Consider the following 144,179-nt stretch of genomic DNA (forward strand, 5'->3'; position numbering starts at 1 on the left):
ATCAGCCCCTCTGGGTCTCCAGTTTGCCAACTGCAGATCTTGAAATTCTCAGCCTCCCTAATCACATGAGACAATTCTTTACAGTACATCTCTTTCTAAAGAAAAATCTACATAATATCCTTTTGGTTCTGTTTCTCTGGAGAACCCTGACTAATACAGATCTTGTTAGCAAGAGTGGATCTAGAGGACCACAATTTTAAGGATGACTTTTCTGAATTGGTTATGTGGTTTCTGGAATTGGCTCTCTAATCTCATTACATTGTAAAATAGGAATGACTCTATTTCCAGTAAGGAAGAGAGCAGTGAGAGACCGTGGCAGGATCTGGCAGCAGAGATATGCAAAATACCCTCCTTAGATATTCTAATCAGGCAAGGAGCTTGATGACCACATATATAATGCTTTCAGACATTTTTGGAAATCTAATGAATATAATGAGGTTTTTCGTTTGCTCCTAACGTTGCTGGACAAAGTGGTAAAAGGAAAGGATAAGCTCAGGGATGTGACTTCTCAGTTCAAGTACCACATAAATGAACTAAACATTTTTGTGTGTTCCCTAAAGGAGACTGTTAGCCTCCTGTAGCCTCAGGGTTGAGATTGTGGGAAATCAAACACAGAATTTCACCCTGTATTTAGCTGAATTACAACACAAGTTGAACTCTTCAGGGTGTCTACTGTTAAAGTGAGGGCATTGATTGGGAAAGAACAGAATCTTGTAATTTGGAATGGGGACCTGCAGGAAGACCCTGATGAGTCTGGGAATGTTGAGCCTCTAAATTCTGATTAGTCTTCTTTCCCAGTTGAAATAGCCTCCTCATTCCCAACGGTATTGGCCTCTCTAATTCCCCCTTACTCCTAATTGGAGAACATTAACTCTGCATTGCCTGAGGAAACTATAATGCTGCGCAATACAAAGCTGATTCTCTTTGCAACCCACCTCTCCTACACCTCTTTGATTCTAGACCTATCACTAGACCCAAATTCCAGAAGACCTCTAAGGGTGAGATACAAAATGTGATCTATGAGGAGGTGTGCCACACTCCAAAAGAACGATACGAGTTTTCAAATGTATGCAGACTAAAACCTGGAAAATATGTATGGGAATGGATACTGAGACTATGAGATAATGATGGAAGAAGGAAAGCTGGATCAGGTCAATATTATTAATATGGGCTTACTGAGAAGAGATTCTCTAGTTAACATTGTAGCTCGGGGAGTTGGAAAGGGTTCTCATGGTTTGTTAAGTTGATTGAATTGAACATGGACCAAAGTGTGGCCCACTGTGAGCAAACTAGGAACACTAGATTTGCTTTGCTTTAATGTAGAGGAAGAGATTCAAAGGCTTAGGAAGTTTGGAATGTAGATTTATCAAATTAGAGGATTTGTCAGTTAAGACTTACTCACCCACACCGAGAGTACAGGTGATGCACTGGGAGACGTACCAGAGTGCACAAAACACCTTTCTCCACTACTCTGAGGGAAAAAGAAAAAAAAAAAAAAAAGTGAGTAGAGCCCTAGCATCTTCAAAGAGTCTGTAATCACTCCTTTCTGTAGACCAGTCCCTATAGTGGGGACTACAGTCACTGAATCAGGAAACCTAAATGCAATTAGAGTAATTGGATCCTAGGGTAGCAATGGCCACATGGTAGCACTCAACCACCAATGGCAAGGTGGGCATGGCTGCCATAATGGATAGCAGCTAAGCTGCAGTCAGAATAGTCTGACTTGCACAAAACTGTGGCATTGGTTGGTTGATCATGGCATTCCAAAAAGTGAGATAGATCGGGAGCCTGATAAATTTTTACTTAATCTATCACAACAGAAGAGCTTTAGATCAAGTGGACAAAAGTCTGACCTGAGTCATAAAAATAGAGTCATGGCTTCTCAACCAATTCCTAGACTTGAATCCATTTTTAGACCCAGAACAACTAGAATTGAGAAGACACTGAGTTCCCTTGAGACAGGGCCCCCATACACTGCCAAAAATGTATACTGTTTATCTTTCTCCAAGCCTTCACCAAAAGGATCTATAACCTTTTACCAGGGTAACTGCTCATTGAGGAAAGAATCCCTTTAGTGACTACTAGGCACTGGCTCTGAACTGACACTAATTCTAGAAGACCTGAAATATCACTGTGATCTACCAGTCAGAGGAGGGGCTTATGGAGGTCAGGTAGTTTGGGGATCTTAGCTCAGGTCCTTCTTACAGTGGCTGGTGGGTCCTTGACCCATCCTGTGGCTATTTTCCCAGTTCTGGAATGCGTAATTGGAAGAGATCTAATCAGCAGCAGGAAGAATCCCCAAATTGGCTCCTTGACCTATGGAGTGTGGGCTATTGTGGTGGGAAAGGCCTCGCGGGGGCTTCTAGAACTGCCTCTAACTAGGAAAACTATGTAACCAATGCAATATCACATTCATGAATGTGCTGCCGGATTTATGCCAATATCAAGGACTTAAGGATGCAGGGGTGGCCATTCCTATGCCATCCCTATTCAACTCACCTATTTGGTCTGTGCTGAAGATAGATAGATCTTGAAGCGTAACAGTTGATTTTGTAAGCCTTAACCGGGTGGTGACTAGCTACAGCTGCTCCACCCACTATGGTTTCATCACTTGAACAAATCAACACATTCCCTGACATCAGATGTGGCGCTATTGATTTGGCAAATGCTTTTTCTCAATGCCTGTTAGTAAAGACCACTGGAAGCTACCCATCAGGAACAGGATGTTATGTGACCCACCAAGCCAGGAAGGTAACATGCACAGCAGCACTCCACCAACAAATAGACGCGGTCTATACGTTATATGGCTTAAATTTACTGAGCCTCATTTATGTTTCAAAATGTGGTCCCTCTTGGTAAATGGTCCACAAGTACTTAAAAAAATGTGATTCTGTTGTTGAGTGGAATGTTTGATACATGTCAATTAGGTCTTGTTGGTTGATAATGTTGTTCAGGTCTTTTATATCCTTATAGATTTTCTGGCTGCTTCTTTTACCGAGTACTGGGAGAAAAGAGTAGAAGCCTCCAAATGTAGCTGTGGATTTGTCTATTTCTCCTTGTCCTATTAGTTTTTGCTTCATATATTTAGAAGGTCCACTATAGGCACATAATCATTAAGGATTACTAGGTCCTGTGGATAACATGACCCCTTTATGAAGTGATTGTCAGTACTCCTGATAATATAATTTTTTCTCTAAAATCTTCCTCTAAAATTTTTTTGAAAATAAAACAAAATCTACATTCTCTATTATTGATATAGTCACTCCCTCTTTATTTTGATGAGTGTTCTCATGTTCTATTTTTTCCCCTTTTAGGAGTTTTAATACTTTTTATTTTGAAGTAATTTTAGACTAACAAAACAATTGCAAAAATAGTTCTTGTATACCCTTTACTAACTTCCCCTAACACAAAATGTCTCTTCAGTGTCCCGGGTCATCTTCTGTTAGGAAGATGGCCGCACTCCACCTGGGCTCCTCCTTCCGTGTGTGCGACATCATTCTTGCCAAACAGTAGTTAGAGCGGTCGCTAGGTTTACATCTTTGTTTCCTTGCTCTCCAGGATTACTCTTGCTTGATGTCTTATGTCTGAACCATTGTGTTCTGACAGGTTCTTATGTCTGAACCATATATTTTGTTCAAGTTTTTAGTTATTTCAGGCTATGGTGTAAATCTGGACCCCTTATATAGTATTTTGAACCTTGCTTTTTTTGTGTGTATTTTTTTCCTCATTTAGTGTTCATCATATCATGGGGTATTCTTTACAAATACCAGTTTAGCAGATATGTCAGTGCCCCACTCATATTTGCTAGGATATCTTTGCCATTTTCTGGCACCCAGGCTTCTAGTGTGCTGTAACTCCTGTAACCAGCACCTGGGACTCAGGATGCTGTGGCCATTTTGCTGTTTGTACACAGAGGACAGGGAAATTCCTGGTACTTTACGCCCCTCCACCAAACCCTTAATGATTCCATGGAGCAGGAATATAAATAATGCCAGCTCCCTCGCTCCTTATGGGAACAATTCTGAGGTATAATCTATGCTTTTTCCAGAGCTCTTCTGAATGAGCAAAAGTTACTTTGGGACTGCTCATTTGGCATTCCCCCTGCTATATTGATTTTTCATGGGAATTCTGCCTAATAACCTTCTTCCACACAAAAACCTTTTTCAGTGTCCCTTTCTGAGGATCCCAAGCTAAACAACTAGTTTTACTGTCTGGTTAACATTTCTTTCAGGGATTCTGGATCCAATGCCAACATGGGGGTGTGTTCCTCCCCACTCACAACACCAAGCAATTCTTGAACACCAGCAGGGTGTCCGAGAATTCAACTCAATTCTGATCCTATCTACTGGAGATAGCATCAGATTTCATAGGTTGAGGGCTGAGTCCTACAAGACTGCACCCCCCACTGCAACATCTTCAGACAACTAATCTCAAGCCTCAGGTTGTTACATGTACTTCTGAACAACGGGTTACAGATTGGAGGTTCCTCCCCAAATTCAATTAATTTGCTAGAGTGGCTCACTGAACTCAGGGAAACACTTACATTTACCAGTTTATTAAAGGATATGATAAAGTATACAAATCAGCAACTAGATGAAAAGGGCAAGGTACAAGGAAAGGGTGGGGAGCTTCTATGCCCTCTCCAGGCATGCCATTGTCCCCAAAGTTCTACCAGTTCACCAACCAGGAAGTTCTGTGATATAACTGACTAAAAAATTGTCTTCTTAGGTTTTTCTGGAGGCTTCATTACATAGTCATAATTGCCTAAATCATTGCCCATTGGCTGATTCAGCATCTAGCCCCTCACCCTGAGGTTGGGAGAAGGGACTGAGAGTGTGCATATATATATATATATATATATATATATATATATACACACATATATATACACACATATATATATGTGTGTATATATATATATAATTTTTTTTTTTTTTTTTTTTACGAGAGAGAGTGTGAATGGGGCAGGGGCAGAGAAAAGGGGACAGAGGATCTGAAGTAGGCTTTGTTCTGCAGCAGAGAGCCCAACATGGGGCTCAAACTCACAACTGTGAGATTATGACCCAATCCAAAGGCAGACACTTCACCGACTGAGCCACCCAGGCACCATGGGAGGGAGAGTTTCAATCTTTTAATCACATGTTTGGTCCTTCTGGCAACCAGCCCCTAGCCCAGGTTGGGGTCCAAAAGTTACCTTCAGTCATAACAGGACACCCATTTCACCTTTAGGGCTCTGAAACATTTTCAGAAACTGTGGATGGAGACTAAATATACCAGAGAAATATATTTTGATCCTCTGAATGACCAAATGTATATTTCTTATAAATCATTATATTGTAATATTCTATTCTTTATATGCCATTTATATTGTAATTTATTTAACTATTTTCAATAGTCCAGCATTTAGGTAGGTTGTTTCTACTTTTTTTTTTCACAATTATTAATTTTATGATAATGATCTTTGCATGCAAAAATGTTTTCTTGAGTTCTAGACTACTTCCTATGAATAGATTCCTAGAAGAGAAATTACTGAATCAAAAGACATGAATATTTTATGGTGCCTGATCCAAATTGCCAATTTGCCTTCCAGAAAATGTATATCAATTCATAGTTCCCTTTGCAGCATATCTTTGCTTAAAATATTTTTGAGCAAATGAAGCCGATCTGAATGTTAACCTTAAAAAAAACTTGCTATTTTTATTAGTTATGAGATTATTTGTATTGTTTTCATTTCTCTGATTACTGAGATTGACTAATTTCTCACATATTTACTGGTTGCCTGTTTATGAACCACTTATAAACTATTATATGTTTATGAACTTTGCAATTTTTTCTTAGTGTTTTTAACTACATGCATACAATCATATAAAGTCGTTAGATCTGTGTAATTCATGCAATCTATTTAATCTATGCAAATATTCTCTGTATGTGTTTGCTTTTAAATTGTTGTTTGAGATGTGACAATTTTGAGTTTTAAGTAATCTAATGTATTTATTTCTTTTCATTTCTGATTTATTCTAAGACTTTCCTACTTAGAAAGTTGCATTTCAAATTTTGAAAAAAATTTTTAATGTTTCTTTATTTTTGAGAGAGAGAGAAAGAGAGAGAGGGAGTGGAAGAGGGGCAGAGAGAGAGGGAGACACAAAATCTGAAGTGGGATCCAGGCTCTGAGCTGTCAGCACAGAGCCTGATGCGGGGTTCAAACTCGTGAGCCATGAGATCATGACCAGAGCCAAAGTCAGACACCCAAAGAACTGAGCAGTCTAGGTGCCCTGAAAGTTGCATTACATTTAAAATCAGATACATTTTATTTACATTTCCCCCCAGAATTTTTTCTTCCTTTTCTTTCTCTTTAACTTGTAAATTCCCATTATTTATTTTGATCTTCGGCAGAGAACAAAAGTAGATTCCATTGTGTGCTAAGTTTATTCACTCACTCACAAATGTATTCAGTGTTTACCAAGGTACTAAGTGTGGTGCTAGACATTGTTGGTAAAGGCAAATGTTGAGAGGGACACTGAAGTCACATCTGAAGTTGATGTAGGCTGGCGGGGTCCCAGAACCCACAGGGGGTCCCACAGAACCAGCCAAGAGGGTCCTTGGTTTCGCACAGTATAGAAATCCAATGTGAGCAGAGAGGAAGTGAGAGCAGAGTTTATTAAAGATACAGAGAATGTGTAGATACTGATGGAGCATCTGGGAGCTTCAGAAAGGAAAGAAGAGTGAGTCTTGTTTTTGCTTGGGATTTGGGGGTTTTATTGAGGGTGTGGTCCAGTGCACAGTGTCTTCCTAAGCATCCGGGAACAAAGACCAGTTAGGTGCTCACGGTAAGTCACTTATGCCCTGGAACCAAGAATCTTGATGACTTAGTGGTCTTGGAAAACATTCTTGGCAACCCCACCTAATCACTCCTTAGATGTTATCTATTATGTGGGAAGACTCTTAAAAAAATCATTAAATCGATGACCTTTACATAGAGGACAGACACTGTTTTATAAGGCACATGTAAGGTAGAAGTGTAGGTCCTTGCAAGAATAGAAGCAGGATAAGGAGCAAAAAAAAAGTAGTTTTCCATGGGGTCTCTTTAGTTTCCCTGTCTCAAAGTCACTCGGTAAGACAGTTCACTTAATTCATTACTGAGAGAGAGGGAGGACATGTGTGAAGTTGGCCACCCAGGGCTGGGTATTTTGCCCTCCTTTTTCATTCCTTATAGAAAAACAGATCTTATGATCAGAGATATGTTCAACAATGTTAAAACCAACAAATGGGTGGAAAGCATCATTATCCTGAAGAGAATTGATTTTCATTATTTATTGAAAATATCCACTTTTTTCCCCTCTTCATCTAATGACTTAAAAAGTAGCAATATAAAACATATTATTTTTTTCTATAAGTATTTTAACATGATTGTAATAATATTATCTATACAATTTGACATTCTCTCTTTTGCATTTAATTGATATGAAACGTTTGGATATGCCATAAACTACTTAGTAAACATATCTACCAGTTATACATAAAAGGTTTTAAACGGACCAATTACTCTTTTCAAAGCAGAGTTCAGTTTTCTTCTTAAATAAATAGATATTATTTTATAGATTCTCTATTTGGGATATTATCATACAAACATGCCCATTTTGGGGGGTTTGCACATTTAATCAAAGTGAATTAATATAAGCACATACCACCTTGGGCCTTCAAACAAATTTCTTTTTCAATTAGTCAGGCAATCTTTCCAGTTTTCCTCCTCTTAGTAACTCCTAAGACCATTCATTCCATAATTTATTGAGCCTCTAAAATGGAAAATGAACTGTAATAGGGCACTGCTTTAAGAAATAACGTTCCATACATTCCAATGTATTTAATGTAGCCCTTCAAATCTTTAACCTATCCCTCTCTACTAGCTCCTTTCCAGAAATTCCTGTGTATGCTAATCCAACAACAAAAGCCCTCACAGCAAACTTTCTTTCAATCTCATGATTTCCTCAAGCTCCATCCAATCTCTCTTCCTTTGCAGCCAAACTATCAAAAGTAAAGTTCACCCTACCACTCCTCTTCTTACTTATCTTTCACCCATTTATTACCCATCCTACTATAATCTTCCGCTCCACCCCGAATCAGTTCCATCTATGGCCTTGTTGTAGGTTTTATCTCAACTTCCTCTCCATAGCTCTATCAACAACACTAAAAGTTCTCAGTAACTTTGGCTTCCATGGTACTTCTCTCATATATGTTTTCTTTTCTTCCTTTTCTTTTCTTTTCTTTTCTTCTCTCTTCTTTTCTTTTCTTCTCTCTTCTCTTCTCTCTCTTCTTTTCTTTTCTTTTCTTTTCTTTTCTTTTCTTTTATGTTTATTTATTTTTGAGAGAGACAGAGGACAAGCACGGGAGGGGCAGAGAGAAGGAGACACAGAATCTGAATCAGGCTTCAGGCTCTGAGCTGTCAGCACAGAGCCTGACACGAGGCTCGAACCCCCAGACCGTGAGATCATGAGACCTGAGCTGAAGTCGAAGTGGAACGCTCAACTGACTGAGTCACCCCAGTGCCCCATCTCACATACATTTTCTTGATTACCAATTTCTCCTTTTACCTCACTAGTCATTTCAATGTATAGTAGAAACCCTTAACTCTACTTAACCAGCTCTCTGGATGAGGGGAGGCTTTCCCCTCTGTCAGTCAGTCTCTCCCTGCACACCTCAGGGCTGAAGACTCCTGACACTTAAACCAGTCTCTACTTGATCTGTGTCTGCCTACTAAACTGAATGCCTCATAGAGACTAACAGTTTGTTCTAGAAGCTGTTTATGCCATTGCACTTGTTATTTTAATTATGTAATGTAATCAACTATTATGTAAACTAATAAAATATAGAGTGGGGGAAAAAAGGGGGTTGTTTTTATAAAAATTAAGATGAGTGATTTCGAAAAGCTCCATAATGGCTGGTACGTTGAAGAAAACTTGCAGTCAAGTTAGGTGAAAAACAAAACCAAGAAAAAACTCCTTCCAGTCTAAGCATATTTACATGGAATGACCCTACCATGAAAGTATCTTTAAGGTCTTACACCACACAACAAAGCTGAAACTGGAATCTGAATGATTGTCTGCAGCTTAAGAGACTAAGCTGAGCTCCAACCAAAAACAGACACTGTTTTTGCAAAGCAAGGCAAAGCAGAATGCCTCGCATCAAAAGAGAATGAAAGCAAAGTAACATTTATATGTTTTAAGGTCTCTATGCAACACTTCACTTTTTCCCATCTTGAACTAACTCTACTGATTAACCTATCCCATTGCTTGGTATTACAGGCCTCCTTCTCTAGAAATTTCACGATTACATCATGAGGTCTCTTGTTCTCTTTCTCTGCTCTCTCCTTGAGTAATTTAGTTTCCAACCAGAGCTTTAATTTAGCCCTTATTTTTTAAAAATTTGAAATGTTTATTTATTTATTTTGAGAGAAAGCTTGAGTATGAGCAGGGGAGGGGCTGAGAGAGAGAGAGAGAGAGAGAGAGAGAATCCCAAGCATGGTCTGTGCTGTCAGCACAGAGCCCCATGCATCTCAGGAACCATGAGATCATGATCTGAGCTGAAATCAAGAGTTAGACACTTGGGACACCTGAGTGGCTCAGTTGGTTAAGTGTCTGACTCTTAATTTTAGCTCAGGTCATGATCTCATGGTGTGTAAATTTGAGCCCCCGCCTTGGGCTCTGTGCTGACAGCAAGGAGCCTGCTTGGGATTCTCTCTCCCTCTCTTTCTGCCCCTACCCTGCTGGCTCTTTCTCTCTCTCTCTCAAAATAAATAAATAAACATAAAAAAAAAAAAAAAGAGTCAAACGCTTAACTGACTGAGCCGTCCAGGTGCCCCTAATTTAGCCTTTAAATAAACAAGTACCATATGGTGAACTTGGGCCCTGCTTTGGGTAAACATGAGCCCCGCTTCTCTCTCCCTCTCTCTCTCTCTCCCTCTCCCTCCCTCCTTCCCTCCCTGCGCCCTTCCTGGGAAAACAAACAAAAAAACAAGTACCAAATCTGCAAGCCCTTCACAGAAAGAGTCCACATTCTCCACCTTCCACTTCCCTCCCTGTACTGTGCCATTTTTGCTATAACTACCTAAGAAAATTGTTGAGATATAAACAAAGCATAAGGAAAACATTAGTCCATAAATAATAACCCAAGAATGAGAATCTGGCTTGAATAAGTGTGCAAGGAAATTCCTTTGTTTTAAGGTCATAACTTTCCTCTTAACTATTAAAGGAAAGAAGTTCAATTAATAATTATGATTGAAAATTATAATTTTATTTATTTAAAAAAATTAAATGTTTATTTATTTTTGAGACAGACAGAACACAAGCAGGGGAGGGGCAGAGAGAGAGGGAGACACAGAATCCGAAGCAGTCTCCAGGCTCTGAGCTGTCAGCACAGAGCCTGACTTGGGGCTCAAATTCCCGAACTGTGAGATCCTGACCTGAGCCGAAGTCGCCTGCTTAACCAGCTGAGCCACCCAGGTGCCCTGGAAAATTATCATTTTAAAGTGGGTAGCTGATGCTTTTTTTTTTTTTTTTTTTTTAATCAACTGTAGTTTTCCAGAAATGTACAAACAAATTTAGGTCAACAATGACAAGTATCACTACAACATTCAATTTTATCTAAATGAAAGCCACAGTTTTTCTTCCGTCTTGAATCCTGTGGGCTCGTTCTCTCTGAAGCTAGGCAGGGCAGATATGACTGTCCCTTGCATTTTACAGATGAGAGAATTAAGGTCCTAACAGTTACTGACTTACTGCTGATCTCACAGGTAGTTTGTAACCTAAATGGGATTTGTATCCTGGCAGTAGGCATCTTGAGTCACCTTTTGAATGTTCCCAAGTCCCTTTACAATTGGACAGGAGAATCAGGAAATAAGTGGGGAAAAATGAAACTCTTCTATCCATAATTATGACTCATCTGCTCACCAGCCTAAGATTATGTCATTGGAGTTCAGTCCTTTGTTTAACATATTTTCTCACAAAATTCTTGAGAGGAATAAGAAGTTAATAATTCATCCTTTAACATCTTCCTATTAATCGATATACCCAATTTGCTTCCCTTTAATTAAGTGGTTACTTGAAGGACTGTGATAGGCATTTTGAGAAAGATTGCTTTGGATTATTGTCCTTTGTCTTCAAGAAGGGAAGGACAATGTATATGTATGTGGGTGGGAGTGAAGGGCATAGTCATAGACAAGGATCTGGGAAACGAAAAGGGATGATAGGATGTTGGATGCCAGGATTTGAAGAGTTGCACCAGAGAACAGAATGAGAAGGAGCAGAGTGAGGAAAGACATGTGTTTTTATTTCACAGTTTTAATTTGAGAACTTAATGCTGAGGTAACTCAACTCTTAGAATTTTTTTTTTGAAAGTTTGTTCTACTTTATTTCTAAGTAAAACCATTGATAGTCCCTTTGTTTTGACTCAAAGTATTCCCAAAACTAGAGCATAAAAAATATTTATGGACTAGATTATGATTTCCTTTAGGAACGGTTCCGAAATTGTCAAATTTCTGACCCAGGACTTAGCATCGGATGCATCATAAATATGATCAGCCATGTCCCATGATAATTAAAAAATACATACCTATCATATAACATTAAAATTTAAATACTGATTCTGTAAGATGGTCATGGATAAACCAAGTATGTCTTTAATATAAAGGAATCCAATAAACTATCCATTTTGGGGGAACATTAAAAATGTCATGTTTCATTGGCCACTGACCTTCCCACGGTCTGTTTGTCTGAAGTCTCTGAGTTACTAAAGACAGACAGCTAGTGAAAAGCTTCTTGAAGAAGCCAATGAAGATTTGGGAAATTTGCTTCACTTGATTCTCACGTATGGTCCTTTTCCGTTTCTTCTAACATTCTATGAAATGAAACTTTTTTAAAAAGTAATATGCTAGCTATAATACACGTTAAGCAACAAATACAAAATAATTTCTTGAGCCACCTTAAAATTTGGAAGAGTTTATGGTATGCTATATTGTCCTGTTTTAGAGGGATGTTAAAGGCATTTGAAATGATTTTTCTTGTTTCTTTAGTCTAAGCTACACACCTTGTGGCAAGGAGGGCCTCCTAAAGAACTTTCTCCATTATCAAAGTAGTCCATGTTCGAAAGGCATTTATTATTGGTGCTACAAGTAAGGTTTCTCGTATTGAAAATCATTTTACGGACAAGGGCTGACTCTCCCCTTCACTCTCCTCTAACTCCTTAAATAGTTCAAAGTTCAAAGTAGTTCAAAGCTACTAAGGTGGCAGTTTAGAGACAGAGCAAAGCAAGGCGCCAAGACCACTGATTAGGGTTCAATTGTTTTATCATGCTTTTAGCTACAGGCTTACTTCATACTCTCTTAATCTGCTAACAATTACCAACAGGTCATTAGCAAAATTTTATGGAAAGGAGTTTCAAAACATCTCTTACAGAATCCTCAAAACAAAACAAAACAAAACGAAACAAAACAAAACAAAACAAAAAACAAAACAAAACAGAATAGCTTGAATGTGGCTTCCTTTACCCCTTAAAAAGAAAGTATAGGAAAGACTGTGTCTTAATTAGGTGCTAGCAAAAGGTGAAGTGGCAAAAAGGTAGAGTGCAGTTTCCTATAGCTGATAAAGGATAGCTGATTTCAGAAATATTTACATGAAAAGGTTACAGCTGTGATTTATTAACACTGAAACGCCATTTAAATTTTTAGTTTTTTATGGATATAATTGACATATAACACATTAGTTTCAGATGTATGAAATAATGATTCAATATAAATATTTATTGCAAAATGATCACCAGAATAATTCTGGTTAACATCCATCACCACACATAGTCACAAAATTGTTTAAAATTTTATTTAACATTCATCACCTTTTCTTAGGCATTGATGCCTCTTGCCAATTAAAAAAAAAAAACTATTGAATTCAATTTGTAGTAAAGAGATTTAATCAAAAAATTTCACAGACAATGGAGGCTATTTACTCTGGGACTGATCATATAAATTTACAAATTATACACTGGCTGTATCCCTCAACTGTATTTTTCTTGCCTTCCCCTATTTTGAAAATAAACAAATTTTATTAATTTAGTAACACTGGAAAGAATGCTAAGGCTCCCAGATGTTACCTTAGCCTTTCTCAAATGCAAGACTTTGAATTTCTTAAGTTAATTACTTCCTGCCTTAGAAATAAAATATTAAGTTGATGAAATACCTCAGGATATATAATTTTTAAATTACAAATGTTAAATATATGGCATATAGAAATATCATATAATACTATTTTAAAAATGATAAATAAAAATAAAACAGAACTAACAACAGACCTCACAAGACCAGCAAAAATAGCTCATCTATTACAAGTTCTACCCAAAGGCAATGTTATGTAAATTCATTTTATAGGCCCTGGATAGCTTCCCCAATGTTGGCCTCTCAAAAGCTTTATACTGATATTTTTAAGAAACTAGCAGCATACTTCACCTTGGAAAAGTAATTTTATAAAGACACTGCCATTAGTGATTTTATGTACTTCCATATACCCTTTCTGAATTTGAAATAATGGAGAAGTTCAGGTAATAATTTTTGTTCTCTTTCAAATTTTATGACTAAAATATTGAGTTGTGTTTTATGGCCTACATTTATTATATTCTGTAGAGTCTGTCAGCAGCTTTAGGCAAAGAATACCTTTCGAGTCTGGAATCAGATGCGAAAGAATCAGAGGTTGAAAATGAGAAATCATGTATTCCAGAAGCATAAGAATTTTCCAGAGAGTCTGAAATTCAACTAAATACTGCATATTGTGTAATATATGAATAATAATTTTCCAATCCTCTGCCCAATCTTTCTTTCTCTTTCTTTCTTTCTTTCTTTCGATAATTTTCTCTTCAAGAATGGGCCAGGATTATTGCTATAAAATGTCATTTCCTCCAGAGCAGTTTTGGTAGGTTTTTTGGAGGAAGAGTAAACTCCTGGAATTATCCAGTCTCATTTTCTAAGACTAAAGCTGAAAGAAATTTAAACAGTGGTAGATTAAATAACAAGTCTATATTTTACACAACAGAATAAAATTTTGAAACTTCCTTAAATCGTTTTCTTTTTAAACTAGGTTCTCATTTTATTTTTTTTACTTTTTTTTTAACGTTTATTTATTTTTGAGACAGAGACAGAGCATGAATGGGGGAAGGTCAGAGAGAGAGGGAGACACTGAATCCGAAACAGGCCCCAGGCTCTGAGCTGTCACCACAGAGCCCGACGCGGGGCTCGAACTCACGACCGCAATATCATGACCTGAGTCGAAGTCGGATGCTTAACCGACTGAGCCACCCAGGCGCCCCAAGGTTCTCATTTTAATGGACCAAATACGATTTGTTAATATCACTTGTTTAAAGAGAATGAGAACTGGGGAAACTGGGTGGCTCAGTCTGTTAAGCGTGGGACTCTTGATTTCTGGTCAGTGTCGGGTCATGATCTCATGGTTCCTGGGATTGAGCCTCTCCAGGCTCTGTGCTGACAGTGCGGAGCCTGCTTGGGATTCTCTCTCTCCTTCTGCCCCTCTCCCCATCTTGTGCTCTCTTTCTCTCTCTCAAAATTAATAAACATTAAAAAAAAAAAAAGAATGAGAACTTGACTTCTATAAAAGGAAGTGATAAAAAGAGCAGTATTCTAACCTGGATCTAATTCTGCTGAACTCCTAACTCTCTGCATGTCCTAGGTCCTACAGCCATCTGTCACTTTAGTTTTTAATTTTAAAATTTTATTTAAATATAAATTAGTTAACAGACAGTGTAGTATCGGTTTCAGGAGTAGAACTCAGTGATTCATCACTTACAACACCCAGTGCTCATTCCAACTAATGTCCTTTTTAATGCCCTTCTTAATCCCCCCACCCAACATGCCTCCAGGAACGCTGTTTGTTCTCTATATTTAAGAGTCTCTTAATGGCTTGCTTCCCTCTGTTTTTATCTTATTTTTCCTTCCCTTCCCCTTTGTTCATCTGTTTTGTTTCTTAAATTGCACATATGAGTGAAATCATATGATATTTCACTTTCTCTGACAGCTCTCAGTCACTTGAATAAACTTTGGTTTCTTTACCAAAATGTGAGGCTAACCCTTAATCTGGGTGTGGTGAGATAATAAATGAAAGTATTTTTGAAAAACATATTGTTCTATTGTAAGTTATTATTGATTAGGGAAAAACACATGCCAGGCAAACTTAGTTTTCATGGTAGTATAAGTGTCATAGGCTAACTAGGTAGTAATTGAGGCTTATTTTATGGTTTTAGCATTCTCTAGTCTCAGAGTCTACCCCAAAATGTTCAGCACCAGGGACTGTCTTTACATTTAATTTGGCTAAGCACATCTACCTTCATTTTGAGCACTCACTGGCTACTATTGATAGTGATAACTAAAATCTGGTTAGAATATCATAAAAATCATGCAGTATAAAATAAGTTCCATGACACTACTGAGGCATTTGAGAAATAATTTACTTTCTTAGAAGTCAGGTCAAGAGCAAAAACAAAATTATCAACCTCAATTTTTTCCCTCTCAAGTACATAGAAAGAACAAAAGCAGTGTTCTCTTTGAATTAGATTTCTTTTTTGAAGAGGTTTGTGGTTAAGTTTGTTTTACTCTGTTTTACAAAGGGAACCTTTGTTGGCCTTTAAAGTGTAATTTACCGACGTAACTGATGTATTTCTGCCACCGATCAGACAAATACATGTGACGAAACGTATGCATACTTATTTCAGCTTCTGAGATTTATCTTTAAGTTATTCTGTTTGGAAGCTGGGGGAAAATATGAGGTCACTTCTTTCCCCTCTGCCAAAGGCAAGCTCATTTCCCCAATCCACACGGACAGTTGAGCAGTAAGTAGCGCGTTAGCGTACGTGAGTCCCCCAGACCGTGTCTTGCCATCAGCGGGCACACACGCATTCACCCTAGCCCCCGGGTTGGGGCCAGAGTCCATCCGCAAGGCTTCTCCAGTTCGGCTACGCAGATTATGCTGACGGTGTAGCTATCCCGTGTGTCTGCCGCATCTGCCCACTGGCTAGAGAAAGAAAGAACGGGTATTCGGTCGAGCGTAAGCAGCTGCTTTCACCCACTGCCCCCTAACATGCACTGTACTCCTCTCCCCACGTGCGTTCACACACACACACTCACCTGCACTCACACACGTGCGCACCGTACCTCGCCCAGCCGCAAGCCGGGACACGTCGCCCGCGCACCCCACCTCCCCGGCCCTGGCTCCGCGGCCTCTCCCCATCCACCCGCACTCCACGTGGGCGCACCCCGGCGCCAGGCGGCCGCTCTGCCCACGGAGCCCCTCGCCGGCCCCCGGGGTGGGAGGGAAGGCGCGGCCCCGGGGTCGGACGGACAAAGCGGGCGTCCAATCGAGCCCCGCACTGCCTCCCCGAAGGGAGGGAGCGGAGGCTCGGACGGGCCCAATGAGCGGGGAGCCCGAGTGGGACTTCCTCCCGGAATCCCGTTGGCCAGAATAGCGGGGCCGTGGGTGACACGTAAGTTGGGTGGGAGGCGGCGGCGGCCGAGGTTGGGCAGCCCGGTCAGTGACACCGGCCCGCCGTCCCCCCAAACCCAGAGGGGCCAGCCGGCCCCCGCCCATCCACCGACTCGGGCGGGCCGCGCGCGGAGGCGCCGCCTGGAGCCGCGTCCTTTTGTTGGGCGCGTACCCCCTCCTTTTGGTGGCAACAAAGTCGCGCAGCGGGAGCCGCTGCGAGGGGGCGGGGAGCGGCCGGGGCGGGACTCCGAGCGCCGCCGGGGGCAGCCGAGCCAAAAAGTGGGGAGGAGGAAAAAAGGCAGGCGGCGTCTGGGGACCGGCGCGGGCACGGTCCGCTCGGAAGTATGCGGAGGGCCCCTCGCCGGGCCCGGGCACTCGCGGAGAGCCAGCCTCGCAAAAGTTTGGCGGCCGCTGCCCAGGCGGCGTCGATGGCTGCGCGCCCCACGGCGCGCGGGGGCTGAGCGGGCGCCACTTCCCCTCGGGCCCCGCTTTTGTGTCTCGCGTCTCCTCCTCATGCTGCGTCCGGCCACCTCCTGCGGCGGCCGCTGCTGAGACGCTCGCTCCCGCAGAGGGGAGGAAGGGACGGCGGCGGCGGGGGCGGCCGCGGCGCGGGGTCCAGGCGGGACTATGGGAAACGGGATGTGCTCCCGAAAGCAAAAGCGGATTTTCCAGACGCTGCTGCTGCTGACCGTGGTGTTCGGCTTTCTCTACGGCGCGATGCTCTACTACGAGCTGCAGACGCAGCTGCGGAAAGCCGAGGCGGTGGCGCTCAAGTACCAGCAGCACCAGGAGTCCCTTTCTGCCCAGTTGCAAGGTACGGTTAACGGGACGCGCGCGGCCGGTGGCTAACTTCGCCCCGCGCCTCCCGCCCCGGCTGGAAAAGTGGCTTTGGGGAAACGTTGGCCCTGCGGGTGCCACCGCTGACCATCACGGACCTCAGAGTTGAGCCCTGCAGGGCCGCCCGGGTTCTCAAAGTGTCAAGGGAGATGACATCCCCATCCTCCCGCTTCCTCCGGCGGTTACGTTTGAAATTGGTCGCTCAGAGGCTGGTCCCGCTGGGCGTTGGATGGGCCGGCACACGCTGAGCGCTTTACCCCAGTCCTTGTCAGTGGCCCCGCTGGAGTCCGGGCAGACCGACCAATAGCCCTTCCTCCGTGTCTGCCAGCCCATCCCGGAGAGGCACGGTCCTCGTTTGTGGGTATTTGCTTTGCAGTTGCCCTTGTCAGTAGTCTAAGAGATGGAGTTTAGCGGTGATTTCCCAAACTATGTTGTTTTTTTAAGGGAAATTTAGCCATGACCTAGCAGCCCAAACTAAAGGCCCAGTAGAATGGAACCTGGTGGTTTCTATTAATTTAATAGGGTGACTTTAGAGATGTTGGAGGTATTGGAAAAGTCCACACTGCCGCTGTTCACCATCCCCCAGATATGTTTTGGAGGGAAAAAGTTTGTCTTCCTGCGAAACTTTTAGTTTAATACAGAGATAGGTAGGCGTGTGTGTTGGGGGTGGGGGGGTGGGAGGTGGTACTTAACAGTTAGCCTTGAGAAGTCCAAGGAGAGAAATAGAATATTTCAGTTTATCAGATACAGTAAACACAACTTGAGCAAGACCTGCAGAAAGATTTAAAGTTTCTACCCTTCTATTTTAGAATCTCCTTTAATGTAAATTTCAGAAACATAAATGATGCATGACTGCAAAGTAAGCGCGATGTGGCCTTAGAGCATAGTCATCCTGTATATACTTTTTGAAAGCTTTTACTTGTACTTGTGTGTAGTTTTCAATACTTATGTAGTCCTCTCCCCAAGCAGAAAATAATAGTAGAAAGCTGTGAGCAGTGAAATGTTGACAGTCTTTGCTGATGATGCAAATATAGCTAATTTCGTATTACTGGGAAAATATAAGCTGGATGGATGTTTCTGTCAGTGTATGTGTATATAAATATGAAACAGATGCCTTTTCGTGGCTTCAGCTATTTTGAGTGTTTTCTAGTAAAAAAAAAAAAAAAATTAAAACGAGAGAAAAGGACATGCAGCTGATTGCTTGGTCTTATTTTCTCTTCCCAACTTAGAAGAAAAGGAATTATTTTTAGCTTACTGAAGCTGCATAGCCACAGGCAGTGAAAATATGTGAGCTGGGTTTGGCTCAAAAGGAAAACCTGTTTTGGTGCAGACTTGGGCTAAGAAAATTTTTCTTTAAACTTGTTGGTATTTACCCATGACTTATTGTTGGTATATGAATTCTGGATATTTATGTATTTACTTAGAAGACATCAGTGGCTTCCTGTGAAGTTCAGCGCGGTTAGACAAAGGGGGAAATTTATGATCTAAGACTACAAGGGCAGGACTGGATTTTCACACATGTGGCTGGAAGGGGCATGTGTGGTGGATTTTATGAGGTTGTTACCTCGGTCTCTTAGCTTAGGAGACCGATGTGAACATACACTGTCAAGTTAACCAATACCTCCTCAGCACTGCACAGTGCCTGACGCTCATGAGGGGATCAATATATATTTATTCAGTCAACAAAGGAAATTATTCTGAACAGTAGTGAGAAAGTTAATCCCATGCATTTTTGTCTGCCCTTTCAGCCTTCACTTCCCTGTCTCTGCTTTGTGAAACAAAACAAAACAAAACAACCAAACATTTCGCCCAAGCCCAAGGAGAGCATTTACCTTCGCAGCCAAAGCTGGAACTGATTGACTGAGGCCCTGATTTCTGAGTCATGGCCTGTATTTGCAGTATTTAGTTTTGAAAATCAATCTCGATTTCTTTTCTCCTTTTATTGGCTGCCTTTTGGTGAAAGTTGTGGAGGAGAGTGGTGGTAAGTGGTGATACAAGGCCATTCAAATATACAACATTTGTTTTGCAGTAGGAGATGAAAAAATGTAGCTAGTTTGAGTAGCTTTAAAGTCTATTTCTTAATGTACCCTTTTGCCGTTTCCTCTTGAATTGTGGTGCTGGAACAATTACAATATGATCATACCTGAAGAATTATTTCCCAGGCAGGCCACATGATTGACTCCTATAGCATTTATTTTGGATTTCACATCTGCAGGTCATTTAATGAAGGTTTTCTGATGTTAGCATCTTTTGCTTCCCCAATGACAAATGACATTTCACTCAGCAGCGCTCTGTTGTACCACCTGCATAGATTTGTTTTGAGGGCGTTAGGCTCTCCATTCTCAGAACTTGTTTAGTTAAGTGAGATCTCTTGACCTGGAGTGGATTAAGATCAGAGTTAATTATGAGTGGCCTCTTTAAAAAAAAAAAGATGACTCTTGAAATGTTTAAGTAGTTTGGCCCTATAATCTGAAGGTATACATTTGTTAAGTGAGCATATTTAGGTCATCTTCAGTTAAGAATGGGTTGTACTCCAGAGATTATTTTGAAAGTAGGTTATGTCTAACTCTAAGTACATTTTGTAGTAGACCAGTTCCTTAAATAGGAGATGGTGAGGGGCGACCTGGGGAAAGTTCCAAGACTAGGCTACCTCCTCTCCGGTAAAAACAAATGTCTATGTCTGCCCGCCTATGTATCTATTTGCTTATCTATCTCCCACTTACACCACACATCAATTACCTTGAGCAGTGGGGCAGAGGTTACATATTGGTGGCAGAGGCAGCAGTTAACAACCTTTGACCAGCACAATGTTTACTTAACCTCTTACATTTAAAAAAAAAAAAAAAAAACTGCTTTCAGGTGGGCCATGCACCATTCTCCGTGTCCATACACAGTGGTTCTTAGCTCTGACTGCCGATTAGAATCACGTGGGCAGCTCTCAGACCAACTAAACCACAGTCTGTGGGAGTGAAACCCCTATGTCGTTCTCCCCAGGTGATTACAATATGCAGCCAGGGTTGGGAACCACAGCCCTATTATCTTTTTTTTCTTTTTTTAAGTTTATTTATCTTTGAGAGAGAGAAAGCGTGAGTGCCTGTGAGGCTGAATGGGGGAGAGGCAGAGAGGGAGGGAGAGAGAGAATCCCAAGCAGGCTCTACACTTAACAGTGCAGAGCCCAGTGCAGATACACCGTGAGATCATGACTTGAGCCGAAGTTGGACGCTCAACCGACTGAGCCACCCAGGTGCCCCCACATCCCTATAATCTTAAAACTGAGCTGTATCACACATTACTTTACTTTTCTGGCCGTAAAGACACCTGAGGGTTTTGTTGTTGTTGCTTTTACCCAGAGCATGTGATTCAGATACTAGCCCTGCAACTTTCTGTGTGAACATGGCCCTCATTTTTCTTATACAGTGGAGATTAGAATGACCTACTTCATCGGGATAATGTGAGGATAAAGTAATGAATCCTGTTAAGCTCCTAGGACATACTTGGCACATAGTAGGTACTGCTCATTAAAGATGATCTGTTATTATCATCATGGCCCCTGTTTGAAGTAGGATATTTCATTTCTCCTCTCCAGGTTTGTCGTGGGTAAAAGTGTTCAAATTGGCAAAATCTGTTTTTATAATTAACTACCTCCTTTTATTGTACCTGACTGGACATCAAAGGAAACCGGTAAACGAACATAAATCCAAGTACTTTCCTCTGGAGAAGGGACCTTCGCTGACAATTTAAACTTAAGAAATTAAAGTAGGGTTACTGATTAACTCCCTTCTGTATCATATCAGATAAGAAGAAGGTGTAACTCCTAGTGGTAGGCAATAACCTTGTGCAATAGGATCTGGGATAGAGATAGAACTATTTAACTTTTTTAAAAATAGGGGCAAATAGCCCTCATTCCCGAAACACTGTGTTACATTATTGCAGTGATGGCAGGAAATCATCAAGAAAAGGTTTATATAATGTTTCCTGTTCTCCTGTTCCAGATGAGTAGATCACAACTATTTAAAGTAAAAATGTGGTGCTTCTAAGGCTCATATTTTTATTTAAGTTAGTTGTTTCTTGCATTGTGTTCTCTTCACACAGGATGGCTTGCTAGCCTGAGCGTGAACAGATCACATTGGAACTGGTAACTTCTTTGTTTTCAGCCTACCCTGAATCCGCTTAAGAAAGAATAAAAAGTCTTCTTCAGCTCAGGCCCAGTCTTTATTTATTATTTCATCTCCAGTGCCAGGTGCCTGGCACTCAGAAGATAGTAGGTCTACACCTTTGTGATATTTCCTGTCTGCTTACGAGTATGCTTATTATGTGGTGGGCAGTGAAGTCTGGTAGATACAGGCTGAGGAGTCACAGCACTTGGGTTTCAAGTCTTGCTATCTTTTTTTTTTTTTTTTTTTTTTAACCAACAATTATTGAGTGGTTCCCAGAACGCAATAATTTAGACCCACAAGTGTGGGTTGTGTGTAGTTAGGTATACTCATTTTTAAGTGCTAAGTTGGGTCTCATAAACATCAACGAGATACTGTTTATTAAATGAACATTTTCATTTAAAAAATAGAGCAGAATGAAATACTCTTTAAGGTCAGTAGTTTTTATGTGTATGTAAAATCCTGCCTTAAAATGCATTCCCTGATGGGGCGCCTAGGTGACTCAGTCGGTTAAACATCCAACTCTTGATTTTGGCTCAGGTCCTGGTCTCACAGTTCATGAGTTCGAGCTCAGTGTTGGGCTCTGTGCTGACATTGAGGCGCCTGCTTAGAATTTTCTCTCTCCCTCTCTTTCAGCCTTTCCCCTGCTCACTCTCAAAATAAATAAACATTAAAAAAAAATGCATTCCCTGAATAAAAGATGAAAGCTTTTAGATACTTTTTGAAAATCTATTTCAATTAAGCATTCTGTTATATATGTATATGATTTGCATAAGTTTGTATTGTATGAGTCTACACTTTGTGTCTGCCTTAGTCATCCCTGCAAATTGGAACATGTCCATATTGGTTGACTATATAAGACAATTTCTCATTATTTGTGAGCCTTTAGTTTAAGTCCCATATAGATTGGAAGTCTTCCCTGACTTCTTTATTCTCTCCTGTCATACCAAGGACGGTTACTTCTAGGGCTGGAACACAAGACAGGTTTCAAAGACCTAAGGAATCAGTGACTTGGAGTTGGGGAATCGACGTGCAGTGGGTTTGAGAGAAACTAGAAGAAGGCAGAGAGAAGAAAGGGGAGTGCTATCAGTTTATGACTTTTCAAAGTGTTGAGGAATATTCTTGCTCACATGTTTGTGTCCTAAAAAGAAAGAAAGAGGGACTAGTGAAGGGCGATTGGTTTTGGCATCAGGTGCTGTTTGAATACAACTCTGGTGTTCACAGGTAGAGACCTTGAACAAGCAAGTGATGCCTCTGGACTTCAGTTTCGTCATGTTTAATTGGGAATAACAATGTCTAACTTGCACACTTGTGTAGATTATAAATAATACATCTGAAATGACTAGCAGGGATCCTGGAGCACATTACTATTGCATTTATTAGGTGGCCGGGACTACTGTTGCTGGATTAGCATTGAGCTGCTTTTTATTTTGGTTACTGTTTACATCTAGCAGGTAATAGCGTTATTAGTTATGGCCTAAATGTGCTTTTGTCAGAGCTATTTGCCCAACTTGGCTGAAACTTTTACTTGACTTAAGACAGTCTCACTCTATTTTCTACTGTACTTTTTTTTTTTTTTTTTGGCGGGGGGTGGGGAAGAAAAGACCTGAGTACGCTTTACATGGTCACAACTAAGAATTGTTGTTTTTCATTTTGACAAGTAAGTGTTTTTATTTTATCATTGAGGACAGAATGTTTTTTGCTACTTTTGCCAGTCAGTGCTTTGTGACTTTTATAGCTTTGGAAGTCAAAGTTATATGTAATACAACTTTACTGGAAGAGAAAAGTGGCAAACTGTATCTTCCTTTTGAGCACTGTTATTTAAAGTGAATTTATTTTGGGGCGCCTGGATAGCTCAGTCAGTTAAGTGTCATCTGACTCTTGGTTTTAGCTCAGGTTGTGATCTCACAATTTGTGAGTTTGAGCCCTGCATCGAGCTCTGTGCTGACAGCTTGGAGCCTGTCTGGGATTCTCCCTCTCTCCCTCTCTGTGCCCCTCTCCTGCTCGTTTGCTCTCTCTCTCGCTCTCTCAATAAACAAACAAACAAACAAACTTAAAAAAAACCTTTAAAAATAAAGTGAATTTATTTTGATAGAATTTTGAAAATTTATTTGAAGAAATTAAAATTTTTAAAAATACATAACATTTGTGGAATGTCTACCTGTTCAGGTGCTGTGCTGTGCTAATGTTACATGCATTTTCTTATTTAACAGTGACATGAGCACTTTAATGTAAGTGAGCAATCTGAGGCTCAAGGGGTTAGTTAACTTGCTAGTGTCAAGGTCAAATCTGATGAAACTGAGCTTTGAACCCTAACGCAACTTCCCAGCCGTGTTCTTTCCACAGTACTCCATTGCCCTCAAAATTATTTTAGTGTTTCTCATGACAATATTAATGGTTTTGAGAAAGTAGGTTAGGTGGGTTGTCACATGAAGAGTCAAGATAAAATTTAGAATCAGAAATACCAGCGTGATTATTTGATGCAGCATTTCCAGAGTATAAGACATTTGCTGCTGTTACAGAAAGGAATGTTGGTTGATTTGGAGTTGATTTTAGGTAGTATCCAGATGCTGCATTAAATAATGTTGAATCATATAATAAAGACCTCAGATTCTTTTGAATTTGCTTTCAGTGTTTAAGAAAACAAGTCAAGTAGAAACTCTCAGTTTCATGCTAGAATCTCTCTCATAGATATAGTTACCCATTTGTTTTTCTCAAAGAGAGCAGACTAGGACAACCAACAGTTCGATAGCTGGAATCTAATAATTGTTTTTTCATATTATTATGTTTAAATTTTACAGTCACTGTCCATTAATGCCATGTAAGTCATATTTTTCATTTACAAGGTAGTAGTGTATTTTTTTTTTTTTTTAGTAAGTTTGTTTTAGGGGAAAATGTGAAATTTGTCAACCCAAAGTGCCTATACAGGTTTTGCGTACATAAAGTAAGAAGTCATGTTTGAGTACCTGAGTGTCTGTAGTTCAGGACTGCATTAACCGATTGACTCAGATACAGACATTGAATTTTACAGTTAAGAAAACAGTCTTGAAGCAGGTGAATCATTTATCATGCATCTCAAGCTAAGCCCACATGTCCTGTGTTCTGACTTCCAGTACAACATAGCATTCCCCTACCGTGCTCTCCTGTCACTGGAGACCAGCACACTCTTCTCAGTTCCAGCAGAAATGGGCATTGCTATTTTTAAACAATGCTGTGTATTTCTGAATGGCATATTTGTGTTCTTTGTTTTTATTGGCCAGTGGGTGCCTATCCAGAGGACATGCCAGTTATATTGGCTTTTGCTAATAAACCTCACTAATAGCCTGGAGGGATGTGGGCATGAAATAAATTGCTCTTTAAAATAGTATGACATTTTTAAAAATAATGCCTTAACTGTTTTTCATATATAAAATGTCACAATATGATAGACTGTGAATAGAAAAGTAACAAATGGGCTGTCATTCTGAAGGATAAGGCATTATGGAACATTTGAGTGACACTGTTTCTGTTGAGAGTGAGTTTAAGAAAAATATATAATCATTTTAGGAGAGCTGAACATTTCATTTCCCATTTCACATGCCATTTAAATCCCTTCTTTAAGTGGAACTTTGTTATAAACAACAACAAAAATGTGTAAATCAAGATATTTAAGAGAGCTTTGACATTGTATGGTCTCAACACCAGCTATGATGCTATGAAATAAATATTCTAAGCAGATTAAAATTGGATAGCTGTTGCTTCTGTATTTGGTTAGCATTTATTTAGTTTTACATCAGTGAGATTAAATCTATAATCTATTAATCTCTCAATCTATTAATACACATGAATTCTTAAAAGGATTTTATATCCTTTTTAAAGGTTTGATGCTATAAAACATGTTAATTTGCACTGATGTCAGGCATTATTTTCATTAAAAGATGAAAAATAAATGGTCTTCACTGTATAGATGAGCATCAGCTCTAAATCCAGAAGTCATCTACGTTTGACCTGGGTGTGAGTGGGGCTCCTCAGGTATAGTTCCTCAAATATAGTTCCTCATCATCTGTAGATCTGTGAAACTATGGAGTCAGGATATCTGACCTCAACACAACCAACATACAGCAGTGATGCAGGCATAAGATACCTACATGTTCTTGTTCAAAAAAGAATAAGATTTGTGGTAGGTAAGAGTCACTGGTCCATAGCAGTTCTGAAATCCTGCTAAACAGAAGTTTCTTGACGAAGTTTCCAGAGTTGGGGATAATTCTCCATGGCTCTTCATTCTACTCCTTGGGCTACTGGCTCCCCTCTCTGAGTCGTCTTTCCCTTATGAAAGGTGGCACGTGTTTTGCAGCCAAAGTTTTTGTTTTTTTAATGTTTATTTTTGAGAGAGACCACAAGTGGGGGAGTGGCTGAGAGAAAGGGGAACAGAGGATCCAAAGTGGGCTCTGAGCTGACAGCAGCGAGCCCGATGTGGGTGTTGAATTCACTAACAAGTGAGATCGTGACCTGAGCCGAGATTGGACAGTCAACCAGCTGAGCCACCCAGAAGCCTTGCACCTGAGTTTTCTCAGCCTGCTTCCTGCCGGTAGGATTTGGGGGATTTATGGCGTTTTTTTCATTTAGCACAGTCTGTTCCTTTCATTCTAAAATGGCAGAGTTTCTGCTGATAAAATCCTCTTAAAGCTTTTGTCAGTCCCCTTTGAAACTCGTTAGGGTTTACTCAGTGAGACAAAGATCATACCCACGTATTTCTTAGAGATAAATCTTTCTCTACCTTGGGCTTCTGCTGAGACAAGGGATAGGCAGTGCCCTTTAACTTTCCAAAGGCCTGCTGAAAGGATCGCTGAGTCACGGTCTTAAGCTTTTAAGAGACCCTGTGGTACAACTGAAAAGCTCATTAGGAGGCTACATTTCCAAGGTCTTAACAGGAATTTCTGAAGTCACACTCTCTGTCTCATCTTTATTTTATTTTTATTTTTTAAATGTTTATTTTTGAGAGAGAGTGTGAGTAGGGGAGGGGCAGAGAGAGAGGATCTGTCAGAGACAGAGGATCCGAAGTAGGCTCTGCACTCTCAGCACAAAGCTTGATGTGGGGTTTGAACTCACGAACTGCGAGATCATGACCTGAGCTGAAGTCAGATGCTTAACCAACTGAGCCACTCAGGTGCCTCTCTGTCTCATCTTTAGACCATTTTTTTTTTTTTTTTTTCCTGGCAGTTCCTTGGAATTAATCTTTGTGTGGAAGCTGTTTCTTAGTGTTAGTATTGTTTGCTGTCCAGAGATGCTGAGAATTTTCAAAACCATCGAGTGGTTTGAAAAGCATCAATTTTCAAAGCCTTCTTTTGGTTTAGTGGTCCCTCCCTCAATTTATCATCTCCCAGTTTACTCTAATCATCAAGAAGAAACCAGGTAGCATCTCCAGCACTTTGCTGGGGAATCTCCACAGCTAAATTACCCAGTTCGTGCGGCACATTTTTTATTTCTCATAGAACTGCAAGTGACCACATACAGGTCATGTAACTATATATAAGTGTGGGTATTGTTACACCTTCCACCACTACTAACTTACAATTTCCAAGAAAATTTTCTCATTTTTATTTACACCCTTCCTAGCAGTCTCTTCAAAGTCCAAAATTCTGTGAATAGTATTTTTAAAGCACTTTACATGTTGACTCATGCTCTTAAGTCCCATCACACAGTTCTGAAGCTGTTCCCACCTTTCAGATTTTTGTTATTGCAGCACCCTACCTCCAAAATCTGTATCGGTTATCCTGTTGCATAGCAAATTATCCGCAAACTGAATTGGCTTAGAACAAAAAATGTTATCTCACAGTTACTATAGGAAAGGAATCTGGGCTTAGTTGGATGATTTTTTTAAAGATATCTCATGATGTTGCAGTAAAGCTGCTGACCAGGGTTGTAGTCATCTCAGAAATTAACTGGGGTTGAAGGATCTACTTCAGAATTCACTAATGTGATCATTGGCAGGCCTCAGAAGATCCGCTTTTAATCTTGCTCATCTGGGCCTTTCCATAGGACTTTCTGCAGTTCCACTGTGGAACTTAAAAAAAAAAAAATGAAAGCTGGCTTCCTCCAGGGCAAGAGATCCAAGGGAGAACTAAAGAGTGTGCAAGAACCTAAGATGAAAGTGAAAATATTTTAATAACCTCAACCTTGAAAGTGATAACCCATCACTTCTGCCATGTTCTGTTCATTAGACTTGAATCACTAAGTTCAGTCCATGTGCAAGGGAAGGGGCTTATGAAGGCATGAATAACAGAAAGTGGGGGTCATTAGGGTCCCCTTAAGCAGCTGCCTACCAGGTGAGAATGTCATTGTTGTCATTGTTGGCAGTATCATTACCAATTCATCATAAACGAAAAGTCACTGAGCACTTGCTATGTAGCAGGCACTTCTCTGAATGACTTTCTTGTATTATCCGACATAATACTTTTGTAAAAATACATTACTACATATTTAAATGTGATTTATTATTTAATTTGAAGTATATTAGCAAGAAGTGGCATTTGAAATCATGGCACTGTGGAGAGAAACTCTCATGTTTAAACCATTTGACCTGTAATGATTGAAATTCAAAGAGTTGCAAGTGACTCTCTGAAATGTAAACCCAGCTAGTAAGCTGCCGAGGGAAATCAGAGTGGAAGGCTCATGTCCTTGAGGAGTCTCAAAATCTGTTGACAATATGTATAATGTTTTCACTCCTACAGTTGACTGTATTTCTTTGGCAGGTACGTAGGAAGGCAGTGCAGTGTGTTTGTTCATATATTTTTACTTCTGATTGTTCCTTCTGCTTTTATAGACTGCAGTCTTTGACGAAAACCTTGTTATTTGGTAATCAGAAGATAAATTTTTGAGGAGTGAGTTTTATGGTCTTAGAAAGATAAATATGTTTGATTTAAAGAAAGAACATTAACTGCATGATTAGTGATTTCAACTCGTTCGTTGGTCTCTACTTTGGAAGTCAAGTGTAAAGATTGAAATATAAGATTATTCTTCCGTAATATTAAAAAAATAACAATAGACTGTAGCATTTTATGAAAAAGTCATTAAATAATGTTTCCTGAACAATCATTCCAAAATTCATAGTATGACCTCACCCTTCTTAACATATTTTAGCTATTAGAAATACAAGATAAATATTTCTAGTTTCCATTTGCCTTCCGTTATATTCTCTAAGAGATTGGATTAGGAAGTGAGTAGAGAATGTCTTGTCAAAATATGAAGCCATGTTCCATTCAAGAATCAAGGACAGTTCTTTCTTGCCAGTGAAAAGTTGCTGTTGAATTTCTGTGGAATCCATGACTCTTCCTGCCCCATTGCTATCAATGTGGGTACTAGATTGCTGCCATGATATCCACTGTCAATTCTGGGTTGCCATGGACTTCTTTTCCTTTGTGATATTCACATGCATGCTGTTAAGTCCTCATGATATGTGGTCTTTGTTCTATGTTCCAAAAAGCAAAGTGTGAAAAATTCACTACATATTCTACGATGTAGTACTAACATGTGCAGTGTGGTTCTTAGGGTTGCATATTGTTTTGTTTTGTTTTTTTCTCATATATCTTTTGCTCCGTTGGTTGATTAACATCCATTTAGATTAAGCTAGAGGGTGCACTCTGCTATGAGACTGTCCAAGGAAGCAGTAGCTACTAACCTAGTTAGCTAGAATGATGCTTTTGTGTGTGCATGTCAGACTCCTTATTTAAACCCCAAGAAGTCTTCATCGAAGGATCCCATAGTAGCAATACTTGGAGTACAGGCTGAGCCTTTAAAGAAAGACTGTTTTGTTTTATTGTAGGCCTCCAGCTGTTTTCACAACTGCCTCCTACCCAGCAACAACTCATTCCTAAGGCCATATTTTGTGTCTCATCTGTGACCCTCTCTTTAAGGGTGGCATTTGCAATATGGGATCCATGGGGGTCCAGGAACTTTCTGAAAATATATGTCCATTCTGTATATGTGCCTTTTTCTAAGACAGAAGCCATAGCTTCTATCAGATCCTCAAAGCGTCAGTGACCTAAAAAAGGTTAAGAACCACTGCTTTAGGGCAAATTCCTTCTTCTGAGGTCCTTTCAAGTCCATCTTGGAATTTGAGCTCCCTTGGTCCTACCCGATGAATCCTCTAGAAAATGGCTGAATTTGTAATGGGGTGGTCAGTGCTCACTGCTATTTCCCTAAAGCCCTAACCCACTCCACCCCTCTCAAATTTGAGATTCCTTATTGGGGATTTAAATGGTATTTAATAAATTGCATTCCTAGAATTCACTAGTAATTACTTAGTAAATAATAAAAAATGCCTTGCAATTACATGAGAAATTTATACCTTCCAAATTACTTTATATTCATGATACCATTTGGTCCTGGAGGAACCCAATGATATAGAGAAAAGCAATATTCTATGTTATTACCATTTTAAATGTGAGGAAACAGAAGTCACACAGCATGACAATGACACGCTTGGGGTTAATGCTCAAATTGTTTGAATCCTAATTCAGGGCTTTTAGTTATCCTCGGTTTCCAAGGTTCCCTCACCCTGGAATTGAAATGAGATTCTAACAATATTCACAAAACAGTTTCTGACTTTACCTCCTTAGAGGGAACTCTATCCTTTTTAGATGCTGCCAAAAAGTTCAGAATATTCCCAGATGATGACTCACCTGGACATGAGAACTAGTCTCCTTGGAGTCGACCTACCACTGTAACGGGAACAATGAGAGTTTGTCCAACTGATGCATGGCAAGCCAGTACAAACTGACACTGGGCTTTTGCAGTGAAGGAAGATAGGCTATTTACTGGTGTGGCATCACTCAGGAGAATGGGGAGCTAATGCCCAGAAGTTTGGAACTCGCAGATTGCTTGCAAGTGAGGGTTTCTAAGGACAAAACTGGGGACAGAGATCTGAGGAGGTAGACACTGTTGATTGGAGGCCCGTGAGGTCATGTTAGCAGATGTTACTAAATAACTTATGACGCCACTTCATCTGGTCCCCCAGAGGTCTGTTCCATCTCCAGAGACTTGGAATCTGAGAAGTATTTTTGTTCTGTATGCAAGAGCTTTCATTAGTGCTGATTAACTACTTGTCCTACAGGTTCCTCTGAATGATTAGCAACCATTCCTATCCCTTGAGCCTAGGCTTATGTGTTCCTAGATCATCTGGTGCTGCCTGAGGGTGACATGACCTCTAGTGTTCGTTGTTAATCTGAACTGACAGGATAAATTCCAGCTTCACCACTCCCCACCTCTCCCCATCTTCTTGTCCACAGAAGGTACTGATAGCTGCTCAAGCTGCTGATTCCTGCTTAACCCCTGCAGCTTTCTCTGTTGTCTTTGGCACGTTACCTTTTTTGTTTTTGGACCTTACATACCCTGGAGGATCCAAGCAGGCTTCATAGAGACTGGGTCCCACCCAGGGCAATAAGAGTGATAGTCATTGTGATATACTTGTCTTCGTTACCCTTTCTATCTATCTCTGGCACATTGTCATTGATCCGAAATTAGGGTCTTAGGCTGACCCTTACCTTGGGATAATTCTTTTTTAGACTCTTCTGCATCCTGGGGTGTAGACTGAGCTTAAGCTCACACTGGGATTCTGCTTTCACCAGAGGCTGTCACCTCCTGATAGCATCTGTAGCTTCACCTTGACCTCACAGTGGGGGGAGGAGGGGGGTGCGGGGGCAGGGGTTTGAATCTCACCACTCAAATGACTCTCCAGCTGTGCTTTTTAGCTTCCAGATGTAGAAGTCAAATCACTCCTAAATAAATCATAGATCAGTAGAGCAAGAAAGAATGTTTATAGAACCCAGGTTGCAAAGAGTAGCATGTGGCCGCGTTTTGGTTTGGCCCACACAGTGCTCTGAAAAATTTCACAGTAGTTGTCTACCATGGAAAAAGAAAGATGTTTTTTTGCAAATATACAGGTTTCTGACTTTGTTTAAGAAGTCCAAAGATCCCTTCACACAGGTCTGCATTCCTGCATGGTGAATGGCCCACATTTTGATTGGGGCATGTGGGCTTCAGTTGGCAAAAATTCCACTGGGAATTCTGTATCTCAAATAATAACTTGTTTAGTTTATCAGCAAAGAAAGTGAGCCTCCGAGACATGTCCATATTGGACAGCGCCAATATGGTAGCCACGAGTTGGTCGTGTGTGGCAGAAGCATTAAAATGCAGCTGCTCTGACTGAGGAACTGAATTTTAAACTTTAATTTAAATTTTAGAAGTTAGGACTAAAGCACGGTGAAATATTTTTCTATAAAACGTGACTTCATTGTTTTGGTGGCACTACATTTCAACGAAGTGCTGTGTACATTAGGTATTATTGGTGTATTTCAGTGCACATATACTTTTTAAAATGTGGCTACTTAGAAATTCAAAAATTACAGATGTGATTCACAGTGTGTTTCTGTTGGACAGTGCTGATCTGACAGAACTCACACAGCTTACTTGTGGGCAGGTCTGGAATTTGTCAGCAGATATCAATGGTTCTAACCATATTTTTTCTCCGTTACTAAAGTAGTGTCCAATTTTTCTTCTAATTCTCAAAACTTTTTCTATAATAACATACAATCTCACAAACTCCTATGGGAATTTTCCTAATTTGTACATGGTACATGACACAGAAGTGATTTTATGTAAAAGAAACTTAGCTCTGTATATTATCAACAATTTTATAATAAAGGTAACTTTAAAGATAACAAAATTAATATTCATGATATATAAAGAATTTTTTTTTCTCAGTTACACTGACCACTTAATATTCTCTGAATTATGTGTGTAAGAAAATAATTTTTAATACATTGAAAACAACATTGTATTTGATTTAGGCACAGATGTATATTAAAATGTAGTCTAAAATTAGTTACGTATTATAACTCTAAAGTTAGAGTTACTTTTAGACTTATTGTATCGAGTTCTTATATTTGACGTAGAAAGAAAGACTTTGTAGATAAAATATTAGCAAATAGCTCAGTGGAATCTAACGCCTCTTTAGTTGACATTTTAGTTGTTGAACTGTGAATTGTAACTTACATACATACATAAAAGTTCACAAATTGTAAGTCTCCAGCTTCATGAACTTTCACAAACATGTTTGTGTAGCCAGCAACCGAATCAAAACACATAACAATACCAGCAGCCCAAAGTTACCTGGAGCCCCTTCAAGTCACTGACTGCCCCTAATCCCCTATGGATAAAAACTGGATTAACTTGCTCTTTATTATTGTATATATAAGGGAAATCAAACAATATATACTCATATATCCTCGTGTCCGGCTTCTTTTGTTTAATATTGTTTTGAGATTCCTCCACGCTGTTACATGTAGTTACAGATTATTCATTTCTGTTAGTATGCCATTCAAATTTATTTATTCTTCTGTTGATGGACATTTGGGTAATAGCAATTGCTGCTGCTATGAATGTTCTGGTTCTTTTACCGTTTTTAGGGCTAGCAGCTCCTTGATGTGCTCAATGACTGTTTTGAGTAAGATAATCCCAATTAAGGACTATTTTGAATGCATTTGCAACATCATTATTATTACCCCTCTACTAATGCTAATTTAATATTCCTATGCATTCTGTCTACAAGCACTTGTTTATTATCAGTAAAAATTTTAAAATAGAACCCAAAGTAAAAACAACTATACCTTAAAGTTCAGGACACAAGCATTGGTATCATTGTTCAGCCAAGTATAAGCTGCCCATGGGACTGCCTGGATAGGAACTGGCTTATTTGTTCCCATGTTAACCACCATTCATGCTCATTTGATCCATTCTTTTTCCATTTTTTAAGTAATTTATTTTAAAGCAGAAACTACAACAGGCTCAATTACTGCCTTTCACTAAATTAATTTCCTGAAACATATTGGCAATCCCGCTAGTTTGGAAACACCGCCTTGCTCTGGAAAGGTATAAAGTACAACAGCACTTTGGGGAAGTGTTACGGAGTTAACTCAGATAAGTGGTGGGTAGTTGAACTAGTCTTAAGATTCCTTCTGAGCTAAAATTTTGTGATTTTTAAATTCTGAGATGCTAGCTTAAGTGAACAGTAATGAAAATAAGAATCATCTGTAGCAATTCCTACTTATCAACTTATTAATACAGTTTTCACAGTACAGCGTTGCTTTAATCTATATAAGCGGCAGAAAAGACAATGAAATTCGTGATCCATGAAAATCTCATCAGTATTACTTTTATGACTTGTGATAACTGAACTTGTGTTAGGTTGTACTTTATCTTCATTGAGATTATGACAGAAAAAATTAACTAATAAAATATCTGTAAACATGGGGTACCTGGGTGGCTTGGGCGGTTAAGGTCAGACTCTTGACTTCGGCTCAGGTCATGAACTCTCAAATCGTGAGTTCAAGCCTTGCATTGGACTCTGCGCTGACAGCTTGGGATTCTGTCTCCTTCTCTCTCTCTGCCCCTCCCCCGCTTGCTCTCTGTCTCTCTCAAATAAAAATAAAATCCATAAACAAAATCTACCCCACTTTTTAAAACAACGGATTTTTGAATCAGAAACATGAAAAAATATCCTCCTAACCCAAGACATTAACAGGTGATTCCCATCTACTTTCAGACCGACCCTGAAAATACTAGTACTCAAAAGTAATAAAATTGCATGTATTAAAACGTTTTTCGGCACAGAGCCCAACATGGGGCTCGAACTCACAAACTGCAAGTTCATGACCTGAGCTGAAGTTGGATGCCTAACCAACTGCGCCACCCAGGCGCCCTTAAAACCTCTTTCAAGATTGTTGCTAATTCATACTGGCTTCTCCTCTAAACACTGGTTAGTTCACATCTGCGAGTTTTTGATGGGAAGCTATTCAGAAACTTCTCAACAAAGCAAAACAAAACAGAGAAAAAGATTCTAGAGTATATCAGACATTCAGGTGCTTTATGTTTGGTTCACTTGGAGGACTGGTAAATTATAGAAGCATCTGAGGTTACAAAATTATAACTTGGATTTCTTAAAATATAGTTTATTCAGTATATTATAGTTTATTGTAGAAATTACACTTCAGTTACAGAGCAAATGTCTGTTTATGACAACCTTTTTTCTTAAAAAAAATCCTGTATTAAAATGATCTGGTGTTTTTTTTTCCAAAATGGAAGATAGCTGTAGCAAATGACGAGTAGTTTAGGGTAAGTAAATCAAGGTGTGGTTTGATGCAGCTAATGTTACATGAGTAGCCATCTAAAGGTACAGAGAGTCAATATACTGCTTTTTGTTTTGTATCAATTTCAAAATCTCAGTGGCTTACAACAAACATAGTCGCTTTCAAGTTCTGTAGTTTGGCTGTGGTTCTGTCATTGCAGACTGGGCTTGGCTGGGCCTGACTTGCCTGAGCCTAGATCTGGGCAACAGGTTTTTGGTGAGTTTCAAGGAGACTCTGAATGCCTCCTTTCCACAACCTGCTGCTAAAAGGATTGCATCTACCTGGAGGTTTCCCTCTCAGTGGATTTACAAGAGCACAAGAAGGTAGGTGTTAACATACAGTGCTTCTGAAAGCCTGGGCTTGGAACTGGCAAGCTGTCATTTTTGTCCACTTCTCATTGGCCAAACAAGTCACATGACCAGTCCCAACTTTAGTAGGTTAGAGTGCAGAAGAATACTCTGCTCTCAGCAGTAAGCAGTACATGCATGGCAAAGTGTGGATATAGTGGGGGAGTAAGGGGTGAGGGATTTAGAATAATGACTCCATCTACCCCATCAGTCAATTTCAAAATTGGTACAATGTGAGATAAAGGAAGAAAGCTGCTTTTGTTTGAAGAATCATTTTGCAGTGATTTGATGTAGACTTTTTAAAAGATTAACATGAAATCACATAATTTTAGTGATATTTTTGTATTTCCTGGAAAAGTGTTTAGGTTTATAACAAATGAGCACTTAGCATAAATCCTAAACAAAATGCAGTAGGTAAATATGTTCTTTTATGCAACAAACTTTTCCTGAAGCACCTACTGTCCACAGGCTTTCTTGAGGGGTATAAATTTGATTATACAGGTGCCGCCTGCCATCAAGAGACAGAATGTAAATGAACTATCCAGTAAAGTTAAAGCCTTTTCTATTGGATTTTTATGATTCTGCTATTTCACTGACATAGAGTAAGTAGAATTTCTCTACGAAAGCATTTCAACATTTAATACAAGGATGTTAGCAGCAAAAAGCAGATATGATAAAACAGATAATTACTTTTATATACTAATTTATGTGGGTTAAAAAAAGCAATTTAGAACATGGACTCGTTAATAGGATTGGGCATTTTAATTTTTTTTTGTACACATCTCATGAACATATGTAATACTTATTAGAAAATTTTATTGCATATTCACTGAGATTCTTTGGTAAAAAAAATTAACTGAAAAAGTTATGCAATTAGTATTTATTTAAAGAGAGAGAGAGAGAGTATGAGCGAGGGGAGGGACAGAGAGAAAGAGAGAATTCTAAGCAGGCTCCATGCTGTCAGTGCAGAGCCTGACATGGGGCTGGAACCCATGACCCATGAGATCATGACCTGAGCTGAAATCAAGAGTCAGATGCTTAACCAGCTGAGCCACCCAGGTACCCCCAATTTGTTTAGATTTTTACTTTCTACAGCTTGATTCTTCATGTCTCAGCTTAAGGATATCAGAATTCTGTGCTAAAAAAAGAGGAGGCTGAAGGCTGGTCCCTAGGTACACAAATATGGCTTTGATTTTGAAAGGGATATTTCCTATGAGTCGTCCTGACATGCTTCTTGTGCACATAATGGAAGAAGTGGTAAGAAGAGGCAGGGTTTTTTTTGTTTTTTTTTTTTTTTCTGACAAGTTCATTTATGTACTTTTTGTGAACAGTGCCTGCTCAGAAAATTTCAGAGTAGGAACATGTAGATTCTTGTTAAGCCCTAGGTAGTGAACCGCTAAAGCTCTATGAAACCAGAGAATACTCTGCAGGTTACTAGTGTAAGTATTCTCTAACTTAAAAAAAATGCTTCTCGTCGTTAACTTTGTACCTTTGCAAATACGTTGATGTGGAAGGAAAATCTGGCTTTATTTTCCATCTTCCTCATCTCTGTTTTGTTACTTAGGTTTTTTTTTCTTTTTAAACTCACTAGTTGATTGCTTAAACAACTTTTTTTTTTTTTTTTAACAGTCTGGTTGGCACCTATCAGAATAGACACTGAAAAGAACATTTGTATTGACTGCTTAGTTATTTTTACAAAGGGAAAAGTCTCCATTCCTCATTGAATTTTAACCTAAAGAGGTTATGGTTTTTAACTACCACATCTAAAATAATTTCTTGAAGTTTGAGTTCTGTTTCAGTAGGTCATATCTACTTTCCCCTCTTTCTAGGGCTGTTATGGTTTTATCTGGGTCACTCAAAAATCAGATCCTATTGGCATGGTGTAATCTACATGGATAAGTTTTTCATATAGTTGTGTTGACTCTAAATATGTATCCTGAATTTTACCAGTCTGGAATATTTCTGACATCCTAGTCTGACCATCATCTCTTGACTTGACTTATTGCAGTAGGCTTCTACCTGGTTTTCTTGCCTCCTACATAGGAGTCCATTTAGTTTACAAAGGTTATTATTTGTAAAATATAAATTAGGTAATATTATTTTCCATTTCTCTTTGGAGAAAAATCCACCTTGTCTCTTAACCACTTTATTGCACTTCACCAACAAAATTTCAGCCACACAGGCCTTTTAGCTATTTCAAGTGACCCTGCAAGCTCACACTCTTCTTAAGAGTCTTTCTACTTGCCATTTTCTCTGTCTGGAATATTCTTCCCTGAGATCTGTTCTTCACCAGTTCCTCTTCAGACTTCAACTCCTAGAGAGGTAGCTGTGTTAGTTATCTGTTGTTACATGACTAATTACCCACACGCTTAGCAGCTTCAGGCAACAAACATGTCATCGTTAACTATGTGACACAGTTCCCTGAGGTCATGAATCTGGGAGCAGCTTAGCTGGATGGCTCTGGCTCAGGGTTTCTTTGGAGCCTATAAACAAGCTGTGGACTGGGCTGCAGTCACCTAAGACTCTGCCAGGGGAGGATCTACTTCCCAGCTTATTTGCATGGTCGTTCTTCACTGTGGAACACCCCTCCCTCCATCAGTTGCCTGAGTGACCTCATGACCTGGCGGCTGGCGTCTCTCAGAGTGAGGGATCTGGGAGAGGAAGCACCCAACATGGAAGCGACAGCCTCTCATAACCTAATCTTGGAAGTGAGATAACGTAGCTCGTGCTGGATGCTGTTAGTCACACAGACCAGCTGACTCCAGTGGCAGAGGGAAGTGCACAAGGATTTGAGTACCAGGAGGGGGGGAATCACAGGGAACCGTCTGGGAGGCTGGCAACCTCTGCAGCCCTGCCACCCATTGAGATTTCACTGGTTGCTTTCGCGAAGTCCGTACCTTTCATTTTTTTTTAACCTCTGAACAATCTATAGAAGTTGCAACTATATCTCTTCCTTGATAGGGAGTAATATCCCATACAATCAGAAAAATAGTAATGGTTCTTCTACCCAAGTACTCTGTCTCATTATCCTCCTATATTTTCTTACTTGTACAGATGACTGTCTGAAATGTCCTATCTCCATGTTGTCTGTCTTCCTCTAGAAGATTACTGGATCTTGAATTCAGAAAACTGGTTTCACATCCACTGTTGTAATCCTTGAGCTTAGAACAATGTCTGCAACGTACTACTTATTTGATAAATGAAAAATAGGTTTGCCTTTTCAAGCCCTAGAACTTTTATTTTAACTATTGTATATGGAAATGTTTCTACATGCATCCCTGTATTCTAACATTGAGTATATTGAGCATGAATTTCATTAGTTTAAGTAATATTTGCTGAGTTTACTTCATGTAGAAGGCACTGTGCTAAATACTGTGAGGTTACAAACACAAATACGACCTGGTCCATGCCCCCACAAGAGTTTCTCTGGTAAGGAAGGGCAGAGTGTGGTGTGGGTCATTTGAGAACAAGTAAACTAGAGGAGAGGGGAAAACTCCAGAGCCAGGGGAACAATGGAAATTGGAGAAAACTACACAGTGGAATGTCCACCAGATGTCTCAGGGTCACTGCAGCTCTTTTGTGCTGTAATAGTGTGTTCTTTTTAGCATGCTCAGAATGTACGAAGGGAAGAGGGGTGCCTGGGTGGCTCAGTCAGTTGAGTGTTGGACTCTTGATTTTGGCTCAGGTCTTGAGCCCGGGGTCCTGGGATCGAGCCCCGAGTCAGGCTCTACAACTGAGCATGGGCCCTGCTTAAGATTCTCTCTCTCCCTCTGCCTCCCTCTCTCCCTCTGTCTCCCTCCTTCTGCCCCTCTCCCCCACTCATGCCCCATCTGTCTCTTAAAAAAAATCACCTTGCTGAAATGACTAAAAATATATGGAATTGTGTTTCATTACGTGTGACCATATGTAGATGTGGAACAGTTTGCCGGTACATTAAATAGCTGTAGGTCAGTGTATCTTTGGAATTCGTTCTCTGAGTAGTGATTATGTTTTATAGTGTCTTTCTCTGCTGTTAGCTCATTCCTGTAGTCCTTCTCTCTCCCACTTTTTATTAAAGTTGTTTCATGTAATTGCTGTGGACTTGAAAAGCCAGCAACCAAACTTGATAGAATTATGTGTAGTAAGAATAAATAAGGCTCCTACAGTTTTCTTTTCTGGTAATTGAGTTTTCAGGGAGGTTTTACTTATGGTTCAACCGTTTGTGGCTCATTTTTACATCTTTCTGGTACTCAGCTTTGAGTACAACTTCTCTTGATAGACAGGATGTTATTTTACCTGTTTGTGTTTATTCAATAGGTTTTCTATTGGACTTTGTGTCTAATGCAGTGTATCAGAGTTGTCAGACTGACTCATATGTTTGCCAAATTTTAGCTTTATATCCTTAAATAAGTGTTGGATCTGAGTCTCATAAATGGAAAAGAAAAGAAAAAAAAGAAGTCAGGTGTTCCTCACAGCGTGAGTGTGAAGAGTAAATGGCTATGACAAGGGCCGAGAATGTTACCTGGCAGTCTGTTTCCTGCTCTCCTCCTTTGCCAGTTATTCCCCACCAGGTAGAATAGGCTTCACAGCCACCGTGCATGTCACTCTGACAGGGATGTCCTGGCTTATCTCTGGCAGTGTAGGACTGGCCCAGGAAGACCAGTCCTGCGGGCAGCTTTATTTCCTAAGATGGGCAGCATAACTCGGGGAGTGATCCAAGGTCACGTTTCCCTCCAGAGTGGTTCCAGTGACTTGGCCCCATAGAAAATCCAGTTCGAGACTGGCCATAGGAGTAAACATGCTTTTTAAGTCTCCATCAGAGGTTTGATACCCACACACAGGTTTAACTGCTGTGTGGTATTCTCACTCCCTACCTGGGATTTCACAACAGCGGAATTCAGAGGCATGTCAGCGTTTGAGAAGTATAAGACAGTGGTGGGTTTTATGGGAGGATGAATCACTCACTGTGATACTTAAAGTTAACAAAACTTTCAGAGCAAGGAATTTTTTAATTAAAGAAAGTTCTACAACATCCGTGTAATTACTCACATTTTTCTACTCCCTCACATGTTTTCTCAGCTTACCCACCCTTGTGACTCATTCAGTAGCAAAATCAGTGAAATCAGCATTCTCTTCTAGTCATCAAGCAAAAGTGGGTCATCTCCCTGGCCTGCTGGATTGTCTGGTATGCCCTAAAGAATCTCATTTCAGTAGGGCTTCTTCTTGCCTCCATGTTCCCTTGCTTTCCCCCTTGGACTGGCTTCCACTGACCACCCGGAACTTCTCATCACGTCCAGCCCCCTCAGTCCAGGTTGTTCTTGCCTGAATGCTGCATTTTCTTGTATTCATTTACCTCTGTGCCCTGAGAAAACTACTAAGATTCAGCCTTTTTCTTGTTTTAAATTCAGCTGCAATTCATTGTGTGCCTATTATGTGCCACCCACTGAATTAGACCCCGATACTCACATTATGGATCAGAAGAATGAAGTTCAGAAAGGTTACATGTCCAGAATGACAAAGGTAATAAATGGTAGAAGGAATTTGAATGCAAATCTGCCAACTCCAAATTCAGTTTTACTTCTAATTTGGCACTCCCCTTTCCTCAAGGCCAAGATGTGGGGAAACACTGATGATGTGAGCTGGAAAGCTTCATTAGGTCATGCTTGAGTTCGTGCCACTGACCGTCACCTCTTTTCCAGCTTGGGTGGCTGCTGTAAGCAGGTATGTGGCAGATGGGCAGGGGCTGCGTGTGTAGAATGGAGAGAAAGATCACTTCACCATTGATTTAAAAGAAGAAAAATTGGTCTTAAAAGTAGATTTAGCAATTCAGGATAGAAAACCTCCATTAAAAAGAGTAAACTGGGGCGCCTGGGTGGCTCAGTCGGTTAAGTGTCTGACTTCTGCTCAGGTTATGATCTCACCGTTCCTGAGTTCAAGCCCTGCATTGGACTCTGTGCTGACAGTTCGGAGCCTGGAGCCTACTTGAAATTCTGTGTCTCCTTCTCTCTCTACCCCTCCCCTGCTCACGCTCGGTCTCAGTCTTTCTCTCAAGAATAAATAAACATTAAAAAAAAAAAAAGAGTAAACTTACTAAATGTGAAGAAGTTGGAGGAACTTCTTTGACTTCACTTTATTCAGAATGTGGATTTAATCTTTAATTGGAAGAGTGTTACCTGTTACATTGAGTAAGCGTTTCAAGCCTTATGTATCTGTTTAGACTGGTCACCGAAATTTTTTCTTTTTCCTTTTTGACTTCTTAAAAAAACATTAATGAAAATGAAGGTGGTTTCTGTGAGTTGAAGAATAGGTAGTTATTGAGTAATTGCATTATTGGAGGGCAGTATTAAAGATATTTCATTCTGGGTTTTGTAATGTGATTTTAGAGTTTACCTTAGAATCTGTATTTGATGATATAGAAGATTATGTCGGAGACTTTAATGAAGCCGCATTGTGAACACCCAACTCAGGAAGATAAGGAAAGTATGCATTTTCCCCAAATTTGGAATGGATGTAGACCTGGGTTCAAATTTGGACTCTGTAATTAAATACTTGGATGACCTTCGGCAAGTTACCTAGCCACTTAGCCTGTTTCATTGGGTATTCAAATAAGGACTACACTTGCTTTCTTTCTGGAGTTCGGAGTCCGATGAAAGCATCTATCTTGTGCCCGGTAAACGGTAGACATATTGCAAAGTTGACCATTTTAATTACTTGATTACAATTACAATTTCTCGAAAAACAAATTATTTCCCTCACTTGTGGTGGTTAGTAACTTCATCTTTCTGTGCAAAGTCTTTAGAGTTCAAAATTAGCTACATTATATCAAAGGTTTTATGTAACCCTAACTTAGAAAGTGAAAATAGAGATGGCCTAAAGCTCTAATGACACCCTTTTAAGATTCCCATTAAGGAAAGTAAGTTTAACATATTATAAGACATGATGTTTTTAACAGGCATTTCTATTTTTCTCAGGAAGTATATTTTGGAATGATCTTTGAAAGACTGCCGTTTCAATCGCTAATTCATTTTACTCAGAGACTTTGAACATCAAAGCAGCAAAACTCAATTAAATGAAGCAGTCAGGAAATAGAATATTCTGGTGAATTTAGTTGTCCGTGTTAAACAGAAAACTTATTACCTTCTCCGCCCATATGGTTTCTGATCTCTGTATTTAAATCATTCTATTGAATTTGAGTTTATATTGAAAGTTCTGTGCCAAGTTTTTGTTGTTGTTGTATTTTGTTTTATCTGGAAAAAGGAAGGGAAATCAATTAAAATCCTTTTGGTTTCAAGTTATATAACTGAAAAGCATTCCAAACTATACTGATTGCTTTACTTCATTGGTAAATATCAATTTTCTTCAAGTGCTGGAAATGTAGATTAGATAGGATGAAAAGTCAACTTAAATGGGCATAGCAATGAGCTGACTTATCAATGGTTTTGATCTTTCCCTTCTAGAACTTGAATGAAAAAAATTCTATTCTCAGTTATGTTTAAATGAGCATCAGCATAATCAACTGATAGGATAGAGGCTTGAAAGAGTAGTTTACATTTGTGTAGAAATTTGGAAAGTGCAGAAAATTTTTAAGAAGCAAAGGGAAAAGTCATTCATAACATCAACAATGAGAGCAATCTTGTAAAACTTTAGTGTTTAGTCTTTATTTCCAGAATCAAAGGCAAATGGATGTGCAATTCTTTTTTTTTAACCTGTTTTTTTTTTAACCTGCTTAAGTGGTTTTTCCTTTTTTTGTATTTTTATTTCCATTTTAAGTTTTATAGAAATTATAAGAAAATTGACTGAAAAGAGTAGAAATAATAAAGCTTTTCTTTATGCTTAGAAAAAACTGTCCTTAGTTACCATTTTTATATTTTAATGGGTATACAGAAAAAGATTATTATTAAAAGTTTTTGCTCTACAAGAAGTCCATATGTAATTAGTAAATCACATGCCCTTTTCAGAATTTAGGAGAGGAAAAAGCTCTAAAAAATAAGACCATTCAGAAGCCAAATTTTAAGAGATTTTATTTTCTGCCTTATTTTTTTATGTGGAGTGTTGAATGAACAGTTTCATCACAGTAATTTTTGTTGATTTACTTCCAAGTTTAAGTTTTTTTTATTAAAAAAAATTTTTTTAATGTTTTTATTTATTTTTGAAGGAGAGAGAGACAGAGCATGAGCGGGGGAGGAACAGAGAGAGAGGGAGACACAGAATCCAAAGCAGGCTCCAGGCTCTGAGCTGTCAGCACAGAGCCCAATGCGGGGCTCGAACTCATGAACTGTGAGATCATGACCTGAGTCGAAGTCGGACGCTTAACTGACTGAGCCACCGAGGAGCCCCAACAAGTTTTTTTTAATGACAGTAGGAAATGTAAGCCTAACAGAAAAATGCATGCAGGAATTATCAGTATTTATCTTAAGATAGATTCATTCTTTTTTTTTTTTTTTTAACATTTATTTATTTTTGAGAGAGAGAGACAGAGCATGAGCAGGAGAGGGGCAGAGAGAAAGGGAGACAGAAGGCAAAGCAGGCTCTAGGCTCCAAGCTGTTAGCACAGAGCCTGATGCGGAGCTTGAACTCACAAACTATAAGATCATGACCCGAGCTGAAGTTGGACGCTTAACCAACTGAACCACCTAGGCGCCCCAAAATAGATTCATTCTTGATCACTGACTTTGTAAGGCAAATTTTGTGAAAGTTGTTTTAATTCCATAATGCAGTTTTATCAGGTATATATTTTCATCATATTGTATAAACTCATTTAAATTTAGAAGGCACCCCATAAAATTATTTTTATATATTCCTGGTGAAACAGCAGGCCAGAAGATATTAATATGCTGTTAGATTTCATTTGTGTTCTTTTCAGATTCATGAAACTCCTGAAGACAAGATGATGGAAATATTTTCTGTACCTCAGATAAATATCATGTATATTTCCATATTAATAATGTAGAATTGTCCTTTCTGCGTTAAAGGGATTTTTTTTAATGAGTCCTGGCCTTTTTGTTATTTCTCAAATGGCTATGTTGTGCTCTTTGAGGCATTTAGTATAGGGATGATTTACTGAGTTCGGTCAGTATGTTGGCAACATGTTAAAGATCAGAGGTTGTTTTGATTTGGTTTTGGTTTTGCTATGTCACTTTGTGTGTGTGTGTGTGTGTGTGTGTGTGTGTGTGTGTGTGTGTTAGCCTTGGAAGAAAAGCTAATAAGCATTTAGTTCAATTTTTTTTGTTTGCCTACATATACTGCTAATTCTGTATTTATTTAGGTAAGAACTCAATGTGTATTCCTAGGTTTATTGCTTTGGATCAAGAGCTAGAATTCTTAATAAATTTGCAGTGCTAAAGGGATAGGCTACTTGTAAGTACTGTGTTTTTATTCTGCCGCTGAGTAAGTAATAAGGTAGGCACACAATTACCTTCATTAAAAGTAGCTCTCGGGGCGCCTGGGTGGCTCAGTCAGTTAAGCGTCCGACTTCAGCTCAGGTCACGATCTCACGGTCCATGAGTTCGAGCCCCGCGTCGGGCTCTGGGCTGATGGCTTAGAGCCTGGAGCCTGCTTCCGATTCTGTGTCTCCCTCTCTCTCTGCCCCTCCCCCGTTCACGCTCTGTCTCTCTCTGCCTCAAAAATAAAATAAAGGTTAAAAAAAAAAATTAAAAAAAAAGTAGCTCTCAAAAGTGGGTTATTTAAGATGTTAAACAAAAAAATTTACCTAGTGTGTTCTCAAGATTCTAACGCAAAGATGAAAGAATGAAGCATGAATATTAACTAAAAATTGTCCTAATTTTTCTGACAATTTGTACTCAGCAGTAATTACAGAATTTTTTTTCTTTTATTTGCATACATCTATTCATGCAGGTTTACGGGGAGGGGGGGCTATGTTGTATAAATGATTTTAAGGTAAATTTAAAGATAAGTTTCTTGTCCTTGTCACAGTCTCTTGAGTGACACTCACAAAATTACCATAGTAAGTGGATTCCTTTTCTAATGAAGTAACTCTTAAAAAATTCAGAATAATGGAACAAGACCATACTAAATCACCAATAAGTTTAATGCTTTTTAAGTAAATGCATTTTTGAATACTATAAGTGTAAGATGAACTAATGGCTAAAGAAAGGTCACTATATCTTCTAATGAATAGATGGGAGTAATTTCTAATTAGCACCTGTTCCCTCACAAATTACATGTGAATTGGATGTAAAAGCTTTTTGTATATAAACTGTAAAGGACTATAAAAACATAATTTACCATGATTGCTATGAAAGTAGATTTTAATGGACCTTTTCCCCCCTGGATATATGAGCACTCGTTTACGAATATTTTAACCTCTCTGTGACAGGCTTATCTGCAAGATGATAAAGAATAGAACTGACATCTTTTAGTGAAATAGCTGTTTGCTCTTCCTGAGAAATTCTGATTTGCACTTTGTCAATGGAGAAATAACATGAAATCAGAGGTGCAGTGTCTAGTATGCGAATGAATCCTGTTTTAAGAGCTATGGTTATAATTAGTTTTGTTCTCTGTTACTCGAAGAAACTATGCAGCGTAATAGTAAATGTCAGTTTCTCAAGTCCAAATTACTATAAATATTGAATTGGTTGAATCTGGAACTAGTGAGGTTATTCTGTGCCTGAACTTCCTGTTTTCACCTACCTCCCAATTACTTGCAGCTGTCAAAATAATTTTAATCATTTTCAGATACTTTGCAAAAGAGAAGGGCCTTAAGCCCTTCAGCCAAAAAGGTGTTGCCCCTTCTCTTCTCATCTGCCTTTGTAGCCCTGCTGGGTCCTTCTTTTCTAGTCAGGCCAGCATTCTTTCTGAACATCACCATTATGCCCTAAGATCTTGAACATTTATCCAGGTCATTCCACAGTTCTGATTCCACACCCTTGCGTGCTAAGCCACATCAGAGAATCAGAATTTTAGAGCTCGAGGAGGCCTTAGTAATCAGTTGGTAAGCCCTCCTGTTTTGCCAATGATGAAACATATGACATTAAATAAATACTTTCACATTAAAAATTAGATCCAAATGTCTGGACTTCTAGCCTTCAGCCCCTTCCATTGTGACGTGTTGCCTCCAGATACATGCAAGTAGGTGTGGGCAGAGATCCGCTTCCTCCAAAGGAACTGCTAACTCTTGCATTCTCCCACCTCTCTCCAGGCTGTTCACCAAATATGCCTGCTGATGTCCCAGTATGAGTAAGAGTTGTTATGGGGGTTAAGAAAAAGTTATTACGGGGAGAGCAAATTGAAAACTATATAAGGCAGGGGAAGAATGAGCGAGCACACTCCTTAGATCCATTTGCAATTAGAATAGCGGTTGTATTTTCCGTACTTTGCTGCTTTTGTTAGTCATTCAGTGTCAGAAAAGGGTAACATGTTTGTATTTTTCATGGCCATACCTATAGAACAGGCGAGTCCCACTTTAGGACACCTTAAGTGTGGCACAGGGTCTTAGCTTGTGTGTAGCTCGTGTATAATAGTTTTCAACTTTTTGACAATCATGGGAGACAGATAAACCTGAAATAGTATTCTTCTGTCAAAAGCCTTTTCCTAAAATCAGAGCCTTTCTCAGCATTCTGCTAAACAGTGTCCTTTGTCTCTTATTTAAATTTAAGATACTGAAACTACACAAAGCCAAGGTGAATTGATTTATGTATTGTTAGTGTCCCTACTCCTCTCCTTTACTGGAAATATGCATAGTTAGTTAGAATTTTAGCATTGGAAGGACCTTGGCCCCTCAACTGTCCAACTGCATTTTATTGCTGAGGAAACAGACTTAGAAAGAATGGTGAGGTTTCTTCATTGTGAGCACAGCACTTGTTAGTGTCAGGCCACGTGGAACTCGGGAATCTTGGCTCAGGCCAGGGCTCTTTTCCCTAAATTATTTGAAAAATCCTCTTTAAGTTATCTCTTGTCTCCATCTGATTCTATTTGTCAGCCTGTCTCTTTTTTCTTTCTTTCTTTCTTTCTTTCTTTCTTTCTTTCTTTCTTTCTTTCTTTTTTCTTTCAGGAGAATGCACCTTAGTCCTATTTAAGTTATTTTCAGTGGGTTTAATCTGAATTCTAACTATGGTATGAGGTTGAAAAGGAAAATGGGAAGCCTAACTCTAATTAGGAGGCTGATACCATCAAAGGTTTTTTTTTTTTTCTTTTTTTCTTTCAGCATCCAGTCATGCTCCTTTCTACAGATCAGGACTGCTTATTGATTTTTCTGTGCTTTCAAAAGTCCCCGTGTACTTTGTTAATTTCAACAATATAGATATATTGTCTCTACCTTTGATAGAGAAACTCTAGAGGTTGCGGGTGAATCCCCATGCTTCTCTTGGTGCAAGTCGGCTGTATCAAATTTAAAGTTTCTTAAAAGGGGACTCTTGGAAATCTGCCTTGGTAGGTAACCACCAAAGCTTTACATACACACATTTTATAAAACAATTGATGTGACGAGTACATTGTTAACATCACCTGCTGCCTTGGATTGGAACATTCGTCTGTCTGCATCAGTTCAGTCACTTAATAATAAACATTGAGCAGGTACCCACTTTGTACCAGACCAAGGCTAGTATGCAGACAGTAAAGAGACCAACGATCTCATAAGTAGTCTAGAGTGCAGTCTGAGTAGTAAAGCGATATGTAAAGTGATAATAAGACTGTGTAGAGCTCTGCCTAGGGCCCTCTGGGAAGCTAGAGGCGGGGTGGGGGTGGGGTTGGGGGGTAGACATCCACACCTCCTGGGAAGGCCTCCAGGGATCACGGTGAAGACAGATGCTGGAGTATTGGGTGTCATGTTGCCTGTGACCTTATTTACATGATTTAGGCCAGTATAACAGAAGTATCGCAAGGACTAGTCACCAGAATATGCTTTCACGAAACTGTCTGTATCCTTCTTGCATCATATCATCATTAAAAATCTCTCACTGTCACCCTCAAGCCCACCTGCTAAGTAGCGTGGCCTTTCTTAAAGGATGAAGAAAGGGTAGCATTTTCATTTGGCCTTGGAGGGTCTCACCCAGCCCTCTAGTTTAAGGAATTTTACATCATTTGCAGTGACTAGTGGTTAAAACGTAACCCCCTGCCCCAAGTCAGGCTGTCCCCAAAGTCTCAGTGCAGAAGGTATTCCTGTTTAGAGCCATATGTGTTCTTCTTAAGCCATTAGGAAAAGACTCATTTTCCAAATTGGAGGAAAGAAAAGAATTATACTTAATTACATTTTTAACCCAAAGGAAAGCTTAAAAATGAATGTCCAAATGTGAAAAGAGAACTCAGGCTATCATCAAGAATTCCAGTGAACCTGAAGAAGTAGCTGGGAGGCATCTAGTGCTGACTTGGTTCCCACAGTCTCTTATTTGTTTAAGTTCCCTCATTCATAACCATAAGTAGGTAAGCAGTTTTTGGTGGTGAGACTGAAACGTGTCAGGAGGAGTAGGAGTGGCCTTGGGGGATATAGGCTGAGGTTTGCCTCAGTGGGGTTCCTTGTGTTGGTTTTAGACCTGTAAGCGATGGTGAAATAGCTCTTCACAGCAAGAACTTTGTAGCTGCCAGCAGCATGTGTTTCTTAGATTACTCTTTACATTTCTCTGTGCTGTCCGGATATCCCTAGCAAAAATTAACCAGGCCCAGGGGTGTCAGTTAAGCATCTGACCCTTGATTTCGGCTCGAGTCATGATCTCACAGTTCGTGAGATTGCGCCCTGCATCGGGCTCCACACTGAGCAGGGAGCCTGCTTGGGATTCTGTCTCTCTCCCTGTCTCTCTCTCTCTCTCTCTCTCTGTCTGCCCCTCCCTCCCCGAAAATAAACAATTTTAACAGTTTAAGAATTAAGTCCAACATGGGATGCATGATTTGCCCTGCCCCCGGGCTCCTTGGGCCCTGATCCACCTTTCACACGGTAGCCTAAGTCAGAAATATTTGTATCATCCTTGGATCTACTCTCGTGGTGCACTTTGAATCAGTCACTCAGGCATTTTGATTTGATTTCCTTAAATATATTTTGCTTCTGTGCATTCCTCTCTCTCTGTCAATGATTATTGCATATGCTCGAATATTATAAGGCAAGATTCCCTTCATCCTGCAAAATTACCCCTCAGAAAAGAGGGAGTCTTGTTGTATTGGAGTCAGCACAAAGCCTCTGCTATTACTGGGTGCTTTCCCAACTGCTTTATTTTAAACAGCAGAGCACTGTGTGAGGAAGACACATTAGCCCAAAATGACCTCGTTTGTTATGGTTAGACATTTATGGAAGGCACCTGACCAAATCTTTTTTTTTTTAAGAATGAAATAGCACTTAAAATAGTGTGAGTATTTATTCCCAGGAATGTGTCCTCCAATTGTAAATGTAAAATGTTTTTATGAACTTTTTTTTTTTACCACCAGCCCCCCAAAAGCTCCCTCGTACATTTGAGTTAGCAATATAGAAAGCATGAATCCGCATGCACCTACGGGGCAGATGAAACCATCAGCTCCTAATTTTATTAAGTATCTGCAGTTTAGGACATTTCTCGCGATAGCATCAGACAGCTTCCACAAATGCTGTATCTCCAGTGAAAATGGGCATGCTTCAGAAAACTCAGAGGACTAAAATTCGGACTTGTGGTGATGTTGACACGGAGGTCAGACACACGTGTGAAGAGTTTGAATCAAAGTGTTTGTAGAGATGCAGATGAAAAAAAAAGTAATTTACCTAAACAGGTTTTGTATTTCACCGTGTCACCAAAATTAGCAAATACCCCCCCCCCTTATCTAATGTAAACAAGTAGACATTCAGAAAAGTATATGAATCGTAAGCATAGAGCTCAGTGGTTTTTCACCAAGCAGTGTAGGCAGCACACAGACTGAGAACCAGAACATCACCAGCACCAGAAATGCTCCCTCTTGCTCTCTCCCAGTCACTGCCGGCCTGCCTCCCACTGCCATCTGCACACTGCGAACAGCACCCCATCTCCTATCACCACGGATTAGCTTTGCTTGTTTTTGAACTGTTTTCATAAGTAGAATTATTCAGCAAGTACCACTTTACTGCCTGGCTTCTTTCCTCAACGTTATGTTTTGTGAAATTCATCTATGTTCTTACACGTTGTTTGTTCACATTGCTGAGTGATAACTTAATTTTTTTTTTGAACAACTACAACATATTCATTCTACTATAATAGATGTTTGTGTTGTTTCCAGTTTGGGACTATTATGAACAGTGCTGCTCTTCAGACTCTCTTATGTGACTTCTGGTTACTAAATTCAAATATTTGGTTGGGTACGTGCCTCGGCATGGGATTTACGGCCCACGAGGTCTGCCTTTGTCGGCTCTGGCAGACACTGTCGAACTGTTTTCTAAAATGGTTATACTGACTCATATATCCGTCAGCCAAGCAGGGGAGCTGTTTCTCCCACAGTCTTGCCAACCCTTGGTATTTTCTGTTTTTTAAAAGTTTAGCCATTTTGATGGGAGAATAGTGGTGTTGCGTTATGATTTTAATTTGATTTCTGTGATGGTTAATTTAGTTTACTACGTTTTCCCACATTTAATCACTGTTAGAATTTCTTCAAGTGTCTGTTGATATTCTTTTTCACTTCCTACTCCTTTTCACTGCTTTAAAATTTTGTAGGTTCCAGTTGGGAAAAAAAATCAACTTTTTTTTTTTTTAAGTTTACTTAGAGGGAGCAGGGGAGGAGCAGAGAGAGAGGGTGAGAGAGTATCTCAAGCAGCCTCCATGCTGTCAGCACAGAGCCCCACATGGGGCTCGATCTCATGACTGTGGGATCGTGACCTGAGCTGAAATCAAGAGTCAGACACTTAACTGACTGAGAGCCACCCAGGCGCCCCAAAATTCGACTTTCTTTTTTATTGGATTGTCTTATTGGCATAACTGGAGATCATCTTATATTTGGGCAATATGGTCAATTGTAATGACTCCTAACTAATCCATCAACCTTTATGCTCTCTTGGATTCTCTCTCTTGTGCACCATCCAGAAACGTATTTTTTGTAGCCATGCAGATCTGATCAAGTCAACTGCAACCCTCTCACTCATTCTCTCCCCACCCTGATTACCCACCTTCCTATCATCCCTATATGTTTACAGAACTCCCCCTTTAAGAGCACTGGGGGGAGAAGGTAGAGTGCACTTGCTAAATGTTCAGATTATCACGCATCCTCCCTGGAAATTTGAATCAGTAGATTAAAGATGGGCCCCAGGAACCTGTGCTACTAACAGGGTTATTCTTATTTTCAGGAAAGTGTGAGGAATACCATAAGCAGATTTTTTTTTTTTTTTTTTTGCCTCAGTGCTCTTGCACTGAGTTCTTTTCCACTGTCTGTATTTTTCTGTCTTTTCCTCCATCGTTATCTTTCAACATCCACACAGATGTTACCTGTGGGTGTCTGTCTTGACTCCTGAAGGCTGAGTAAATCACTCTGTAGTCAATAAATGCTTATTCCAGATCTTCCACACAAACCTATTCCACTTGTGGCCTTCCCCATCTCAGATGATCACATGCATTGGTATTATCTTCGGTATAAATACAGAATCTGCCACAGCCTGCACATTGGTCCTCTTCTACTGTTCCCTCATGCCTGGATTACTGAAGAACTGGTTTCCCTGCTTGCATCTTGACCCCATGTGGTCAGAGTGATCATTGTTTTAAGATCTAAGCCATCCCTCTATGTTCCTGCCCAAACCCTCCGAAGGGTCCCCGCTTCTTTTGGAGTAATAGCCAGAGTTTTCACTAGGTCCTAGGAGGCCCATCCCAATCTGTCCCCTTCCCCACCTTCACACTTTGGTCTTCCAGCTCACACTCCTCACCTACAGTGACCTCCCTACTTTTCTTAGAACGTCCTGGGTATGCTTGCCCTGTAGGGCTTTCGCATTGCCCATCCCTTATGTCTGGAACATTTCCCCTGGATGTCTGTGGTAGTCATTCTTGCACTTTTTTCAAGTCTTGGCTCAGATATCTTCTCAGTGAGTCCTCAGATTCAGAAGTGTGACCCATCCTCCCCATGCCTCCAGTCTCTTTTACCATGCTCTTCCCTCTCCCCCCATGACACTTAGTAGCTCCTAATCACTTACTTATCTGCCAGAACATGAGCTCCCCAAAGGCAAATATTTTTTACTGTTGTGCTCATAATGTATTCCCTAATATCAGAACAAATGCCTGGCACATAGTAAGTATTCACTGAATACTTGTTTGATGTGTTGAATGAAGTATTCAGGATGCTATAGATATGCCAGCCTTAAATAGTATCTCTTTATAAGCAAGATTTTTATGAACCCTCTTCCAAGATACATTGCATATTTTCACATCTTGAAGTGAAAACGTGACATTGGGAGTTTGGATGAAGAGGGTGTTGTTTATATACTGCTGTGCTGATTGGAAGGAGAAGCCAGTTGTAGGCTGGTGCATCCTGCCCTCCTTGTGGTTATTCTCTGGGATAAAGGCTAATACAAGATAAGAACCTCTTGGGGTTGATTCTTGAGTGCTGGATTTTAGGTTCCCTCTTTGCTGGAATTAGTGGAAGTGTCCATGGAGGCTGGTTCCCATGAAGAAATCAGATAACTTAGGAAAATGAAATGTCTTTTATGGTTGGTTCAAGCACATGAGTTTTGAAAAGTGTATGTGGGGCGCCTGCGTGGCTCAGTCGGTTGAGCGTCCGACTTCGGCTCAGGTCATGATCTCGCGATTCGTGAGTTCGAGCCCCACGTCGGGCTCTGTGCTGACAGCTCAGAGCCTGGAGCCTGCTTCAGATTCTGTCTGCTTCTCTCTCTGCCCCTTTCCCCCTCATACTCTGTCTCTCTCTGTCTCTCAAAAATGAATAAATGTTAAAAAAAATTTTAGAAAAAAGTTTATGTATAACTGCATAGTCCTATTATAAAACCAGTGTGCTTTTACATATTTTAGCCCATCTAGAGGGCATTCTTCTACATTGTTACATCAGTTTTGGGTGGCCAGAAGCCTCTGTCTCTCTTTTACTCATTCATTATTTCCTGAAACACTGTGATGCTGTCCTGCTAAAATCTGACTGCTTAGCAGAGAAGAATATTACTGTATAGGGTCTATTTTTGTACATCTAAGTTTAGAATAGCTTTTGCTTCTATTACTGTGAGTCCTTAAGTTTCTAATATATATGCATATGTACTTCCACATGTAATTTTTGCTTTGTAGAGTGCAGCATTTTCACGGGACGGGAGGATATTTTTCCTCTCAGCTTACAAAGAGATTCTGTTTAAAAATCTGCTGGCTCAGCAGGTCACTATGCCAGCTCGCCTAACCTTTGGTGAGCTCTAATTGTCTCCTTACTGTTTTACCTTTCCTTGCCTCTCCTCACAGCCCAAATTTATTGATTATAAGCTTTTTATAAGAGTCAGTTCTACACTTTTGTGTTTCCCAAGGTGCCTGGCATACTGCTGGGCAATAATATAGTAGCTCAGAGTAGCTAAGAGAAGTATCCTTTCATGAGGAGTGAATAGATTTCATCTAATAATAAGAATGATTATTAGTAGCTCACTACTTGAAAGAAGACCGGTATGAAGAAATATATCTTAAGTCAGCTACTTATTTGAAAAAGCCAAATCTCAGATAGTATCATAAGGGAAAGCCTGGGTATAGTTTTATCCAAAATAGAAAAGGCAGTTAAGCACCATTCAAATCATGGTGAAAATTTTCATTTAAACTACTTCATAAACTGTATGCATTAGCAAACTTAAAAATAGACAGTTGTGTGAGCTATTATAGGAACTGTATTGTGCAGTAAAAAAAGATACTTCAATTGCCATGCAGCAGAAAAATACCTAATCAGACTGTCCTTTTTTCTCTCAGCGCTCTGAAAGTGTCTCTATTCCAGCCTCTATTAGGGCTGTGATTTAACTAATGCTAATCTTATGAGCCTGCACATCAACAGATAAATTTATATTTAATCTCTGTTCTGTTACTTTTCTCTTCTGTGCGATATGCAAGTACTAATGAGCCAACAAATGTGGAAATTTAGTTTAAAAGTGCCAGGACATAAAGGATGGCAGGCAAATGAGCAAAAGTATGAAATATCTTCGAAAGGCACGCATTCATTTAACAACTATTGAATACCACTAGCTATTAGGAACCGGGGTATTGGGACTGAAGTGGTAATGAGAGTTTCAGATATAGAACAGGAGGACTGAGGAGATAGCCAATCCCAGCCTTCAAAGCACATAGAGTTCTTTTTTTGTTGTTCATTTATTCATTCACTCATGCGTGCATTCATTGTCCACTGAATGTTGACAATTCAGTGCACCAGGGGTACAATAGTGGAATAGAGCAAACCAGAAATTCTTGTCCCGACTAAACTTGTATTCTAGTGGGATAGAAAGGCAATCACTAAGGTAAATAAGTAAAGAAATACTGTAGGGTGTTATGTGCTAAGGAGAAAAATAAAACAGGAATGAAGGCTGGAAGCGTCGAGGGTGGGAAGCAGGTTGCAGTTTTAGATGGGTTGTCCAGGAAAGGACTTGGCGAGAAGGTGTCTTGTTAGTAAAGATCTGCCGGAAATGCAGGAGTCAGTGATGCAGAGAAGGAGGAGTGGAGGCAACCAGGAAGAGGCCGTACAAGGTGCTGAGGTGAAAGGGTGTCTGGCCTGTTGGAGGAATGAATGACGGAGTGGAGTGGGAGGAACGATCTGGGCCTTGAGGGGGGGGGGTCGAGTTCCACTCCTAGTGTGATGGGAAGCCACTGAAGGTTTTGCCCCCAGGCCTGGAGTGTGAACGTGTAATTTAGTAAAGGGAGCTAGCCATAGGAAAAGGTTAATTAACAGCTGAATTCAGCTATAAATTGTCAGGCTGACTGGAAAGGTTAAATTGTACTGGAAGATGTAAAACTGGGGTGAGTGAGAAGCAAAAGGTAGACTTAACTGTTCAGGAGTTATGTGTGAGAGATCCTAACGGAGTTTCGGAAATGGTGCAGAAGCCGGGGAGACTTTGCCGAAAGAGCCAGGCCGAGACACTGAACGCAGCCACAGGCCTTAGGGGCGGCCTTGCCTACTCCAGGGGGCTGGAGGGAGGATCTAGTGAGATCTTCAAAATGCCACCTTCTTTGTTCCTTTACTTAGTTGTTTTATGTGGGTTGTTTTCTAAGGGGAGCTCCTCTGTTCTTTCTCAGACTCCTTATGAGGTAAAATTCTGAGAGAAGGAAGGACAGATCATTGGAAAACTGTATCTGAAATGTTGTCTTCACGTTAATTACCAAGTCGTTGTTCTCCAGAAGAGAGGGTGGCAAGTGGCCGGCCTCCGCCCCACATCTGGTGAGTTAGAACCGCAACCGAAAACTGTTCTTAAAGGCTGTGATAAATATCTGCTATTTTAGGCCTAAAAACAAAGACAAAACAAATCTCCGAAAGGACTATGTTCTGGGAACTATGGTGATTTCAGTTCATCTTCCTTTCTGTCTCCTCTTGCTATCCTACTTAAAAATCTTCAGCCACAATTCTCAAAGGCACAGGTTTGTTCATTTTCATTTTTATCATCTGCAAAATGAAAAAGGTACTTGCAATTCTTAATGGTTTCACAGATGGAGTTCTATGACTTTCTTACGGAGCCTCAAGTGTTTTTTTGTTGTTTTTTTTTTAATAAAGACAAAACCTTATGTTACGGGCAAGACTGAAAGCAAAATTCTATGGGCTGTTGCTTCTGCCAAAGAAACATTGCCCTCTCTTGGCTTAAGGTGCTAAAAGACTCAGCGATGCTTTCTAATTTTGGAGTGTTGCCTTTTAATTCTGAATTGGCGCTGTTTGCCCTGAAATGTCATAGATAGGTATTTTGCCCACAAGGGGATGTGCAACAGCTAATTTCTCTTGTGACTTTCAGAGGAAGTCAGAGTTAAAATGGAAAATTGCTGCAGGAAGCTGGCATGATTATAAACTCTTGAGTGCTTGAAAGAGGAATAAAACCTCTTTCCATTCTCAACTGCATGGAAAATATTAAACTCCTTTTCAGGAAGCAGGGGAGATGATGAGTATTATGCGTTTTCATCCTTTCCTCATGGGTTCTTGTGATTCAAATCCTATCCCGGTTGCAGTGCTGTTCTGCCTTAAAAATCTTGAATGCCAAGATTGAATCATTATTTTTATCCTTATTTTTCCTTAAATTTGTCTGGTGCTTTGAGAATACTCATTATGCACCTTTTTTGTCGTGGAGGTTCTGGCAGTATTAGTTCATCTTGACTGATGCCCTTGACTTCAGAGTATAAATAGGAAAATAGAGATAGGTGACAAGGATTGATTAGTGATCCTCCTTCTAAGTGAAACAGTAAACCCATCTAGATAAATCACTAGCTCCAAAGCCTGGAGAACGCATGTTAAAAGAATTAAGGGTAGTGTGGGGTGTATGTGTGTGTCTGTTTAGTTGATAGGGAAATTTTCTAGAGCGCTACAAGGACACAAAGATTCTGTTTTACTTTTCGGTTCTTATTTAAAAAAAAAAAGCCTTCTGAGTTTTGGAGCTGTTGGACTGATTACTTACTTTCTGGTTTTTTTAAGGGAAAAAAATTTTTTTTAAGTAAAAGGGAACTGAGATTAATATTTTATTGCCTTTTCGAGTCCCCCCGCCCACTGTCTCCGTGTGTGTGTGTGTGTGTGTGTGTGTGTGTGTAAGTACTTCACATTACTAGACTTTAATTGTAGGGTTGAAAGGGCTCAGGGAATCATCTGATTCTTTGGCAGTTTTAAGCCATCACAGATAGGTGAAAAAATATTTTAAAATTTTCTAGCTTTTACTCTGTGCCGGGCAGTGTTCTAAGCACTTGACACAATTTAACTAAGCACTTGACACAATTTAACTTATTTAACCCTGACATTCACCCAAAACAGATAGGTGATATCATTATTCCCATACACCATGTGAGGGTAACTGAAGTACAAAGTTCAGCCACTTGCCCCATAAGGAATAGATCTGGGATTTGCATCTAGACACCGGAGTCTGTGCTCTCAACCATTACATTACCATCTGCTTCTTTCCCTCTCCCTTTCTTTCTAGAATTTGCAGTTTCAAGGGTTAATTTTCACTCTCGTTTTCCCTTACAATGTGGTTTCCTCAGCATACAGTTTAAGACTCCTTTTGGCTTTGTTTTCCTTTTTCTTTGAACTTGATTAAGAAACAGCACTTCTCCAGCCCCTATCAGTCACTGCGGCTCCCTTCTCTCACCTCCTCCTTGTTGATATTCTCCAACCCTTAAGCCATTTCTGCATTCTTAAGTTATTTTACGTCAGGACCAGAAACTGGTGCTATAATAATGGCTTGACCAGTTCTGAGTAAGATAATATTAATAGTACAATTACCTCATGGTTTGTACATATATTCTCTATCCTTATTTACCACATCTTTTTTTTTTTTTTACTGCATTTGCAAAACCACATTCTTTATGCCTTAGATCTTGCTAGTAGTGATGCCATTTTATTCGTTCATGTACATCTCAGATTTCTGAAGACCTTTGACTTTTGATTGGAATCCACAAACATGTTGGGCTCTTTGTAGACATTTCGTAGCATCTGTTGAGGTTATTTATGAAAGTTTATAACTGTGTATCCTCAGATTTTCTGGCTCTTGAGACAACATGGCTATTAATATGTTGAACGTGTAAATTCCCATTGAGCGTAAAACTGTCAAAGACAGTTGTGTGATTCAGTATGATAAATGGGTACTTCGGACTGGCTGTTGGCACGTTATCTTCCTGATTGCATTGCAGAGAAGAGACTAAAGAATGGAGCATTGTCTCCCACCCTCTCATCCCATCCCCTACACTCCCTGTCTACTTGGTATAATGTAGTGGACCCTCCACTCTTACTGAAGATGAAATAATGCTGATGAGTTTTCTGCTTCCCAGTGCAAAGACAATCATTACCCAATTACCAAGTCCCATATAAGACTGAGTTTGCAAGAGTAAGTTTATGGTGATTGCTGCTATATATGAAGTAAAGAATTTCACAGGATTATAAGTTGTAAATGCAGCTTCCTTCTCTATCATTACCCTTCCATAATAATGTTTAGTATATGGAGTCTGAGAGCCGGAGACAGGTGGTGAGCAGCCCTCTCCTGTGTCTTGTTTACTGTGCTTCTCTGTCTCTTAAGATCATGGGTGTTTCTAGGCTGGAATTGTTCGCCTCTACTAGTCCCGACCTCCTCAGGAGCCCCCTATACCCAGGACCTCCCACTCACCCCTGCTGCCACTTAAGTTTCACTGGAACAAGATCTTGACTGCTTTTCCTGTTCCTTTCTTTGAAAGTGACACACATACTTGCTGAAATCATCTATAATATGTCCAATTAGTACACCAAAATTCCATTTTAACTGGCATGTGTATGTTCCTGTGACTCTCTCTACCCAGGACCTGGGAACTTTGGCTGGTGGGTTAGAGGAAAGGAGTGCACTTCCTTCCAGCCGGGGAGCTTAGGTGTTCCTGTGGCATCCTGTTTTTGCCTCTGTGATATTGTGATAGCACTGTAATGTACCTGCGTCCCTGTAAGTTTTTCCCACCTGACTGAGCATGCAGTTTATTTAGGGCTTGGCTTAGTGAGGTCCTATAGTGCTAACCTTTTTTTACCCTGCCTTGTTCTAAACATCATTCCACATGATACTGTTGGTACCAATCCAAGAAACTTCTTGGTTTTAATAGGCTTTTTAGAAGCTGGCAGAGGGACTTATATACCATACAGATTTGTTTGAAAAAAAATAATAATTTCTCAACACTGGACTTGTAGCCAAGCTTTTTTTTTTTTTTTTTTAAGATTATTTATTTTGAGAGAGAGAGAGAGAGAGAACAGGGGAGGGGCAGAGAGAGAGAGGGAGAGAGAGAATCTCAAGCAGTCTCCACACTATCAGCACAGAGCCCAGTGCGGGGCTCGAACTCACGAACCGTGTGTGAGATTGTGACCTGAGCTGAAATCAGTAGTCAGATGGTTAACTGACTGAGCCACCCAGGTGTCCCAAGATTTTTTTTAAGTTATTTTTATTTATCTTTGAGAGAGAGAGAGAGAGAGAATGTGTGCATGCAAATGGGGGAGGGGCAGAGAGGGGTAGAGAAGGACTCTCAAGTAGGTTCCATGCTGTCAGTGCAGAGCCTGATGTGGGGCTCAGTCTCACAAACCCTGAGATTGTGACCTGGTCCAAGGTCAAGAGTGAGACATTTAACTGACCGAGCTACCCAGGTGTCCTGCAACCAAGCTTTTTGGAGTACAGCTTCCTTTACCCCAAGTTCATGCCCCTGTGCTTTTGTCCCTGTGATGTCTTCCAGAAGTGCCTTTCTCCCTTGGGGTCCTTTTCTGTCAAACTGCTCTTCATTCTCAAAGCCAGCCAAGAGATCACCTCTTCTCACCTCTGAGAAGTCTTCTCTTACCTTTCTCGCATCCAGAGCTCATCCTTGTCTTTCCTTGGGCTTCAATATATTTTTATTGCGCTAAATGTATTTAGCTCCGTTTTTTGATTTTTTTTATTGTTTATTTATTTTTGAGCGAGCAAAAAAGAGTGTGAGCAGGGGAAGGGGCAGAGAGAGAGGGAGACACAGAATCCGAAGCAGGCTCCAGGCTCCGAGCTGTCAGCACAGAGCCTGAGGCAGGGCTCGAACTCACGAACCGCGAGATCATGACCTATAGCTCTAATTATTTAAAAATTACTGTCTACTAACCTGTCTACTGTGTTAGACTTGAGCTGCTTGTAGCCAGGCCTATGTCTATCTATTCATTTTTTATTTATACTCATGATGTGGTTCCAGTTACATGGTAGGGGCTCAATGGATACAGAGCTGTATTGGATTCCTTTATAAGAATAGCACTGGGGTGGGAGAGGAAGGGTCATCTGGCAGAGAATAGAACTCCAGGCAGAGGAAAAGACTGGAGCAGGGATGGTTGCTATGACTTGTGTGAGGCTGAGGCTGAGGGGCAAGTTGAGATTGGGGCATACACGCTGCCAGGGCATGACGTGATGCCAGTTTGGATGGTGGCAGGAATTCTAGGAGCAGTGCCCAGAGATGGCAGCAGACGTGTGAGTAGAGGTCGGGGCTGTGGTAGTTGCAGAGGGAGAGAAACCTCCTTGGAAGTGGAAGGTTTATATGGGATGACAAGATGAGAGATGCAGTGTGGGGAGGCGGTGGAGGACCCAGGAGGCGATGGGCAAGTTGGAGGGAGGACAGCAGGAGCTGCCCACTGGCAGCCGTGACACTGGGGAAAGGGCGGGAGGGACAGGGCATTCACTTCAAGCGTAAGGGGTTATTATGTCAGGTGTGGGGGAGGGGAGGGGAGTTGCTGTGACCGCGGCACTTTTGGATGTGTCCAATAGTGTCGGGCAGTTGTATGCACTGTACATGGTGAGTCCGTGATTGATGGTGAAATCGTATCTTAGGCAGCCAAGGGAAGCTAGGGACTGGCATGGGAACCAAATAACAGGTTTGGCTTTCCTTGGCAAGGAATGAGATCACATGGGACCATAATGCTGCACAAATAGGATGCAAAGTGTATGTCAGAAATTCAGGTTTTGCCCTTTCCCCCCTTCTTTGCCTGTACAAACCACTCTGCAAGGCTGGCCTTTCTGTCCCAGAAGGAAATCTTAACACAAACTTGGATACTTCTCAACTTCTCTCAGATTAAAAAAAAAAAAAAATTCTTTTATCCGGAAACACAGTCTTGGTCTACTGAGTGTTATGTCTGGTCTAGTCCATCTGCATACATTTTATTGTATAAATAAAATACCGACTTTATCATCTTATTCATTCAAAGGTAAAGCTCCTCCCATTCTTCCCGTTTGATGTAGAAGTGAAGCCTGAGGTGGGAAAGAGAGAGTCCTGATGGGCCTCTCCTCCCTCTTTTCCCCTACCACATCTGTTCTTCCTCTCTACTCACCTGGCAATGCTGGCTGCTTCAGAGAAGACTGGGTAGGTAGGGATAATCAAGCACAGGAAAGTCTTACAGCATGGCATCAGTTTTGCCATTGGCTTCTCCCCATGGCAGATGTAAACCTGACGTTTATAGATTCTGTTTAGAGTCCCTGCCCCCTTCATTTCTATGACTCTCCCCTGTGTTTTCCTTGCTGTGGGGGAATACGCCTTCTCTTTTAGGCCAGTGGGGTGCTGAGGTTTCCTTACTGGTCTGGACAGCCTTAGCTCACATTCAGATCACGTGGACTTGCCAGTATTTATGGGATATGTAGGTGGAGAAACCTGAAGTCTTTGGAAGATGCTGTGCTAATACCTAAGAGAGAGGCAGGAGCTAGAAATATACATGTGGGGCTAACAGCTGTGCAAATGGTGGTGAAAGTCAGGAGAGTGGACACCTCTGCCCTGCAAGAGACATGGAACCTCAGAGATTCTTGTATTTGAGAAGCAGGAGAAGGAGCTGGCAAAGAAGGTGGATAGAAGCCTCTCTCAGAGTATTGTTTCTATAAAGGGGCAGGCTGTGCAGAAGTCAGCTCAGAATTATGTGTATTATTGTGTCTGTTTTTTACCCAGAATGTGGAACTTATAAATGCAGTCATTTTTATGTTAATTGTGAAGACCTTAAATTGTTTCCCGCCCCCCCATTTTGAAAATTGATGTTAATTTTACTTTAGAAGTTCTAATTCTTTGCAGATAAATTTTAACTTTTTTTTTCAGTTGTGTATGAACACAGATCAAGATTAGAGAAATCCTTGCAAAAGGAAAGACTTGAACATAAGAAAGCAAAGGAAGGTAAATATAAAATGCAATTTCTGTTCTGTATTTTTATCAAACTCCTCGTTGACATATCATGTACTTGCTTTACTATCTTTTTGCTAAGAAATTTCTCAGCTAAACCTACTAAGTCAGTTTTATGGGTAGACTGAGAAAGTCAAGCAATATGTAATGCATTGTGCAGTTCAATAATTTCTGCTTAAGATTAGGTTCAGAATCTTTCATTCAGTTTATGCCACCTTGAGGTAGTTCATATTATTAGTTACACATACATCAGAAATAAACAGCTTTTCATGTGAATATTACACACATATGTTACTTATACCAGAAACTTCTGTCCATAGATGTACAAGGAGTAACAGCTTGTGTTGTCCAGAATATGACAAATTTTATACATTCGTATACACATACATGCATACATTTAGACATATACATACATTTATAACATAAGAAATTGATCTCATTGCATGATGTCTCTTTTTTTGTATGGTGTCTCCTATGTTATGCACATATTTTATTTTAGGCTTTTATTGACACAGCTGATGGGTTCAATTTGAGCAATTAGCATTTAGGACAGGCATTAGGCAATGCTACTGATTTTTATCAGAATTTTTCTAGAAAACATAGGCTTTATACAGCTTGTGGTTTGAATTTATCCCCATTCTTCTTATTTGTTTCCTTATGTTTTGCGAAATCTTATGAGGAAATGTAAGTTAGGTATTCTGTCTGATTATGTTGGTATGGAGTAGACGGAGGGAAAATGGGAGGGCAGTATGGGGTAGGATGTTTTACTGACCCTTGGATTAAGCCTGTTGGAAGAATACAAGTTTAACATCATTAAACTGCTTTGATAGGATTTGGATTCTCCTTGTCTTTAAATGCAGAGTGATTTTATAGAGCCATCTAGTGGATAATAAAGCTTTAAGAGCATAAAAGGTGGTTTCCAAGGCTTGATTTCTCTTTTCAAGTCCTGAATGGTTTTAGCATGCCATCTAGTGGATAGCAATAAATCATCTCTTGTCTTTAGGTGTGCCTCATTTTTTTCTTTCTCCTTAATTTCAAGGAGAGTTCATCACAGAATGCACAATCTAAGACCACTTCTAATTAATTGGTTATCATGTATATTTTGTTTATTCAAGATATATAGCTTTAAAATAAAGATGAAAATTATATGATAGTTATTTTCAATTCTCTCTAAAGCATTAAGAGGCAAAATAAACTGCGTTACTAAGCATGATTGTTTTTAAACCTAAAATATTTTTCACAAGTCTGAGTAAAGTTTGCCTTTGTTTAAAAATTCCATAATGAATTAACTTACACCCTATTTTCTCCATTTTTTATTTTCTAGATTTTCTTGTTTATAAATTAGAAGCACAAGAAACACTAAATAAAGGAAGGGTATGTTTTGGGTTTTTTTCTTAATTATTTTATGAAACTTAAGGAGAGGGAAATATAGCAACAAAATCTTTTACAGTGTTGATCATTAGGACAGTAAGGCTGAAATATATATCTACGTATATATATACGTAATATATGCGAATATATATATCTACGTATATATATATACGTATGTATATATATATACGTAGATATATGTACGAAATATATATCTACGTATATATATATACGTATAGTATATATATAAATATATTTAAATATAAATATAATTATATAAACATATTTAAATATAAATATATAAATATAATTATATAAACATATAAATATATTTTTGATAAAGTGGGACTAGCCTTAATGTTCAACAATAAATAAAAGATTATTCATTCATTTGTTCATTTGTAGTCCTTTTGTAAGAGAATATATATGTGATGTATATTTTGCTTTGCCTTTGTACAGTGTTACTGTAACTTGCACAGATGTTACTGTGTAACATCTGGCCTAGGGTCAGCATTCAAATACATTTGTGGAAGGAAGGAAGGAAGGAATGATAGTGGCATTTAAAATTTTTTTTTTAGTACAAATTCACTGGAGAAAAGCAAGCTTTTCTCTTACTCTAAGAAAAACATATGACATTAGTTGAATGAAACATCAGCATTCTGGGGTACTAAAACTGAGAAGAGTCAGGAGGCTGTCAGCTTTCAACTCTTAACTTTTAAAAGGCCCAGCTAAGATTGCGTACTTTCTGTTGTGCATTTCAAAAGAGTTACTCTTACTTTACAAAGAAAGTTCGTTATGAAATAAAGCAATAGAGTAAACTTTAACTTTACAAAGAAAGTACGTTATGAAATGAAGCAATAAAATAAAGCAATAAAATTTACTCTTTGACTTTACAAAGAAACTGCGTTATGAAATAAAGCAATAAAGTGAAGTGATAGAGGAAAAATGCAGTTCATTTTGGAAATTGTAAAAAAAAAAAAAAAAAGAAAACCAGAAATGGTTGGGAGTGTACTTGTGCCGGAGATGGGGTGCAGCACGTCAGATAGAACAGCACGGGGAGGGAGAATTGTCAGGCATCTTGTGCCCTGGCTGCTTGTGGCTGTCCAGGACTGTGGAAATGTGTGAGGCCCGTGTGTAAAGATGTTCCCCTGGGACACAAATTGTACACTGCTGCAACATGGCTTGGGCTCAGGTTTCAGTCCTGGCTCTGCTACTAAACAAGTGTTTGCCCTCAGCTTGGAGTCCTTATCCTTTCTCGGTTTCTCACTTGTGAAATGGGTAAAATGACACATGGAGAATTCCTTACCCACGGAAGCCCAGGGAAGGAAAGCACCTTTTCTCTTCCCTTTCTTAAGGCTTGCAGAGACTGTGAGGCCTGGTGCAAGTTGGTTCATCCCCCCATCCCCTCAGAGCACCTGGCGTAGTGTATCAGCCATGCACCATGCACAGTGACTGTGTCTCAGGGCAAGGACCTTGTGCGTCTGAGCCTCGGTTCTTCTCAACTGGAGAGGGGAAGGGAAGTAAATCATTTCCAGGGGCCCTGCCAGGGTGCTGTTTTATGACTTCATGTCTTACTGTTTCTTTACTAAAATGTAGCAAACTTTGAGGAACATTGAAACTTCTTCCTGCCGTTAAATAAAGAGATGGCCCCAGAGAAATCCTGGTTAGAGCATAGAATTCATTGTGGCTTATATAAGTGAAATAGATGGAATTGTTCTGTTAAGTGCTTTAAGCCATGTTTAGCAAGAGAGCCAGATTCATTATCTCTGTGTTAACCATTTTCTTTTCAATTTACAGCAAGATTCCAATAGTAGATACAGTGCGTTGAATGTGCAACATCAGATGTTGAAAGTGAGTAATTTAAAGTTGTTCTTCATGCATGGATGAAAGAACTAAGTAACTTACAAGATCAAGGAAAGCTTATGGAAGGTTGATTTGTGTGGTAATACAGCACATTGTCATTTTTCACTAAAAATGATGTAGAATTGTAATGTCCCCTCATCTTATCACCCAATTATAAACACACACACACACACACACACGCACACGCACATACACAACCATTCAGCTTATTACACATTTTTTTTTGGTGAAACAGTGTCTGGTCACCTGATTTTTAATTCTGTTCTTCTCTTTATCCTTTAAGGCTTTTTGTTTGTTTAATTTTTCACAGTGGTCTACCTTAGATATTTTCTTTCATCTTAGGCACGTTGGAGGCAGTAGAATTAAATGTCTCATTCATGTTACTAATATTTAATGTGTCCTTTTACTTGCTACAGGAACACAATTTATATTTAAAGGTTTTCCTTCCTTGATTCTTGGGTAAAACTATTGTGGGTCAAGACGACTTAAGAAAGAGAGAGAGAGAGAGAAAGGGGGGGGTGGGGCGGGGGGAAGATTCATTATTTCTGTCAAGCTAGAAGAGAAGACTGGATCTCATGAAGCCTTCTGCACATCAGGAAAACCATGTCACCGTCTCCACCCCTTCCTTCAACCTCCCTCCCTCCCTCCCCGCCTGGCTTTTTCTTTGGTATTGTCTTTCCTCCTGTGTCAGTAGAGTGAGTGCTTTTTATCGAAACCAGAACCTTTCCTGGATCAAGAAAGCAGTGCATGGATTAAAGCAGACCATCCTTTCATTAAGCATATGGAGATTGTAGCATTTACCTAGATTATGATTACAGTGTAGTATTATAACTAGGAGTAAGGTAAATAAGATTTATTACTTCCCCCAAAGGGAAAAATATCACTTTTTTCCCTTTTTCTTTAAACTGAGTTGCCAGGAAGGCTGAAAAGTAAGGAAGGGAAATAAAAAATGTTGCTGAGAAAACATTAGATTGAAAGAGAAAGTCTGGAATATCTGTGGAGGGATAATTTTTCCATTATCTTTACCTTGTCTCCGCAGCAATTTGAACCCCTGGGAATTTCCCCAAATCCTTCCCCCACCCCCCTTTCCATCTCCCATTGCTGACTTCTGACTTCTTGTTTTACCGATGTTAAAAATTAAAGAGAAAATTATGTTTGGCCATGATCCCAAGCCACTGATCTGAAATGTAAGGGAAATGGAGGGGAACGGCCCAAATTAAAAGCAACCCGAGGAAGACAGAACCTGCTACTTCACCTGTTCTTTCTCCAGAGAGAAAGGCTATAGACTCTGGGATAATTTAGGGAATACACATCTCTGCTCAAGTTCTCATCTTTACAGAGTCAACACGAGGAGCTGAAGAAACAGCACAGCGACTTGGAGGAGGAACATCGCAAGCAAGGAGAAGACTTCAGTAGGACGTTTAATGACCATAAGCAGAAATACCTGCAGCTGCAGCAAGAGAAAGAGCAAGAACTTTCTAAGCTAAAAGGTATTTGAAAGTCTAATTAGCCAGTTTATGTGGACATAACTGCTCATATTAATGTTTCTGTAAAACAATAGAATTTTGTTTGTTGTTTTACATGGCGATTGATTCACACTTACCTGTGGTTACTTCTTTTTTTTTTTTTTTTTAAGTTTATTTATTTTGAGAGAAAGAGAAAGAGTGTGAGCCAGGGAGGGGCAGAGAGAGAGGGAGAGAGGATCCCAGGCAGGCTCTGTGCTATCAGTGCAGAGCCTGAAGCAGGGCTCAGTCTCCTGAACTGTGACATCATAACCTGGGCCGGGATCAAGAGTTGGACACTGAGCCACCCAGGCGCCCGCACATGTGGTTACTTCTTCGTAACATTTCACATTTATCTTTATCTCTTTGTGTTTGTTTAGGGAAACAGAATAGAATAGTGATTCTTAATTGTTTTTTTAACGTTTATTTATTTTTGAGAGACAGAGAGAGACAGAGTGTGAGCGGGGGAGGGGCAGAGAGAGAGAGAGAGAGAGAGAGACAGAATCCGAAGCAGGCTCCAGGCTCTGGGCTCTCAGCACAGAGCCCGATGCGGGACTCAAACTCATGAGCTGTGAGATCATGACCTGAGTTGAAGTTGGACGCTCAACCGACTGAGCCACCCAGGCGCCCTAGAATACTTAGTGGTTCTTGGTGGGGCGCGTTGGTTTCATTGGGTAAGACGGTTCTCTTTGTATGTGTATTGCAAGATATTTAGCATCTCTGACCCCTATCCATAAAATGCCAGCTATGCTGCATGGTCATTGTGATGATCCGAATTGCCCCGTGCATTTCCTAGTCTCCAAGGGGCCGAAAAGATTACCTGTTGATTGCTAGCAGTAGCTCTGAAAAGCTCAGGCCCCAGAGTCAGAGGGCCCTGGTGGATTTTGGCCTCTTCGGTTACTAGTTACATGACCATGGACAGGCTGTGTAATCACCACACACCTCATTGCCGTTGTCTGTAGAACTGGGGTATTCATAACAAGTCATCCACCTCCTAGGGTTCATGTGAGGATTAACTGATTTATGTACAGCACCTAGAACAGTTACTGACACACAATCAGCATCAGCATGAGGCATTTTCATACTAATATGAAGCAGTATGTATCACGTCTCTGAGTACATGTAAATTCTTAAAAGGGGAAATATTCTACAATCAGCTCTTCAGATGCTAAATAAGTTTGAAGTGCGAGAGTTGGTGTAAAAAGGCACATGATGCTTGCAAAAACAATGGTGAAATCCAAGGAAGGCCTGTGGCCCAGTTGATTATACTGTACCAAACAATATTTTGATTTTATATAAGATATCATCATAGAGGGAAGCTGAGTGATGGGTACTTTGGACCTCTGTGTACTTTTTTTTGCAATGTTTTGTCTGTAAGTACTTCAAAATAATAAGTTACAGCAAAAAGGCACATGGGAATTAGGTAGCCATAGAAGCAGTTTACAAGGAGTTCAGGTGGTCTTGAGAGAGGGTCCAGGTGTCAGCAGATGATACCCAGAAGGTGTAGACTGGCAGGGGCGTTGGCTTGTTGGTGATATGGCAGATGGTGGGGGTCATTAAGATAACAGAGAAAAGTCTTCATGGAGGTAATATAAATCATGTTTTCTTGTGTCTACTCTGTATTCCTTTCTTTGAAATAAAGCTCATGTAGAGTAGAGTTTTAACAAATTAAATACAGAAGTGATAAATCAGAACCATGGCAAAGAGAAGGACACATGTATGTGAATTCTGTGTCCTAAATAACGCAAGCCTCGTAACTTGGTCTCAACTTGCTGGCAGCCAGGACAGAAAAGGAAATGCAGTAAGTGGCAGGGTTCTCATCATCAGAGAGAATATACCTACACTGTGTGTTGAGCAAGGGAGGGAGAAACGGAGAGTAAGAGAAGGAGGTGAGAGAGAATGGTACGTATTTCTGGTATCAATTTTTGAAAGAAATTTCACAGAGGCCTTAAACAGTCGGGTGTGAAGATGCCTTTGATGACACTTTTATGAGCAGTTTTTACATCAGCACTTTTGCGTGATTATGATTCCTGGATAAAAGCTTTAGATAGTAAGTTAAAGCATACTGTGATAGATGCAGATTAGTGGCAACTAAGGTGAATAATCCAGGCAGTCTGTGGTAGTTTAATGTGATACCAGAAGGGAATTTAGAATCCTGGGGAGATGAGCTGGTAGCATATAAGTTTAAGTAAGTATTCTTTTTGTTATTTTTAAAATAATGGCTGGCACTCAGCAAATGTTTACCATGTGCCAGTACCAGGTGAAACTCTTCATGCGATTATTTTTATTTAATTCTCATAACAACCTGTAAGTGAGGCATTGTGTTTAGCCTAATTTAACAAATGAAGGCACTGAGGCTTAATCAAATTAAATAACTCAAGTCAATACAGTTAAAGTACAGAAGCAACTGCCTTAAGTTTATAATCCAAAACTCCTTTATAAGCTAGTGGATTGGGTGTTGTGTGTGTGCATGCATGTAGGCGTGTATATGCACGTTTGCATGTGTATGTATGTATGTGTGTGTCTACTGAAGCCCCCATCCAGCCAACGACACATTTAGGGTGTCCTTGGATTGCCAGTGGTGTCCTGTTTTGACCTTTGAGTCGAAATCCTTCCCACCCTGTTCTTGATCTCTCCCCTAAACCCAATCACCAGTCCAAAGCTCAGGGGGTTAGGCAGGGACTATATAGGAGTAAAAGTGGACAGAAAATATGGTGAGAGGTGGTGATGGGCATTTTCTTCAGCGCTGGGTGCCATGCTGCAGAGTTAGGGTTTTGTCTGCCACTCGGGTGGTTTGCCCAGCACTGTGCAGACTTAACAGCTGCTGTCTCAGCATTGTTATTAACAGCATCCCCTTTCACTTTCAAAGGTACCTCCCATTGAAAAATGAATTATATTGTCATCCTGCCACCATTCAACTTCTGCTGAGTATTGTCACATGAGATTTGGCCTCGTGTTGCCAAATATTAGTAGACCCAGATTCTTGATTTTTAAGGGGTGACAACTGTTCAAATGTGGAACACTCTGCATAGGTCTACACTGCAGGGGCCAAAAAAAAAGAAAAAAAAAAAGAAAAAAAGAAAAAACTCATGTGAGTTAGATTCAGCCCTGGAGCTAACAGTTCATAGCATCTAATGCCCAGATATAGTGAACGTGAGAAAATCACCAGGAGGGTAACAGAGCTGGGCCTGGAATCTTTAAGTCACTGAAGCTGTTCCCTGAACAGTAGGCTTGAGATTGGAGAGATTATAGGACTTTACTTGGACAGCCACGGTCTCACATTATAGCCCTGGAGAAAACTGTCCTTTTGTTATTGGTGGGAGAATTTGCATCAGTCAAGAACTCAATGGTAGAGGAAAGAAAATAGATGTAGAATTTTTCAACAGGTAAGTGGTATTTTTCTCTGTCTCTTATTTCTTGAGTTGCCTTTGTAATTGAAATACTCTTTGGAGTCTGTGGAAATTATTCATGCTATAGAAGGAGGATTTGTACTTTTTGATAACTTTCTTTTTAATTTGTGGAGAGACTCAAATCTTATACCGTTCCTGCCCATTACATTTTATTCCTAAGGACTTGGCTATTAATAGAAATACGTCATTTTTTTAACTACTGAGTAATTACAACTCCTTAACTTCTACACTGTGTAGCTTCTTTAAAAGTATTTAAACTATCAAACCAGATTGTTTTGGAATGTCCGGCTGAACCCATGCCACATCCCCAAGTGATATAATTTTGGTTGATTTGGCCTATTATACTATCAAAGTTAAAAACAAATCCTAAAAATAGTTATGTGAAGTTTCAGATATGAAACTAATGGAATCAAAAGCCAGAAAATCTCAAGGCTTTAGGCACTATTTTCTTTTTCAAAAATAGAAACCGTGTACAATTTGAGAGAAGAGAATAGACAACTAAGGAAAGCGCACCAAGACATGCACACACAGCTTCAAGACGTCAAGGTAAAACAGAACTGTGCATTTGACTGTTTACTGTTGGCCTGCTTTACTTTGCAGAATATCTTTAGATGTTATTCCCTAATTGACCTGCATTACCAATCCACATTGTTGTTTTGGGCTTTGCGTAAACTGGAGTGTGCCCAGTACTTTTACCACTTCTGCATCGTGAGCTAAAGGATGGTCTGAAAATGCATTTTTGTTCGTACTGAAATGATTCTTTTGCTAGATGGTTGCATTTTAATAAGCTTTGTGTTTACCAAGTTTTATTAATAATGAGATGTTCCTTTGATTTTGATTTCATTGTGATTATGATATTGATACTACACTTGATCTTAGCCAAAAGGCCGAGAAGCGATTAGTGATGATAACGTTGAGGTAGCACATTGTCGGTTTCCAAATACTACATTCATAGAATCTTCTCTCTACGATGATTTTTCAACTTAGCAAATGCTATGAGAACAACAAGCAGCCAGGCAGGCAAGCTGCGTGTGGGTGCCCATACCGCTGTCAGGCAAAGCAGAAGTTGTCTTAGAATGTTAAATGTCAACATGTAAAATTCTTTTTTGTGTAGCAACAGCATAAGAATTTACTCTCCGAGCACGAACAACTTGTAGTGACTTTGGAAGACCACAAGAGTGCACTAGCTGCTGCGCAGGTTAGCAGGGTAGCAGCCTCTATTGGTTCTTGTTACAGTCTGCTTAACCTTTCCAAACTCCTTATGCATGTAGTCTCTCACAAGCCAATCTTCAGTAAGTTCCTTAGGACAGAGCTCTCCTGATCCTGAGGATCCTGCATGCTTTCAAAATTCAATCAAGAGAATATTAAATAAGCCTTTGATGATGATGATGATGATGATGATGATGATGCTTTTTTGCACTGGTAGTGTGGTACCTATGACTATCTCTACTCTCCAGCAGCCCCTACATGCAGTGGTCTAATACTTGTTTAAACTACAGAAATCATCCCTTGTATCTGGTCTTCTGCCGCTCTCCGCCCTTTTGATGACTCTTCCTGTAGGATCTGTATATGATGCTAGCTACCTAAATAAATAATTGTCAGACTTTTTCTTCCATTCCTCCCTCCCTCACTTCTGCTTTCCAGCCTACAGACACTCCTTTTAGGACTAGGCTTATGAATTGTTGTCAAATTAACAGGAAATAAGAGATCTCATGTCAGTGGAGAAGGAAAAACAAGAGTCGTAAGGTCCATTTGTTCAAAGCCTCGAACAGTCCCTGGCACAAAGTGGGCCTGTAGTGGATATTTCCTGAATGAACAAACAAACAAATACGAGTGTCGGAGAGCTTTTTAAGGCAGTACCATACTAAGATTTACAGCTTTCTAGTAGAAGCAAACCAGTAGAAATGGCTAGCTTAGTCACTGGGTCTGCACTTTTTTTTCTGTTGGAAGAATTAAGAGGAACACCAACTATCTGTCCAATTCAGGAGACTATGCGTTACTTCTTGTCTTTATAAAATTATAAGAAAGGTAATATGCTGGGCCCTGGCCTGTCTTAGAGACTATAGCATCTGCATTTGTGGGACTCCTTTTCAAGGTAGTCATTGAGTATCTCCCTCTGAAACTGTAGCTGTGTGGTAATTTTTCACGTGTGTACAAATCAAATTAACTTTGGGAGATTATTTCATTCAAAACCTTCTTTATACAATTTTTACCAGGAATTTATTTGAGGCTGTTTTTCATGCTGAAAAACGTGACAAACCAATTTGAGTATTCTGTGTGCTATCATGGCCACAGACATTAGGCTAAGCAACAATTTGAAAATCCAGAGAAATGTAAGTAAAAAATGCATTTTACAAATGACCAAAACCAAATTGCGTAGTAAGCTTGCTGGGAGTGTTATGGACAAGATTTTGTAGTAGAAAAAAAAATATTTTTATGTAACTTACGTATCATATTCTATTTCTTTAAAATCTTTTCTGCTCCTTCGATGGGGGGCTGAAGTTCTCCTGCCCACCCGCCCCACCCCACCCCCTAAATCATTATGCCAGAACTAGGTGCAGCACTTAGAGTCCCCCCTCTGATCCCCATAGTAGTACTTTCCCTGGATCTCCTTAGAAAATAAATATTGCTGCTGGCACCTACATTTCTTACGTAAATTATCTTACCAGACTGGGTCTCGACAACCTGATTTTTAAATGTAGTTGAGTGGAGAGACAGCAAGAATAGAATAGAATTTGAGTTTACAGTTTGCCAGGGATCTTCATAAGAACTTTTATACAGGATTTTATTTAATATTTACAGTCTACTGAGATATTACATTGTGTCCTTTTTATAGCTAAAAAAAGTGAGGTCAAAGAGAAATGAAATAGCTGGCCCAAGATCAGTGACCAGACCACATCTGAGCTTCAAGTTTAGGGCCTGCGGACGTCACGGTCACGTGTAACTCGTAAGCAGGCATTTTTGGAGACTTTCCCTCTTCACAGTTCCACGGGCCTTGCCCCACACCCCGTCGAGTCATAATTTCTAGACTGGGGGCTCAGGAGACTGCATTTTTAACATGATCCTTCCATTATTCTCAGTGCACACTAATATTTGACAGCTGCAGCATTACTGCTCTCAAATATGTATCTAGGAGGAGGAGAAAGGAGAAACATTTATTAAAAAGTATCACTATGTGGATGTCTTTTTTTTTTTTTTCCCCTTTGACCTCCAAAGTTGGTTTGCAAATGTTTTGATAGATTTCTGGGATAAGGGCCATCATTAGCCATATGGCATACCTTTGTACAAATTATAAGGAAGCGCTCCCCTGAGATAGATTTAGTGAGAAAACTTCTTCACCTTTGTGTGAATTGGAAAAAAAAAAAAAAAACAACTCAAAAGGCCCCTCTTCATTGGGGTGAAAGAGCACTATGCCAGGGTGCACGGCTGGGGCAGTGGGGTGCCGGCTGGACTCCCACCTCCACTCACCTGCTCTACTGTGCACACTGGCTGGGAAACTTGTCCAGAAAAGATTTCTGTGTTCTCTGTCTGTGTTTATGTGGGTGTGTGTTTACACACACAGCATCTCTGTTTTGGGATAACTACTGGTGTATGTGATGAGCTAAGTATGAGCAGTGTCTCTTAATTTTCTTAGTTAAGGTATTTGATTTTTCTTCTGCCTTTCTAGTTCCTTGTGTTAAAAATATTGCACATGTACACACACATACAGACCACCACCACATATACACAGACACAGCTATAAGAGTATATCGTAGTTTAATACTTACAGTAGTGCCTTTATCACCTTAGAAGAAAGGTTCACAGCTGAGGAATAAAAATCTAGGCTCATTTCATGCCTATGCTATTCCTTTTCTAAATCTTCAGAGCACAATACCGTAAGCATTCTGGAAAGTAAGGGACCGTATTTGAGCACAGGCTGATGGGCAGAAGGGTGTGGTCTGAGTGATTATATATATATACATATATATACGCTAATGTTTTTATATGTATATCTATATAGTTGCTTATTTTAAGCTTATGATTCCTTTCCACTGAAAAACATTACTTAGACCATATTGGTAAAAGATATCTGCACTTGTATTTATATAATTATGTGAATTTTTAAACAGATTTTTTAATGCTTGTAAAACTGATTGCAAACTGTCTTTTAATAATGATATTTATACTAGCAAGTTATTTATAAAAATTCTGACTGTTTAACATAGCATGAGAAACTAACATCTGTCTTAGATATTTTTTCTCTGCTCCCTTTATGTCTAATTCTCATTTGCATGTGCTTAAAAATGGTTAAGCTTGTCCAAGTAAGAATAGCTAATGCATGGAAATAATCTGCATATTTTTCCTAATTTGTACTTCGGTATAATATTTTAGTCTAGTCTTCCAGTGAACCCTAATGTCCATCCATGAACAATGTATCTCTTTCCCTCCTCAAATTGTACAATTTGCATCCAATTGTGCAATTTATACACAGACACAAGTTGCAGAGTATAAACAATTGAAAGATACTTTGAATCGGATCCCAAGCCTTCGCAAACCAGAACAAACAGAGCAGCAGAATGTTACCCAGGTGACACATTCTCCACACAGGGACAGCACAGCGAGGGAGAAGGCAGCTGGAGAGCCGCGGGAGGTAAGAGGCGTGAACTGGTATTCTGTGGTGGGGTCACTTTCCCCATCAAGCTGTCATCAGGTGAACTGCTCGAAATATTGCCGACCCTTCCTTCAGAACAGTGGTTCTCAAATTTTAGCATAGATCAGAGTCCCCGGCAGGGCTGTTAAAACACAAATAGTTGGGCCCCAGCCCAGAATTTCCAGTTCAGTTATTTTGGGATGAGGCCTGCATTTCTAACTGATTCAGCTGGTCTGGGGAGTACACTTTGAGAACTGCTGTAATATTTTCTGGGAAAGACTCTACCAACTTTGTTTATTCATGTGGGTTTATTTTTTTTAAGGAGCTGTTGTGCTGAGTTTTTTATTTATTTTTTTTCTGTTCATGTCATTTGGGTTGTTAGGGGGCAGAGTGAGAAGATTAAATGATCATAAGGATATTATGTGATAGCCCACTCAAGTATTAGGGTTGATAGTATAGTTCTGGGTCCACAGAGAACAAGCCAAAAATTGTATTTGAGGTCTCTATAAAACTGCCAAATGTATGAGTGCTAGTTTCTTAATCCATTTTTTTTTTGTATTCCTGTTCTTCATAAAAGTTGAGCCTTGCTTAAAAAATATCTCCTAAGCGAGACATCAAAAGTAGGGTTACCCTTATCCTTAACTCTTACAAAGTTGTTTTAATTACATGCATAATAAATACAGCACATATTACTATCTTTCCCCCTGAAAAAGTTGGTTTTAACAGCAAATGTTCAAGAAGATGTGCCCTGAGTTACCATCTTATGGGAATATTTAAGTTGCTAGGAGCAGACTTCATGGAAATCTTCAGTCATGCAGAGCATTCCTGTATAGACAGGACCCTCTGTGTCTTCTGTGGTTACTCTTAACATAAGAAAACATGACCAGATCTCTGGCCTGGGGATCGGTTCTATTCTTTATCCTAATCTGACTACCAGTTTCCTGGGTTAATCTTGTAATGACTCACACCTTTAGTTTTCTCATCTGTGAGGTGGAGAGAGTAGTTATCTGCTGGAAGCTTTCTCACAGAAGTGCTATGGAGATAAATGGCACACGTTTGAAAGCACTTAGGGCCCTTTAAAGAAATACTTCATGTAAAGCTAGGGGCAGTATTATATCAAACACGCCAGGTACGTGAGGACATTGGTAAGACCTACATCTCCAAAAGTTGTCTTCAGATGTCCGAGAGAGGACTTTCTTCCTCCTTTTGTTTATTTATTTTATTCTTTTTTCAGATTTTTCTTTAAATTCTAGTTAGTTAACATACAGAACATATAGTGCAGTATTGGTTTCAGGAGTAGGATTTAGTGATTCATCACTTACATACAACACTGAGGGCTCATTCTAACAAGTGCCCTCCTCAGTGCCCAGCACTATCTAGCCCATCCCCCATCCACTTCCCTCCATCAGCCCTCCGTTTGTTCTCTATCATCAAGAGTCTCTTATGGCCTGCTTCCTTCTGTCTTTTTTTTCCCCCCTTTCCATATGTTCATCTGTTTTATTTCTTAAATTCCACATTAGTGAAATCATGTGGTATTTGTCTTTGACTTACTTTGCTTAGCGTAATACACTCTAGCTTCATTTACATGATTGCAAGGCAAGATTTCATTCTTTTTGATGGCTGAGTAATATTCCATTACACACACACACACACACACACACACACACACACACACCACATCCCCTTTATCCATTCATCAGTTGATGGACATTTGGACCCTTTGCATAGTTTGGATGTTGTTGATAATGCTGCTGTAAACATCGGGGTGCATGTACCCCTTCAAAACTGTATTTTTGTATCCTTTGGGTATACCTAGTAGTGCAATTGTGGGTCATAGGGTAGTTCTATTTTTAATTCTGAGGAACCTCCATGCTGTTTTCCACTGTCCACCAACAGTGTGAGAAGGTTCCCCTTTCTCCACATCCTCACCGACATCTGTTGTTTCCTGTGTTAATTTCAGCCATTCTGACAGGTGTGAAGTGATATCTCCTCATGGTTTTGATTTGCATTTCCCTGATTATGTGTGATGTGGAGCATCTCTTCGTGTGTCTGTTAGCCATCTGGATGTCTTCTTTGGAAAAGTGTCTATTCTTGTCTTCCCATTCTTCACTGGATTATTTGTTTTTTGGGGTGTTAAGTATGATAAATTCTTTTTTTTTTTAAATTTTAATTTTTTAAATGTTTTTATTTTTGAGAGAAAGAGAGAGAGCACACATGTAAGAGGGGGAGGGGTAAAGAGAGGGGAGGACAGAGGATCCCAAACAGGCTCTGCACTGACAGCAGAGAGCCTGATGTGGGTCTTGAACTCATGAACCATGACATCATGACCCGAGCCAAAGTCAAACACTTAACCTACTGAGCCACCCAGCCACCCCCAGTTTGATAAATTCTGTATAGATTTAGGATACTAACTCCTTATAAGATATCTCATGTGTAAATACCTTATTCCATTCCATAGGCTGCCTTTTAGTTTTGTTGATTATTTCCTTCACTGTGCAGAAGTATTTATTTATACAGTCCAGTTTCTCAGTTATAGTTCTGCCAATTTAAGAAGATGGCTTCACATTTATTTCAGTTTGGAAGAACAATCTGACCAGAGTAGTCATTTTTTCTGATAAAGAAGGTGGGAAGGGGGAAAGGAGTGATTTGTTTTCTTACGATATTTTATCATTTCTTTTTTGACCCTCCTTTCTAAGTAATGAAGATCAAATGGAAATCTCTGAAACTTTCAATCTGGGAAAACCAATTTAAATCAACCAATTTTTGAAGAGGAATTTTCTGTAAAAAAAAACAAAAACAACACAAAACATGTCTTTTTTGTTGTTGTTCAGAGTTTTCTATATTAACACTACAAAATATTTTCAAAATTATTTCCTTGGATTTATGAAGAGATGCTACTTTAATATGTTAAAAATATTTTATTGTATGGTTTAATGGGTACTATTTTTAGTTAACATGGATGTCTATTAGTAATGGCATTCTTTTTTTTTATTAGTTAATAAAAATAAACCCAACTCATCCTCAATATCATCTTATCCTTCTCTTTTCTTAAATTAAAAAAAAAATAATGTTTATTCTTAAGAGAGAAAGAGACAGAGCACTAGTGGGGGAGGGAGGGGGGGCGAGTGGCAAAGAGAGAGGGAGACACAGACTCTGAAGGAGGCTCCAGGCCACAAGCTGTCAGCATAGACCCGATGCGGGGCTCGAACTCACAGATCTCAAGATCATGACCTGAGCTAAAGTTGGATACTTAACTGACTGAGCCACCCAGAAGCCCCTGTCCTTCTCTTTTCAAATCATTATTATTTTTTTTTAAGATTTATTTAAGTAATCTCTACACCCCACATGGGGCTTGAACTCATGACCCTGAGATCAAAAGTTGCATGCTCTTCGTACTGAGCCACTAAGGCACCCCACTTTTCAAGTATTATTGAAAACAAAGTTTACATTGAAGAAAATCATGTAAGCACTGCATCACTTGAAGTCTGAGAGGTTTTTTTTTTTTTCCTTGTTCTAAAGGAAAACAGGAGTTAGATTGCTTTTGAGGGAAGTTAGATTGCAATGTGGTCATGTATAGGCTTTACTCTTAGGTTACTATTTGTATGCTTCCTACGATGAAATTTTACTGATGTTATCTCTATTTTATAGGTGAGATGACACAGTGAGAAGAGTTAAGTGACTCCATTGCAGCCATACTTTTCAGTCAGGACTGTGTATTTCTAGATTCCCAAGATTTTGCTTATGTTGTAACCCCATAGACATGGTAATAAACAGGTTGTATCACTGCTTTCAAAGTAGAAGAGGGTCATTTCCAGTGATGTGCTTGGCCTAGGTGTCTCGGAATAATGATGTGTGGCAGACACATGAAGCTGTTCCTAGAAGAACAGAAGAAACAAAACTTTACCCTCCCACCCAGAAAGAGGCAGAATTTCAGGCTCCAGCAGAGCTGAACCAGCAGGATGCGGAACCCAGAGAGCCGGAGGAGCGTCAGGTGGAAGAGGAGCACAGGAAGGCCCTGGAAGAGGAGGCCATGGAACAGGTCGGGCAGGCTGAACATCTGGAGGAGGAACACGACCCATCGCCAGAGGAACAGGATCGGGAATGGAAGGAACAGCGTGACCCGAGGGAAGAAGCCAACCTTCTGGGAGGGCACGCTCACGCCGAGGTACGAGGTCCTTCACCTCCACTGGGATTCTGTTTCGTCAGCCAGGATAGGGAGCATGGCTTTGTTTTTAAACATTGAAAAAGCCTCCCCATATACAACAATCTCTAAAATAAAATTCGAGCGATTTCACTAAATGTTACATGCACGTATGTTTTTTAGATGCACATGTTTAAATTTTTTCGTGTAATGTTAATAGCATAGCTGCTCCCATCCCTCAGAAAGCTGACCCGAAGGAAACAGAAAGCTGTTGGTGTATTTTCTTTGTCAGTAGTGCGTAACAAGGCAGCCTCATGCTCACTCAGGTCCCTTGAGCGAAGGAGGATAGATAAGCGCCTGATGGGGCACCTCCGGGGAACGTGTTCAAGTTCCAAGGGCAACTTGAGGCCCAGAAAGGTCTCATTTTCTATGATCAAAAGTCTCCTTCTCCCTGTTCATTTACTATCAAATGGTAGGTTGGCTTCTGCACATTCATCTTCAAGGTGATTATTAAGTTGTCAAAAGGCTGATCTTATCACTTAAGGATGCCCACTGGGTGAGTATGTTTAACCAATCTCTGCTCAGTCTCCCCCTACCGGAGCACTCCCCTCTCACATAAATAAGGCTTTTTATCTTTGAAAAATCCATTATTATTAGAAAACCGAATTTAAAAGAACTTGAAGCAACACTGAGTGCAGAGAGCTTTCTTTCTTCCTCTGTCTCTAAGCTGATCCTTAACACTGGGCTGCCTGCCTTTACATACATGCCAGTCACTTTGTATTTATGCCTCTGAGGTTTTGTTCTGCTTCGAGCTTTCTAAGACTACAAGCTGCCTGAGGCTTTAGGCTGAGTAGATGTAACAGCCTCTGTTGTTGGACTCCTTGTTGCAAACTTAGCATGGAGAAGCTTCTCCCAGTCTTGTGTCCCTCATACGGCCTTTTTCAAAAGTAATTTCCCTTTGAGTTTAATTCCCCTTAACCCTGCACCTTCTTTTCTTTGGTGAATATTGGGTGTGCTTGTGTTGGTTGGGAGAGGGGGTGATGATGGAGGAGTGAGTTGTGGGTAGCTCAGTGGGAAGCAGAGTTTAAGAATTCCTGGATCAGTTTTTCCTTTCATCAGAAGGTACTGCCTTGTCACCCATTCTCTTTTTCCTTGAAGGAATTTGTTCTCTGCCCCTCTGCCCTTACCTGAAATTTGGCTTTTTTGGCTGTGGTCAGCCTGAGATTGGTTCCGCATTCCTAGAATTAATTGGCATCGCTGGATCTTACACTCTCACAGCTTCAGCTCACAAATTGCTACAATTAATGTGAGGTTACTACGTGCCCACTTAGAGCAGCACCTTTTGAACATCCGTTCAGTTAGGGTTCAGAAGGGATTTGCCCTTCTGTTTTGCCCTCTCCCGTGTGAGAGGGAGCACGTTGAAAATCTGCCAAAATGCCAGCAAATCGGGAAGATGGGTTGCTAAAAGAAGCCAGGGCTGACTCAGAGAGTTGGGAAAGAGGGGTTCTGGCTCAGGGTGACCTTGGACCTGAGGTGCAATCCCAGTTCACCTGACAGATGGGTGGGTGTTAATTAAGTAAACCAGGCCTGCCGCCAGAGTGTGTCAGGGGAAACCAAGGAAGGGGTGACCCGAGGTGCGGCCTGTCCCCGCTCAGCAGCGCCACCTTTCCCCCCAGGTGTATCCCTCCGCCGGGCCGGCCACCAAATTGCGATCGCCCTACGAGGAGCAGCTGGAGCAGCAGCGGCTGGCAGCGAGGCGGGCTGAGGAGGCGCAGAGGCTGAGAGAGCAGCAGGACGCCCTGCACCAGCAGCGGCTGCAGGGACACTTGCTGAGGCAGCGGCAGCAGCTCCTCGCCAGAGAGGTGGCCCGGCAGAGGCAGGCCGGCCCCGAGGAGGGGCGGCCGCAGCCCCCGGAGCAGCTACGGTAGCCTTCTCCCGATGGTGCATGCAGCTCTCCTCTCGTTCTTCTGAGCAGGGCACACAGCTCGGGGTGCCTGTTCCCCGTGAGCTTGGGGGTGGGGGGGGCGGGGGGGCTCCTGTAGCCTGAGCGGAACAACGACTGGAGAACTGAATTTCCAAATATTTCATTCTAAAACAATCAACCTTTTCTTTTTCCTAATTAAAAACGTTAGATCTTCAAGCTTACTTTATTTAAAAAAAATTTTTTTAATGCTTATTTATTTTTGAGACAGAGAGAGACATAGCATGAACCGGGGAGGGTCAGAGAGAGAGGAGACCCAGAATCCAAAACAGGCTCCAGGCTCCAGCTGTCGGCACAGAGCCCACGTGGGGCTCGAACTCACAGACCGTGAGATCCTGACCTGAGCCGAAGTTGGATGTTGAACCGACTGAGCCACCCAGGCACCCCTCCAAGCTTACTTTAGAGAGAGAGGACCTAGCAGGTTCTGTGCTAACTTTATTTTACTTTACCAGGTGAAAGGTGTTTTATGTTTTTTAAGGTATGCTTTGAAATTGTAGCTGGAATCTTTATTAAACCCAATAGCATAAGTTTAAAAAGAAAAAAGAACCTCTTGATGACTTTTTAAAAACCGTTGAAAAATTCGTTTATTACTACTTTTAAATGTAAATGACTTCTGTGAAATTGTGCCACCGAATTTGTCACTGAATTGTTAACATTTGTGTCTCTTGCAGGCAGCAAGGTCATTATGACACTGTGGATCATGATATTGTTCAGGGAGCAGAGGACCAGGGCGTCCAAGAAGAGGAAGGAGGTGGTGAGACTTCTCAGATTGTCAATACGTTAATGAGATTACTTGGTCACGTGGAACATCGACTCAGAGTTGTGTGCACATCTGAGTACATACAAGGGAGACTTGTGTACCACATGCCTTTTGTCGCTGCTGCTGTTATGTCACTGGTAATCCTTCCAAACAGTACACATTGGTGGCCACACCTGCCCAAGATCATCTGTTTCCTTCCTAATATTTTTTTCCTACAGTTTAAGCTTTTTGTGTACTGAATTGTTCTTTATGACACATTGTCATAGGACTGTTATACTCCGGGAAATGGCTACCTTTTCTCCTTACCTTGGAAACCTTTGGATCATTGCCTTGAAAGTTTTTCAGATTAAGGCACTAGTAGCTTTCACTCGTGGCAGGCGTCTCGTATGCAATTTATCAAATATCCCTTCCTGTATAATAGAGCTAGAAAGTAACAGTTTCTCTGGCGACTCTAACACTCAGATATGTATCCTCTTTAAAAGAGGCTAAAAGAAGGTGATTACCCAAACTCCCTCTATAGCCTGTTCTGATATTTTATAGCCTCATAGTCAAGAAATTGTTTTCCTTATGTCCCCCTGTGTAGCACTTTCAGCTTTTTTGTTCCATTATCAGTAAGACTAGGGAACAGTTTGTTCTCTTATTTATTTAATGAATCCCTTGGTGCACTTGAAACCTGATGGTAAGTTACCTTGCATCTCTATTTTTTATAAGCTAAATACTCTCCATATACTTAACCTTTCCTCTTATATCTTACTTAAAAAGTTGTTTGTTCTTCTCTTTGTATGCTCTTACCTAAATTTCCTTTATGGAATTTTATTTTTCTGAAAGCAGCAAATATCTATGTGAGTTGAACTGTGAGATGTATCCTTGTGGTGGCATCCCTCATCACTGCCGTGTGATGAGGTGTTCTTTTTTCCATTTCCTGAGACGTTACCAGTTCTTTTTTTGGTACCTTGCTATTTCCTTTGATGTTACCAAAAATTAGCTGACAATTTTATCAGTGTCCAGTTGACTGGGCATGCTTTTGTTGAGAAAGTTTTATTATTGTTTTTCATATAGCAAGGGGGAGAATGAAGCTCTTATAAACATTTGCTTTAGAAGATTAGCATGTGTCACTCACCCATGCTATCTCCTTAGACACATGGTCTAGGAAAAGGACCTAGTTTTATTCAGAAGAGTTGAGGTGTATGCCTTCTGTTAAATTAACCTCTTTCTCTTTGGAGGAGAGATTGGGTGAAATAGTCTGTAGGAAAGCCCACTGGTGGCTTTTCTTTGAGTGAAAGGGTAGAGTCCTGTCTGGTTCATCTGTACTGATATTAGTTCCTTTGATTTGCTAGCCTATGACAGAGATAACCAGCACCAAGATGAGGCAGAAGATGACCCAGAGAATGGACATGAGCCTCAAGATCAGGGTCCCCACGAAGCTGATCCAGACTCCGAGGCAGATGTAAGTGTCCTCTCTTTCGGTCATGACTCTTGGAAACTCACAACGCGGAAAGGAAACTTGAAGGTTTACCTGACACCACGCCTTTGGCTCCAGATATATCTGTTATTTCATCAGTGCAGAAGGAAGGTGGCTTGTGTAATTATATAAGCAACGTTGTTAACTGTAAACTGAGGGTGTGTTGGGGGAGACTGGCTCAGAAGCTGCTCTAGAAAAACATAGGAGTTTCCCTCTGACAACTTCTAGATCAGGAAAAGCAATGCTGAGAACCACTGAAATATGCAGTCATTCTGAAAAATGAAAAAAAAAAGTGTGGGAGTTAGAGAAGCAGAGAAAATAAATGAGCCATTCTGGAGCATGTTGAATAGTTTGCTAGGGTGTTATGTAGGTCGTGTGACTCTGTCTCTCCCGGCAGTAAGCAACCATTTTAATCAGTATATGAAGTAAGGATGTGGGGCTTGAGAAATGGGAAAAAAAAAATGCTCAGGTACCATAATGCTGTAGAAAATTTAGAATATGAATCAGTAGAGACCTGATAACCAAGAATGTCCTTTGTGTTTACCAAGAAAGGACCTAGACTCCCAGTTCACCTGTGTAGCCGGGGGGCCTGAGGCAAGCAAGCGTCAAGTGAGTGCGTTCTCGCGCTTGTGTGTAGATGAATTTTACAACTTACTTTAGCTCTCCTGTCATCTTTTGCTAGTAAAACCACCGCTATGTTTATCTAGTCTATGCTACCATATGGGTCTTGTTTATATTGAAAGGAAGATCCATATATCTTTCCTTGATACTCATTGAGAAAGTCTCCCTGATGATAGCTGCTTAAAACCCCCTGGATGGAAACAGCTTTAAAATTCTTTTTAATTTCTTTTTAATTTTTTTACTTTTTTTTTTTTTTTTTTTATGTGTGGAAATGGCTTTTGTACTTAACTTGAGCGGAGCTGTAACAAAGCACTTTTGCCTGTGGCTCCTGCGTTAGCACTTGTGCAAGTGTGCTCAGGAAAGGGTGGGAGCTCTGGAGAGTAGGGGAGTAGAGCTGGTGACTGTGGAGGGACAAGGGAGTATCTTCCGAGAGCAGCAAGAAAGCGGATGTGCCTGAGCCGATGTAGGGCCGGTGAGAGGGTGCCTGTCCCAGTCTCCGCCCTCTGGGAGGTGCTGCGTGCTTTGAGGGTGATCATCTAACCCTCGCTCTCCAGTCAGCACTCCACTTGGTCTGGAGGACACTGCTCTCTTCCTCCCATTCCTTCTTTTAATTAGAAATCGTTAGCCAGCTTGTCTCTCTTTGTCTCATCTAATTTTTTTTTAATTAAAGAAATTTTTTCCAGTTTTATTGAGGTGTGTTTGATCATCTGTTTATTTGTTTTTTTTAATTTTTTTTTAACGTTTATTTATTTTTGAGACCGAGAGAGACAGAGCATGAACAGGGGAGGGTCAGAGAGAGAGAGGGAGACACAGGATCCGAAACAGGCCCCAGGCTCTGAGCTGTCAGCACAGAGCCCGACGCAGGGCTTGAACTCACGAACCGCGAGATCACGACCTGAGCCAAAGTCGGACGCTTAACCGACTGAGCCACCCAGGCGCCCCTATCATCTGTTTATTTGAAAGTAACAACTGTGCCTGTTACACTTCACCTATTACTTGCGTCGTGTTGGACCCTGTGTGTACATTTCTGTGGGCTTTTGCAAAAGCCCTTTAGTACTTTGTTTTTGAAGAGAATGTATTATATTTTTCCTGTGTTTCCACACGTATTATTGATAATGCCCAGAAAGAAATCTATATATAGAGATTGTGGAGTAATTGGCGTCTTGAGTAAAGGTGATGATTTGTCACTCTCTATTCCCAAGAAAAGTGTCATCTGCTCTTAAATGAAGCATGTAGCCGGGGATGTGCAAGTAATAAGTCAACTGAGACCGGTGAGCTCTTGACTATGTTCAAGGCTCCAAAGTGAATTGAAGTGGAATCTTGTTGCCTGTAGAACACTGATACAGATCAAATCTTGCTCTGAGGCCTCAACTCTGGGAGGCATTTGCTGCTCAGCTAAGTGTCCTGTTGGTGACCCTGGAGTGATCGGGAAGCTCCTGCAAGCACATCCCTGCCCAGCTCAGGCTTTAAAATCTGAATCTTTATGAGGACATGTATTATTGTGAAAGGTGCTTTGGGAGTTTAAGTGGAAAATGGAGATAATTCTCAAGTCGATCACGTGAAGGGCATTTGTTGAACACCATAACTGAGAGCTGCTGGAGGGAGGGTTGGGGGAGAGATTTTTAAAGATCTGTTGCCAAAGACTGGGTTTGCTCAGTTCTTTTTCTCTTGTCCTTTGCCAGTGCAACATTTCTCTTTCGTGGTAGTGATCGTTCTGTAGAAATTGGTTCCATGCTAGATACCGACTGTTTACTTTTGGATTAGCCCCTTCAAGCACACCCTTTCTTGAGTCCTTTCTGAGACTTCTCGCTCTTCAATGGCTGCTCACCCCCTTACTGTGTAAAAAATTGCTCGCAGAGGAAAGCTTGTCTGTATGAAAACCAGCATACTCAGGAAAGATGTTCCTCCTTGCCTATCTAAATCCCCCATTTTAGTTATTTCTTTTACATGTTCTGTTAGCGTTGATGAACTATTTTTCTGGTCTGTTTAGTTCCACTCCCATTTCTTGTGCTAGAGTTTGGAGGACTGTCTTGGAATCGCTTCCCGAAAACAAGTGCTGTCTGTACTTCACTCTGATCCATCAGCCGCTGACAAATAAAGCAGGAGTTTTGTCTTTTGACAGTGGGATGTGTACTTGTGAGTCTTGGCAAGGATAGAGTCGAACAGTCTGGTGAAGGGCGATTTCATTTTCTGCCAGTGTGTGGCCTTTCCAATGAAATTAAATTTGATCCTGGATTTTGAGGTAGTGGTTGCTTTTTATTAAAATTTTGCAGAGGGCGGCTGTAGAGGATATAAACCCAGCAGATGACCCCAATAATCAAGGCGAAGATGAATTTGAGGAAGCCGAGCAAGTGAGAGAGGAAAATTTGCCAGATGAAAATGAGGAGCCAAAACAAAGTAATCCAAAGCAAGAGACTGCAGAAATGGAAGAACATTTGGTGGTAAGCAGACGCTACTTTAGAGGGTGGTTTTAACCCGGGCATCTTAATAACTGCCTGATTAATGCAGAAGGTTAGTCCTAAGGCACACTGACAGAAGGTTTGCCTCTTCGGTTGGTTTGTAGGCCGCGATGTGAAATGATATGGCCACACTCAGAGAGAGAGAGAGCGAGAGAAACACACATCCTAGGTTTTGTGTTGGGAAGGATTATTCATCATTTCCTGGCCACCGATGCATTGAAAGTACATGTGTTATGGCAGCAAGCTTGCTCTTTGTCCCAGAGAACTGTAAAATGCATCTCCCGCCTTCAGTAACCCAAGCCTCCCCTTTTGTTTCAACAGATGGCAGGAAACCCAGACCAGCAGGAAGATAATGTTGATGAGCAGTACCAGGAAGAGGGAGAAGAAGAGGTAGGGAGGTGGGATGCAGGAAACTGGTCAAACTGCTTGGTCACACTAACCTTAAGGGGCAGCATGGGCTTTGACGTGCCTTCCATAGACACATTCAGAAAGACATAGTCGGGATGGGAAAGGGTGGTTCAAGAGGAAATGGACTGTGGAAAAAGGTGACATGTGGTTAGAAGGTAATAAAAAACAGGGTAGTAGAATCCTTCTTTCTGGGTGTCGCTAGAAATTTTGAACTAAAAGAAGTCATCCAGCCCTCCCGGAATGGTGGACTTAGGGCTATGTGATATTTGTAAGAATATTTTCTCTCGTTTCTTCCCCTCATAACAGAGGGAAGAACAAAGCTTTGCATGTCAGGTCTGGGGGTCGGGATGAACCCTGTAACTTGCTCTGTAGATGTTGCCACAGTGCTGCCTCACGGGTGCCTCAAGTGTCCACTGGAATACACTTAACACCCTCCAAAAACATTTTTAGGGTCTCTACTTTTTGCCTTTTCTCTCCTAAGAATTTAGTGTGATAATGAGATTTAATGATAAAGAAAAGGAAAAATACATGAGGAGGTCAGTTGAATAAAATGCATTTAGGTGGAATTTCATAAATTTCATTTTAGTTTCCTTGTTATTGTAAACTTCTAACAGATTATCGCTAACTAGCTTTGCAGAGCAGCCCTGTCCTGGCGGCACATCATGTAAGTGCTGGGTGAGTGCCATTGCTCGTAGCTGGTTAGTCTCTGCTCCCCACCGAAAGGACCGCTGAAGCCCCGAGCCTGGGGAAATGATACGAAGGAGGCCAAGGCCCCGTGTTTGGTCTCTCTCTGGCCCAGGAAATGGTCCGCTAAATCAAAGCTCTGGTGCAGAGGTGTTCCTCAGCCAGGTTTCTTGCCCATGTGGGCTTTAGCCCTAACGGGAACTGCGTGAATGGATGGACAGATGGCAGCCTGAACTGACACCCCCACCACTGGGGATCCCTGCTCAGAATACGTGAGCTACCCTTTTTGCCGGTGCAGTTCCCTCGACGAGCCCTGCTTTCTCATTGTTGTTGCATTTGTTGTCCACTTCTCAGAGCTCATGTGAAAGGGTGCGCTTATACCAGGAAAACAGAAAGGGATGTTGCTCTTTACAGACACTGGCCACATACATCTCTAGTCACATGTACATTCACTGGCTTGATCTTTTTATCCTTTCTCTTTTCTCATCCTGCCGTTCATCCTGGTCGAGATCCTGAGCTCTGTTATCACAAGAGAACATTAGAAGAACTAGCAGCCTTGAATATTAAGATATTTGGCAAGAAAAAGATACTCATCTGGACTTCTCTTGTAACAGGATGTCTGAATGAATATTACTCTGTCTCATTATGTCAGATGCCAGGAATCTTTGAGGGATTAAAGGAGAAGAGATTCACCTTGGCTTCTTTTTAAAAATGCAGAAGGGTAAACATAAAATTTTAATCAGTATTTACTGATTATTTTTCACCTTTATATTATGTCAGTCAAGGTGGAGAGAGCAGTCCTGTGATCCAAGACGGATCAAGGATAGGAAAAAGAGAAAGAGACAGGAGGGGAAGAGAGCGGTGGCGGGCAGAGGTGAGGGCTGCAGGCAGGCTGAACTGACCAGAGCTCTGTTCTGTCCCTGCAGCGGGCCCCCAGTCCTGCTTCTCTTTCTCTGGTTCCCTGCTCTGAAGTCCTGTCTGGTGCCTCTGCCCCACGTTCTGACCCTGTCTTGTGTAGGTTGCATAGCCTCCCGTGTGGGACTGCTCTCAGCGTGCCTTTCTCTCTCTCCGGGTGACTTCCGTCTCTGCCCCCCGGCGTCCCTTGCACAGGCTGTGTTGCATTCCTTGGGCAGTTCCTGAGATGGTTAGTTATGGGACCTTTCCACCTTCTTCCACTGTTCCAGTCCTTCCCTTGAGGAGGGAGAAGACTGGTCCCCAAATACAATTTAAGGACTAGTAATAGAGACGAAGTTCTCAGCAGACTGCAGCAAAATGAGAAAAAGAGGTCTACAATATGTGAGAACACATAGCGTGTTGTTTATAGGTGCTGTGTGTGAGACATCTGTGGAATGGTCTGGAAACCATGCGGGGCCCTGTAATGTGCATTGTTCTTATCTGCACCGAGCCCCAGGGTCGTCCAGCTGTCCCCACTGACCACAGGGATGTATGGCTCATTGCTGCCCTCGGTTCTTCTCCCTTCTATCCCAGGTCACCTGACTTCTGTCAGAGCTGTCCCTGCTCAGAGCTACAGCCCATCAGACTTGTGACTTGAGGGGCATCTGGGTGACTCAGTTGGCTAAGCGTCCAACTCTTAATTTTGGGTCTGGTCATGATCTCATGGTTCATGAGACGGAGCCTGGCGTCAGGCTCTGTGGTGACAGAGCAGAGCCTGCTTGAGATTCTCTCCCTCTCTTTCTCTCACCTCCCCCGCCAAATAAATAAATTAAAAAAAAAAAAAGACTTGTGACTTGAGCTCAGAGAGTAGGACCCAAAATAAGTGTGCTTTTTGGAAATTTGCATTATCCCTGCCTTCTTTTATCTTAGTGTAATAGCATTATCCTTCTAAGGCATAAAAATGATGGTTATGAACAAGTGTTCATGGCTTATTGTTTGGGACATTCATGTGGGGATCCCATCCTTGTGTCACTTACTGTCCAGACTTTTTTATCTACTTATGAGCAAATGAGACAAATTATGGCATTGCCAAAAAGTGCTGTGTGTGCCTAAAAATTATTTAAATGTTCAGAAAAACCCCAGAAGTTAAATGACTGAAAAATCTGAGTGCTCATTTTCTCCAGTGTAACTGAAAACAGATTGATCTGAACACTCGTGGGAGAGCAAGCACAGAGATATTTGGTCAGCTTTAGTGGCACTGCCAGCCTGTGAGTCGCCTTGTGCAGGTGGCACAGCCTCCCCTGCTAAACATCACCCAGCAAACGGTGGTGTCCGTCAATGTGGCTGATGTTGCTGAAGCCTCTCCTGTGTCACATGCCATCCGCCTCTTTGCATCCTAACCTATTGGACTGCGTCAGGCTCGGCCTTCCGGCTCCTGTCTCATCCCGTGACATCTTTGATGTGTGAAGCCAAAGCCCATCTTAGACCCAGTAGATCTGTCTTATTTTGGCTATTAAACTTTGCTGCATCACATAGGGACTGTTTCTAAAAGTGGCTAAAACGTTAGATTTCAGTGAGTAAAAATGAGTAAAGAGGAGCAGCGTTGGGAAGTTTTTGACAAAATGTTCACATCAGCTTCAGCAGGTTACTGAAGAGGGTTGAACGTGGAAGACGTGATTGGTGTGTCTCCATATAAAGAAGAAACATCAGTCTAAACATGTATGAAAATTAGAAACTTCCGCATCATTTGTTCCTTTTCAGTAATGCCTTTTAAGATGAGTTTGAATTGGTTTTGTTCCCAATACAAAGAATATACTACCAGAATAATAGTGTATACATATATATATTTGAAAATTATAAAATTTTTATTTGTGGGTTCCCTAAATTAATTTACCTCATGTTTGGCAACTGATAAATAACCCGAATTTTCTACAATAGGTCTCCAGAGAAGAAAGACCGCATGCAAGCGTGTTTCTCTCTCTGGCCAGAGACATTCTTAACCCAGCACTCCCCGTCATTCAAACTAGTGGCTCTGAGTCTTTGCTGTGACTAAGACTCACCTTGGAGAGTGTGTGAAAAGTACAAATTCCTGGATTGGACTTCACCCTTGGAGGTTTTGATCTTACCTGTGCTGGAGCCTAGTAATCAGAGTTCCAGGAACACGCTGTTTGGAGAAGCATGCCTAGGACAGGTGGCCACGGGCGGACTTGGGGAAGTCTGAACCTCCTGAACCTTCTGTGTAAAGTGACATGTATCTGTGTCTCTTTGCATACATTTGCATTTCTTCTCAAAGTTGTAAAAGGGTTCATGACTCCCCCCGACACACAAACACACAGAAAATTTTTAAATCACTGATTTTCATCAAGCCCTTTTATTTTACAGATGAGAAATTTGAGCTTCAGAGAGGTCAGCTAAGTTTTTGAAGGTCACACAGCTTGTTATTGTTGGACCCGTGATTAGACCGCAGCCAGGTCTGATTTTAGAGGCTACTGTAATTAAGGCTGTAGCAAGTACGGTAACTAAACAGTGGATAGGGACGAGTTCTTCTTTATAGAAGTTAGTGAATGCAGACGGAATGGTGGAATTAGAGAGTTGCCATTTTTGTAACCTCTAATTAAACGGTGACTTAAGAGCAAGTCATCAATGGGTGATCTTGCTACATGAGTGGAGGTCAGGGAGTTGTATCATGGAGGGGTCAGGCTTCTGAGCTCCTTGACCAACTTGAGCCTCATTAAAAGTACCAGGGACACGTTTTATATGCCTCCTGATGCGGTGAAGATATAAAATATGCAGTATTACCTTTCAAAAACTCTTGCTTTGTAAATCGAATCCATTTAAGTCTTAAACTTCCTTTTATAAGAAAAGTGGGGGCCAAAGGAAATAAGTGATACCTTAAAGAAGCAAACAAATGCAGCATGTGGGTCATTCTACAGGAAAATGAGTTAATAGCATTAAGGAAAAAAGGGGAGCAGAAAGGATGTTAGGTATGGCCTTTGTTTGGATTATTAGACCAAACCCACTGTAAATAGACGTTTTGAAGATAATCAGGAAAATGTTAAGCATGAAGTAGACATTAGATGATACTGTGGGATTACTTATCAGATGTGATAATGGCTCTATGGTTATGTAAGAAAAATCCACTGTTTTTAGAGATAACATACTGAGATGGATAGGGGCGAAATTACGGTGATGTAAAATGTGATAAAATTATGATGAATAATGATGTCTAGAAATTTTAAGAACCCTTCATCAACAAAAATAAAGAACAGCGATAGGTGGTGCAAGGGCAGCAACGTTGAGATAACTTTTGGACCTTGGTGATGGCGGTAAGGAGTTCTTTGAATTATGTTTTATTTGTGTGTGCTTGCGAATTTTCATAGTAAAAACAAGTGACTTTATTTTTATGCAGCCAGCACTTTGGAGCCAGTTTTAATGAAGGTTTTAATCCAGGTCTGTCTGACTCCGGAGCCTATGTTAGGGTTTGGCAAACTACAGGCCTCAGTCTGTTTCGTAAGTCAAGTCTTACTGGAACACGTCCATTCCTTTTTGTTCGCGTACTGTGCAAGGCTGCTTCGGAACCACAGGGGTGGAGTTGAGGAGCCGTTCCAGAGACTTTACGGCCGAGAAAGCCTGAATATGTACTGTATCTGGCCCTTTACAAAAAAAAAGTTTGTCGACCTTGATTTATATGTTCTTTCCACCATGTTGCAGTTTCAAGGCAGTTCCTTCTCAATCCCAGCTAAACCAAATTTAGTGTTCACTAGTATGTTTTCCTTAATAATGCTCTAAAAGACGTGTCTTTGTTTCCTGAAATTGATCAGGACACTTTGGCAATTTAATGATGTTTCAATGAGTGAGACCGTAGCATATGTAGTGTCAAATAAGTGGTTCGGTGTTTTCATCCCAGCACCCTGGGGAATGTCGTTACGAGACTCTGCGACTAAGGGCAGAGGAGATGTCATGGGCCACTGATAGAGCTTGCAGGTGAAACTAGGGTGTTTTCTCTTTAGCTCGCGCCACCGGAAGGTGTGAATACAAAAACCCTGCTCTATGCCTCTGTGTCCAGAATGTACCTATTTGGTGCCATCGTACTTTAGGGCCTGTGAGTCCGGCCGATGTTGGGCTGATTAGAAGAGATTCACGAAAGCTGGGCTCTGTCTCAGGCATCTTTGAAGGGTCATGTTTGTAGGCTCTTGAGCCAGGTTCCCTTCAAAGCTTGTGGGGTGAGTTGTGACTCATTCCTGTCATACCTCAGATGGACACTTAAGAGGCAGCCCTTAATTTGTTCCTCTTTAATTTAACGCCTGCATACTTGCCCTCCTTTGCGCATTTGTGGGATTTTTAACTCCCCTGGCCCCCAAAACCTGGTAATTCTGTGTGTGATTCCGGAGGACTTAACTCTTATACCACGGTCTTAGGACAAGGCAGGTTTGCTTTTCGTCCCAGTACATGATACTTAACTGATGGTCAGCAATTTTTTGAGACTCAGCTGACTTAAATCTTTTGGCATACATAAGGTTGTCAAAATACTTAAGTTAGAAAATGTTTTACCTTGCATTTTTTGTGCAATGTAATCATTAAATGGAGATTATTTAGCAAAGATGTTTGGATACTTTCTTTGATTTGCATTTTGAAAAAAATAATTGGGATCAATGACACATACTGGGAATAGTGCACATGACAGAAAACTACTTAAAACAGACATGTGATGTTAGAACGTCGAAGAGATGTAGGGATTTGAGGCAGTTTAGTAACTATTTCATGAAGAAATGGAAATGATTGTGTTCTGAGCTCTAGATATTTTAGCCAGAGAACTTTTTCTTAATTAAGAATTGTACATACATATTTTCTCTGTTTTCTACTACATTGTATACAGGTAATGGTGTCTCTTCTCTGGGCCTTTACAGAGCAGGCATTTGCTGCTTTGATTCTCTTATTCATTGACTCATTCACTCACCAGTATTTATTAAGCAATTGCTGTGTGCCAGGTATACATCTTGGTATTGAAGACAGTTGAGTAAGACATGGTGTCTGTCTTCGTAGAGGTTACATTCTGTCAGAGCCTTCAGACTTCTGCAGTTCTCCCATTTGGAAAAGGGGAACTTTTAATTTCATAAGCTGAATTTCTTCAAGTGTTAATCTTGGAGGTTTAATGCTTATTCAGAGAAACTGGAAATTCACACACAAAAGTCCTAGGCTCTGAATCAATCGCGTTGATTTCTTTGTAGGACGTGTGTTGTACATCTCTTCATAGCTAATAGACAAGTCAAGTTTTTGGCTTCTGTCCCTTTTCAAATTCATCTTTAGCTTGATTTTGTTTCTACTACTTTAAATGAACTTTTTGGAAATCAAACTATTGAAATTATAAAAAGTGTCACCTAGTGTCTCTGGTTTCTCTCAGGTTCAGGAAGATTTGACTGAAGAGAAAAAGAGGGAATTAGAGCATAACGCTGAAGAGACCTATGGTGAAAACGATGAAAACGTAAGTGTGGGACATATATTTCGGCCGCGTGCATGTGCGCGTATGTAGGAGATGTGAATGGCTGCTTGTGTAGATACCACTGTGTACGTCTGAAAGTCTGTGATGGTATGAGGATTAGGGAAGACCTCACTGTTGCCTGTTGGACCATTTTTATTCAGTCTTTTCTCTAAAAGTGAATAACTTCATGCCTTTTTTTTTTTTTTGAAGAGGGAATTATTTATATCCTAACTCTATGCCCTCTTAGTTTTCCCTTTCTCTTTTACCTTTAAGGCCGATGAAAAAAACAATGATGGTGAAGAGCAAGAAGTTCGAGACGACAACCACCCCAAAGGCCGAGAGGAACCCTATGAGGAGGAGGAAGAAGAGGAAGAGGACGGGGCTGCTGTTGCAGAGAAATCCCGGCGAAGAGCTGAAATGTAATGGTGCCCGACCTCACCGACAGTGCTCAGCCAACGGATTCTTTTCAAGCTGCTCAGACATAAATCTGCCTACTGAACTCTAGGATATTTAATTACAAAAATTAAGAATTTAGACTTTTTTTTAACTTTTGTATTAGAAATGCTCATACATTTATATGAATATATTTTGATAACCTAGGTTAGAGCTTCTTTTATATTCAAGCTAAACACGCGCAAGAAGAGAAAGAATAAAGCAAACCTTGGCCTTTGAATCTCATTTTTCATAGATTAGGTGATGTCGGAAAGGGCACCGATTTTGTATATTTCAGCTTGTTACTTTTCTGTCTTCTAGTTTCCAGCTGTTCTGTTGTTTGCCTTTAATAAAATACAGGATTTCAAATAGGCAATACTGCAGAAGGCTGCAGATCCTTTAAGGAGAATGGCCAGTTTATTAACTGCTGCCTTTCTGAGGTTCCTGTGAGGTATAGTTCTGATGGAATTTTTACCCATCTGTCTGTCTCTGTAATAAGATCCATGTACAGAGTGACATACGATTGGAAAGGCATTTTGGCTATAAAGACATTGTTTTTCAGAATTTTTGTATCTGTTAGAAAAATGTTTGGCTTTACTTAAAATCACAGCTCTTCTTGAAAGGAATTAGGTTTTTAAATGAGATGGTACTAAAACCCACACGACAGTATTCTGGACTTGGACACTCCAGTATTCAAACAAGGTAGGGCACATCAGTGCATTAACCTTCCTGAAGGACTGACACCTTGTTTACTAACTAGTGTGTGTGGCTGGTGTTTTCTATGTGAGCACCCATTCAGTTCTTTTTTTCTGAAGTCACCTAGTGATATCCTTGTTTCAATATCCAGTTCTCTACAGTACTATATATTTCCCCTGTAAGCTCTGTTTCTCAGTATGTAATCACTTTGATAACAGGAATGAACATGAAGGCATTCCAAATGATACAGTTGAATCAGCGTTATTCTTCGAAAAGTATTCAGTGAAATACACATGGTAATATGATAGACCCTCATGATTTTTCCATTTGCTGGGATTGGGCTATGAATTACAAAAGTCCTTAAAATAAAAATCTAAAAATCAAAAATAACTTTTGGGGTAGAGACATATTTGTCTCTCTATATAAAGATTTTTTAAATATATAGAATTAGGTTATATAACCCATATGTGTGTGGTTTTATAATAATACTCTCAAATTAATAAAGGCAAATTTCAATTTCTACCATTGTTGTATGAATGCGATGTTATTTTTTAATAACCGCACTCATGTATGGTTCTGATTATCCCAGCGGAGTGATTGTGTATGTATGCATAGGAATGTTTTGTTCAAATGTATTTTGGATTTTCAATAATCATAGATCAAATTTTACCTTTATGTATAAAAACCCTTTATGTAATGTAAAATGTATAATATTGTACATAATATTCAGAATACAATTATTTTGGTAAATTAGTTTGTATTTTTAATGTGCCAGTTGCAGTATTTAATTATTTGAACCATATTGAAACTTGGTAATAGTCAATAAAGCTATGAAAAGCAAGTGGTAAATCTTTTAAAAGCCTGTGATTTCTTATTAGTTTCTGATCTTATTGTTCAGCTCCTTTTTGTAAAAGGAAAAATTTTAGGAGGTTGCCAGTATATATTAATGAATTCTAAAATGCCTTTCCAACCTTTACCTACTTTCTTTATCTCTTTCTCTAATTGGATTGGTACTTGATTTTTTCCCCCCTTTCCTAAAGAAAGAGCTAAGAATTGTTATTTTATTTGAGCTAGTTTTGGTGAAGGAAAAATAAATAGGTACAGAAACATAAGATGTTGTCATGTGAGCACACACAAAACAAAAAAACCTATTAAATCTTCCCTCCCCCCCCCCCCACCCCAGAAGCAACCATCACAAACCATTCTCCTCCATATGGCACCAAGTTATAGTCATTCTAACTAGTGTTTGGAAGAGAACTAATCAGCCAGAATTGATCTACATTAATGAGATGAACAGAAATACAGGGTCACTTGTATTTATCTTGCCAATTATTCTGTGACTTTTGGCACAACCAAAAAATCAAAGGATTTGGTCTCAGTGACATAATCAGAAGGGTGGGGGAAAGCACCTTTATTAGGGACAAGTACAGTGGAACACAAAAAAGCTACATTAGTACAAGTGTAATGACTACATACTTGTAAGAATGATTTTAAAAGATCCTGGAATAAGAGTATAATGTGAACCACAGGTAGGTCACAGTGACTCACTTTCATAAAGGAAAATTATTGACATGTATTGAATGCCTTCATAATACAGGAAGTATGTGAATAGGTTCCACTTTATCCCCACAGTGATCCTTTAAGTTTCATGGCATCCCCTTCTCACAACTGAAGAACTTTGTCCCCCTGGAGCATTTGACACTGTTTAACTGAGTTCTCGGTTATAAACCTTCCTGAAGGACTGACACCTTGTTTACTAACTAGTGTGTGTGTGGCTGGCGTTTTCTATGTGAGCACCCATTCAGTTCTTTTTTTCTGAAGTCACCTCGTGATATCCTTGTTTCAATATCCAGTTCTCTACAGTACTATATATTTCCCCTGTAAGCTCTGTTTCTCAGTATGTAATCACTTTGATAACAGTGAGTTCTCAGTTCTCTTATTACTTTGTGGTACATCCATACTATGGCGTGTAAAAAATTTAAAACAAGTCATTTTCTATTCTTGAATCCTCTTTTGTCTTCTGTTGTACTATCTCTTCCTAGGTTTTTTTTTTTTTTTTTTCTTACCATCCTGGCTACTTTTTCTCAATCTCTGCGGGATTCTCTTCTCATCCTGCCTTTAAATATTAGTGTTCTCCAGCTTTTGTCCTGGAGGTCTTTCCTCTATAGCCCTCTCTCTGTCCACGCCTTAGACACATGTCTCCTGATCCATTTCTTCAGGCTCGCTTTCGATGACCTGTTCTACCTCAAATTTATAATTTCCAAAGCTAAATTTGTCTTTTTTTCTCCCCTCCTAACACCTACTTTTAGTTTCAATACTTCTCGAAACAGAAACAAAGTTTGTCCCTGATTCTGTCTTCACTCCCTACAGAGGCTACCAAAATATCATTAAATTTGCCCATTTTTTTTCCCCATTCCTACTATCCTGGTTCAGACCACTGTTACCTTTTACCTGGACTATTACAACAGTCCCTTAACTTCTCTCATTTGCTCTCCCCCACCAATCCCTAAAATCTGTGACAGTGTGATCTTTCAAAAGATAACATTAACACTCCCCCACTATAAAATTATTCAACAAATTGCTATTCCACACAGAGAAAATTCCAAACTCTTAAGTATAACCTACATCATCATAATCTGGCCCCATCTTACCTCTCCAACTTTATAATTTACATTCTAATACTGAATCATAATAAATGTGGCTCCTCTTTGTCAAGCACATTCCTCTCCTAATGTCTTAGTAACCCCTCCACCAATGCCAAAGCTACTGTGTCCTTAATTCAGGATAGCTGGTGTCCATTTTCTCAGTTGTACGGAGAAAATAGTCTGCAGAAGTAGAGAATAAACATAACCCACAAAAGTAAGCAAACAGCTTCTGCACAGGCGGAAGTGAAGAAAGTTGTGGCAATTTTGCAGTCCTTATATCTTGCCATTCCTGATGCCAGCCAAGTCTACCCAGGGGTTGATTAATGAGCAAATAAATCTTACTTTTTTCATTTGAGCTAGTTGAAAATGGATTTCTGTCACTTGTCATCTGAATATTCTTGACTAATACTTAATATTCAGTTCCTTTAAATCATCATGCTCTCTTGCATCATGGTAAATTTACTACCTACTCTCCCCAGAACCACTGTCCAATCCCTCTTTACTCTCTTCTCCTTTGCCTGGCTCATTGATTTAGGTATCCCCTTAGATACCAATTCCCCTGGGAAGGGTCTACCTCCCACTCACCCCCTGCCCTGCTAGATCGTATACCTTTTCTATGTCCTTCTATAACATCCTGCATTCCATATCCGAGTATTTAACACAGCCTATGGAAACAGACATGGGAGTAAGCTTGGCTATACTCTTCTTGGCATAAATGTTCTATGAGGGTGGAGACCTTATTTTTCTTGTTTATTGTCACAACCCAAACACGAATACTTCCAGTAAATATTTACTAGATGAACATCTTCTAGTCCTCATCTGAGAATATTGACTACTTCAAGATCATACAATGAATAGGTGGCAGAACTAGGAATCCTTCCCAGATGAATCTGATTCCAATGTTAATTGCAAATAAAGCCAGAGTTGGATGGATTACTATCCAGTGCCACATTCTGGGTTTCACATATTAAGAAGGTGTGTTTTAAATTTTGCAAAAACAATTCTGGTGGGAGTCAAAAATTTTTTAAATGACCAAAGCCTCAGCCATAGGGTCTTGAGGAGGAACCAAGAGATTAGAATTATTTGACCAGGGAAAGACATAAGCTCAAAGGAAGATGTAATGTTTTATGTCTATCTTCTTAGAAGCATCAACTGTAGCATAAGGAATAAAGAATGTCTTAAGAAATGGGTTGGTGGAGTTATGACATCTAGAGAGGTTTTTAAGTCAGAATACACTAATCAGTTATGATTTATAAGAGCCCTACCTAAGCCAAAGAAAAATGCAGAATTATCTTAGAATGTCCTTGGGTCTTGTGACTGACTGCTGGGGGAGGGCCAGTCGGTGTGGTGCAGTGGACCATGTGTTTGTCCACTGGTTGTCCTTTTGTCTGCACACCATTTCTCTTCTGCCCTTCATTTGTAGAAAGGCCTAATCCTGTAACCACAGAATTGGACCCCAAACCAACCATTGTGCTCCATCTTCTGGGATTTCTGTATGAGGCCAGATCAGAGAACTGCTCTCTGGCTGCTCTGAAGTGTACATCTGGAGCTTCCAGGGGTCATACTCCCTGTGACGTGGAGAATACCCAGTTGCAGCAGAGAGAAATGAAGCCAATACAGAAAGAGGGACAGAACTGGGAATATAAGAGAGGAAGAAGAAAAGTGAGGAAGGAAGAGAGATAGATACAGAATGATAAAGAGAATGGTGTTCAAATTCCCAGGTTCTGACTTCCTTTGATTTCCCTCCCACCCCACCCCCCCTTTTTTTTTTTACTTCAGCAGGTTTGAGGTTCTTTTCAATCACAACCTAAAGAATACTGACTTAAGCATTATATTTTTTTTTACGGGGAAGAACAAGATTAGGATGAGAGGAGATACTTGGCATTCACTTTTAGTCACATTGCCCTAAGGTGGCAAGTTTTAATAAATAATGACACGCTTTTTGCCAATCTCTTGATCGTCCTGTTTTCTCTTGGGTCTATCTTTAAGGCCCAGAGAATCTGTGTTGAAAGCTTTGGGATTATTTTAATGAAGTTAAGAATACTCATATATCCTCTTTCTTTAGTCTATACCAAAGATCGGCAAAAGGGCCAGATAGTAAATCTTTTAGTCCTTGTGGGCCATAGAGCCTCTTTCGAAACTATTCACCTCTGCCATTGTGCTACAAAAGTAGCCAGAGAAAATACATAAAGGAATGACTATAGCTGTGTTCCAATAAAACTTTATTTACATAAACAGAAAGCATGCCAGAATTGGCCTGCAAATTGTAGACACCTGTTATATATGATCTGAAGGCCTGCTGTAAAAACAATGATTTCAACCGAAAATAGAGCATTTTGAGATCTTTGGGTATCACAAGGCTTTCTATTTCTTTCCTATAATCCCTTCTATTTGAAGTTGGCAAGCACTCAACATTATCTCAGCTGCTTCATTTGTGCACTATTTTAAGTAATTGGAAATGAAATACTTTTGTCCTTGACTATCTTGGCTGACCTTGTTCTTACCATTCCCTACATGCTACTAATGGAGCTTGAAATTAAATGTCATTTCTGTTTGTCTGTTAACACATACACAGAATTCCCTATAAGGTACATGCCTTTTAAAGAACTGAGCCGTTGGAAAACATGGGTTTGAGCAAGATGAGATGACTTCTTTTGGTCTGGTGTGTTCTTTCTCCTTTGAAGACCTAAGGAATTAAAACCAATTACCATTAATACATTAATGGCAATCAAATTTGTGATCTCAACTCCAAGAGTTTTGGGGGGTTCTGCAGGTGTTCTGATTCCTGTTAAGTTTGTGCATCCTAGTGGAATTAGACTTTTTTTCCACAAAGTCAATTCAAGCACATTTTATATTCCCATAGCCCTGGCCAATTACCTCTTGTGGTGGTTTTAAAATTTATCCACAAAATCTTTAATCCATTTAAGAGATGGAATCTAGTCCCCCTTCCCTTGAGCATGGGCTAGACATAGTCACCGGCTTCTAACAAATAAAATTGAAGTGAAACGATAGTGTGCGACACAGAGATTAGGTCACAAAGACAATGCAGCACCCTCCATATTCTCTCTTGGAAGCCAGCTACCATGTCATGAGGATGTCGAAACAGCCTAATGTTGAGACCTACATCTGTATGGCAAGAAATTGAGGCTTCTAGCCAGCCAGCAGCCAATGAGTAAGTGAGGCCTCCTGCCCCTAGCTACTGGAGGGAGTTTGGAAGAGACCCTCCAGCCCCATTCTGGCCATCAGACTACAAGTTGATTGTAACCTCATTAGAAACCCTGAACCAGAACCACCCAGACAAGTCACTCCCCGATCCCTGGCCCACACAAACTTGAGATAATAAATGTTTACTTACTTTTAGATTTTGTTGCACAGCGGTAGATAACTAATGCATCTTCCAAGGAGTGTTTATGACACAAAGTGGGGAGGCCAATGGTGAAGATGATGCGCAGCTGCATGGTGAGACTGGGCATCTAGCCAGTTGCTTTGCTGGAAGCCAAGTCTAGATGCATTGGTGACAGAAGAGAAAGATCTACTTAATGAGTAAAATAAATTTAACTCAATTAATTTTTTCAAATTATTAGGCTCTTTTTGGCAGATATTAGTAGCCTCTAACATAGTATTACTCAACTTGGATTCATACCTGAAGAATTTCTTTTTTTTTTTCTTTTTTTTAATTTATTGTCAAGTTAGCTAATATACAGCATAGTCTTGGCTTCAGGGTTAGGTTCCCGTGATTCATCATTTACGTAAACACCTAGTACTCTCATCCCAACAAGTGCCCTTCTCAATGCCCATCACCCACTTTTACCACCTCCCAACCCCCACTTCCATCAACCCTTAGTTTGTTCTCTGCATTTAAGAGTCTCTTATAGTTTACCTCCCTCTCTATTTGTATCTTATTTTTCTTTCCCTTTCCCTATGGTCATTTGTTAAGTTTCTCAAATTCCACATATGAGTGAAATAATATAATATCTGTCTTTCTCTGACTTATTTTTCTTAGCATAATACCCTCCGGTTCCATCCATGTTTTTGCAAATGGCAAGATTTCATTCTTTTTCATTGCCAAGTAGTATTCCGTTATGTATATATATACCACATCTTCTATATCCATTCATCAGTTGATGGACATTTGGGCTCTTTCCATAATTTGGCTATTGTTGAAAGCCCTGCTATAAACATTGGGAAGAATTTCTAAAGTAGTGATACCTGGGCTCCATTTCCAGAGATTCTGAAATACCTGCACCAGGTTGGAGTCTGGGCACCAGGATTTTAAAATTCCCTGGTGTTTAAATTTCCAGGTGTTTCTAAAGTGTAGCTAAGATTAAGGTTAAGCTAAAAGTAGGAAAGAGTAATGCTCCTTCCCCAACATCTCCCTACCAGATGATAAATTACAATACAACAAGTCTCAGAGCAAATCGGCAAAGCAAATATTTATGGGCAAGCAGAAAGAGACATTAAGCTTTCCTGAAGTCTCCATAAAGACACAGATCCCTATCATTTAAGGCATTCTAGACAGGCATAGGGCGTGAAAGATTTGCTCAGGACAGATCCTATAATTTCAGAGGCACAGAATTCAGCTAAGTTTCCAACCAGATCCTGTACCTGACAGTTTTCCCTTAAGAGTCCCATGTCTTCCTGCATGTCTTTGGGCGGCAGGAGGGTCAGTACCTGTATGTACAAGACTTCCCCCAGCTCACCCACCTGTTCTGAATAGCATTCATTCACTTCTAGAATGAAAAAAAAATGTGTTTAATACCCACGGTACTATCTAACATAACAGTGTTGATTTGAGTGAAGAGAGTAAAAGATCGTGTGACAGTGGCCTCTGGAGTGCAGGCCCTAATGAGATCACCTGTTTCTCAGCCCTGGATGCATATTAGAGCCCCCAAAGAAACTTAAAAAAAAAGAGTCCCGCCCTGACCTCAGTCTAATGAAACCAGAAACTCTGAGGGCAGAGCCTGGGCATTGGTCTTTTCAAAAACTTCTTAACAAGCCCGGATTATCAGAGGATAGGTTGGCCGGGAGATACAACCCTAAAGGGGTAGTCTGGGTGGTGAAACTCTTCTATATTCTGACTGTGAGAGTGTTATGCAAATCTGCACAGGTAAGAATATTGTGCAAACGAAAAGATCAATCTTACTGCTTAATTTTAAAAACAAGGGGCGCCTGGGTGGCTCAGTCAGTTAAATGTCCAACTTTGGCTCAGGTCATGATCTCGCGGTTTGTGAGTTCAAGCCCCGCATCGGGCTCTGTGCTGACAGCTCAGAGCCTGGAGCCTACTTCGGATTCTGTGTCTCCTTCTCTCTCTGCCCCTCCCCCACTTGTGCTCTGTCTCTGTCTCTCAAAAAGGAATAAATGCAAAGAAAAATTTTTTTAAATAAATATCATAACTATTAAATTCTTTTTAAAAGCCTCAGATGGGGGTGCTTGGGTGGCTCAGTTGGTTGGTTAAGCATCCGACTCTTGATTTCAGCTCAGGTCATGATCTCACGGTTATGATATCGATATCTGCGCTAGGCATGGAGCCTGCTTAGGATTCTCTCTCTCCCTTTCCCTCTGCCCTTCCCCCAGTTGTGCTCTCTCTCTCTCTCTCTCTCAAATGAATGAATGAATGAATAAATAAATAAATAAATAAATGCCTAAGATGATTCTAATGTACAGCCAGCCTTGGAAGTCACTGGATTAGATTCCTTCAAGGGATGGTCTACCGACTTTGGGACATGTATTCATTGTTAGGCCACCACCAGTGTGAACTTCCTACATTAACCAGCCTTCCTTACTCCCCATATGCACATATCCACTTATATGAGGACACCACATTGTCTATGCTGAAGTATTTTAAAGTAAATTAAAAATACTACAATAGTGAGATACAGCTGTCTTTCCCAGATTCACACTGGGGAATTTCAGAACACTGCAGTAGGGGAACTGCATGAGTCAATAGTTCTATTAATCTCTGCTCTTGGAGAAAAAATTCATAATGCAATTGCTTTGTCTCAAAACCCTGTGTCTCAAACCCATAAACTGTGGTTTTTATGGAATAACAAAGAATCCCAAAAGGAGAGTAGTTTGGCAGTTTAATTAGTTTCATTTCTGAGTAGGATCATAGGAAGAAATAAATACATTTTATATCACAAAACAGTGTGCGTGGATATGTGTGTTATACCAATGAAATAAAAGTTTTAAGAAACAGCTCATGCCTTTTCTACCTTATGCTGTTTCATGGCAGTGTTAGTCACGACTCAGTATCTTGCTGGCATGATGCATTAACGGTGAGAAAATCACAGCTAAAATACTCTGGGAGAATATAACCATGTGTCTGCGCTTCTGCCTGCCATGTGGGAGGGAAGCAGATGGGAATGTGACCCTTGGCTGCACCACTCTCTGGCTTTCTGAAGTCAGGCAGGTTTCTTGACCTTCGTGCACCTCCACTTGCCCACTTGTAAAATGGGAAGAATTGCAGCCTTCAGGTTGAGGTTGGGACCACTAATCCTCATCTGCGCACCCGATTGCCAAGTTTCTCCTCCCTTCCTTTACATTTAAGACTCACTGAGAAAGAGACTGGGCACGGAAGCCCTGACCTATTTCTTAGCTTGGAGGCCAGAAGACTAAACCTAAATTTATGGTCGTTGTTTTATATTGAAAATCAATTTTTTTTGTCTTGCGTTTTAAATTCTTTTTTATTATTTTTACTTTAATTCCACTATAGTTAACATAGTGCTATATTGGCTTCAGGTGTACAATATGGTGATTCCACCATTCCCTACATTACCCAGTGCTCGTCATGATAAGTGTCCTCTCTAGTCCCCATCACCTGTTGCACCCATCTCCCACCTCCCTCCCTCTGGTAGAGGGAACATACCATCCGCGTGTTCTCTATAATTAAGAGTCTCTTTTTTGGTTTGGTTCTTTTTTTCTTCGTTCATTTATTTAGTTTACTTCTACACATAAGTGAAAACAGGGGCTCCTGGGTCGCTCAATTGGTTAAGCATCTGACTTCGGCTCAGGTCATGGTCTCACTGTTCACGAGTTCAAGCCCTGCATTGGGCTCTGTACTCATAGCTCAAGCCTGCTTCAGATCCTCTGTCTCCCTCTCTCTTTGCCCTTCTCTCTCTCTCTCAAAAATAAAAAGAGAACATTAAAAAAATTAGAAGTGTTGAGATATAATGATTTGTTTAAAAAAAAAAAGTGAAATCCTGTGGTATTTGTCTTTATCTGACCGTGTTGTTGTTTTTCTTTAATCATGATATGTGGTAACTAGGACTTATCAGAGCTTTCAATATATAAAATATTCAAAAATCTTAAAAACAGTATACGTTCTTTAATCTCCAATGATTCAGGACACTCTGGCTGGAAGCAGAAAACTAACTTAAGTTAACCAGTTGTTCTGGCCAGAGAGGATTGAGTAGTTAATACGAACTGATCTGCCCCGTCCACATCCTTACTTTAAAGTAACCAGGATGGGGCACCTGGGTGGCTCAGTCAGTTAAGCATCTGACTTCAGCTCAGGTCATGATCTTGCCATTCATGAGTTCAAGCCCCACATCAGGCTCTCTGCTGTCAGCACAGAGCCCATTTCGGATTCTCTGTCTCCAGCCAGCCCCCCTTTCCATCTCCCCCTCATTCTCTCTCTCTCTCAAAATAAATAAACTAAAATAACCAGGAATGAGGTGCTTGGGTATCTCAGTTGGTTAAACATCCCACTCTTGGTCTCGGCTCAGGTCATTATCTCAAGGTTCATGGGTTTGAGCCCCTCATCGTGCTCCTTGCATGTGCTGCAAGACGTGCTGTCTCCCCCTTTCTCTGCCTCTCCCCCATTTGTGCTCTCTCTCTCTCAAAAATAAATAAACATTTTAAAAAAATAATGAAAATAGATAAAAATAAAATAACCGGGAACGTCTCACTTTTATGGATTTGCCTTATGGAAAACTAGTAGTATATGAGGGAAAATGAGATGATTATCCTAGCTAAGGCAAAAGTTGTGCAGAGTCTCAGTAGAAGGGAATGGCCAAACAGCCTGGTTGAATTCCTCACCGTCAACTCGCCGCCAAGGCACCCCAGGGCATTTGAGGACCCAGGAAACTAAGCAAAGTATATTCAAATATTCACTACGGCACTTCCTAAAACTTTAGAGATTGGAAACATACACCATATGTACAGACCTAGAAATCGTGCAAAACGCAAGGAAGTAAATCAAAGGCAAAGAAACTACTTGGTTCAGCCTCTGGTTTCTGCTATTTGGGGCAGGGGGCAGGGAAGGGGTGTTGTGTCATAGAAGCCAGCCCTGCTATTTGTTCACAATGTGGATGGCTGTTCTAATTTATGAGTGTGTGCTGTTTTAGCTCAGGGTCTATTCAAGCCAAGACCAGAAACGTTTCTAAGACATAGAGGAAAACATAATGACCTTGCAAACTTCATGGTACAGTTAGGGTAGTTCAGTATATTTAAAAAATCTCCAACCTGGCTTTTAGATTGCAAAAGCTATTGAAAAGCCTGCTGGTCCTGAGAGAAAATCAGGTGTTGGTTGGCAACCTTGGGAGTTCCCCCTGAGAAATTTGAAACTGGCCCCCTTATGGGGAGGGCTGGGAGAGATGGAAGAAAGGGGCAGGCCATGTTGGCAGGTGGCAGGTTCGATAAGCATGGGAACTTACACAGGAGGCTTGTCTTAGGCGCTGCCGGGAGGAGAAAGCCTCCACACCTAACCGCCAAGTTTAAAAGGTGTATGTAGAAGGCTTAACTGGGCTCAGTGATTCACACCATCCAGGTGTGTTCAACAACGCATCACTATCTCCATGCGGCGTTCTTGCAAATGGCTCCGGCTGTGGGAACCGTGGGCGGAAGGAACATTCCGAGGGGGAGCAGGGTGAGGAGCCTCTGACTGCCTGGGTCCAGCTGGAGGGTCAACTGTGGTCACAGCCTCTTGATGACTGCCTCCAACAACAGGTGAAATATGGTATTTGAAGTGCAACAAAATGACTAAGGTGGCGAAAGAGAACAATACGTGTTAATAAGAATGAAACTGGATGGCGAGGAAAATCAGCCATGACATACACTTGGAAAGGGAAGAAACGCCAGTGTGGAACCTGAAAATGATAGATTTAATCTGCTTGGAGGCATGCAGGAGGGAACTGCAAAGTGAAACCTTGGCTTCTCACTTTGAAAATGCATTTGAATTCAATGTGTACCTACACAGTAAAGTTGTGACTTTTGCCTACTACCATCCCGTTCCACCACAGGACAGCCTCGGGCAGGGGCATCTCTAGGTGAACATCTTGGGAACAAACCTCTTCCTGACCTCCCTGAGTCTTACCTGTACAACATCTCACAGGGATGCTGTAACTTCAGTGAGCCACACCAGGTACTCCCTCGTTGTTCTTCTTCCTTCTTGTGGCTTTCTCCTTTTTGCGCTAACCAGCTTACTAATACTTGAAATGCCTTAACACCAGGACTTGAAGACTTAGGAGTTCTCAAAGAGAAATGAATGGTTTGGCAGAGGATTCTGGATGAAGAAGTTTATCCACCTGCACAGAATCTCAGGTAACTAAAATGTGCATCACTGAATCCTGGGGGTTTGGGGTTTTGGGATGCTGCTGGATGATGAATCAGATGTTCAGAGGATGTTGGCAGCCTTGAGACTGAGGGAAGAGAGCACCATTTGCCAAGAGCCTGCCCACCTTGTTTGTCTTCAGCTGTGAGTAAAGTAACGAAAATATTTTGCATTACAGTTCAAAGATTATGACCCTTTGCAAACTCTAGGAGTAGTTACTTTCATCCTGGTGGATTGCTAACTCTGACTTCTTAAGTGGTTTAGTGATTCTATTCTGTACCTCTGCTTTGGAATGAGTTTTAAGAGCCCCTGGGAGCCTCTTCTGTCTTCTGTCTTCATAGCATCTTGGCTTCCATTATCTCAGAGCTATAGGAGGGCACACAGGTACGATCAAGGCTAATGGGGTGGAGACCATGATTCCAATTCTTTTTCTCTGCTTTTCCCTCTTTCGGCTCCACATCTATAAATACTCTTGGTTTTTGAGGGCTGACAGCTGAATTAATAAATACTGTGCCTATGCATATAGCACTACAGAGACATATGTGGGCTTTAATCCTTTTGGCATTTCCCTGTGGTCTGTTCTCAGCTCTTGAATCCATGTGTGCTCCCTGTAAAAGGGGGAACACACCATCCACCATATATTCTTTCACCAGCAGTGTGATAAAGCCAAGGTTTTGTGAGTCAAGATTCACTGCAAAGGACCAGCTGGCCACTGGCCAACATCCCATGGTTTTCTGGCCTACTTTTTTTTGGTTTTGTTTTAATTTTATATCCTAAGAGTAACAAACAAGACAGTTTACACTACGCTGGGAACTGGCTTCTAGAAGGAGTCTTAATATTATACCTTTTCTTTTTAGATAGCTTAGGAAAGCAATGGCTAGATATCAGTATAGATTTTTATATACTGTGTATGTTCTATAGAGTGTCTTCATTTAATATAAAACACTCAGCCACTTCAGATAGCCAGTTCAGATAGACAGTAATTATAATTAAATATATTTTATGAAAGCCTCAAAATACAGCATTAATTTTATGTGTATCGGAGAGCCCAATATAAGCATCCAATTTGTTTTAATGAAGAGGTAACTCAGGAGCCTCATCCGCGTGTAGAAGTGATGAGCTAAGAGGGAATACAACATTGTGTGTGCTACCCAGCCCACAATTTGAGGCGGAATCATTCAATTATTAAACTGCCTCTCCAATACTTTTTTCCACTTAGAAATTATAATCATGCCTTTGTCTTCATATGAAAAATTAATGAAGTGTCATTTATATTTCGATGGCTAGAATAAAGAACTAAGTCAGCACCTTTGACTCACACTCTTCTCTTGTATCTTTCTGTTATTTCTCCCAGGATATAGTTCCACTATAGCTTTAAATCTACAGGTGATGCCGAAAGCAAGTAAGCCTTCCAGTGATGCAAACACACTTAAGCCCCAAATGTAAAAGTTGAAAAAAAAATTCCAACTGTAAATATGACTTTTGTGCCAGTTGAAAATCGTATATTTCTCCCTGTTGCTTGGAAATGCACTTAGCCTCCAAAGTGGTATTTCTTAGAAAGCGAGGACATTGATTTAAAAAAAAAAATTAGTTGTTCTAGGTTCCCATCAATGTTGTCATTGTTTTTAAGTATATTTGAGTTGTGTTTTCAGCATTTTAATATACTTGCCAAGTGATATCAGAAGCAAAATCTAAATGAATAGTTTTTCTTCATCCCTCTTATTTCAAACTGAAAATATTCTTGGGGTAAAAAGGGAGGGATGTATGTGAGTAAATAAACCAAATGGTTCAAGTGTTTTTGTATAATTATGAATGGTTTCATAGAGTTAGAACTGACTTCAGCAATTTTTTTCTTTTGCCAACTTAATAAAATAATTGCCAAATTTATCATTCAACAATTTAACATTTAATTAATATGTAGATTAATGGTAGCTTTTGAAATTATTTTCAAAGCGATTGTATTTTTTTATGAACAACCAAGAAGGAAAGGTCATCATTTCAAAAAGACCATGGGAGAAGGTCTGACTCGTCTTTCACTAAACATTCTATCAAATTAATTGTACCATATGAGAAGCCTAATACATTATCTGTATGGTCTATTGTTACCGTAAATGGAGAAAATAGAGTATTGGTTTCACCTCTCCATATAGCAACAAATAATTAACTGGCTGACGTTAAGTTTATTCAGAAACTTATATGTTTACATATTGCTTTGAAAATTGATCATTTTATAAACTAAGACCATGTATGTTTACAACAGAAAAGAGTGGTATTATAAAAATAGTTTTTCTTGCTAATGTCAAAAGAATTGAGGCATCGGCAAATTTCTACCTACCAGGGAACCAAGACAAAATTTGACATTAATGTCTAGATTCCTAGAGCTGCATCACAAATCACCACAAACTAGGTGGCTTAACACTGTAGAAGTCTATCCTCTCGCGCTTGTGGAGGCTAGAAGTCCAAAATCAAGGTATGGCAGGGTTGGCTCTTCTATGCTGAGGGACATTTTGAGGGACGGTCCGTTCCAGGCCTTTCTCCTGGCTTGTGGCGGTTTCCAGCAATCCTTGGTGATTCTTAGTCTGTGGCTGCTCGCCTTCATGTCTATCTCTGTCATCCCTTGGTGTTTTCCCTGTAAGTCTCTGCCTCTGTGTTTTCACATCGCCTTCTTATAAAGACATACGCTGTTGGACTTAAGACTCAGTCTAATCTAGTACAACTTTGTCTTAACTAATTACTCCTGCAAAGACCTTCTTTCCAAATAAGGTCATGTTCTGAGCATCTGAGTGGATGGGAGGTTTGGAGGGGACACTGTTCAACCGAATAGTGTGCCTTACCCATTGCAAGGAAAAAATGAATAGTTTAAAAAAGTGGCTCAGACTATGTTTTTGGTATTCATGTGCTTAACCTGACAGTTAAACAATTTGACTTGGGAAGTATGTTGTTAAATTTTCATTGAGTTTTATCAGAGCAAAGAATTAGGAAATAATCTAATAATACTATTTGTAGGAAATGTTGGCTTCATGTTCACACACTGTATCGGAAAGAACCGATAAATATTTACTGAACATTTACTATGTCCCCAGCACCTCTTCATAGCATATTGGTCTTTCGTTTATCTGAAACATAACTACTATTGACTAAAATAGTTATCATATCTACTCCTGATTACTTGCAATACATGAAGTAGGGCATGACTTGTTGGAAAAAAGAAAACAAGAAAGACATAGTACTCTTCCTTAAAAGCTTTCAAATAAGGGCATACTCTACTGTAAAGAAAGGTGCAGTTTGGAAGTGAGGGCATGATAGACTGCTGCCTACTAGCAACATAATCATGAGTAGGGCAGTAAACTTCTTTGCATCACACTTTCTTTATCTGTAAATGGAGGCAGTGATATTTATATCTGTTAGGAGGATTAAATGAGTCGATCCCTGAAAAGTGTTCAGAACCATGCACAGACACCGGAAGCTTTGTAGAGGTGTTAGCTACTATTAGGAAAACAAAGAAAAACAAAACTGGTACCTATAAACATTTAAGAATGATGTGAGACAATATTGTAAAGTCTTTTGGGGACCTAAATACTCGTCAGAAAATGGTTTCCGGAGAACACTGGATAACTTGGATAGTTATAAACAATTTATTTGAGATGGCAATTGATTTTCTTATTCAGCAGGAGTCATTTGTCTGTTTTAATGTAATGAGTGGGTTTTCCTGGGAGAGCATAATCATTCTGGAGCTGAACTTGCTGTTGAAAGTGAATCGGGTGGAAAACTTACACTACTTGAACAATCTGAATTCTATTGGTGTGTTTTTGATATATGTGGGTTTGAATGTTTCCTGCTGAGATGTCCTGGGACAATGGTTGTGACAGAGGTCTGTACTTGCCCTCTTTCATCCCACAAAAAGAAACATTGGTCCAAGCAAAACAGCACAGTCACCTTGAGCACATCTAGGTCATGGGTTCCTATCTCCAAAGAGGAATCTTCTGCTGCCATTCATCTCTCAGACCAAATACACTTCCTGGGATATGTACTGCCACAGACAAAAATATACCACACTAGAACAGTGAAATTACCCTGCTTCTGATGTTTTCTTTCCCCAGCCTAGCTAAGACTAGTAGGTAAATCGAATGGAGACTGGGTGACCACAAATCTTGTGTGAGTGCAATTCTATCATTGACTATTTGGTAGTGTTTTTTGTTTTTGTTTCTGTTTTTTGTTTGTTTTTGTTTTGTTTTGTTTTTTGCATTGACCAGTGTTATTCAAGGGAGTTTACAGATGGTAAGTGGTAGGAGGAAGTGAATTTAGGTGATTAAGATAGGGGTATACAAAATCTATAGGTTGCTGCTGTAATCTACCCATTGTATTTGTTAAGGTGCAACTGAGTTGAGAAGTCTGTGATAGACCTGGTTCCACGATCCACTGGATCCTGGTAGACCAGATGTCCCATTTTGCAATGTCCATAACTTGGAAAAGAAGTTGCATGTTGCATCCTTCTCCTGTATGTTTAAATGCGTCTTCAGTTTCTTCTAACATGCCTACTTCCTGCGAATGGTTTGTTTTTAAGTTTTTATCCATTTTTGAGAGAGCACAAGCAGGGGAGGGGCAGAGAGAAAGGGACAGAGGATCTGAAGTGGACTCTGCACTGACAGCAGGGAACCTGATGTGGGGTTTGAACTCACGAGCCGCAAGAATCATGACCTGAGCTGAAGTTGGACGCTCAACCGACTGAGCCACCCAGGTGCCCTGTGCAAATGATTTTTATGGTTCCTATGAAAAGATGGTAAGAGCACATTTTTACAAAATTAAACTAATGTCAGATACTGTCGTAAGTATTAATTAGGAAAACTGTAAAATATCATTTCCTAGGAGATTGACAAACGTTAAACAGCTTCCGTGGTAAAGTTAGTTTGTGAAACAGGTTAAACCGTTTTAAACTAAAATTGTTAGGGTACCCATATTGTCCAAACTAAGACACTTCTGAGAGAGAAAGGGAGCGCTGTTGATATGTATGTCAGAACAAAGGCTTAAACCAGGATTTTCCCAAGCAAAAATTGATGTATGACCACCCAACTTATTGTACATCATTTCGGAACCTTTAAAGTAGTAGTAAACGTTTGCTTAGGAAGAAACTAATATAGGGTACTTCCAAAAAACACGTATGGAACATGTTGAGGGTCTGGGTAGAACAATGTTTTCGAAATGTCAGTTTTAAATGGGTACTTGGAGGGGCGCCTGGGTGGCTCAGTGGGTTGAGCATCCGACTTCGGCTCAGGTCATGATCTCACGGCTCGTGAGTTCGAGCCCTGCGTCGGGCTCTGTGCTGACAGCTCGGAGCTGGGAGCCTGCTTCGGATCTGTGCCTCCCTCTCCCTCTGCCCCTAACCCACTCACATCCTGTCTCTGTCTCTCTCAAAAATAAATAAATATTAAATGTGTACTTGGAAATCATGGACTCTACATCCCCATCCTCATTTCAAGTTTAAAAAGAAACTATGTAAAAACCAAAGGAGGGACTTACCATTTCTATATAAATTTAAATGTCTATGGATGATGTTAAATTCTTTAATGAGGACTTTAATTGTGTAATATAAATCCTTGGGATTAAAGGTTTCTGAGGATGGCTGATATCCTATTAACTTTTTAATAATGTTATAATACCCCAGGAGGAAATTAGGTCTGTCCCTAAAGAGCATTAGAACAGTCTGCCTATTTCGCCTACATTTTTATCCTGGTGACTTTTGATTCTAAGAGTCTTTTACAGTTGTTTCAGGAAAATGTTTTATTGTAAGTCCCATTCACTTATGGGCATAAGGTCATTTAAGTGCAGATTTCCTTGTTGCTGGAACTCTCTCTCTTATAATTCTAGCAAATGTTTCCAACTTTATAAAATGATAACGAGAGTTTAATGGTTTTCTTCACCCTCCAGGAAAAATGGTTTCCAGCACATTAAAGATATAGGTCTTTGCTTTGTCTGGAAAGACAAAAAACAAAATTGACCCCAGTTCTCAAGTTTTAATTCTCCAATGGTTAATTGGATATTATTCTTAGCATGTTTCAATCTGTTTTCAAGTGGCCCCAAACTCACTGATTAAAAACTAGCAAGCGGAAGGAAAGAGCAGAGAAATCATGGCCTGAAGCATGAAGAAAGTAGGACGTTGTAGTTCAAAAGAAAATTAACAGTCTTTCAAACAATGAACAGCGTGAATAGACTTGTGCTGTTGACTACACCTAGAGCAATGGCTTGAACCGAAGAAGGCAAAGGGAGGCCACCAAGGTGTTGTGAGACAGGAACATGAGAAAAGCTACAGGTTGCGGGGGCAGAGTAGAAGTTACAGGGAAAACTCAGCCTGCTTTAGATTAACAGCTAGAACATTGCGGGCACTCAACAAACTCGTCAATATTCAGTATTTGTTGAATGAACGAACAGCTAACAGTAATCAGATCTCCCCTCAGTGTTTTGCTAATGTTAACACATTGATTAGGAAATGCTGTTTGAAAACAGAGATAAAATGATAGTTTAGAACTGTTATTCTGATTTACTTAAGATCATAAAACAGAGAAGCTAAATGCGTATACCCTTCTTTTTCCCTTGAACAAATGATTGAGAACCAGATTCTTCTCAATTTTAGAAATGATCATATTTGCTGTATCTTCCTCACCTGTTTGAGGATCAAATGAGATAGTTGTAACAATGTATTGTGAAGGCATATTGGATCTGTACTCTGAGAGAATATCAATGACTTCCTTTAAAAAACGTTTTCTCATCCAGCAAGTGATCAGATCTTTGCTACAGAGAAGATGGCAATGCAGAGACATGTGGTCGCTCTATGTGTATAGGCTGTATTAATGGAGCAGCGTGAATCAGTGATTCTGAACTTTTCAGCATGCATTAGATTCACCTGGACAGCTTTTACAGCATACTGTGTTTGTGTCTTGGTCCAAGTAATTCTGATCTAATTAGTCTGAATAGGACCCAGGAACTGGTCTGTTTCTAAAGCTCCTTAGATAATTCTGTATGTAAGTAGAGTTGAGAACTACTGTTTTACACCAAAGTTGGGCATGGAGAGAGACAGAAAGGTGAGAGAAATAGAACCTATTGTTTTTTCCTGTATTAATTGAACAAAAATTTACTGAATATTTATTATGTGCCAGACATTATTCTAGGCACTGGGCATATATTGATGATTAATGTAGACAAAATCCCTACCTTCCTCTTGAGTTTATATTCTGGTTGGAAAAGACAGACAAGAAATACATATTTCATTGATTTTAAGACACATCTGTTTTCCATAATTTAATATCTAAAATTATTATGCAGTTTAGAGCAAATGTGACAAGAAAGCATTGCAACATGAAGTTATTAGACAATTTTTTTTTCTTAGTGGCACATCTTATGATTTTTGAGATGTTAGGTTCAGTAGAATACAATGATATAGTAAAATTTCAGGTAGAGTCAAGGAAATGAGCCTTTCTATAATCAATAAAACATTGTCATATAATTGAAAAGTTAAAAATCTTAATTAACATACAGAAATAATCTTCATTAACAGAGCAGTCATTAGCAAATTACCTAAAAGAAAAAAACAACCTGTGATCCCTTCAACAAGGGTTCACTTCTCTGGATAAGCACTATAACGCTTTTATAAATCTTACGTATTTTACTGAACAAATATTGTGAACTTTTTCAATGTATGTTATCAGTTTGGGGACACAATTATCCATGAGTTTCTCATGTTTCTGCACATCTTGAGAAGTTAAGCACCTACTGCCTCTTGTTGCAACTATCTTTTAAAGAATGTTTGTACTGGGACCCTGGATGGCTCAGTCGATGGAGCATCTGACTTCAGCTCAGGTCATGATCTCACGGTTCATGAATTTGAGCCCCACGTCAGGCTCTGTGCTGACAGCCCAGAGCCTGGAGCTTGCTTCAGATTCTGTGTCTTCCTCTCTTTCTGCCCTTCTCCTGCTCACACTCTGTCTCTGTCTCTATCAAAAAAAAAAAAAAAAAAAAAAAGAATAAATGTTAAAAATTAAAAAAAAAAAAAGAATGTTTGTATAGCAAACAGCCTTAAAAGATAAAAGGAGTGGTCCTCTCCAAAGCAAAGGGCAGGATGCTTACTGTGTAGTGTAATAAAGATAATGTCTCTCTCTAAAACAAAGAATAATTATTTTCTTTTCCATTATAAAATATTCAAGTTCCCCAAGTTCAGAGTTCATCTCCTACAGCACACCCTGCTGCATGTTCAGACTTCATCTTACCCCCTTTGCATTCCATTTTGGGAAATGGGGCTTAGGGAACCAGCACAAAAGATGCTTATACTCTGGCTACTACTACTATTGCTATGAATAGTAAACCATTCGGTGTCTCTGACCAAGATGTCTTACATCTTCAATAGACATTCATGAAATTGTGGTTGGCTGACTTGTTAGCATGCAAGGAAGGTAAAATCGCAGACTTTTCCTAGTTCTTGTCAATTCGTATCCTTTTCAAATAGCCTTTTTGAATTTTGTTAATTTAGGATGTGGAGATGATTAATAGAATATAGTATCTTAAGGGGCAAGACAGAAGCAGCCAACATACATATTGCTAAATGTACATAGTCAAAAGAAATCAAAGATAGGAGCCTGAGGTCAGTTTCCCTAATAAAAATTCACAATCTCCAGTTTCCAGAAATGAACCAGTTTTCAAACCCAGAACCCACTTAGTGAAATGGAGATTGAGTTCCCAGGAGAAAGGGTACTGAAAGACACATGGTAACAATTCCCCAGTATTTCCCCAAAGGGACCCAAGAAGTAGCAGCATATAATTTCCCTGTTACAGTTGGGGTCATTGGGAGTCAGACAATAAATGGAATCTTGGCCCAGGTCTTATTCATAATAGTCCATAGAACCATTAGTGGTCATTTTCCCGTTCCTAAATGAATAATTATAATAGGCATACTCTGCTGTTGGAAGAGCCTCCATATTGATTGCTTGGTCTGTGGAATAAGAGTTGTCACAAGGGAGAAGGCCAACTGGAACACCCCTATACTCTACCAAAACAGAAAATCACAGTTATTTTAAGTTTCATGGGGAATGGCAGAGATTAGTGCTGCCTTTAAACTAAAGAATACAGCATTGATGGTCCCAATTATATTCTATTTAAACCAGAAAAATCCTGAAGGATGAGAGTAAACTGCGCCATATGGGTGGGATATTTTGCCAAAGCAGAATAACTGGCCTAAGGTACATAATGTTCAGCCTTTGATATGATGAGTTCATCTTTTTCCAATCCTATTAGGAGCAGGATCAGAAATAGTTTGCATTCACTTGGGGTGGATAAGAGTGTAAGTTTATGATCTTGTTCCAGAGTATATTAAAATTCCTCTTCTGTCATAATATAGTCAAAAGGACCTGGGCTTTTGAGATGATCTGCAGAACATCACATTAGTTCATTATATCAATTGTACGTTATTGTGACCAGGTAAGCAAGAATTGGAGAATACATGAAAAGCCAGAAAGGGAGGGGAAAAAGCCCTTCACAGATTTGTCCTCATCAGTGCAGGTTATAAAACTCCCACGTGCTGGGACATGGTGGGATATCCTCTCAGAAGTAAAGAACAGGGGCGCGTGGGTGGCTCAGTCGGTTGAGCATCTGGCTTTGGCTCAGGTCATGATCTCGTGGTTTGTGAGTTCGAGCCCCGTGTCAGGCTCTGTGCTGACAGCCTAGAGCCTGGAGCCTGTTTCGGATTCTGTGTCTCCCTCTCTCTCTGCTCCTCCTCCACTCATTCTCTCTCTCTGTCTCTGTCTCTCTCTCTCTCAAAAATAAATAAACATTAAAAAAAAGTTTTAAAAAGGAAGTAAAGAACAGATTGTTGTACCTCCTACCATTTAGAAAGAATCACAGTGCCTGGTAGGCCATTTTAGGTCTAGAGACAGTATATTCCAGGGTATGAAAATGAGTCTAACTTAGCTACCAAGTGACATCAAAGCTGGGATAATTAAGGCTGGCCGAAAGGAAGGGAAGAAAGGGAAAGGAGGGGACAGAAGGAAGGGAAGGAAAGAGGCGGAGATGGGAGGTAAGGAGGAAGAGAAAGACCCAGAGGAGGAGAGAATCTTACATTTAGACATTTCCCACAATGTATTTGTTTCTCTCAAAGTGTCCAAGCACTCTCCCCCTCACCATGACTTTGCCAAGGCTATCCTTTTACAAATTAAAACTCACAAGATCAGTCAAATATGGACACATGACAACATTTCCAGAGAGGCAAGCTTCTTGGCCCTCAGACATAAATAGTATGTCTGATTTAAATATGGTTGAGAGTAGGAAAGAAGTGTTACCGTGGTTTTATTAAATAGCCTTTTATGAGATGTATTACAGAGTCATTTCTCACAATATTATTTTTATTATAAAAAATTAAAAATAGCTTAAATGCCAAGGAAAGGAGAATGGCTAAGCAGATTGCTGCATATCCAGACTTTGGGATACTATGTAGTAATTAACAGTAGTATTTAAGAAAAATGCTTACATTATAATAAATCTCTCTCTCTCTCTCTCTCTCTGTATATATATATATATATATATATATATATATTCACATATATATAGCATGCCATGTATACAGAATATACATAGTAAATCATCAACAGCAGCATCGACATATCAACCAAAATCAGCAGAAATACCAACCATTTATTTATTCTAAAAATAGTTTATCAAGAGCACGAATTGTCAATAAAATATCCACGTAAGCAGGGATTTTTCTTTTTTATTTCCATAATCCCAAAACCTAGAATAGTCCCTGGTACATCTTTAGGAGCTCAATAAATATTTGTTAAGTGATTTTGTTGAAAATTTATGACAGTATATGACAGTGTTAAGTGTTCATAATCCCTTTAAAATACTTTGCCATGGACAACGGGGTATAAATGAGTATGTATCAGTCTTTATTTATAACCCACAGACATTTGGCCAATAATTTGAGTATTCTAATACACATTCCAGAGGCAATTGGTAGTATTTGAAAGGCATCGATCCACACGCCAGGAATATCTACACCAGCATTGCAGATGTCACTGTGCGACTTTTTTTTTATTATTATTAGAGTTCATTATTTAACATAAGGGATGCTAGAGGTACTTTCTCATTGGTGGAATGAGTGATGTTCCAACTCTGTTGATCAAATAGAAATACTTGATGGACACATGCAAATTTGCCCGAATGGTGCATTGGATTTTTAGAGCCCTGCAGCCTAACGCCGCTGGAGGAGGGCTTTAAATTTCATCATATATCCTAACTAGAAAGATGGCTGCTCCTCACCTCAGAATAGGGTGAATATCTCTACCTTAGAGTGACACTACCAAAAGGACTGTTATGAGGTTTCCTCGAGATGGAGAACTGGTGCTCCTGACAGGAACTGTTTGCACGTCTGGCAGAAATCACGGAGCCTCGCTCTCATCGTTACATATCCCCTGACAGCAAGGAAGCCTGAGAGGAGTTCTGATTACTGTAGATAGAGTTCACCAGTTTTCACCAAAAAGGACCTGGCAATTGTGAGAACACACGTTTGCTTGGGTTAGATCACAACAGGCAAACGTCAGCACTATGCCCATTTCATAGATGAGGAAGCTAAGGCGTAGAGAAGTAAGTGATTTGTCAAGGTGACGATAGCTTGTCAGAGGGAGAGGTAGGATGGGAATTTGAGTACTATTCTAATATCCCTTTCATTGTACTTAAAGCTGGTGGAAAAAAGATACCATATTTTTCTTACCGTGGGAGAAAAATAACACCAAACCAAAATGTATGCATTAAAAACAAAACAAAACAAAAAACAGAAAAACAAAACAAACAAAAAGCCTAAAAGAGGGGGCGCCTGGGTGGCTCAATCAGTTAAGCATTCGACTCTGGATTTCGGCTGAGGTCATGATCTCATGGTTCGTGAGTTCGACCCCACACCAGGCTCCATCTGACAATACGGAGCCTGTTTGGGATTTTTTCTCTTCCCCTCTCTCTACCCATCCCCAGCTCAATCCTGTGCTGTCTCTCAAAATAAATAAACATTAAAAAAATTTTTTTAAAGAGAAATTATAGCAAAAATGTTTCTAATAGTGGGATAATGGGCAATTGTTTTTCCTTCTGCTTTTCTATATTATATGAAATTTCTGCAGCCTTTTTAGATTTATAAGGAGAAAGAAAACCTAAACTTTATTTGATTTCATTTGAAGACATTTTTGGCTGATGCAAACTGTTCTATCAATGCTCCTCAAAATAGAATATGTACAGATAAAAATTTATTTATAGGCCAAATAAAGTTCTTGTGTCATAGCCCTAAAATATATTTATGCTGTTGACAAAATTTTTGAAATACACAGAATTCCAGCCAATGTATTACTTTTTCTATTAGTAGAGTATTTTTTAATTTTCTATAATTCATTTCTTAAAAGCAGAATATTGGTTTTATTAACTAAAATATAGTGTTACTCATTATTTTAGAGCCACATCACACGAAATGTTGAAAAGGAGTAGAAATAAATCACACTTCTATGCTTTGCTCTAAATTTTCTCCTACATTGTTTATGTGAAGATAATAATAAAATGCATTGCAAATCTTGCTAAGGATATCCTGGATGAAGGGACGTTATATTTATGTTTCCTGTTGTTAATAATGGGAGAGCTATAGTATGTTTCACTGATACGCTGGCTGGGTGTTTTAAGCTGATAAATTGGAACATTATAAATATGGATGTGACTGATACCACAGACGAGTAACTTCAGTACAGTGACAATCATTATCCAAAATTTTCATTAGAGCGATTGCTCACTAAGTTTTGTATTGTTACTTTTCAATGTGCAAGGCATTTTGAAATGCATGCTTCAATAATACTAAGAACAAAAATGTAAGCCATTATGGTAGCGGGATTTTGTCTGTAAAGTAAGGAGGGGATGGAATGACACCCTCTGATTCTCTCTCCATTTCTATGTGTGCGGCATCGTTTTGGTTCACACATGTGTGCTTGAACCACACTTTTATATTATTTTGATTTATCTCCGTGAACATACTATCTAATGGTTTGAGACACATTCTGATTTTGGCAACAAAGTCCACAACAAAAACGTTCTAATACCAATTAGTAGTATTATGTTCCTACATAGTGTCATCTGGACCATTTCTATTACTTGTATACAAAAGTAAATTAATTCATTGATTATGTTAGTAACTTAATATATTAACAGGTGTACAAAGGCCTATTTTTGTTGTTGGTGGTGGTGATGGTTATATAATATGGACATAGCTCACATGAGACTGAGAGAGAAGTGAGTAAAATTGCCAGTTAGCACTGCTAGGGAGGAAGATGTTAGCTTCAGTATTGGTCTCACTGACTGATGAGGAACGTAGCCCTAGCCTGAATGGGCCACTGAAGTCTCCGCCATGTCTTAGATTCCAAAGATTTTAAAGCCACCTGTTCTACAATCTGGAAATATAAACCAGGGAAAAGGCAGTCTTAGCTTGTTACGGTCAAAAATATATACTGGATTGCCAGGGATGCTCGTCACCATTTCACTGGGGCGTTTCCCTTTTAAAGTTCTTCCATATAAAGCAAACATTATCTTGTAAATATTGTCATGGAGCACTTGGAGTTTATTAAAATGCTGCACAGTACTTATCCAACCTAAAAAAGCAAACCAGGGGCACCTGGGTGGCTCAGTCAGTTGAGCATCCAACTTCGGCTCAGGTCATGATCTCACGGTCCGTGAGTTCGAGCCCCGCGTCGGGCTCTGTGCTGACAGCTCAGAGCCTGGAGACTGTTTCGGATTCTGTGTCTCCTTCTCTCTCTGCCCCTCCCCCACTTGTGCTCTGTCTCTCTCTGTCTCTCAAAAATAAATAAATGTAAAAAAAAAAAAAAGCAAACCAAAAAAAAAAAAAAAATGAAACGTTATGCTATAAATGAAAGGATAATTTTTGCTTAAATAACCATAGAAGAAAGTCTTTCTTTTTTTTAAGTTTATTTATTTATTTTGAGAGAAATAGAATAAGCTGTGGAGGGGCAGAGAGAGAGGGGAAAAGAAGATTCGAAGTAGGCTCCATGCTGACAGCAGAGAGCCTGATGGGGGGCTCAAACTTACAAGTCATGAGATCATGACCTGAGCCTAAGTCGGATGCTTAGTCAACTGAGCCACCCAGGTGCCACTCTTTATCTTTTACATATAAACTTAACTGATTAGTTTTTGAAACAACAGTAACAATGGACTTGTTTTCTGTTTTATTAAAGTTGGAAGAACTTGCAGATTATAACTAATTTGTATCTTGGGTTCTCTGTTAGTAAAGCTAATAATATTTTTTAAATGTTATGTTTTGTTTGTTTTTAGTTTGTTTTTAAGACAGCTTGTGTGTGTGTGTGTGTGTGTGTGTGTGTGTGTATTGCATTATTTGTTTCAAATGGAGATTAATCTCTAGTTCCCCAGGCATTTCTTAGACTGTTGTGTCATAATTAGTTTTTGCAGATATCTTTCTGACTAGATTGCAAATTCCTTGAGGAGAGAGACTGTGCTTGATTTTTTTAATCTTCTAAAATGCCAGGGATGGAGTTCTATAGATAGCTGGGCTTCCACACACACTGGCTAAATTGAATTGAATTTGCACATTTAAAAAGAAAGGAAGGAAGTGAGTGAGAAGGAGGAGGAGGAGAAGTGGAAGGAAGAAAAGGAGGAGGAAGAAAAGGAGATGAGAAAGAAAAATAGGAGAGAAAGGAGAAGGGAGAGGGGAAAGCAAAAGGGATTGAGAGAAAGAGAAAAGTTGGAGAGAGGTAGAGAAAAGCAACCAAGATATTGAATAGTGGGGACAATGCCTTTTTAGAAAAGATTGAAGGAACTGGCATTATTCTGCATGTTAAAGAAATAAATTCGGTATAGGCTTCACCTGTAAAAAAAAAAAAAATGTCAGCTTCTAGGGTAGCAGGCAAAATTGACCTGAGATAATGAAGAATTTCTGGGCCAGAAAAAATGTTACAATGATGGCACAAAATAAATAAAATGTCAGTGATCTCTGCCCTCTTGACCTCCATTAGCATTTAGCAGAAAAAAAAAAAACCCAAACAGATGCAAGGGAGAATACTTCCAATATAGGAAGAGGAGAGAACAAGAGACTTGAAGAATATTACAGCTTGGGCCCTCAAAGAAAGGGAAGTAGAAAGCACTGAAGGCAGAAGATTCAGTATGAACAAAAAAGCACAGGACAGTGGCGATGGTGGCAGTGACCAGAAGGGTGTTGAATCAGGAACAGCTGATACATTGGACAACCAAGAGCTAAACCCAGGTCTGGATTTGAACCCAGGGTAGTTAGACAACTCTTCATTCTCTTCTGGAACTTCAACTCTTGCTCTTAAATGTCCAGAATTCCTCAGCTGTGAGATATTTTCTCTGAGTCTTGCAGCATCAGAATATAAGGGGGTGAATAGAGACTTCCCTGTATGGAATTTATAAACTAAGAGAAGGAATAGAGTGGGAAAGTTGGGTGGTAGAAACTTCCAGAGTTTCAGCGTTTTCAGAGACCATATGGTTTTCCTCTTTCCTTTAAAAGTGTTGCCATTAGGGGCACCTGCGTGGCTCAGTCAGTTGAGCGTCCAACTTTGGCTCAGGTCATGATATCACGGTTCATGAGTTCGAGCCCTGCGTTGGGCTCTGTGCTGGCAGCTCAGAGCCTGGAGCCTGCTTTGGATTCTGTGTCTCCCTCTCTCTCTGCGCCTCCCCTACTCAGTACACTCTGTCTCTCTCTCAAAAATAAATAAACCTAAAAAAAATTTTAAAGTGATTCCATTAAAGTTCAGAGAGGTTAGACAACTTGGCAGCCCAATTAATGGCAGAGCTGAGCCCAGGCCCTGGTGGCCTGCCATGTGCTTCAGGGATCATTCTTTAGGGGCACAGTGGTGTCATGGGAAGAGCCCAGGTTGTAGAAGGCAGATGGGGATGGATTCAAACCCTGACCCATGACTCCAGGGAATTCCACTGAGCTACTCTTAGCTCTTTAAAGCCGGGAAAAAACTTGTTTGCTTCATGGGTTTGCTTCAGTGATGAAAGACTACATTAGAGTGGTTAAGAACATAATAAAGTTCTTAAACATTCTGTGCCTTGATACCTGCTACAGATTGAATGTTTGTGCTATAGACTGGATGTTCCTGTCCCGCAAAACCCCCACACCACCACGTGAGGACACAGAGAAAAGACAGCCATCTACGAACCAGAAAGTGGGCTCTCACCAGACACCAAATCTGCCAATGCATTGATCTTGGCCTTCCCAGCCTCCCAAACTCTGAGAAATAAATTTCTGTTGTTTATAAGCCAGTCTATGGCTTCCTATGATAGTTGCCAGAGCAGATGAAGACAATGCAGGTTCCCCTCATGTTGGAGCCTAATTCCCAGTGTGATTTGGAAAAGAGGCCTTGGGAGATAGGTCGGGAAGATGGAGCCCTCATGACTGGAACTGGTGCCCTTGTAAGGAGAGGCCAGAGAGGTAACTAGCTCTCTCTTTCTCCCCGCCTTGTTGAGAATATACTGAGAAGATGCCATGTGCAAACCAGGAAGAAGGTTCTAACCAGGAACAAAATCTGTTGGCACCTTGATCTTGGATTTTCCAGGCTCTGGGACTATGATAAATAAATGCTTGTTGTTAAAGCCGCCCAGAATATGGTACTCTGTCATAGCAGCTGGAACTAGGAAAATACCCTTATATGTAATGGGAGGATCACAATACCTATTCATAGAATTTTTGTGAGGATTAAACTGGTCAATCGCTCAAAAATTAGTTAATCCATGGAAGTGTTTAGGACAGTGCCTGACACATAATTACTGCTCAGTAGATATTAGTTATTATAATAGATATTAGTTGTTATCATCACCATTATTGGAGCAGAATCTAGGGTTTGAATCTTCCTTCCATAACTTCTTACCTGTGTGACTTTGGTGAACTTCTCTTTTTCTCAATTTCCTCACCTGTGAAATGATAATAAAGGTACCTACTTAATAGAATTATTTTGATGATCAAACAAATATATCAAAGAACTTAGAGCATGCTTAATATATACTGAGCAGCCCATAATACTGCTGGCTGCTTTCATAAGATTGTTTTATGGTTGTAATTTTATATCTAAGTGATACAGTTTTTGGAACCTACAGAAACTATAGAACGATGGCTTAGAATCTGGAGTCTTACTGTAAATATTGAAATAAGCCAAGGAGAAACACTTAACACAGAAAGGTCTGAATAAAAAATGTTGCAAATCCCAACTATTGACCTTATGTACAGAGATGGCATTTTTTAAAACACTAAACTGATATAGTTAATGACATAGTTACCAGTAATTGCTTATTCTGAGGAGCTAATAATTGCTTCTCTGTGCCCCAAGCCTCTTCTTTCATTAAAACTGAAGCAATTGTAGCTTCTGGGGAGGGAAGGTATTCCAAAGAACAAATAAGTAATTGCTCAACTTGGAGCAATTTCTAAAATATAATTATATAGTTTTTATGAGTACATATTTTTAGGGAAAAGGGTAGGTTTTAAAAAATTGAACAAGGGTATTTTTTGAATTATTTGAAGTTTTACTACTTTTTACTTTTTCAAAAGGAGTATCTTTTCAGGTCTTGGACTTACAGATCTATGATAGTTATTTTTTTATTTTATTTAAATTTTATTTAGTTAATATACAGTGCAATATTGGTTTCAGGAGTAGAATTCAGTGATTTATCACTTACAATACCCAGTGCTCATCACAACAAGTGCCTTCCTTGGTACCCATCACCCATCTAGCCCATCCCCCCCCCCCACCTGCCTCCGTCAGCCCTGTTAGTTCTCCATCATTAAGAGTCTCTTGTGGTTTGTTTCTCTCTCTCCTCTTCTCTCCATTCTCATGTTTATCTGTTTTGTTTCTTAAATTCCACATATTAGTGAAATCATATGATATTTGTCTTTCTCTGATTGATTTCTGTCACTTAGAATAATACATAATACATGCCACACTTTATCCATTCATCAGTTGGTAGACATTTGGGCTCTCTCCATAGTTTGGCTATAGTTGATAATGCTGCTATAAACATTGGGATGCATGTATCCCTTTGAATCTGTAGTTTTTAGTTAAAATAGATTTATAGGTGTTTACAAATTTGGTGATCACATGGTTTAGAATTCAGAAGTATAAAAGAATATCTGGTGAAAATTCTTTCTTCCTCTCCTGAACTTTACCCATTACCTTTCTGCTCAATCACTATTACTGATTTTAGTTTAACCATCCAGATATATCGTGGAGATCTTACAGATCAGCACATAAAGAGCCACTTCATTTTTTATGTTTTCATAATATTCTACTGTTTGAACTTATCATAATTTTTAAAAAAATTATTTAAATTCAAGTTAGTTAACATACAGTATAATATTGGTTTCAGGAGTACAACCCAGTGATTCATCATATATAATGCCCAGAACCCATCCCAACAAGTGCCCTCCTTAATCCCCATCACCCATTTAGCCCATCTCCTCACCCACCTCCCCTCCAGCAACCCTCAGTTTGTTCTCTGTATTTAACAGTCTCTTTTGGTTTGCCTCCCTGTTTTTATCTTATTTTTCTTTCCCATTCCCTATGTTCATCTGTTGTGTTTCTTAAATTAATATGAGTGAAATAATATATTTGTCTTTCTCTGACTTTTTTCACTTAGTACAATACATTCTAGTTCCATCCACGTTATTGCAAATGGCAAGATTTCATTCTTTTTGATCACCGAGTAGTATTCCATTGTGTGTATATATGTACCACATCTTCTTTATCTATTCATTAGCCAATGGACACTTGGGCTCTTTCCATACTTTGGCTATTGTTGATAGCGCTGCTATAAACATTAGAATACATGTGCCCTTTCAAATCAGCACCCCTGTTGTATATTAATCATTTATTCGATATGTCATTTGCAAATATCTTCTCCCATTCTGTTGGTTGCCTTTTAGTTGTGTTGTTTCCTTCATTGTATGGAAGTTTTTATCTTGATGACGTCCCAATAGTTCATTTTTGCTTTTGTTTCCCTTGCCTCCAGAGACATGTCAAGTAAGAAGTTGCTGTGGCCAGGGTTGCTGCCTGTTTTCTCCTCCAGGATTCTCATGGTTTCCTATCTCGTGTTTAGGTCTCGCATCCATTTTGAATTTATTTTTGTGTATGGTATAAGAAAATGGTTCAGGTTTATTCTTCTGTATGTTGCTGTTCAGTTTTCCCAACACCATTTGCTGAAGACTGTCTTTTTTCCATTGGATACTCTTTCCTGCTTTGTTGAAGATGAGTTGACCATACATTTGTGGGTCCGTTTTGGGGTTCTCTATTCTGTTCTATTAATCTATGTGTCTGTTTTTGTGCCAGTATCATACTGTCTTGATTATTACAGCTTTGTGATATAGCTTAAAGTCCAGAATTGTAATGCCTCCAGCTTTGGTTTTCTTTTTTAACATTATTTTGGCTATTAGGGTTCTTTTCTGATTTCATACAAATTTTAGGATTGTTTCTTCTAGCTCTATGAAGAATGCTGGTGTTATTTTGATAGAGATTGCATTGAATGTGTAGATTGCTTTAGGTGTTATTGACATTTTAACCATATTTGCTCTTCTAATCCATGAGCATGGAATTCATTTCCATTTCTTTGTGTCCTCTTAAATTTCTTTCATAAGATTTCTATGGTTTTCAGCATACAGTTGATTAGGTTTATTCCTAGGTATCTTATGGTTTTTGGTACAATTATAAATGGGATAACGTCCTTGATTTCTCCTTCTGATGCTTCATTATTGAATTTACCATAATTTTTATTTAACCAGTTTCATATTGATGGACATGTAGGTTTCCAATCTTCCACTATTACAAATAATCCCATATGAATAACCTCATTAAAAAGCCATTCTGTGAGAGCACAATTATATCTGCAGTATAAATTCCTGAAGGCAGAATTGCTATTCAAGGCCAAGTGTATTTAAAAGTTGCTAAATATTGTCAAATTATCCTCCATAGAGATAGTACCAAATTACACACCAACTGGAAATATATGAGAATTCTTCAAACTAGACATCTTAAGGTCTACACCAAACATCATGTGTTTGGCTTTCTCAACTTGAGTTGAAATTCTGGAAAGGGAAGGGGTGGGGACAATGGAATTGTCACTCGAACAGTATATCCAGTTTGATGTGATTAATCACCAGAGAGTTCCCAGTTTGATGTGACTCTGCACTCCACCAGGCCATGGCTTAGCAAGAGCAGGGAGACATTCCGGGGCTGTGGGTCTGACAGCACCTGTGAAAGTACCCTCTCACACCAGTGAAGCATGGAAAAAATACCTGAGAGTTTCTGGGTCCACACACGGCATGAGAATGCTGAGGGAAGCAGTCAGTGGAAGAGAAGAGGACTGGGTTTGGGATGAGCAAGCTACAGAGAACAGAGACCTTGTAATCCACGGTGAAGGCCAGGTCTGCTGTTATCAGTAACAAGAGACACCCAAAAGACCAGATGGGACCTGATGGATAGCTATGTAGAACGTCTTCTCCTGGGCCACACAAGGGGCACAGAGAACATAGCAAGAGGAAACACCAGCCCGAGACCAAGTGGGACCAGACACTCGTCTCCTCCTTAATGACAGGATAGTATTTAAACTTTAATCCCATCTGGGAGTAGGGCAAGGACCCCATACTCTGCTGTTTCACCTCCACTTCTTGGATATTTCTTTCTCAATTTGCCCAATGCCTCTACCCAGGAACTCTTATTTCACTGTTTCCTTAGGTAATTTACTTTGAGTTGCAGACCATAAAATCTGCTCTAACTAATTCAAACATAAAGAGACTAATGAACTATTATTGGGAAACTCACAGGAACTCCAGGGTCCTGGGAATAAGGCTGAGATATAAAACCAACAACAAAGCAGCCCAGAAGAAAGCTCAGTAGAAAGCTCACAGTCACCACTGCTCGTCACTCAGATTCCATGATGCTGGGGAAGCAATGCTAGAAACTCAGCCACAGCTATCCCAGAAGTTCCAGAAACCTCCGTCACCATGCCTACCTGTCTGAAAACGACCTCTTCTCCTGACAGTTGTCCCTTGATGCTCACTGTTACGTCAAAAACACACAAAGATTTGTTGGAACCTGATCACGAGTGGAGCCCTAGTCAGGAGGGGACCTGGGACATACTTTGTTAGGGTTCCTGGTCTAGAGTACGAGAAGAAAGGTTAGGTGTCTATCAGAATGGGTGTGCAGCAACCCAACCAGAGCATCTGTCTCACTCCACATTTCAACTATGACCTTTATGTTGAAGAGTTCCAGCTATACACATACCTAAGCCTCAGGTCTGCATTTTTGATTTCCTAGTAGACAGAGAAAATGACTTGTTTAAGCAAAACTTCTTTTGAGATAACACAGTTTTTTTTTGGTGACTCTTCCCCCCAAAACTAGCCTTGCCTTTCTCTATGAAGCAATTTTAGAAGAGGTCTCTAGAGACACGTTTCACCACCCTTTTTCTGGATTTTTATTTTGAACAGGTGCCCCTGAGGTGTACTCTTTCTGCTGAATGCCAATGTCATGGTTATCTTGTCAGCTAGACCTGATTGAAAGAATGAACAATTGTTTTGTAAAGACAGGATGTTTTGATTGTGAACCAATATACTAAACACAAGGTGGTTGACCATTTAATGTTCTCCTCCTCTGCTAAAACCAGACTTCACCATTTCTTGTGGTTTTTCTGCATAGGATAATTTACCGCCTAGAGGTCCCTTCATAACACATGCAGCAGCCATTCCCACTGGGTCTGACCACTTTTTAGAGTATCCTGTTCATAGCCCTTCCCTACCAGTCATTTCCTGGTTTACCATGCAGCTTTGCTTTTTTTTCTGTTTCTTTTTTCTCATTCCTTTCTCTTCATCCACACATATTCCAATATTTCTTCTATCCAGTGATTACTGTTATGCTATTTATTGGGAAGACAAGAGTACCTGCCTAACCCCGTGTGTATGTGTCTTACAACAACAAACGTTCATTTCTCATTCATGGCACATGTCCCATATTTGTTGGTGAAGTCCTCTGTTCCACTTAATCTCTTGGGGACCCAGGCTTTGGGATTTGCCATGGCAGGGAGACAACTAGAGGGCCATTAGTGGGTTCTTTCAAACTTTATCCTAGAAATGACTCAGAGTTGCTCACAGCTAGTTGGTCAGATCAAGTCATGTGGCTCCACCTTATTGCAAAAGGGCTGGGATGTGTAGAAGAATATTTGGGGAGTAACACTATTTATACCTCAGATCGTGTCAGAGGGGATGGAGGAAAGAGCCTTCCTGGTAATTCCTTTCAGCCCCGTCTTCCTTCCTTACACACCTGTACAAGCATAGCATCAGTGACTCATAGGTATCAGATCTAGACAGCCCCTCAATTTACAAATGGGGAAACCGAAGCCCGGAGAGGATTCGTGATGGGCTCAGGTGCACAAGCAGCCTCTGGCTAGGCTGCCTCTACCAGCAACTTTCCAGCATAGCAATGACCCTGGAGCACTGTTCCTCTTGGTCCCTGCTGATTTGTTCACTGGCTCTTTCTCCTTTGTAATTTTTATTTCATTATTCTGCCTCACCACATACTTTGGCTATGCCCTTTATGTTGAAGCCTTCCTGTGTGTGTGTGTGTGTGTGTGTGTGTGTGTGTGTGTGTGTGTGTATCTGAGCCTCAGATGTGTATTTTCAACTTCCTGCTTCTGAACTTCTCTCGGGGTTCAGTTGCTCCAAATTAGTTCTTTTTAAATACATTTTTATATGTGGAAAGCAGGAAGTGAACACACATTGCAATAAAAGGAATCTTGTAAGATTCATGTGTAAAGGGAGCTTTGCCTAGTGGGGCGGAACCATACATTTCTAGTCAATGTGCCAAACAACATGATTATGTGAACCAACAGAAGGTATGAATGTAAACAAATATGGGAGTGCCTTCAGGTACTTCCTGAAGAAATACAGCAGCTTATATTAGCAAATGCTATGAATATCTTTGTCTTCCTTTTCTATTTATTATTATTTTTTCTTCCCCCTCCTTTTTTGTTTTAATAGAGATATACTTTCAAAGCACCAAATGTAGTTGAGTTAGAGGCTTAGGGGACACAACCTAGAAGCTAGTGGTGGTTATGAGATGTTGACTTTCCCCTCTTTGCATTTCGCCTTATTTCCATTTAAAGAAAATGTTGTGTATCTTTTCTTCGGTTTCCTGCCTGCAGCCTTTGAGAAACTTATTCTAACAACTCCGCTGGCATTTTGCCTGCCTGAAGCCTTCAAGTGAAATAATACTTTATGCAATGTAGCTCTCTCTTTCTGTCTTATTTTTCTTGGCTAACATGTACTTTAGTCTTGACTATTTAGTAAACTTTGTGAAGAATTATTTAAGGCATTTGGGCTTTAGGAATGGTGCATTAATTATTTCATTTTTCAAGAAACAAGTCCTTTAAAAGAGTGGAACATGAGTAATTTTAACTTCTCATTATTCTTTTAAAGCTTCTCTAGAAAATGCCCCTTTTTCTCCTTAGGCATAGAAACTCGTTGTTTAAAGCTACAAGGGTGAATGATTTTATTTTCACTATGGGATTGCTCCTGCAAAAACCAGATATTGATTCTTTTGTTAGATGTACAGTAAAGTCATTTTTAAAAACTTGTTCCTTCTTTTTCTTTAAAGATGAGCATTTTAAATGCATGTTCCTGCTTTTTCTGATAAATCACTGCCTAACTTAAGTTCTCTACATCATTTCATACTTTTTTCTGTGTGTGGCAATAATGAGATAGAAAAGGAATTTGGAGAAGTGAATACATAAAAGATTTCTCTTGTGTCAAATCTTATGAATTTTTTTCCCTAAGGGTTTGAGTGAAGCCATTTTGCACAAAACATTCCTAGTGAGAATAAAGAATTTGCAGAAGAGATTTTTAGTCGAAGAAAGCTTTTCACTTAATGAAACAATAGTATCCCGTACCTGTCCCATTGATTGAAGAATGATAGAAAGCAGTATTTTTAACAGAAAACAACAACTTTATATTGACTATATGATAAGGTGCTTATGCATCTAATTATAAATGTTTTCTTCATATACCACTGATAGAAGTGCAAACAGGAATATTTATGGAACATGAGTTGGTATTCTCTATCAAAATTTAAAATACACATGCCTTCTCTCTCTCTAAAAATAAATAAATAAATAAATAAATAAATAAATAAATAATCAATCACATGTAAAATATGGTCACCTGGGTGGCTAACTCGACTGAACATGACTCTTGATTCAGGCTCAGATCATGATTCCAGGGTTGTGGGATCAAACCCCGGGTATGGCTCTGTGCTGGACATGAAGCCTTCTTAATAGTCTCTCTCTGCATCTGCCTCCCTACCCCTGCTTGCATAGTCACTCTCTCTCTCTCTTTCAAAAAAATAATAAAAAAAATACACATGCCTTTAAATGCAACAATCCCACTTTTAAGAATTTATTCTGCAGGTACATTTGCACATGTGGGAAATGACCGGTGTAAAGGTTGATCACTGAGCACCTCTCCTAAGTTGGAAAACAATGTACATGCTCATAATTGGGTTAAATAAAAATTATGGCACACTTGTAGAATGGATTACTTTGCACAAAAAGTTGAATGAGGAGGAAATGCTATATGCACCACTATGAAATGAACTCCAAGGTATTTTGTTAAGTGAAAAATCAAGGGGCGGAACAGCATGTGTGAAATGTTACCATTTGGGTCACAAGGGAGAAATAACTAAATATGTATAGTTGTTACATTTTTTAATGTTTATTTACTTTTTTATTTTTATTTTTTGTGAATATAATTTATTGTCAAATTATTGACATACAATACATACAATACATACAATGCTTACATACAATACCCAGTGCTCATCCCAATAAGTGCCCTCCTCAATGCCCATCATCAATTTTCCCCTCTTGAGAGAGCACAAGCAACGGAGGGACAGAGGAGAGGGAGACAGAGAATCTGAAGCAGGCTCCAGGCTCTGAGCTCTCAGCACAGAGCCTGATGCAGGGCTTGAACTTGTGAATCATGAGACTATGACCTAAGCCGAAGTTGAACGCTTAACTGACTGAGCCACCCAGATGCCCCTGTATTTGCTACATTTAATATACTGCTGACATATGCCAAAAATATATTTGGAAAGACATTTCAATAATCCTAAATAATGTTAGCTGCAAGTAGGGAGATAATTAGGCTGGGTAGAAGATTGAGGGTGGGGGAAAAACTTTTACCAGTGGTATTATGGTAAATGTGCAACAACTCGGTAGGGGTGGAGGAGGTACTTGATTTGTAGTATTTGTCAGTTTTCATGGTGTAAATATTCCCAACACATTTCAGGATTTCAAGATACCAGTGTGGTGTTAGTGAACACAGAGTTGGGAAAAGATGTGTACAATGGCCCTTATGAGCCAGGGAGAGCCATCTCCAGCACAACCTTACCTTTCACCATGTACCATGTTGCAGCTTTTGAATTTTGAACTATATGAACTTACTGCCAATTCAAAAAAACAAGTAAAATTTAAAAATCTAAGGGTTCTTGCTGAACCATTTTTCTTCTAGTAACTGGATATTTTAAACACAAAACCAAGGCTTTGTCATAGTAAAAATAAGAATAATGGACCTAAGGAAAATTATGTCTCTCTTCACCAAATTTCAAATATCACTATTAGTGCTGAAAAAAAAGTAAATCTAAGCAGAAATTCAGAAAGATTGTGAGATTTATGGTTTGAAAATATTTAGCATTATTTTTATTAAATTATTTCATTATTCATCAGTGTTTGACATGTAAACAATGTGCCCAAATGGAGAGAATTATCTTAGTGTGTAACCAATAAGGGGCCCTTTCTTGTGCATCTCCAATTCCATTTCTAGAACTTAAGATTGACACTTAATGACACCTGATTACAGTTTCCCCTTTCCAAAGTTATTCTCAACCCCACGTGGAAGGGAGAAACAGATTTAGAGGGTCTGTCTTGCACCCCACCCACAACCAACTCCTCTCCAACCCATACTTCACAAGCACTCTTCAGGGTACAAGTATGGTCATGACCTTTATTTTTTAATTTTATTTTAATGAAATCATCTGAATCCCTCATATAATAGACTTTCGAAGGCTTTACTATCCTTTTATGTTCCCCAAATGAATCAAGATCAAGGGCTCACTTGATCCAAGGAAGCTAGCTTTGCTTCCAAAAATCTCGAGAGACAACCATAGAAACTGGTCAATCCAGTTGGCTCCAGTTTGGGGATGCTATTGTTCTTGGTGTTGCACCACTGTGTTAAAGTAAGTTGAAACAAATTCTTCACAATATAATGCATCCTTATTCACTCCTGCAACAATGCTCATGTTAATCAGACCCATGTCTACCCCAGAGTTGTATCATTTGGAGGCTTCCAAGATGACAGCTCTTTCATTTACACCTTGTAGTAGAAGCTCTTGGTGTCCCATGTACCCTTTGCAAGGCTATTGTACTCATCCCACAGCTGTTACGAGTTTTGACCGGTAAGAGCTCACAACTGCAACTTTCTCTAAGTACTGACCTTGGAGAAACAGGAGCATCTTGTCTGGGAGGTAACCCTGGTGCCTTCCAATCCTGGGGTAACCCATAGCTAATCACTGACTAATTGTGAAATAAGAAGGCCAGCCCCCTTGCCTCAAGATGGACTGACTCTGGAGCTAGCACAAAGCCTAGAATGTGGTTCAGCAGCAGAGGTTCAACAAACATATGTTGATGAATGAATAAATAAGGAGATACTGGAATATACCCTGCAGAATATACAAAGCAAGCATTTAATGAAGACAATGAATGAAAAATTTGTCCTTGGTTTCTAAGTTCCAAATCAGTTCAAATCAGTGGGAAAGATGTTCCCATTGAAAGCTTAATAAAAGGTTTTGCTCATGTGGTTCCTTTCAAGTGCTTTTTGAGATTCCTTTTTTTGACAACCAGTGCACGCCTGAGTTTTTCACTGTTGTGGCTAACTCAGGTCATTATACTACCATAGCTTTATTTTTAAGCTATTGTGTCCTCTGAAGCCAGCTTGAGCACAACTAAAACTGAGAACACTTTTTCTTTCCTGGAGGCAGAGTGGGGAAGTGGTGGGTGGGTGAGTGGGCACCGACCTATGTTGCCTTGTATCAGGGACTCCTACAGAAGACTTTAAGCAAAGATCAACTGAAGCCTGACACTATCCCACATTTGAAAGGTGGAGAAGGCCAAAGTAGGAACTTTTCAGGTAGCAAGAAGAGCATGATATAGACTCCGATTTGGGAGAAGTGCAATAAATGTTTGAGAAGCCAAAAGAAGGCCAGAGCTGTGATGAGAAGAGATGATAAGAGGCTACAGATGAAACTTGTAAGACAAGCAGGCTGAATTCCAAAAGTGACATGGCAGCATTATTTACAAGAGCCAAGACATGGACACAACCTAAGTGTCCATCAGGGGATGAATGGATAAAGGAGATGTGGTGTGTACAGGTGATAGAATATTATTCAGCTATTAAAAGAAGGATGTCCTGCCATTTGTGACAACATGGGTCCATCCATGTTGCGCATTATGCTAAGTCAAATAAGTCAGACAGAGAAAGACAACCACTGTATATAATATCACTTATATGTGGAACCTAAAATGCCAGACTTACAGAGAACAGATTGGTGGTTTCACGGGCGTGGGGGGGAATGGGTGAAGGTGGTTGAAGGGTGCAAACATCCAGTTATAAGATGAGTAAGTCCTGAGGATGTATTGTACAGCATGGTGTCTCTAGTAAATAGTACTGCATATTTGAAAGTTGCCCAGAAAGATTTTAAAAGTTCTCAACACACACACACACACACACACACACACACACACACACACACACCTGTAACCATGTGAGGTGGTAGATGTGTTAATTAGCCTTATTGTGGTAATCATTTTGCAATATATACGTATATCTAATCATCTGGAACTTACACTGTTTTATATGTGAACTATATCCCAGGAAAGCTGGGAGGGGGAAGTAACATGGACCTATTTGAAGTTCGCAAATGATCTAGCTGCTTTGTAAAGAATCAACTGGAGTAAGAAGAAGTAAAAGCCTGAACCAGGGAAGTTGTGGTGGGAATTGAGGATAAAGGAAGAGCTACATAGCCAGAAAAGAGAGTAAAAGGTAACCAAATCCTGAGCCTGAGTTGGGTGTAAAAGAATGAGGAAGGGAGGACAGTGTGAAAGGAAAGTGGGCGAGTCTGCTAGGGCACATGAGGTTTGGGGGCCTGTAGAATATCTAGGTAATTTGGAACATGTGTCTGCAATTCAGAAGACAGGATAAAAGGAAAGACAGGAACTTGGGAGCCATCTATGTAGATATTATCCTGCGGTAGCACTGAGGTGGGAGGAATTCTCCCAGACAGAATGAATATAGAGGAGAGAAAAGGCCTCAGACATGTTCTTGGGGATCTTGAATATGCAACTACAAATTGGAGTATCTGTGCCTTGTTTTTAGTATGAGTAACTGATAACGTCTGAATATTTTCCAGCTTTCCAATTTAAACAGAAAGGAGAAATAGTTATTTTAGGGTTCTTACAGCTTGCAACATAATTAGAAATGAATAGTATATTTATGAGATATGGATGCTTTGGAGAACCCCAGAAAGCAGGTCAGACAGTAAATATTGCTATAAATAAGCACATACAGTAGGCAACCCCAAAGCATACTGATTTCGGAAATCAAGATATCAACCATCTAATACTTTTGGCCAGACGATAGAGGCTAAGCCCAACTGAGAATTGTAAAGAACACTAGGTGTCCCCAGGTGACAAATATTTAACATGAACCATAGCAGATATTTTTCAACCGATTGAAAAAACCTTAACGACCTAAAATTTCAACTTTGCCTAACTTAAAGAAAAGAACACCCATCTCTCCAGCCTCCTCAGGCAGTTTGTTGTGATAGTTAAGCACTTGAAGATAAAATATCGACCTGAGCTATATTGACAAGGTAGGAGTGGGCTGCAGGGCAGAGGTTGCCAGATTTTTTTCTGTTCCTGGGCCCTCAATGTCTCTGTTTTTGCATTTTTTTGTTTTTTCCTTTTGCCTTTTCCACAGCATTCTTAGGACAAAAGAAATACCTGATAGTTCAGTGTGTTAAGTAGTTAGGTACAAACGATTTCATAAGTATTTATGTCCTAGCAAGTCGGTAGCCATTTGAAAAATAACACACATAAATTAAAATAAAAAATATTTCATATAATGCTTGAAATTGGATGATACCACTACCCTCACTTCCTGTTCCACATAAATTTTTGTACAGTACTTGCTTTTTATCAGAGCAACTACAGGAAACACAGCTTCTAAAAGGTATGATGTCATTCAAAGGAGTGTTATCCTATAATGCAGTCTGAAAATTAACTCAGACTTGTAATTCACGAGCCACCTGATAGACACAATCAATGTGTTTCCCTTAAAAAATAGAAAATATCCACAGCTCCCCTATGAATGTTCTGCCTTACCTTGAGGTGACCTGACACAAAGTTGGGGACTTGCAGCTCTGGGGAATTTGGAGGTAATCAGAAATGAAAATGGGATCAGAGAACAGAACATTTAAGGAGATCATCTCTTTGGATGACCAAGTGGTTTCTTCACTGTGCAAAACTAAGATTCATCGAGTTGATAAGAGGCCTCATAATTTGTTCCTTGTTACACATCAACATGAGTTTGCCTAACTCTCTTTCTAAAGAATATAATGAGTTTTCAAGATCTGGCAATGTCTTATCTTGAGATCCTATCAGAATTCTTGAGTAAAAAAAGGTCAAACTATGTTACTACTTTGGTGGGCAGAATCCAGAAACCATGTGGGTCTGACAAGGTGTGATTTGTTCTCCTCGTGGAGGAGACTAAGCTGTTACTCCGGCACTTTGTTAAAGGACAGTGTCAGAGCTATTATCTATTAGAGGGGCCAGGAAATGACTCTGCATCTAATCATTACCAAGCCTGGAGATATTTTTTTAGATGAATGAAATATTAGTCTCCTACATCACCTTAATTGTGTTCCAAATTGGATCCCAAAATTAAATGCTTATTTCCTGTCTCATATTGCTTAACTTGCTTTTTTTTAATTTAATTTTTTTTTTACCGCTATGACAACATATTCATTTTGTGTTATAATTTATCAACTGTCTAATGTAATCATTAGGCAGAACAAGATTATCTCTAGCTCCTAGGACAATTATGAAGAACAATCATTTCCCTTCCCCTATTTTCCTCAGAAATAACGTGATTCTAGAATGTGTCATCTGTGAAAGGAGGAAGAAAAGGAAATGATTACTTATTATTTCTTTTTAGTGCCGATTTTGTCCTATGCACTTTAGATCCCTTAGTGAATGTAGAACTCCTAAAAACTCTTGAAGTATGTGGAACAGTCTCTTTTTTACTGGTGAGGAAAATCCTCCTCAGAATTAGTAAGTGCTAGAACCCACTCTAGCAAGAAAGGTAAGAAAAAACTGATACCCAACTTTGAAGGCAGTTAGGAGGAATTCTGTCTAATTCAGGGGCAGGACAGCCTGTCTGTTCTATTCAGGGCTTCCACTGATTGGATGAGCACCGGCCTCTCACCCCCCATCCCCCCACCCCCATTAGAAAGAGCAATCTGCTTTACTCAAAGTCTATCAATTTAAATAGTAATCTCATCCAAAACCACCTTCATAGACAAATCCAGAATGTCTGACTAAATATTGGATACCCTGTGGCCTACTTAGGTTGACACATGAAATTAATCACATGTGAACAGTTTTTAAATTTTCGATTCATATTTCTGAGTTGGCCTCTGGAGACTCTGTCCTAATTCAGAAGGCACATGTCCCTGTCCTCCATCCTTGGCACACTAGTCTTGTCATTCTTTTGAAATCTTTGTCAATATACTATTGGTCCTTATTATTCAGGAACTCTGAATTTGCAAATTTGGTTACTCGTTAAACTTTATTTGTAAACCCAAAGTCAAACAGCACTTTCCTGGCCGTTTGTGGACATGTGCAGAGGAGTGAAAAACTATTTCCAGTTGAGGTCAAACAATGCAATCCTCAGCATTCTTGTTTCAACTCTCAAGCATCTTTTTCATGCTCACTTTAGTGCTATAATTTTTATGTTTTGGGGCTTGTCTTGGTGATTTTGTTATTCAAAATGCCTCCTCCCCAAGCATTGTGCTGAAGTACTGTCTACTTTTTTGTTTTTGTTTTTGTTTTTGTTTTTGTTTTTGTTTTTGTTTTTGTTTTTGTTTTTGTGTGTGTATGGAAGGAAACTGTGATGTGCCTCTGGAGAAAATACCTCTGTTAGATTAATTTCATTCAAGCATGAGTTATAGTGCTACTAGCTGTGATTTCAATGTTAATGAAACAATATGGCCTATCCAGAAAAAAGGAAGAGGAAATTCACTGATCTGTCCATGAGGCTACTCTGGAAAGTGCTAAAGTAACATCTGCAACTTATGATAAAGTTATGGAATGGATGGAAAGTGGATTCATGAGATGATGGCTGATTAAAAAAAAAAAAAAAAGCATGGTTGATAGCATTGTTGCAAGGCTGAAAGCCAAAGAAATTTATGTTCATGTTACCCAGGGCGAGGATCACAGTAAACCCTTCTCAAGTAGTGTTTTATTATACAGAAATGCTGCATATAATTAAACAAAGTTATAAATTTGTCAGTTGAAGAAAATGTTGTGACCAAATGCTTTCAGGAATCTATTCTTACATTTCCCCTTGGAGCATTGGCTCAGTATTCACTAACTCAGTGTTCACAGCTACTTTATAGAATGTAACTACTGCAAATGACAAGAATCATCTGAGAACTGTGATTTCCTCTTATTTGTTTATTTATTTTTTTAAATTTTTTATTTATTTTTAAGACAGAGAGAGACAGAGAATGAGTGGGGATGGGGCAGAGAGAGAGGAAGACACAGAATCTGAAGCAGGTTCCAGGCTCTGAGCTGTCAGCACAGAGCCCGACGCAGGACTCGAACTCACATAATGTGAGATCATGACCCGAGCCGAATTCAGACACTTAAGCAACTGAGCCACCCAGGCGCCCCTTTTTGATTTCCTCTTATTTTAATTTACATATCTTTTATTGTAATTGAAAGTGGTCTTTTGATATTTAATAACCATATATATTCCTCCTTTGTCAAAGGCAAGATAGTGTAGTAGTCGCGAATGTGTATACTGTCTGGAATAATATTCTGGCTCAACACTTGATACAAAAAAATCTGCGTTCTAAAATGTTTTCTTCCATTCATATGTAAATTTATTCATATTGCTTTTACTTTCTGAGCTTTTCTTTTCATTTATAAAATGAGGGCATACATTTTCCAATTCTAAGATTTTTGGTTTTATAATCTGTAAAATGAGGATGTTATATCCTACCTCAACTCTGAATTTATTACCATAATGTACATTTTAGGAATCAATGCCTATTGTAATCTGCATCCTCACTGGAGGCAGAGTATAACTGATGGCATGGTATTCTTAGATGTCTGCATTCTGTGATTCTGTCTTGAAGGGCTAAGGTGTCTGAAGAATTTTAAAGTGATAGTATTCTTGGGAGTTGTCATATATGTATAATTTTGGATTGCCGGGCTAGTATAATTTCCTGGCATTATGTTGACTCAGATTAGTAAATAAAATCTGGACTTTTATTTCGTCAAATAACAATTTCAATCCTCATTCTGTAATATTATGACATTATTATCTATGGCATTCTTTATGTCTTCTTCTGTCTCCATTTATTCATAGATTGCCCTGGAGACAAATCAACATGTTTACTTCTTAACATACTTGTACTTGACTATCACATAATTGCTGCTAATTAGTGAAGAAATTTACGATAATTTTAGCTAAAGAAAAATACAGTCACCAAAATGTCTACTTAAGATGCTCAAATTCCAACTAAAGTGAGAATAATTTTCATTGCATACTACGTACAAGAGGTAAAGTTAACAGTAGAAAGAACTGGGATAGAATTTGTAACTTTTCTCCAAGATACTGAGTTTTTCACCCAGTCTTACGTACCTCTCCATATAGCCAAATGTTTCCCAGCTGTTTGTGCACACTTGCTTTCTCATAATCAGGCCTAGAATATATACTCATATCCTCTGTGTAAACTGTGCGCAGCTATATCTAGGTCACCATCGTCTCTCATGACGTAATAAATTCCCAGAGGTTGCCAATCTAGAGTTATAACATCTTCTTAGCATTTGTAAAAAATTACCAATGATGCTTGCATTTAAGTGGTTAAGTATTAATTACGGAAAGCATATATTCTAGGAAAGGAATTGGTTTATCTATATGTAGCAAACATTTGCCATTTTTAGCTACCTGGTATCTTTTGTATACCTTCTCCATGTATTGATAATTTCCCACACTTTGAAGTTTGCCTCTTTAAAGGAGAATCCAGAAAACTCACTTTTCTAGACCCCTTTGCCCATAGGCTGAAAGCATGAAGTCTAGATTCTGTAATTCACACTCTGTAAAACTGATCCAAAGGTAAGCAACCTGAATAGCATCCATTCTTCTAGAATGCAAGGTAGCTGGGATATGCAGCTTTGGCCTTAGGAATGACTCGATTGAGTGAAATCTCTGTGCGTTGCTGGGTACACAGCCTCTACCGTGTTTCACTAACCCATCTAATGACTATGAGTTCTCTAGTATCCTTTAACAAATTCTTTCTCTGTTTAGATTAGGCAGAATGTTTTTGTTATTTGCAAATTTAAGATATTCAAATATAATTTAAAATATGCAAAGATTTTTGTCAAAACACGATACACAGAGGTTTTCAAAGTAAAAAGGTTATAATAAACATCAGATACCTCTCTCCATCTTTCTTCCTTTCTAGTCCCATTACCCAGACACACTCACTTTTAACAACTTTAGTTGATTTATCTGGTATTTCTCCCTCCTCCATTTACAAATTATATGTGCATATAACTTTTTCTTTAGCACATGTAGATATTACCTATTGGCTACACATTTTTTTTTAAGTTCATTTATTTAGTTTGAGAGAGAGAGTATGTAGGAGGGGCAGAGAGAGAGAATGAGCGCATCCCAAGCAGGCTCTGCACCATCAGAGCAGAGCCTGATGCGGGACTTGAACTCATGAACTGTGAGATTATGACCTGAGCAGAAACCAAGAGTCAGATGCTTAACAGACTGAGCCACCTAAGTGCCCCTAAATATATATATTTACATTCACCTCTCTTCCTTTCCTTTATCGTCCCAATATCTTTGTAAAACATTTGCTTAAATCATTGGTCAGTGTTTACCGTGAAGTTATCGTTTACTAAACCAAGTAGTACATTATTATTATATTTTACCTTTTTTCAGCCTTTCGCTTACCTAGAGTTAATTGCTTTGCTCCCCCCTTGTCTTGTTTGATTTTCGATATACCCTTTCAAATTCTCTGTCAGATCGCTAAAATACTCATTACTACCAGCTTTTCAAATGTTCCAATAAATCTGATCATTTGTAGATTTTTCCCCTCTGCCTATTTCAGTCTATTCTGCCTGCTTTCTAGCCTAAGGCATGGCTGTCTTGCTGTGTCGCCACTTTTTGACTTTCTTGTTCTGGATCCCCTATTTTAGGCACCAGTCTCCCTCCACCACATTTCACTGAGCATATCGTATAGTAGCTTCCTGAAAATGGACACAGAGGATTCAGAATCCTGGCACTTCTGCACATTCTCTATTTGCTCCTCACACATCGACATTTGGGTATGATATTGACTATTTTTCTACAGGCAGCATTTCTCTTTTTAATATGAAATAATCAATTTTCTCTTGTGTTTTATTTCATCTGATGCAAATTAATTAACTCACAACCATCACGAAAGTGAATATAGCTGGCATGTGCGTTTTTAGGTGGGCATTTTCATATCGGAATGTATTTTGCCACCGCTAAAAGAAAATAAATATGCTGCAGTATGAGATTTGTGAAGTATCTTATATATCATCAAAATAATGTGACCGATGTTTATTTACAGCTCTTTGGTTATATTCTTCAAGACCCATGAATATTTAGTGAACTATAAAGAATAATTGAACTCATGACTTGATATCTATTGCCAGTTGGAAGAATTAAACCTCTGCTTTGCATATTATCATTTGTAACACAATCTACCAGATAATTGCTGAGATTCACAGGTGTATGACAACTTTTTTGTGCTACCATTTGCTGCCAGAAAGCCTGGATTCTCACATTAATACAAGAACCTTTTGAAACGAAAGTCCCAAAACATGAACTTTAAGATTTTAAGACTAAAAGTGATGCAAAAATTGTTAAGTAAAATATAACAAGTAGTTTTTATGAAAGTAAGCTTAGATCCCCTAGACAATTCTGGGCCAAGCTATAAAAGCATCTGTATGAAAAACAGCAATTCTGAAGTCTCTAACGTTTTGTTTTTAGACAATACATCACTTCCGTATTCTGCCATGTCCTTGTGCAGTTATGTATACACAGGAGGCACTCAATAGATAATAGTATGTCGGAATAAATGGATGAGAGATATAGTAAGTGTTTAAGAAAGTTCAGAATGCTTTTCAGAGGAACGCATGAAATTATGTAAATTATGCACTAATGCTAAATTAGGAAGTTTCGATATCTAAAAATTTCACCTTCTCCTCCTCCGTTTCCTTCTCAACATTTTCCTCAGACACAGAACTAGATGTCTTGACACCATCTCTGCCACTTGGTTGTGAACGTCATGGGAATTGAGTCTGTGATTAATTTACCTTTGTCTTTACCTCAGCAGCTACTGTTTTACTTTATACACAGGTGTTCAATCAATATCTGTAGAGTTAACTTATTATTGAGTTCTTTGGTTGGCTATCTGCCAGGTTCGGCAAGATGATAGTACCTTTCCAATAAAGGAATGAGACATGCAAGCTGCATGGAAAAACCTATTACAGTAAACAATGGGACAGTGATATACAGACAGCCGGGATAAATAGGAGGACACATCTTTCAAGAAATTCATCTAAAAATTTCCCCAAAATTTAATGTTTGAGGTCGCTGGCAGATATGTTTAAATAATACTTGGAGAAGATTGACTTTAACCAAAAAGGGGCTTGGCTGGCACCCTGCTCTTGTTAGGATTAAAAGAATACTTTGACAGTAGCCATTCAAAGAATTTTATTTCACAGAAGGCTTTTTAAAGAAACAGATAGGCCTTTTGAAACTCATCCATGCAAATACTTGAAGTTAAGAAGCATTAGAAAGTTGGAGAGATGAATTTTTCTTCATGACTAGAGAAAAGATGAAAAGATGAACAAAGGAATCTGAGTAAATACAAATATGTTAGTTCGAGAGAAAAGTTAAAAACCAGAGTGCTGAAGGATGACTTAGGTCTTGGATCCCTGTCAGGAAATTCATTGGGAAACCTACTTGAGATTTCCCAGTTCTTTCATGATCTCATTGTATTCACTCATCTTATGAGTAGTATGTTTATAATTCCTTATAGTGACAATGAAAGGAAGCATCATAAAGTTCACCTCTAGATATAATGTCTACTCAACTCGCTGCATTTTCTTGCTTACCTCTCTCTCTAAATCTCCTTGGCTGCAAGGTGAAATGTAGAGGACTTGAGGCGAGGGCTTGCTTACTTTGCATGAGTCTAAAATTACGCCTTTGCACATCTGGCATTTAGCAGTGTTCTTTATTATTGATTAAAGTGGGACTTTTTTCTATTCATTATAGGTTTTCTATTTGATTATTTACAAGTTGCTATTATATAAATGAGAAGTTCAGTCGTTATGAAATTTCATGAGCTTCTGAAATATTTAGGAGACAATGAATGTTGTCCCTGGATCAGTTAGTCCAAAGACAGAGGCAATGATGGAGGGTCCAGTCCCATTAGTTACTGGTTTGTTTTCCCTTCAAAGAGGGAATCTATGTACCCTGACAGAAATTTCTCCCTATTTCTGTTTCTATTTAGCTGAGACACAAATATACGTGAATGGTTTAGTGCAATTTGTCAGCAGGTCTGAATAAGCAGGTCTGGTGTCATGACTCCGGGTTAATCATTTTTGTAGAAGGACAACACTTTACCAAAGCTGTCGTCACACTTATTGAGCAAGAAGGTCAAGTTTAAAGCTGAATAAAAACAAAAAACAAAACTACCAACTCTGTTTTTAGTCTACTGGCTGCTTAGAAACATTCCAGATCTGAAAACTAATATATATTTCGTGTACCCTGAAAATTTTAATATGTTTCTTTTCTCCCTGGACTTTTACTAAAAGGGCTAACTCAGAGGTTAGTAGGTTTATTTATTAATAACTTATCATTAATTGAAAATAATTTATTATTAAAAGTATTTCTCTTCATGCTGCTCTGTGCAAATTATAAGGCAACACCAACTTTGGAAAATTAGTTAAGTCTTTCTTTCTAATTTCTCTGCTCCAGCAAGCATGCTATAAGTCTCTCATTTGGTAGTAAATTGTTGATAGACATTAAAATAACAATTGTTTA

At 39.7% G+C, this 144,179-nt stretch overlaps 2 protein-coding genes and 1 pseudogene across 5 annotated transcripts; 1 reads left to right on the forward strand and 2 right to left on the reverse strand.

Annotated features, from left to right (window-relative positions):
* Window positions 1–15,477: 15,477 nt before the first annotated feature.
* LOC144612762 (uncharacterized) lies at window positions 15,478–17,080 on the reverse strand. The gene is made up of 2 exons (XM_078432183.2): window positions 16,172–17,080; window positions 15,478–16,058 (listed from the first exon to the last, which is right to left on the reverse strand). Exons 1-2 carry the CDS (start codon window positions 16,629–16,631, stop codon window positions 16,009–16,011), a joined length of 510 nt encoding a protein of 169 aa, XP_078288309.1. The 5' UTR covers window positions 16,632–17,080; the 3' UTR covers window positions 15,478–16,008.
* On the forward strand, window positions 16,585–95,327 carry GOLIM4 (golgi integral membrane protein 4). Of its 4 annotated transcripts, none has more exons than XM_060639155.3 (16): window positions 16,587–17,340; window positions 61,595–61,669; window positions 63,000–63,049; window positions 64,844–64,897; window positions 66,249–66,399; window positions 70,285–70,367; window positions 70,936–71,019; window positions 74,293–74,451; window positions 78,284–78,616; window positions 80,269–80,516; window positions 81,245–81,324; window positions 82,671–82,780; window positions 85,690–85,857; window positions 86,197–86,265; window positions 93,263–93,343; window positions 93,614–95,327. In XM_060639155.3, exons 1-16 carry the CDS (start codon window positions 17,154–17,156, stop codon window positions 93,761–93,763), a joined length of 2,082 nt encoding a protein of 693 aa, XP_060495138.2. In that variant the 5' UTR covers window positions 16,587–17,153; the 3' UTR covers window positions 93,764–95,327. The 4 variants fall into 4 exon arrangements, with proteins under 4 accessions (XP_060495140.2, XP_060495139.2, XP_060495138.2 ...); XM_060639153.3 differs by having other exon boundaries at window positions 16,588–17,340; window positions 81,245–81,327; XM_060639157.3 differs by lacking the exon at window positions 70,936–71,019 and having other exon boundaries at window positions 16,585–17,340.
* Window positions 70,640–70,720, reverse strand: LOC132684511 (U2 spliceosomal RNA; annotated as a pseudogene).
* Window positions 95,328–144,179: the final 48,852 nt, after the last annotated feature.

Source organism: Panthera onca, chromosome C2 (assembly GCF_046562875.1).
Source record: "Panthera onca isolate mPanOnc1 chromosome C2, mPanOnc1 haplotype 2, whole genome shotgun sequence".
In the NCBI taxonomy this organism is placed as follows: Eukaryota; Metazoa; Chordata; class Mammalia; order Carnivora; family Felidae; genus Panthera; species Panthera onca.

Coding starts and splice junctions, on each gene's coding strand:
- LOC144612762 (XM_078432183.2), bottom strand. CDS start 16,631: ATGGGCGGGGGCCGGCTGGCCCCTCTGGGTTTGGGGGGACGGCGGGCC. Junction 16,059..16,171: donor GCGCACGTGTGTGAGTGCAG/GTGAGTGTGTGT, acceptor TTCTTTCTCTAG/CCAGTGGGCAGATGCGGCAG.
- GOLIM4 (XM_060639153.3), top strand. CDS start 17,154: ATGGGAAACGGGATGTGCTCCCGAAAGCAAAAGCGGATTTTCCAGACG. Junction 80,517..81,244: donor CAGCCCCCGGAGCAGCTACG/GTAGCCTTCTCC, acceptor TGTCTCTTGCAG/GCAGCAAGGTCATTATGACA. Junction 81,328..82,670: donor CCAAGAAGAGGAAGGAGGTG/GTGAGACTTCTC, acceptor TTGATTTGCTAG/CCTATGACAGAGATAACCAG.